We start from the raw sequence: 144,179 nt of genomic DNA, 5'->3' as shown, positions 1-144,179 counted from the left end.
CAGCCGAGCGGTAAAGCCGCTGAAAACTGGTAGTTCGGTCCGAGGTTCGAATCCCGCGAACGGGCTGGCTTCATGTGCGTTTTCATGGTCTTTCCCATGTGTAACGTGTATAAGAGCCAGTTTCCCTTAGAACGTGCTCCATGAAGGCATCCCTCCCCTTAGGCAGATAGCCCTCGAGGCTGTGGCGTAATTAAATAACCTAACCTAACCATCAAGACAAAGAAGCGACAAGCCCACAATCTCTTTAGACTTTGGAAAGCGGTTCTAAAGCAACGGGATAAAACACTTCTGATCCTACAAAAGGCTTTATTGTCTTGGAAATTAAGGTGTATAAAGATAGTGAAGAATAAGGGTTATCAAACAAACATTTAAAACATAAAAGTTTTAGGTAAATATTTCTGTAATTAAAATGAAAATTGTTTAAAAATTGTGCCAAAAGCTTTAGTATAAACAAACATATTAGAGTTTAATATAGTTTTCTTTGGCAGCGCATTCGATTTAATACATTTACACGTCATGAGCACTTTATTTAAATTGCATAACTGCTATACTTTGAATAAATAATAGGCCATTTTCAGATTCTTCCTCAAAATACAAAATTACACATTAAAATTAATCTCTTTATTGAAAATTTTTAATATATATTTTTGCTGGTTCTCGTAAGTTTTCAAAATGTAATATTTTACACATAATACCAAACCCATATTAAATATGCATAAAATGTGAACTCGGTCTAAAGCAGCAATTTATGTAGAGTTTTATATAGACTTCTTATGTCAAATTCTTTAAGAGTGCAGGCGATACGAATATAGTAATTCAAGTTTAATCTCAGTATTGGGAAAGAAAATATCTAATGAAAAATTAATATCGTTAAAATGTGGAACAATATATACTAAGAGAACCAAAATTAAAATATATTAAAAGTGAAATCAGTATATTAAAAAATATTAAAATCGAGACATATTGAGAAAACTGAGACTCAACCATTTAAGCGATTCAGGATTTCCATGTTAAAGGGACATAAATATTTAATAATTTCAGTTGGCATTAACCATTTGACCATTTTAGGAATTGCATTAGAATCTGTCCATTAAATTTGATTTGAGTATTTGATATTTTAAGTGAAGCAGACAGATGATGATTCAATTAATTTGTCAGAACACCCATCAAATCTCAAGCGAAACATGATCAAATGTCAGGTTAATATGGACTTGCTCTACGTATACATTTTAGAAAAATATCTTAAAAATTGGAAAGTGTAAAAACGGTGCATATTCAAAACACTTCTAAATTTAATATTAAGTGTTAAATATCATTATATCTCCTTAACCTTCTTTCCAGATTATATTATTTTTACAATCTATTGAGCAGTAATGCGGCTTAAAAGTTTCAGAATTAAGAAGTTTAGAGTCATGTGAAATATTTCTCTCATTGCTTTTCCAAAGCATTATTTAAATTTGTTAATTTCGTCAATATCTTATATTTTTTAACTTTAAGTTGGAATCATCATTACAATGCAGATGGAAAATTGCATTTGTAAGAAGTATCGATTCCTATGAAATATTTCTCCTATTGCATGTTACTTGTTTCCAAGACAATTTAAATAGAGAAAACAAGTCAAGCGGATAATTAAATTTGCTCATTTCATTAAGATCTCAAATTATTTCGCTTTTAAGTTTTAATCATCACCATAATGCAGCTTAATAACTACAGTTGTAAGAAGTTCCGTTTCATGAGAAATATTTCTCTCATTGCATATTAGTGTTCCTTGTGACATTTTTAAATAGTGTTCCTTGTGACATTTCTAAAAAAATTCAAATGGATGCAAAAATTTGCATATTTCAATAGCACTTCCGCTTTAATATTTTAATTATTTAATGCGTTTCTCTCCCTTGATATTCTAATAACGCAATAAATTTTAATTTAGCAATATTTTTATAATTTATAATTTAGCAAAATATTTATTTTAAAAATGAATCAAAATTTAGTTTTAAAAAGTGGAATGAATTTTAAACAGAAGTTGAAGGATTTGTCAGCAGCCAGATCTGACAACGCAGTAGTATAATACTCTAAAGAGATACTATACAGTACTCTATAATCTGGTTTCAATACCTGAGATGGCAGCAGATGTACTAGAAATATTTTATTCAGTTTGTCTTCATTTAAAATTCCGCTTCATAAAAAATTGCTTCTTCAAACGCATAAAAAACTTTTTTATCCATTAAGTTCATTCTCTCTTCTTCAAAATTCTTTTTCAGGCCTAGCACTATAGGATCTAACTCTCTTTGGCCACATAAACTCAACTAGATCCTATTAATGAACCTGGTGACTTCTCGTACAAGGTGTAAAATAATACGTCACAGACGAAGGGCGAAAATATCCCTTTATTAATTTCAACTATAAACAGAAAGGCACGTACTTCATGCTCTACAATAACACCGACAAATTGCGGAGGAACTTAAGCGTTGTTACATAAATCAATTTAAGTCTAAGAAGAATAGTGCTGGACTAGCACTTTTAAGTTACGGCTAACTAGGCTGACTCGACAACCTACCCGGCGTGATAATTTTTTAAATGGCCAAAAAAAGGCTTATCCGCAACTCGGCAAGATCATAAACGAAACGTGAGCTGGGTAGCGAAAACACGCCCTGAATAAACTCCAAGATTCCTCCGCTTAAATATTCACTTAACTTTAAACTAGCATCCTGGCGAGGAAATAGGAGGGGAAGTTAAGGAGTTCAGGAAAGATAACAAAAAAATTCGAATAATTGGTTAACTGAACTATGTGAAACCCTACATCATATCCACGTAAGGTAAGGTTCCGCAAGTGATATCAGCGCTTAAGCCAGCTTTTAAATACTAGGTATAATATCATGCCAGCTACGCCTCATCCGGGAAAACGACTTATCTCCTAGTCAACCATATTGTTTCACATCGTGTTCGCCTTTCTGTAATATTTAGCCTTAGTAAAATTCGTGAAGAGAATATGATTTAGTGCCTATTCGGTGCCCTAAAATGCAAAGGACAGGTATACGACTTATGTAGCTGGAGTTGACAAGAAAATAAAAAAACTTTCCTTGTGATCATTGTTGTAATTAATCGCATAAATTAATTGGGAAAAAGAAGGTTTTATTATAATTGTCTAATTTTAAACGTAGTACGACTTCAACTAGAAACGGTAAGATTTAGAATACTGGTTATCTAAGTCGTGTTAAGTTCGTGGTCATAAATTTTATTACTTTAATCCAAGAGAGTAGATTGTGTGGAATTTTATTGTAATAAATATTAGCAACGACAACGCAAGATATTATTACCTTACAAAATGTTTATTTTTATCATAGATCCTACGATTTATATTGTTACGAAATGTACAGGCGCGGTGAGATGGCTTCCCCGCAAAGCAGTTTTAGGGTTGCCATAAAATTACAAACTAAGACAGGGTTGCCACATTTGGCGAGAAATCGCCCATTTGGTGACATTCGGGGGTAAAATTGGGATATACCATGGACGGTTGGAGAACCTTCTGGAACGAATTCTTACCGGTTTAGTCCAGAATGTTCCCGAACCCAAGCCGAAAGCTATATAAACCGTGCTGGTCTGCAGTCAGTAAGATTGTGTCTCTCATCGAGAGTGTGTGTGCCTCGTCTAGCAGCGAGTGCCGAGTGGGTCGTTGAGTCCACTGAAGGAGGCTGTTAGTGTTTCGCGGTTAGTGCATCGTCGAGAGAGCGTGTTGAGCTCCGGGAAAGACTGAACCGAAGAGTCAGGAGCTGTGCTCGTGTGTCGTCGAGTGCATCGCGAGTTGTAGCGTGGAGAATCTCGAGAGTACGTGGAGTTCCGAGAACGACCAAGCAGAGTCGGGAGCTGTACTCCGGAAAGCAGAGTCGGCTGCTTTGCAGGAAGCTGTCTCCACCGTGATAGCCTGATAACCTGAAGGCTGTGTCGCTGATCGTGTCAGCGTGTTTATAGTAGTTCATCGACGACTGTAAAACGTCTTTTGGAGCTGTCCTGATAATACTGGCAAATAAAGTGTTTTTCGATACTTCATCAATTGTCGTAGTTATTCACTCCAAATCTACGAACCCCGTACGAACGTGAAGGAAGAAAATAACGTAACAACTGGTGTCAGACAGGAAGAGAAAAACGTAACAATATTTATTTTTTCTTCAGGGGGTACTATTTGCGCAATCTTATCCTAAATCTCAGCTATTTAGCTTGGCTGTGCATTTTCTTTTCTTCTTTTCATTTTGCTTGATCCTGCCACAGTTATACAAATGAAAAGTTAATTATTACAATAGAAGTTATATTAGGAAGGGTGGTTTATTTCTTTTAAGTCAGCTAATTCAACAGTTTGTTGTCGAAAATTATGAGATTCGGATTTAGCCTTTGCGAATAACTACAAGAAGTCTAATCCTGAACTCTTACTTACCCTAATCATAGCTATTGCTGTCGCTTGGAACTTTGGAAAGCTGTTCAAGAGGAGTGGGATAAAATATCTCTTTCGCTACTAAAAAACGCTGTAGTGTCTCGGAAATTACTGTGTACAAAGATAGTGAAGACTAAGGGTTATCAAATGCAACATTTAAATATTTTAGGTAAAATATTTCTGTAAATACAGTTAAAATCGTATAAAAATGTGCGAACAGCCTTAGTAAAATTCGTGGAATAAGTTTGAATATTTTATTCTAGGTTTAAATTATAATGGAATTTATAGTGATTCTTTCCACCACAATGTGTTATATTTATTGAACTTTAACATGTTGCCTTAAACACTTCACACTTCACCTGAAAAAAATAATAATAATCTTTTAATATATGGATAAATGAAATGAATAAACTTTTTATGGGTTCGTTTTCTAATTATATTTTTACTTTTTATTATATCCCAGTGTGATTAGCAAATTTTCTTCTTTTGATGATTTTAAAGGACTTCAAGTTGGGAAATAAAAGTTTTGATCACTCAGAGTTTATTTCTGGTACTTTATACTAACTGCAAATTCATTCATTAATTAAGGAGCCTTTTAAATTTTTAATTATCATTTGAATATGCATTTGAAATTTTTAATTAGACACCTTACCAACGGATATCTGATAGCAATTAAATGCGTTAGCAGGTATTCACGAAGAGCTAAAGTAATTAAAAACCTGCAAGTGATAATTATATTATATTGGTAATGTTCTTTGCATTACTTGCATTTATTATCATCAAGTCATTATAAGTTATAAAGCATTTTTAAAAAGTTCCTTACAATAAACAGCAATCATTTATTTCGCAAAGGTGAAGTCAAATACACTGGTGTGCAAAAATTAAGGACGAGACAGTTTTTTCAATATAACTTTGTACAAAAGCTTTCCAAATCAACACATTTAATACCGTAAGATCCCCAATACGTAAGGACATGAGTAATGTAAGCAACACTTACTAAAAGAGAAATCAGAGGGATAAAAAGAAGCTTTATTGAAAAAGTAGCATGGAGCGCAATGCGACTGAAGGCCGAAACATCCCTGTGATGGGTGTCCAGCAAGAAACATCTGGTCTTTAATACGGGATATGATCTCCCCTGACTGCTAGGCAGGTTTCACAGCGTCTGCCCATGCTGAGAATGAGGGTGTCAATGAGTTGTTGAGGCATTGCTGCCCATTCGTCTTGCAGCGCCAATCGAAGCTCCGGAATCGTTACTGGTGGTAAGGTACGAGCTGCCAAGCGTCTGCCTAGAAAATCCCATACATGCTCGATGGGATTGAGATCCGGAGATCGTGCCGGCCAATCCATACGTTCAATATCCTCCCTCTCTAAGAGCTGTTCGGCAGGTACTGTGCGATGACATGGTGCATTGTCGTCCATGAAAAGGAACTGCGGACCCATAGCGCCTCTAAAAAGACGCACATATGGAAGAAGAATCTCGTTACAATAACGGGTCCCGTTGACTGAACCTGCGTCGAAGATGTGAAGGTCTGTACGACTACCAAGCATGATGCCTCCCCAAACGAGAACACCGCCACCTCCATACCTGTCCCTTTCAATGATGTTCGAGGGATGATTGCGGATTCCCCGCTCTCTCCAGATGAGTATGCGATGAGAATCGCTACTCAGACTGAATCTGCTCTCATCTGTAAAAAGTACTCGTCCTCATTCATTGTTTCTCCAATTCCGGTATTCCCGGCACCACAGAGAACGCCTTATCCAATGGGCAGGCGTTAGAGGTACACACCGTACAGGGCTTCGTGCAAACAGACCACCACCGTGCAGTCTTCTGGCCACGGTAAAACGCGATATCGGTCGTCTAGTCGTCTGTTTCGTGTGTCTAGCGATTTCTCCGGCTGTCTGCCGCCTGTTTCTTCTGGCCTGTAAGGCAATATACCGGTCATCTGCGGGTGTGGTTCCTCGTGGACGACCACTACTAAACCCCCGGATAGCTGTTCCTGTAGTTTGAAATTGTCTCCAAAGTCGTGAAACGATGCTGTGAGCAATTCCGAACTCTGCAGCCACACTTGTCACACTGCGGCCTTCCTCCAACTTTCCAATGACTCGACCTCGGGTAAAAGCATCCAGATGTCGTCTAACAGATTGATTATTAGCCATTTCTCGCTAAGGCAGCAACTCGGTGTGATTTTAACTGCTATACGGCGAGCAATCTCTTTGCCAGAAATACTGATCTTACACCGACAACATGCTTTATACTACTCAGACAATCCCCCATTACGTCTACCTGCATATCTGCGCATGTGCTACCGTACATCACCTTACTTAATTTCCTGATTGGTCTTTCTGTCCGCTCTGCCTCTTCGTTCAGCTGATATGCTAATTTTTCGACTTCGTCCTTAATTTTTGCACAGCAGCGTAATTCAACAAAAAAAAAAAAAGAAAATATAAAAGAAAAAGGAAAACAAACAAACAAAAATCTGAAAGTTTTTTGAGATTTTATATTATGCCCAAAGGGACTTTTTTTAACGTTTTTTGTGTTACATTTATTTATTAAATATCATGTTCTTCGCACTTAAACCTACTTCGAATTAACCTAATGTCTCAACAAACCATAAAACTCAATTCAACATCAGTATCACAAAATAATTTAAATAAAGTAGCTAAGATGATGACGTAACAAATGATCTGTTCGCACATTCAAGATTTATTCAAATTCTCAAGGTTTGTATGTTGGAAAAAAATGCAGTTGCTGTAATAAAGCTAATAATTTAAAGAGTACCTTTAAAATACCTTCGGAATCTCCGATATGCAGTCTTGCACGTTGGATATACAAATGTTTTTTCCGTTACAGTGTTGCCATTGTTCGCTTTGAAATCATTTTCTTAATCAAAAACTCATAAATACTTTACAAAATATGTAATATATAATAAAACCAATTCCATATTCCAAATCTGGGCTTCCAGATTCCCATATTCGGTTATACACTTACGTTATTCAAAATTTGATGGTTCTAGGAATTGATGATTCGAGAAACATACATACATTTATGCAGATTCTTCATTATTTAATATCTTTAAACATAATACAGGGCTCTAATATTCGGTGGCAACAATTTGAAAAGTAGAACGCCGTTTATAGTGAAACTCCTTTAAATGCCAAAAAATTAATAGCCCTTCTGTGCTAATGCCCTTTGGGCTAAAAAGAAAAGAAATGTGAATTCAACAGTAAAATTTATTCAACGAATCTCGACTGATTTTCATGAATAATAACGCTTTAAATTCTTAGCTTTATTACAGCAACTGCATTCTTTTCCAACATACAAATCTTGAGAATTTGAATAAATCTTGAATGTGCGAACAGATCATTTGTTACGTCATCATCTTAGCTACTTTATGTTATAAAGAAGGAAATATGACAGGCTTTCGTGAATAGGAAATAATATCTAGGCGTGAAATAGCATTATAATACTCCGAGAACTATTCGTCAAACCGCAGTCTACCTTCTCTTTAAATATTCAGGAAACACTCACTTTGCGTATAGAGTGATACACGGGTTAAAGCATTCAGAGCTTTCATCCATTTGTGCAAAATATATGCGAGGTTGAATACTTAAACAGCTTACTGAAGTTCGGGGATTTAAAATATTACAAGACCTTTTAGTCGTACTTTTAGGGCAAAGATTTAGAATTCTTATGTAAACAGCGTTAGACTTCCGTCCATTACAGACATTCAGGAGGTACTCTTGCAACACTGTGTGTTATTCGAGCAAACATTTAAAGTATTTACGTGATTTTTCCTCTACAATTAATGCTATGATACACGTGAAAATTCGAGTTACGTGATTTATAAGGTTTATTTCAATTAGTTCTACCAGGCTCAGGTTCAGATATTATATATATTTAGATAAATAATTTCCATGCTAAGTAAAATGGCTGTTTCAAGTAAACCATTTATTCAGAAATGTAAGATTATTAATTATAACTAAATCCAAATTTGTTTCCAAGTATTTTATTAACTACACTATATTTGTCATCCCCATCATTGACAAAAATGCTATGCTCTTTTATATTTTGCCAAATAGGCAATCTCTTGTATTATTCCTCTTCACTTAGTAAGCTCTTCTCTTTAGAGTAATGCTCTGGAACACAATGTCAGTGATTCTTATGAAATAATTTAAATCAATAATTTAAATAATTTTATTCAATATGTTTTTAATCTTTAATTAAATTAAATATTTTCTAATTTTTACTTCCTTGTACGAAGTAAAGAGGAAATATTGTAATCGCGAAAAGTTTCAGGCAGCATATTTCAACGAAAATATCAATTTTGACCGCTTTCGAATGCATTTTAACGATGTTTTTGCACGATATCTGTACGTAAGGACAGAATAAAAGACTCGTTTTCCCCCCAAAAAATATTAAACTCCTTTAAAATGAATTCTGAAGAGAAATTTTCGTGGCGTCTGTACGAACGTATCTACATACGTATCTCGCATAACTCGAAAACGAGTAGCCTCAGAACGTTGAAATTTTGTATATAGGGCTGCTATAACATGCAGATGTGCACCTCGTATTTTGGTTGCAATCGGCCACGCCAAACGTATATAAATATATTTATATATATATCCACTCTGTTACCTGGCTCAGTGATCACAGTTTCTTTACTCTTATACGTTTGTAAATTGTACATTTTTTGCTTTAAAAATGATTGAATTATGTTGTTTTTATCTTCCGGTTAAGGTTTTTATGACTTTAGTAAATCTGTATGCAATATTTTTAGAATTATCAACAATTTTAAAGTTGTTTAAGTGCCGCTAAGCCTTTATTTTCATGGCGGCCATTGATTGTTTACATTTGAAACAGCAAACTAGTGGATTTGTTATCAATCTAGAGAAACTTAGCTTCTCAACAACAAAGATAACACCTTCATTTGTTATTGCCAATTGAATCATGCTTAATCCTTTCTGGAATTTTTTCGAGGAAATAAGTGTTTAAGATTTACTTCGTAATTTTTAATACAGATATTTTGAGTTTTTATGTATTTTTGCTTGTCGGGAAGTGAGAACTGAATTAATTGAATGAGAAATACTCAATCGTCTGTGAAAAACTGTTTCTTTTTTGTTTTGTTTGCTTAATTTCTTTTATACATCGTTCTAGCTTTATTATAGTATTTGAATAGAACATGTGGCAACGATTAGATAATTCTTTAAATGATATAAATTTTGTGCATTCTGAGTTATAATATGAACGAAATATAATACTGTTGTGTGAACCTAGCGTAAGAGTGTCGCTATGGTAAACAAATAGAGTGAATTTTAAAGAATGGATTTATTCTATTGTGGTTTATTCGCTGTCGGCGAAGTAGATTTAATTCAATAAGTTTAAACGAAATGCAAGAAAAAAAAGCGTATAATTTAATATTCCGTACAAGGAAGTCATGTGGTGTACACATCAGATTTTTTAAATGAAGGAAATGAATTAAAATCAAAGCTTTAGATAATTTGAAATACTCTTATTCGGATTGTAATTTCTGAATACAAAAATTAAAAGCTTTTTCAAGAAATAACCCTTTTAAAACCATATTTAGGAGTCCTGTTAATATAATGCAAAAAAGTGTGCGACTTTCTTATCCATCTAGTTTCAGACGTAGCTCTGATGATGAGTACACTGATTCAAGACAAATCAGAAATGGTCTCATTAAGTGATTAAAAGCATCACATTCTCAACAGTCTAAAATATATCATCAAGTAAACTAAAATTAGAATCAATAATTTAAATTATTCTGTTCAACATACTTTTTTATCTTTAATTAAATCAAGTGTTTTCTTACTTTTTGAATGATATTAAAATCAAAACTTTAAATAATCTGTAACACTTTTCAGCGGATTTTAATTTCTCGATACGAAAATTAAAGGCGTTTTGAAGAAATAAACTTTATTAAAGTATATTTAGAAGCCATGAAGAAGTAACCTTTTTTAAAGTAAATTTAGAAGTCGTGTTAAAATAATGCAAAAATGTGTGCTACTTCCTTATCCATCTAGTGTCCAACATAGATGTGATAATGAGTGCACTAATTCAAAACACATGATGTACGATCTCATTAATTATGTGATAAAATCATTATCTTCTGATCAAAACACATGATGTATAATCTGATTAACTATGTGATAAAAACATTATCTTCTCAAGTAAGTTAAAATGTTATGCTAAAAATGCTTTATTTCATAGTGTAGAAAATCCTCATTTTATAAAACATATTAGAAATGCTGCATACAATCTTCCACTTAAAAATAATCAAAAGCAGTAAGTTACGTATTAAGTAATGTATATGAGGAACAAAGAGAGTAATGTGAAAACTATTGATGCATCATTAACACTACATAGAAGTGAGAGTGTGTTTATTCTTAATATTAAGAAAGTTGAAAACAAATTCAAATGTAAAATTCTTAGGTCGTAGCTATAGGAAACTTTCCGATTCGCTTTTAAATTTTATAATTTGCAAGGTAAAATCATATTTAATTATAATTCAGTACCATAGTTAAGAAAATTATTCGGGCTTCTTTTTAAACATTTCGCATTTTAAGCAAAATTCAAAAATTTGACTTTTTTTACTGAAACATCGAACATTATATCAAATATGAAAATCCATGATTTAATAGATTTGTTTCTTTCAAAGCGAATCTTGTCAAATTTTGATTGTTCATTTTTATGTGCCTTTACTGAAAATTCTTATCATCAGTTTATTGTATAAAAATGCAAATCTGAAAGCAAAATTAAAATATCCGATATAATCAGAAAATGTATAAGGTACTTCTTCTACTTTCCTAGCGTGCCTTCGTGGTGTAGTGGTTCAGCACGCTGGGCCGGTATTCCAGAGGTCCGTGGTTCGATTCCCTGCGAAGGCGTTTGCTAATTTTTCATCTTGCCTGCTTCCAATTAACCTAATGTCTCTACAGTGGCGCCCGAACTAAAAGGGTTGTGGATGAGATTTCTCCACACCCAGGATTTGGCGATTGGGTCCCCTGAAAACCCCAGTCTTCCTTTAAAAAGGGGTGTATATAAGGTATTTCTCCGGCTTTCCTAGCGTGCCTTCACGGTGTAGTGGTTCTGCACGCTGGGCTGGTATTCCAGAGGTCCATGGTTCGATTTCCGGCGAAGGCGTTTGCTAATTTTTCATCTTGCCTGCTTCCAAAACATCCTAATGTCTCCACAAATGTATCTCAAAATTTTAAAAGAACACATTTCTTAAGTTAAGAAACGCGTATATATGAGTTTTATATCAATTAATAAAACTGCCTACGTTTTGCCCCTTATTCCGTACTCTACGTGACGTACCATAGTTACACTGCAGTACTGAAATTATATTATAAATTTCTAGTTAATTTACCTAGAACTTTAGTGATGTGTCTAGCGATTATTCGCTGGTCATCTTACAACTATAAACTATAAGTCTAAAGAAGGGTTAAAATAAACCTTTTATCCGCTCAAAGAAATACTACAGACGGTCCCTCTTGGCTTTACAGGAAAGCTTCTTGAAAATAAGGAACTAAACTAATTCTAAGTAGCTAAATTTTACCGAAGCTATACAAAGATAACTAAACGAGTTGGCCCGTAATTAAACCTCACAGGCGAGCACTAACAGGCACGTAAGACTACGGTCGAACGTAGTAAGATAGGCTTAAAGCAACGACGTGGCCAGAAGGCAGAATACGCTCTGCTGAGAACTTCCGAGCTCTTGTACGGAAGTGACTCAACTTCCCATTAAGTACTGGTTCTACTTCATTTACATAAAACGCGATACTGAAATCTCATTCTGTCAGGGAGTTGTAGGCGGAAAACAAGAGTTTAAAAGAAAGGGTTTTCAAAATTAATAATAACTATTATAAAATTTAAATAATCCCCTACAATATTCTAAATCATCTCTTCGCATTCAAGCGAATCTTTTTTCATTGACTCTATAGTGATAAGAAGACGATTTATGAGTTCATACAAGGCACGAGTAAAAAAATGTTGGTTAGTTTACAGTTTTATGCTGTATCAAACATTCGTGTGAAAGTTTTTATTTATTGATGTCGTAGAATCAATGAAAGGTGATATAAGTAATATAGTAGAATGACACAAATAAATTTGAAAGTTGTTGTTCCTGCAAGAATTGTTGCTCTTGCAAGATATTGTTGTTGTTGTTCTTGCAAGAATTGAAAGTTGTACTTGCAAGAAGATAATTTGAACTTGTAGAGTTGTTCTTGAAATTACAAAAAAACCACACAGAGGCCTTGGTATGATGAAGTTATTTCTCTTGTTTGATATATCACTACTTTTTGTAGGCTTCCAAAATACAATTTAAGGTATTCCGTAAACTGCCTCATCTCGATTCCGTATTGTTTTTCATTAGTATCATTAGTACTGTTTTGTAAGTCTCCTAAATGTAAGAGGTCTATTTTGTAAGTACAAAATTTTAGACGACATATGTTACAATGTGTTCTCGTCTTATTATCTCGTCTGCGCGTTTATGACGCTCAGCGTAATGTGTGCACAAAACGTAACGTTGCTGTAAAGAGAAATATTTCACGAAACCTCTTGCCGATTTATCTACTGATTATACTACAAGCTACACTGGCTACCAATAAATATTTGGACATCTATGCAAATGACGATATCTGCGGTCCCAAGGTACGCCACGGACTCCGCTGGTATATATCGTGTAGGAAACAGCATCGGCTTTAGTCGCATGCAAGATGCTTCGCAGTTAGGAGCTCTCTGAATTCGAGAAAGGTATAATTATCGGGTATCACAAACGTGGCCCATCCTTAAGAGACATATCTAGCGATCTGAAGTACCCAATATCGAGAGTGGCCTATGTGATTAAGAAGTGGAAGGTGAGCGGTGATTGTCGGAATGTGCCCCGAGTCGCCAGACCAACGAAACTGGGGGACAGAGACCGACGAGTGCTGTTCAGAGAAATTCGGAAGAACCGCACCCAACCGATAGCCTTCATCCGCGAGGAGTTTCAACAGGCATCCGGGAGTATTGTTTCAATGAATACCATCCGTAAGGAAGGACATCTGCTTGGTTTTCATGGTCGTGCTGCTGCCCATAAGCCTTTGATCACGAAGTCCAACCGTGCTGCTCGGTTAATGTGGTGCAAAGCACATCGAAATTGGACCGTAGAACAGTGGAAACGGGTTCTTTGGAGTGACGAATCAAGGTTCGCCCTTTACCTTTCGGATGGCAGGGTCTGGGTCTGGCGTCTACCTGGAGAACGTCTCCTGCCAGAATGCATTGTGCCAACAGTCAAGTTCGGCGGAGGTGGAATTATGGTCTGGCGGTGTTTCTCCTGGTATGGGCTGGGACCCTTGGTCCCCTTTCATGGTAAGCTCAACTCCGATGCCTACTGCATTATTTTGGATGACAATGTGCTTCCTACTTTGTGGCAGTTTTACGGGTTGGACCCCTGTTACTTTCAGGACGACAATGCCAGTTGTCATGTTTTCGACGTTAACCAAGGCTTGTTATGGTGCCAATGGAGTTCATCGAATGGACTGGCCTGCCCAGAGTCCAGACCTGAACCCTATCGAGAACCTCTGGGACGAGTTGCATCGCCGAATTCAGGGGTGCACTACCCGTGCTAAATCGGTGAAAGAACTTCTATGTCTTCTCCAAGCCGAGTGGAAGAAAATACCACTAGCTGTCATACAAAGACTTGTGGAAAGTATACCCCGGAGGGTCCACGCTGTAATTACCTCTCGTGGAGGCTCTACCAACTATTGATTTTGAATAAAGTTAGTTTTTCTTTTCTATCACAGGTGTCCAAATACTTATTGGTAGTCAGTGTATAATATTTCAGCATCTCATTAATTGCTCAAGAAAGCAATATGTAATCAAAATTAGTCTTTTTGGAGGTTGACCATGCATAAACTGCAAGTAAGACAGGCCTTCAGCATTCAGGAAGGCGGTAGTTTACCACTGTTTGTACCTGGCTGCAATTACGCTACTCTTACGCACTAAGAATATTGGGTGAATCAACATTTTGGTAAAAATGCTTCGTAACGTTGCAAGAAAAACTGAAAAACTACGCAAAATGGCCTTAGAATGGTAGCTATTTTAAATAAAAATCTCTCTGGCTTCGAAAATGATTGACTGAAGTCCTTTTCCTCAGAAGCAAAAACAAAAACATGAAGCGAGCTGAACAAATAGCCTAATAAATAGGGAAATAAATGACGCAAAGAAGGTAAAAATACAGGGAAATCTATCTAAAGGAAAATAAGTCTAAAGTATTTGATCATCAAGGTAATCGAATTTTGAAAACTTGAAGAAAAATTGTACTGGAATTAATGTTCAGGACAACCGTTCCCGATTACGCGTTGCTTTTAATATTGCCAATAGTGCTATTCACTCTTATGTAGGTTATGAGCCAAACGGTTAGATATCTCTGAGTAGCCTTGGCTAATTAAAACCGATATAGTGTTAATTTAAATTCTACTTTATATTTTCCACCCATTAATGCTGACTGGATTATAAGCACCGGCAGTGTCTTCTTTTCAACTTACTGAGTTCTTAATACAAGGCTCTTTTTACATCCTTAATATGTTTCTGTAGGCTTAGCTTAACAACGCGGTGAGTCGCTTACCTGTACGTAGGAGTGTATCTTAAGTGAGATTGCAATATAACTGGCTTCAAGTAACTCAGAATAGATAAATTGTCGTAAACGTGAAAGTTTCAAGACTTTTTCACTCAATTGCATGAAATATTGCAGACTTTTAATCATTTTTCTCAGTAGAGGACGCTAAGTGTTTTGTCCTATTATTTGCTTAACATGCCTAAGTTGATTCGTTTGCTCTAAACAATCGAAAAATAGATTTAATAAATTATGAAAATTCTGTAAACTCTGTTATGAAAAATTTTTCTTTAAAACACTTTTAATGATTATCAATAAATAATAATCAAAAAATTAACAAAAAAAACAAATTATATAATTAATTCTGATTTTTTTTCAGAACGTTGAAAAAGTATAAAATTTGTTTGACACAAAATTTAATCCTAACAGAAATGCAGAGAAATTTTTATCATTTTATCTATTGCATTTTAAAATGTCAAAAGCAATAAATTCAGATATTTCCAAAAATCAACTTGTTTTACGTTCATACATCTTTAAAGCCGTAATATAATTTGAGCAAAGTAATTTAATTGCATCCGAATTTAAGGAAAGCCATTCCAGAAATTTTAAAATGAAATCGATTTTGGTAGAAATAATATTAACTGCTAAAAATTCGCAGCTCTAGATAATCAGTAATTGCTCTTACCTTCTGGATCTTATCGAAAAACATTTGAAAGTTGTTTTAGAATTAAGAGCTCTCTTCAATTTATTGGAACTTTCTTTTCCATTAAATTAAACCAGAAAATTTCTTTTAAAAAGTAATCCACAAAAGTAAAATCTTTTCCGAAATAAGTTTAATTCAATCGCTTTTCGAGTATACGTCCATTAAAATGGTCGATAAAAGAAATATCGCAGTTAACGTTTTGACAGAAAATACGAAAGCATTAAATCAATTATGTGGCATGTATATGTGTCTCTGTGGTGTGTATATCCGTTCCAAAAGATACTAAGCCTCAAAATTATCCAAATATAATTGAATTTTTCATTTACTTCCATACTGATGAAAAAATATTTAAACTCTTTTAAAAATAATATTTAATTTTTAAGTATGATTAAATATTTCCTTACCTCCGGGCAGCAGATGTTCAGTTTTAATCTTCATTATTTTAATACAAATTTATGTAAATCCTATAGAACTCGCTTAAAAGGTGATTTTCGTACAAATTACATATAAGACAAAACGTTTGATGAATTCTTTAAGTATGTGCTTAATTTTTGTTTAATGTTTATTACGGTAGAAATCATGCAGTTTGCAACATTCAAATCATAAATATGATTTCAGTGTATATCTGATTTAAAACCATAGAGTCATTAGGTTATTTTGATGCTGGAGTTCTAAAAAATTAACAGTACCTTGGCCGGGACTCGAACCCTGCTCCTCTAGAATACGCGCCAAGTGTGATATTGTTACATCACGTAGGCATGCAGAAAGGAGGGAGAAAATACCTTAAATGCTCCCCCTTTTAAAGGGCGACTAGGTATGAGGAGATCCAATTGCCAAATCCTGGTGATGAAGAATCATCATCCACCACCTTTTACTTCGGGTACCACTGTAGAATCATTATGTTATTTTAATACTGGAGACGTGAAAAATGAACGATGGCCTCGACGGGACTCGAACCTGGACCTCTCGAATACGCGCCAAGTGTGCTAAAGTTACACCACGAAGGCATGCAGAAAGGAGGGAAAAAATACCTTATAAAACATGGAGGAAACTGTTCTGTTTCGAAGTTTTATAAAAAGATAATTAGTTTCTCGGAGGTTCTACTAGAAGTAGAGTTTTCGTATTTTAAGAAATTATGTTCTTTAAGTATCTGCTCAGTTTTTGTTTAATGTTTATTGTGGCAGATGCCATGCGATTTTCAATTTCAGATCGCGAATATGATTTAAATATGTGCCTTGTAGAGTCATTATGTTATTTTTGAGCAAGTGACATTAAAAATCAACAGTGCCCTCGCCGGAACTTGAACCCTGGACCTTGCGCCGGGTGTGCTACCGTTACACCACGGAGGGATGCTGGAAGGAGGGATAATATATCTTACGCAATCTCCCTTTTAAAGGTCGATTGGGAATTAGGGAACCCAATTACCAAATCCTGGTGGTGACGAACTATCAACTACCATTTTTTAGTTCGGGCTCCATTTGTAGATGTCATTAAGCTATTTTTAAGCAGGAAACAGGAAAAATAAGCAAACCCCTCGCCCTGGACCTCTCTAATACGCGCCTTGTGTTCTTCAGTTACCCCAGGAAGGCATGCTGGAAAGAGAGAAAATTTACCTAATAATCTTATAAGGTATTTCTCCCACTTCCTAGCCTGCCTTCGTGGTGTAACGGTAGCACGCTGGGCCGGTATTTCAGAGTCCGTGGTTCGATTCCCGACGATGGCGGTTGCATATTTTTCATCTCTCTGGCTTCCAAAAATTCCTAATGACTCTACAAGTGGCGCCCGAACTAAAAGGGTTGTGGATGATGATTCTCCGCACCCAGGATTTGGCGACTAGGTCCCCTAAAATCTTAGTCGCCCTTTAAAAAGGGGAGTATATAAGGTATTTCTCCCACTTCCCTAGTGTACCTTCGTGGTGTAACGGTAGCACGCTGAGGCCGGTATTCCAGAGTCCTGTGGTTCGATTCCCGGCGAAGTCGGTTGCATATTTCTCATCTCTCTGGCTTCCAAAAATTCCTAATGACTCTACAATCTCATTTGAAAAACTAAAGAAACTGTTCTTTTATCGATGTTTCATGAAAGCATAATTAGTTTCTCGATAGTTCTACTAGAAGTACGGATTTCAGCTTTTAAGAAATTAATTTCTTTAAGTAAGTGTTCAATATTTATTTAATGCTTATTGTGGCAGATATCGTATGGTTTGCAACTTGCAGATTGTAAATATAATTTAAATGTATGTCTGATTTGAAAAACTGAGGAAACTGTTGCTGTTTCAAATTTTCATGACAATATTTAATTTGTCGACAATACTACTAGAAGTAGAGATTTCGTATTTTAAGAAATATGTCGTATTTAGTATTTCCACACAATGCTTAAAATTAGTTGTTGTTTAGGAGAGAATTTTAATTAGCTAAGTTTTAATAAATACGTTAACATTTCTTCGTTTAAGACATTTTACTCTTTCAATCTTTATAGGTCACGTTTCATTGAAATTAAATACAAGAAAATTAAAAAATATTGCTAGTTTACTGAATATAAGATCTCTTATTTACTTTCAAAATTATAACAGTACATTGCTTATCGGTCAAACAAAGTAAACTATTTTAAAAATAACGCTTACTGTTTATAATGCTTTGAATGTTTTAGTTTCTTAGACAAATTTTACACTAAAACTGGACTATGAAACTAAAAAATACCAAACCATTATAAAATGTACGGCATGCAGTAATAAATGCTCGAGTTTTTAAAGTTGAAATATTTTTAATTAATCCTATAACTGAACCTGTTTTTAAAATCAATCTTGAAAATATGAAAAAGATTTCGTAAATTTCCATAAATACTAAATTTAACGGTGCTACTTTGGTAGACGGTTGCACGGATTTTGGCGATTTTTTGGCGATTTTCCTTTGGCAAGTAATACAACTTATGGTAAACCCATTGCTGGATAAGTTATTTATGGTAACCGATACTTTGTTGTCATTTTATTTTTTAAAAAATGCTTTTTATTGTGCATGAATTCCGTGTTTAAAATATTATTTATGGCTTTTAAATATTAAAAATCAATTTAATTGTGCATTTTTATTTGAAATAAAAATTTTATTGTTTATCATATTTTATGAAATTTTATGTTGTGGATGATGTAATCAATGACGTCACCTTACTTTAAAAGTAATTCGTTTTAATATATATCAATTTAATCTAATGTTTTAAACATTATTTATGGTTCTTAAATATTAAAATACAATTTAATTTTGTATTTTTTTTTAAAAATGATTTTATTATGTATGAATTTTTAAATAATTTTAATTCTAGTCGTGATGTAATAAGCTCTCTGATTGGTTATAGAATATTTGTGCATTAACGAGCTGTAATCAGCTCCCTGATTGCTTTCTGACAATTTGTGCATTTCCGCGTCGTTTTAAAATTTAATTCATATCTTCAAGTTCCTTCAAAGATGTTATCTAAATTATGATTTTGATTTTTTGTGGTATTTATCAATAAACAACAGGTTAAATACTCAAAAAAAATTTTTAAATGTACATATTTTTCTTTTATTTTATAAATGTATACTTCAATTTTTGTTAAAAAAAATTAATACACTATTTTCAGAAATTGCTGAGATAATTATTGTCCATATGTTTTAATGTTAATATAACGTCTATATAACGTATTTTAAAGTATTTGAATTTAATAATATTCTAATTCTTGAAAATGTTGGTATCATGGTTTTTAATTCGATATTCAATTTCAGTAATATTTTAATCTAATTAAACGTTGGCCCAATGTTTTTATAGCGGTGTTTTTATTCTCTTTGCTATATGAAAGTAATAATAACCTTACTTTAGTATTTTATACTCATAGTAAATGTATTTATTTACACTTGCCTGCCATCTTAAAAAACGACATTTTCAACAAAAAATTAATCCATTACTTTTAACGATATTTATTTTTTTTTAAGTTTCGAATACTTTACTATGCGTAAAAACAGCGTTTTTCAAGATGGCTGACGTTTGTAAAAATCGCGCGAACAATTGCGCCAACGTAAATCGCCAAAAATCCGTGCAACCGTCTACCAAAGTAGCACCAATTTAACTAAAATAATCATACAGTACATTTAATGCATATTATAATGCATACTGTGATTAAATGACAAATTCTAGAGGGCAAATTCCATTATCTATTAAAGCCAATAAATTTGATGAAAATCAGCTACTACTTGAATAGCAATGACAATAGAAACAACATTTCAAAACAGAATAATCACGGATCACTACTAGTTGCCATTCATTGTAAAAGAAATATAAATACAAATATGAATAACTACTTGTTGCCATTCAGCATAAAATAAATATAAATATGAATATTTAAAAAACGTGAAAGTTAATTTTAAGAAATAATTAAACACATGCAAAAATATAAAATACTCGAAATTAAAAAAAAATTATTACTCATGCAATGAGATACATTCCGATGACCTCATTGATCACGTGACTTACGTACACCTTTTATAAACAAACAATGCATATGACCTCAGAGATCACGTGACTTATGAACAGCTAATGCAAACAAGCAAGGTCATTCTTCCTCTTCTTCTCTTGCGGAATGTATCTCATAGCTGAGCCGCTACACATTTGCATCAAACTTGCAGTATTTAAACTTAACTATTACAGAAAAACTGTTTACCACAAACTGTATAAAAAAATTCCATTACCTGAGAGAGCTTGATTCCTGTTGTAATACAAATGCAGCTAAAGATTCTTTCCACCATTCGTAATGCTGTCACATCTCAAATAAAGAAACAAGGAGTTTCTTTGATGAGAAACAAATTTGTCAAGTTGTAACTACCTTCTTTGCCAGATTTCTTATCCTTTAATCCCATTGTTTTCTTTTACTAAGATGAGTCAATGGGTTAAGCTTGTCTGACAGCTCAAAATATCCAAAATGATGAAGGAGTATATCAAATTCGCACTGTCAGTCCAAAATTACTGACAGCCAGTCTATCAAATATAATAAAACATGTATTCTTTCAATGCTTCCAGGAATAATAGGAGCTCTAGAGCAACTATATGTACTATATGTAGAGTAACTATATGTAGTACTAGAGTAACTATATGTAGATGTTATTCGGAAGATAACTGGATAATAACTGTACATTTCTTATGGAGCTGCTTTACAGGAATTTCCAAAAACAGTTTTAAGATAAAAATATAAAACAAATGCACCGTTAAATTTTAAATTATGAGGGTTAATTAGGCATTCTCAGTAGCTCTGCTTCTGTAAAGCATTACAACAACGCACTACAGTGATCTGAAAAACATGCATATGTTAGTATACCCAGCGGCTGATCAAACATTTTTTAGACGATTTTGCTTTGTTGTTAAAAAAAATCTTCTGCTTGGAATTCTTTTTTAAATGCAACTATATTTTTTAAAGTATAAATTATCGTCTGCTAATTGACAGTTTTATTTTCATGCAAAACATTGCTTTTAAAGGAGCAATGGATCGAAGGCTAAGTTTGCGTTCTTTCTGAAGAAAATTATTCGTAACTCGCTATTAAAAACGTTGTGAAAGCCATGTTTTTTTTTTTTTTTTTTTATATCTAAACCTAAAATAGGTAATGTTGTCAACAACAAAGGAAAAAAAACGTCAAAATTTATCTTCAGGTGGAAAAATTATGCCAAGTACGTATCCAAGGAAAAAATGGAATGTTTCGAATGTTGCAAAAGTATTCTGCTTTAAGGAACGTCCACTACTAAGTCAAAGGATAGTTTCAAAATCATTAGAAAGTTCGGAGTCAACTGTAAAGTGATTAATCCAAATTTGAATCTTAAAAAGACGAATAAACATAATGTACATTGTTTATCTTCACGACATTTCCCCGAACGCAGAACACGATGCGGAATTCTTTATGAGAAACATTTATCCCGACAAAAATGGGAAAATGCTGTCATAATAGACGACTCTTGGCTGTACTTAAATGACTGCGATGAAAAGAGATCCATTTGCTATCATCAAAGAGAAGAAAAATATCTTCAAACATGGTTAAAAGAATTTAAAAGTTTTTTAAACGGATTTATGATTGTTGCTGGCTTTCCATATAACGACAAATTAAAAAGAAAGAAAGTGGAGAAAAATATTAAGACCAACTCCGTATATTATCAAAAACATAATTTATAGCAGTTTTCAAATATAAAATACCTTCTCTTTACATACAATGTGATTAATCGGGTAGAACTGCATTAAGAAAAAGCAAGCAAGGACCCTCACTCATATCCCTGCTAAATCTCCTGATCTATCTAAAATGCATTTTTGCACTTTTGGACTTTTAAAAGACGGATTGCCCAAACGTCGACCTACAACCTCCTTAGACTTTGGAAAGCTGTTCGAGAGCAATGGATAAAATATTTCTTCCGATACTACAAAAGACGCGTTGTATAAAGATAAGTGAAGAATGAGGGTTATCAAACAAAACATTTAAAACAAAAAAAAATTAAAATCTGAAAAGTTTTTTTAACGTTTTATGTGTTACCTTTATTTACTAATAATCATGTTCTTTGCACTTAAACCATAAAACACAATTCAAGACCAATATCGCAAAATAATTTTAAATTGAAAATATCTTTAGAATTTCCGATACATAGTCTCGCGCGCTGGAGATAAAAATGTATTTTCTGTGCAACGTTGCCATTGCTCGCTTTGAAATCCTTGAGTTTGCTAATCAAAAATTCTTTAAAGCTATACAAAATATGAAATCGATAATAAAACAAATTCCGAATTTCAAATTTCGGCTTCCACATGCCCATATTCGCAGTAGGATTACGTTATTCAAAATTCGATGGCTCTATGTACCGTTGTTTTATGACAATGCGAGAAATACACATACATTTATGCAGATTTTTCATTATTTTAAGTTCTTCAAATATAATGCAGGACTCTAACATTTGGTGGCAACAGTTTGAAAAGGGAAACGGTGATTTATACTGAACCAACGCAAAATCGCAAAACGAAAGCAATAGTCCTTCAGGGACAAAGCCCCTTTGTACTCAAAAATGCAAATCTGAAAGCTGATTTTATATTATGCTCAAAGTCGCTTTTTTAACGTTTTGTGTGTTACCTTCAATCAATCTACCTAAATCAAAAATCTTAAGATTTCTACATTGGCAACAACATCTGTTAACCTCGGAGAGGATTTTATACTAAGGCAAAAGAAATGAAAATGGAAAAAGAATTTAAAAAAAAAAAAAAAAAAAAAAAAAAAAAAAAACATTTAATAATCGAATGTTTCTAAAACACTCATAAAAATATATCTTCAGATTTTCAATTAAGTCCAAAGAGGCGTTTTTTAACGTTTTGTGTGTTACCTTTATTTATTAAATATCATGTTCTTCTCACTTAAACCATAAAATTCAGTTCAATAGCAATATCGCAAAATAATTTTAAAATGAGCATATCCGTTAGAATTTCCGATGCACAATCTTGCGCGCTGGAGGTAAAAAGTTTTTTTTTTTTTTTTCCTCATAAAGAGTTGCCATTGCTGGCTTTTAATTCATTGAGTTTGTTAATCAAAAATTCGTTAAAGTTTTACAAAATACGAAATAGATAATAAAGCAAATTCCAAATTTAGGCTTTGAGATGCCCACATTCGGGTGGAAACGTACGTTAATGAAACTTTGAGGGCTCTATGTGCTCTATACACCTTTGTTTTATCACTGTGCGAGAAACGTACATACATTTATGCAAATTCTTCATTGTTTAATTTCTTTAAATATAATACAGGGCGATAATATTTAGTGGCAGCAATTTGAAAAGTGTACCGATATGATTGAAAAGTGAACCAATGCAAAATGCCAGAACAAAATTAATAGTCCTTCTGGGCTAACTGCCCTTTGGACTAATAAAATTTTAGGTAAAATATTTTTGTAATTACGATGAAAATCGTCTGTAGTTGTTCAACTATGAGAGTAACCTTTTTCTGTAATAATATATTACAATAATATCCTGCAATACTGCATAAAGAAAATAAAGCCTAATTTTGAAAGTGATGTATAGTATAAATTCAACAGAATCGGATTTTCCTCAAAATTCAACTCAACTGGATCTCCATGCTACATTAAAATCTCCTGCAATGCATTTCGAAATAGGCTAAAGAAATTGCTCAGGAATCTAACTTTTTTCACAGATTCAATCTAATCTACTGATACAATAAATGTACGCCAGTAAAATATCTCTTGTATATGATTCTTCATTTTATCAAAAGAAACTATCTGAACAAATTGCCTGGAATATTTCAGACTCAAAAGAATTTTTATTCAATCTGCATTTAAAATAAAAAAAAGCATATATTTTTACAAAACTTCATAAAAAATCTGTTAAGTTGTGATAAGAAATTTACAATTCATAGATAAATTCGACATTTTATTCTAAAACTCGTAAGGCTTTGTGGAGAATTTAAACTTTGAAATGAAACCTAACAGTTTCTCTCCCCGAAAAGGCGAAGAAAAATTTCAGAATTCGTTTAAGAGCTTTATGAGTTCGGTTGTGTATGGAAATTGGGGTATTGATTCGCATGGGATCTTTTGCTTCAAACTGTCTCTCTGGGAAACTAGTGTCATCTGTTGGTGAAGTATGATAACATTTAATTAAGGTTTCCTTTACTCCTTTCTATATTTTCTATAGCCAAACTTCGCACGTACTACTTTTAGAAGACACAATTCAGAAGTGCAAATACAAGGTGTCCAAATTTATTCAACGGATAAAGATGTGTTCTAAATAATACAGAAAAAGAGATAAGGAAAAAATACTGACTGAATTGTATTTAGAACTTTAAAGAATTTTATATTAATACACTTCAACATGAGTACCATTGGTTGCTGAGAATATAAATTTTGTCCTTAATTTCCCTCCAGACCTTATATTTAAGCATTTACAGAATCACAATATCCTGCGGGCGCGTAATATGTAGGGATACGATTTATGAATTCTTTGATGCTTCGAATCTCAGCAGCACGAACACGGTTCTTCAAGTATCCCCAGAAAAAAAGTCGAGTGATGTGACGTCCGGAGAACGGAGTGGCCATGAAATTGATCCAGCTCTACTAACTCAATTTCCTAATTCATTACCAAGATCATAAAATTCTTAATTTATAACAATATTAGACGTTAATTTATAACAATATTAGACGTTACGTTGCTTTCTTTATTTATTATTACGTTAGAATTAGATAAGTTATTACTTAACTTCTTCTCGCCTACATTTTTACTACAGCATAAATGTGAATATTATGTCCATCCCTTCTTTTTATTACAGATCTTTATTAACTATAAAAAAGAAAGAATCACTGCCGAAAATCAAAATCCTCACCATCGCTAAAGCTATATAACTGAAAAGAAACTAAACCTAAATATTATCTCTGTGTGCTACACCCGTTAATCATTGTTCGGAAACGTTTGACGCGATAATGGCAAAATATTATTCCACAGAATTAATCTATAGAATTGTACGATATAATAATGGAACTTCAATCCTATGATGATAATATTTTCATCTTTAGTCCTAAAATAATTTATTTTTTAAATACACTGTATAAGCAGAAAAACGTAGCTTGAAATACTTGGTGTTCTGTTGTAACAATTAAGTAATAAGTGCAGTCTGAGATGGATTTTCATCAAATTATAGCAAATTAACTTTCAATGCACATTCAAATCTTTCTCCTATTCTATTACGATTTGATATGATTTGAAGCCATGATACCAACCTATCTAGCCAAATCAATGTTTAGCCATAAGATCGTAATGAGAACAGCCAGTGGCAATAACAAACAAAGGCTACCCATACTACCTATATATGTTACTCATATATATCTCAGGAAAACTAGTGGGAAAGAATTCTGTTAAGATGCTATTTATTAGTTTCATTAAGATTTTAACATACATAAATCATAAATATCGCATATGAATCCGTAGTTGTATCACTGTATTATTTTCTGTACGCGGATCTAATTCTATGCTTTGCAAGAAGTCATGAAGAATCTACGTAGGTAGAACTAAATCCGTATGTCGGAAGTTTACAGCATCTAGTGAGAAACGATACCTACGAACTGTGAGATTAGTAAGGTATTTGTTGAACTTAGAGCTGAGAGTGATTTTATGTGACACATTTACTAATGAGATATCTGCTACTAAATGCTTCTAAAGCCGATAAATGACTAGTTATGTTTTTTCTCTCGATACGATTAAAGAACAATAAACCAATAAATATTTACCTGGCTCTAATCTCACAACAGTAAATTGAGCGAAACAGCTTACAACTTGTGCATAGAAGTTTATCTCTTGGACGATCAAGCGCCCTTGTATTGGCACAAGATAGAAGCAGAAGCTGAAGATCCTTAAGTGAGAGAACTTGGCTCAACATTCTCACTCATGCAATTTTACATCTTCGATCCGCTTAAAATATACCCTGCGAAAGTGTTGGTTCCAGGCAGAAAGTAACGTAAAAAGGACCGTAGTGGATTTTTTTCATGCAGTAAACAGCAGATAGTTGTATAGAATGATAAGTTAAACCATTAATAGAAAATCTTAACAATGGAAGCTGTGAGGTTTTAGACTCTGGTTAAATATAGTCAATCTGCTGGACAATAGAGAAACTTTTAACCGAAAGGATAACTATATGGTCTCTGGTATTAACCATTTTCCATTTATCGAATCCAGCATCTTCTCTAGTAAAAACGCTTTTGCTACAGTTATCAGGACTATTATTTCTTCTTATCTGTTTAGTAAACATGTAGGTGTCCTGAGTAGAACAGTGAGTTTACTTAAAACTATGCTACTGTAGAAGACATGACAAAGATTAGAATGGTTTTATTACCCTTTATTCTCCACAATTTACAGGTGCTCCCGCACTTCGGGATACAAAGATCAGCACTTGTGTTCTGAATGTAAAACTAAGAACTACAAATTAACTAAATTTAATTAAGAGCTAAACTCAAATACTTTACAAAGGCTAATAACGGTAAGATTGGGCTTTTAGATCTTTACGTATGTAGTACGCAGAATGCGGGGAAAACAACAATACGTCTTCAGTTATCAAGAGCACTAAACCTCTGTCTGGCCTTAAAGGTGAACAGCAACTGACTGAAGCGCGAGTGAAGTAAAATGGCGAGAAGTCTCCCTCTCTCTCTTTAACTCTTCTTGGCTAAAAGCACAACTTAAATACTTAAGAGTTTACAAGCACAATTTGCATAATAAAACTAACGCGTTTATTCTGGCCGGAAGTGGAAAATAAGAGAGGACAGTAAAGTTTTAAAATAAAATAAGCGTTAATAAAACTTAAGATCCCTATAGAGTAATGAGTAAGATGAATATTTCATTGTATCTCTAACTAAGCGATAATCAGAAAAGTACACAACTGCAAAAAATATTTCTTATTAGCCAAGCCTGCTGGCACTAGCCAAGCTGCTGTGGCACTAGCCAAGGTTTATGTGATGTATTCACAGTGAGAAGGCAAAATTTTTATTATCGCATTTTAATAGTTTGTTTGCGCCTTAGGAATATCGCGCTTCAACGGCTCTTAGATTGGATCATAGACCTCTTAGATTAGATTATAGACCACGTAAATTAGATCATAGATCTCTTTAAATCATATCATCATCATTGAATAATTTAACAGTTTCAAATTCAAGAACAGTTTAAACTTAAACTACTGCTATTTCTTTTGCATTATCTCTTTAATAACTGTACTAGCCGCTACGCGACCAGCCTTCGTCTGGCTTTTAAATCTACCGGAAAAATGCCTAAAGGGAACACCAAACATTAAATTTAAAAGCTGCGCAGATTTTCACTCTGCAGAACAATTTTATCAAACAAATGACACTAATTTCAATACAAATGTATGACATATAAAAAAATTAAACTGAAATAAGCAGTATCCCTTAATACACATATTACTTATCCTAATAAATAAACCAACTTTTCGTTGCCTTCACTCAACAAACGTACAGTATCCAAGGGAAACATTAAATTTAAAATCTGCACAGAATTATCGCCCTCATTTTTTCAAGTGGCAACAGTGCTGATTTTCAGCAGTCAGCAGTACAGTATACAAAGCATTGAATGAAAAACTGTTGCCAAAACTACATTTCAAAAAGAATGAAACTATTCAAAATGATGCTATTTCATCAGAAAAGATAAAATAAAAAAATATGATTCGAATTGAAAAAAATCACTTCGAGGTGCACTGGCTCTTGTCTAGATGCACCTATGTACCAAATTTCGTTGCCCTAGGTCTATTAGCTTAGGCGCAGCACGAAAGAAAGACGCACACACAGACAGACTTTTTCTTTTATTATATGTAGAGATTAGATGAAAAATGTAACTTTTGTGAAAATGAAATATAACGTTTTATTTTTTTATCGTATTCTGAAATAGTTGAGAGAAACGTCGTTCACCCGTTTCATGAGCAATCTTTTCACCAGCGAAATTCACTGCAAAGACTTTCTCATTGATATGCAAACGTCATATTAATCATTTTTACTTAACTCTTTACATATAGAATTCAACACAATTATAATTTTACTAATTGACTTATGTTTTGTATTCATTATCAACTGTTCAAAAAGAAGTATATAACTGTGATGCAAGAAAAAATTCTTTTTGTTTTGAACGTCTTTTTAATAATACTTCCCATGTATTACACACACTCACATATATATAATTATATATATAAATATTCACTAATAAATTCATCAGTAAAGCACATCGTAAATATAATAATTTCTAACAATTATTAAATAATATCAGTTACCCTACTTCCACGCGTAATTTTCAAACTTTCATTTTTATAAGGTATTTTATGAATAAAAAAATATCTGTATATTTTTAATAGAAAATGCAAAAATAAATTCTTTAAATGGGAAAAAGTCTATTACAGATATTTTAAACAGGGAGAATCTACATGCAGAAGCCAAGAATGGATACAGCTGTGATGCAAGTTTAACTTCAATGAGACCACTAATAGCTTCTATTAAAACCTCATCCGATATAAAGTTCGTGCCCAATTTTACGCAAGTAGATAATTAGAGATAATCATAATTTAACACCTTAAGTTAAAAAACAATGGCCGAGTTTGAAGAAAAATAAGTACTTACATATTAATACAGCCACTTTAGTAGAAGTCGCCAAATTTTCAGAATGTGCCAAACTCTGCCAATTATGCGCATAGGCATTCTCCCGGCAGCCATGCTCATAACAGTTCTTTAGTCAAACAAAGCTGCCGTTGCCTTTTTCATATGCTCTGTTTTTTGTTGTATTCCAAGTTCCAACGATTTTTTTTTAACAAATCGCGAAATTTTTTGTCTTGAACTTAGCTTTAAAACATGAGTTTCTGAAACTATCCATAAATGGAAGAAACTACGGTAAAATTTGTGCAGGAAAGAATACATAATTTTGCTGAACGTTTTCTAAAGGGAACAACGAGGAAATACGTTTCATAGATAGCCGCTGCTGACGAGGCTTTCGCGCAGCCAAGTCTCAGTAATTCTCTGATATTTTTCAAGCGAAAATAGATCCCTACGTGCTTAGGGAGAAAAATGGCGCAAACAAAATTACAGAAAGATTTGAATAAGAATATTAAGGGTTTTATTTTTTAATTTATCTCGCAGTCTTTATATAATAATTAGAATTTTATTTTCAATTAATTCAAGTATATTTTCTTTTCATATGTTGATTATTTTTACGATATGCTCTAAATATCAATAGTTTGGGAATCTTTCTAAAAAAAAGGCGCGAAAATACTAACTTGCATCCGATAAGTAACTTCCTTTTCATCTGTAAAAAATCGCCAAATTGAGTGAAAGTATTTGCGTTAATACGCAAGTACCGAAAAATAGATGAATGAATCATTGTGGGTTTAAAAACATTTCACTTATAATAATTTAAAAGAAACTTTCCAGTATTACGAATAATTCCATTTAAGATTTAATCTGGTAAGATTTTGAATGCTCCGACGTTAAAGGCTCCACCATTGGCCGAATGGTGACCGCTAAATGGGAGTTCGTCCTGGGTTCAATCCCAGACGGAAAAAACACGCTTCATGTTGTTTTTCGTGGATTTTCCGTTAATACGAGCTAGTGTGACTTACGAAGTCGCTTCACGAAAAAACTCCCTTCCTCATAGACAGATACTTTGTTATATTGTCTGCTTCGCTGTATCCAATTAACTCAGTCTATTCCGAAGTCTGCAATCGCGCCAGGTGTCAAACAGGATACTGATGCACAAAGGAAATTAATAACTCTTTCATATTTTGAATTAATTAAAAACATTTTTTAATTATCCCTTTTAACGGTCTCTATTCGATACTTATTGGTATTAATACTTAGTCCTTAATTTAAATTTTTTTAAGTACGCACAATTAGGAAAACTAGATTATTTTGTCCTTATTGACACATTTTTAAATTATCAACAAGCAGAATACAGTCTAGTTACATAAGTAAATTAAATTTTACATATATAACTAGATTGCCTTCTAAAATTAATAAATATTCAGAAAACAGTCCAGTTAGCTACGTAAAAACATATAAATTAAATATAAAATTATAGGTGCAAATATGTAAATTAAATTTTAAAATGTTAAATCCGTTTTGTAAATCGTAACTATTTTCAATTAATAATATTACAAATAATGCAAAAGTAAGTCTTAAAGTGTAGTAAATGCAATGCATATATCGCAATAAAAGGTTTAAAAAAATCTCGCGTTTCCCAAAATATGTGCTTTTAAAAAAAAATTAAAACAGGTTATTATTTTTTTTGCTGAAACAAATCCTTTTAAACTTAAGTCGGTTTAAGTAGTAATTGAAACAATTGAGTTAATTTCGTAAAATTCGAAAAAAATAATTCATTTAAATTATTTTTATGAGTGCTCCCATTTGGGAATATCATCAGCTAAACCATTAATTCTCCGTATCTTTTAAAGTATAATACTATTGAAAAAGAAGAATCCTTCAATATTTTGGACTGTCGCAAAACTTGTTTTCTTAATTTTAATTAACTTAATTAAATCTAAAAAATAATGCAGTTGTGATAAAAATGTATATAGATTTACACGAGTTAGTCTGAAATCTGGAAATTAAATTATTAAATTTTGTGTTTTAAAGATTTCTGTAGCACATAAAGCCAAATATGAATAATTTATTAATTTTTAATTCTCATTTTATGATAATGAATTTTTATCCTTAAATAATAAATAACTGCTGGTGCTTTATAAAAAAACTGTTGCTAAGTTCACGATAATCCTGTGTTCTTAGGATGATGCTTTTCGTGCCGCCTTTTTTTAAAAGAAATTTATCTGAATTTACATCACAAATGTCTAAAATTGTTGTTGCTATAGTTGTGACTAATCTCGCTTGTTTGATATCACAGCAATCCCACGAAATTCGTCATGGCAAGAAAGCAAGATTTCGCCTATAGTTGGCAAGAGCCTGGGTACTTATACAGGTGACAGTACTACTATATTGTGAATGTGGTGAAAAATCGCATTTCACCATACAGTCCATTCATGAGTCCATACAGTCCAGCCGGTGAATGCACACACATGTGATCTTGTATTATCTTGATGGAATATTATCTTCTTGCGCCGGAATTCAGCTCAACGTTTTTCCTTGATAGCAACTTCAACCAGGACTAGCATTCACTGTACATCTTATTGTCGGGGGTTTTACCTTTTTCCAGATACTCTTTGTGGCTATTACCACGGCAATCCCCCCAGATGCAAAACATGATCTTTTTGTTAGTCAAATTGCGCTTTGCAATGCTGCTGAAGGGCTTACCAAGTGCAGACCAACCTCATTTTCGGACTGCGCTGTTGAAGTAAATCCACTTTTCATCACAAGTGACGATCCGATCCAGAGTTTTATCCTTACATTGATATTCGAGCAGATTAATGCAGGCCCGAACAACGTCTGTCCTTATCTACTTGAGTCAGCTCATGCGGCACACAGCCATTTAACTTGTACGATAAGTTTATGCGATGTATAGCGCGACTAATGGGCATGGCACTAACATCTAAAGAGGTTATCACATATGGCTACAGTCCCTGCTAGACAGGATTTTTCTGAAAAAAGAGATTCTGGTAGAATTGGTAAGATCCCTGCTGGAAGCGAAGTCCCGTGTAGCTACGGAAGCAATGTTGCGGCTACGCGGGATTTTTTCAAACCCCATCGAAAACGTCTCGTGTTCGGGGTAGAGACAACTATTCAGACGAAAGTTCTGCTTCTGAAGAGTCATGCGATCCCAATTTGATCGATAATCGATTACTGTTTGGCGTTCAAGTCTTTGTAGTAGGTGAGAATGGTAACCTATCTACGTGGGTTTCCTGGAATTGTGCGGGTTCTGAGAATCGTCCCTTTCGACGTCAAATCCCGCGTAGCCGAAACATAATGTGATTGGGACCTAACACTTTAGCAAGCTCTCGAATGGTTGCATACTGATCGTCTTCCAGAAGTTCTAGCAGGCGGGCCTCATCAACATCAGTAGGCCGGCTAGAGTGCTCTGCTTCTTGAATGTTATACTCATTGTTTTTGAACTTTCGGTACCAAACTTTCCACAGTGTCAAATGTATACAACGTCAGTGCCTAAAACTGTACACATGATTTGATGACATTCTATAGCTGTATTTTTTTTTTTTTTTCAACAGAACTGGAACTAAATGATAAATCTAATCTGGTAGCATGATAGTTCCATTTCAGACATCAGACACTTTGTACTTGATGATAACGATATTTTTTTACAAATTTCACAGCTCACTGTTCTAAAGCATGTCCCTCTCTTTCAAATGCCACAAATCGTTTGACAAAATATGATTAAACGCTCCAACGCGAACTGTTTGCGCAGACGACATTAGGCGCTGGCGGAAATCTTTCGTTACAACCCGATATATATTTTCTTTTTTCTAACTCTTTTAAGGCGACTGGCCGTACAAGCGACTAATTTATACAGATACTATTATGAACTGGCTATATACCACTACTGACTATACACCGTCATTGTTTTCCGAAAGACGAATTCTATAAGATTCTGTGAATAAGATCTCCATTTGGAAAATTTTGTATTGATCCAAGAGTTTCACGACAGTCTGCTTGCCATTTAATTTATAAACATTAAAAACCTATTTCTAAGATAATATTTGATTTTACTAGTATACGCATTTAAAGATTTCTGTTTTCAATATATGAGCGATCCCTGATCCTGATTTAAAACTTAAACATTTCGGTTAACTTTTGGAGACAAATGTTAACCGAAATTAATTGGAATTAATTAAACCATTATTTAGAATGAATATACAGTGTCTCACAAAAGTGATGGGACACTTGTGCTTTACAAAAGGAAACTGTAGTAAAATAAATTAAAAAAACATGTAAAAATTTTTTGTGGGTGTGTTTCATACTTAAATTTAGTAACAATTATTACATAACATACATTTTCTCAAAATATTAAAATATTAATTTAATAAAAATACAATTGTTTAGAACGGAGCAAAAAATGGCTCACATAAGTGATGGGACACTTACTTTTCCATCAAATATTTATCCAAAAATTTTACTTTTTAAAAGGTTTTAATATGTTTTTGGATTTCCTTTTACTTTTAAAACATGATTTAATCTTCTTGGAATGGATTCGACTAATTTTTTATGATTTCTGGAGCAATTTTACTCCATTCTTCTTGAAGCACCGATTTTAATTGTTGCTTTGAAGAAATGGTGTGTTTGCGAATTCTTGATTCCAATTCTTGCCAAATATTCTCTATGGGATTTAAGTTTGGAGATTGTGGTGCTGTTTTTATTATTTCAGGGTAGTTATACAGCAGTCAGAGTCTAACGTTCAAAGCAGTGTGCTTGGGGTCATTGTCCTTGTAGAATTTAAAATCGTTATGAAGGGTCAATTTTCGTGCTGAAGATTTCAAATTTTGATTTAAAATGTCAATATACTTATACTGATCCATTATACTGTCAATAAAAACAAGATTACCAACTCCAGCGGACGACATACACCCCCATACCATAACTCCTCCTCCACCATGCTTTACTGTTGGCACCAAGTTCTGTTTGCGAAATTCTTTCCTGGGTTTTCTCTACACCAAGATTCTACGGTCAGAACCAAATATATTAAATTTACTCAGCAAATATAACTTCATTCCAGTAATCAGAGTTCTTATTTATGTTGGATTTTGCGAAAGCCAGTCTGAGTTTTCTATTCTTTTCACTTACGAAGAATTTTTTCCTGGCTGCTCTACCGTGATATCCAACAGATCGAATTACTCTTCTAATAGTCTCAGGATTAACAATTACTCCATATAATGCTTGTAAATCAGCAGCAACTTTAGGAGCACTCATTCTTCGATTTTTTTTAAATATTTTGAACAATAATTCGCTTTATTCCATTGGATAGCTTTGATGGTCGGCCAGGTCTTCTTTTATCCTGAATCATATGATTCTTTTTATATCATTTAATGATATTAAAAACTGTTGAATGACTCAAGTTAACTGTTTCAGCAGTTTCTCTAATAGATTTTCCACGTTCAATATGCAAATTAATAACTAATTTTCGAATTTCAGGCAAAGTTTCTTTTCGTTTAGCATTCATGGCTGCACAGAGCTAAAAAACACAAAATTTACAAAACAAACTGGAGAGAAATACTGCAGACGATTTTATAAATTATTGCCAATTGCTTTTGAGTAAAAATAAAAACCCAAAAAAAATATTTTTATTGTAGTACGTAGTAGTATCTAATGGTGTCCCATCACTTATGTGAGCCATTTTTTGCTCCGTTCTGAACAATTGTATTTTTATTAAATTAATATTTTAATATTTTGAGAAAATGTATGTTATGTAATAATTGTTACTAAATTTAAGTATGAAACACATCCACAAAGAATTTTTACATGTTTTTTAAATTTATTTCATTACAATTTCCTTTTGTAAAGCACAAGTGTCCCATCACTTTTGTGAGACACTGTAAGCTTTTGCTATGAAAAGTTAGATTTCGTATTTTTTACATTTTCCAATTTAAAATGCCTTAATCTGAATAATTTCGACATTTACAGAGCTTTTATACCTGGATGTATATATCTACGGTCAATGGCTGTGAAACCAAAGTCTACATAAGTATTTCTGTGCACATAGTACATATAATAACACAGTTCCATTTGTCTCCTTTGTTTGTAGAAAATAACCCAAAAGTAGACCTGAAGATGTTGTTTAGCTACCTTAAACCTTTGCCTTTAAAGAAAACGAGAAATTTAGATTTGTTTCATTATGTAGTTGTTGTGACTTACATCCCTTGTCTGAGAGTAACATCAGAAAAATCCCACGAAATTTCTCTTGGCAAGGAGTGAAGATTACGCCTGTCGTTGGCAAGAGCCTTGAGCACGATACAGGTGATAGAACTACTTTGCTCAGTTCCCCCTACCATCAACATTTCGAGAGGACTTTCGGCTCGCCGCATATTTTTTGAGCCCCAGTGCCGCACAGACACTATACATTTACAAACATCCAGGCCTTCTCCGAGATTCGGATCCAGACCCTTGGGTACGGCAATCAGCGTCGCTAACCATTATCCCAGTCGGGCGCCTTATTTTTATTCTACGTATTTAAACAAAAAATTTTATTTTAAATAATCCATTACATTTAAGTACACATCATATTTAGAAACTCCTAACAAAGAATGTGAAAAGGTTTTTAACTGCTTAGTAAGGTGAGACTTCAAAATGAATCCAGACAAAACAGCCCACGACAAGATAGCCTAAATATAACTATAAATATCCTTATTTATAAATTCCTTTTTAAGAACGTTTTATGTGAATATCGACTTTTTATATCATTATATGAAATTCAAATCCAGTTTTAACATCTAAAAATAAATAAAAATATTTTCTATACTGCATATACCTTTTTAAATAAAAACAAGGTACGTGAAAAACAACAAAACCAGCGTTTGCTGACACTCATATTTTAAGATTATTGCGATTACTTAGATATTTTTCCGCGTATACTCAACACTTTTTAACGCAAAACGTGTAAATCTTCTGTAAATTATATAGCACTTAGAAATTAGCTTATACCCAATAGAATAGTAAACTTTTGTATGCCGCAGTATGTGGAAATTATTACTACCGCACCCTACTTAACAAATAGTAGTGCAACTTGTTTTAATAAGCCAACATATGTAAACCAGCATATATGCTGACCTACCAGCGAGCATGTATAATGCATGCAAGATGCAATAATAATAATATATGCAATTTAAAATACGCACACAATATGTAATTCCTGATTTATGCATACAGGCTCTGTTTTATATCTCCTGCATATATTAAAATACTAAAAATTAAAAAACTATTCGAAGGACCCATTTCAAAAGCCACTAGGAAGCACTCTGTCATGGGCTGTTTCGCAGAATGGGTTATTTTGCCGTGGGCCGTTTTGCCCGGCTTAACACATAACATCATATTCTTGTAATTATTTCGTTTTGTACAGCATTTTTGCATAGTAGTACTGTAACATCCTAGCTAAATCAGAAGTCCTTGAGGGCTAGAATATTGAAGAACTGTGTAGTGACTATTTGCTGAGTATTAAGTAAGCAGTCCATAAATGGTTAAATTCACCCTTTATTCCAAATCAAATTAAGGTAACATATGGCTCCTTCTCGAGCTTACAATAAGCCTCCACTTGAGCTTCAACTCAAGATAGAAAATAAGAAAACAACCTAATCCTAACTAAGATAAGCCAGACGAAGCTGCATATAATTAACTAACAGAGATAGCCCTTATTTAAGATCACCAGCATATACTAACAGGCATATAAAAATGAGGCAGAATAACACTAAAATTGGACTAGCAGCAACAACGTGGCCGAACGAAAAGGCAGAACACTCTCTCTTCTACGCTTTTTTAGCGAAATCACCCAGACTTCAGCTTAAATACTTGTCTGTACCTCATTTACTTGAAACGTAATCCCGAAAACTCTTTCTGGCAATGATTTTCGGGGCTAGGGGCGTAGGGTATTCTAGCGTAGGGAGGGGGGAAATTAGAACGTAAATGAAAGGCTTGTTCCAAAAAAAAAGCAACTATCAGAAAATTAAATAAACCTTATAGTACGATGCTGCAAATAACGCATGAGAGATGCACTTTCTGTGCCAAAAAATTACAATAAGGTATAAGATATAAAACTTTAAAAATAAAGTTTAAATAAAAAGAGAAAGAAAAAAGTTTTCGTAATGCCGATTAAATCATTGCACTCATAAGCTTTGTTTCACATGGAGTTTTATATCACTTGGCGTCTTAATCTTTATCCATTAAAATTTTTATCTTAGGGAGAAGTATAAGTACACAGATATTAACTGCATTCACAAACTCGCAGTTGAGAATTTTATCTTTCAAGTTGTGTCATACATTTTACTTGACGCCAAATTCAAATTTTAAAGCTATTTACGGATGTATGTTGCAAATGAAGATCCGTGTTTTCATCGCATATTTTCAGTTCATGATACGAGAATATGACCACAAATTTTAGTTGTTTTTTTTTTTTTTTTTTTTTTTTTTTTTTTTTTCAAATTAGGCATTTATGCTAAAGAAAAGTTATTTCGGTGCTTACTGCATAAGTGTATATTCGAGCATATGCATAAAGAATGCACTCTTGGTTATGTAGATTTAGATGGATACTTAAATTATCCCCTATTGAAGTGTCAGAAATTACTTAATTAAATTACTTATGAATTATGACTTGATTCCATTAAATTTAAATCTAAGCCATTTGAATCAATTACATGGAAACAATTTTACTATTATCTTCAAAAGTATGAAAATATTGTCACGTGCGTACGGGTTCGTAATGGATTGAATGCACAAGTCGATAAAAATTTAATAAAATTTATTCGTATTCCAAGAAATAAAACAGAATGTTGAAATTTCCTTTAGATATTCAAACCATATCACAATATTTCACAGTAGTTATATTTTAAACTACTAAAATGTTAAACAGAACGCAATTCAAAACAAAGAAAGCTAATCCGATCTCACCGCGAATTCGCAACAATCGGCAACAAGAACTAAGTAAACAACTGAACTGAGATGTTTCTGTCCGTCTTTTTAAAGCTTTTTAATCGTGCACGAGAACATTCTGGCAATTTTATTTTTCTCGAGGTTTCTGGAAAGCAAACGACTACAATTACGAGATATCTATGTATTAAATATTAAATGCGCGTGCTCCTGTATTTTAACTTTTCCGGTGTAGCTTTCTCTTCAAATAAGTCTCGTGTTGCATTCTAAGGGAATATAAAACAATTTAATAACAATTCTACTAAAAATAGCAAAATAAATACAAAAACCGTAGCAATATCTATTTTGTGATTTAGCTCAAACTGCGTGATATAAATCATCCATTTAGCAACAGGATATTTTATTTAAAATTTGTTTTAAAAAACTGATGTGTTAGCTTCATGTTTACAGTAATGTTTCTCAAAGTGCCGTATATTGGCTTATTTAAATACTAGAAAGCCCGCGGTGATACGAAATGACCACTGTTCTAGATATTATAAATTGTAATTAAAATGATTTGTTCAAAGGTGTCTTAATTCAAACTGAATTACCTAGGGCAGGCGGCGAGGACGCCCTTTTGCTTACTGCCCCACGGGGTTTTCCCCTTCTACTTTTTTAATTGCTTAGAGTGCAATGAAGGAAACCACTGGCGGTACATTTCTTAAGAGCAACCGTTAACTCAATAAATAAAGGTGATTTAAATAATAAAATGTTAATTCACATGTCAAAGATCTCTTTGTGCACAACATTTCTTGTGTAGATATTTCCATCATTTTTAAGCTCGCCTTGCAGAGGGCCATCCATTATTTTTAATTTTACGTCCGTTCTTTCACAAACTCTTGAACAGGCAACATAAAGTTGACCGTGTCCAAATGCAGGCTCAGGAAAAAAATGCCAACACGCTAGAGCGTTTGGCCCTGAGACCTATTGATGGTCATAGCAAAGGAAAGTTTTACAGGAAATTGTCTACGTCTCAATTGAAACGGCAAAACTGTGCCGTGGCAACTTCACCCCATTGGCTAGTACAGTTACGCAAGCAACCAATAAACTATAGGCGACAGACAGACACTTAAGCCCGCATATATATATATATGGGGAGAAGTAACATCATCTCCTTCGAAACGGCTGGCTCCCGGGCTTACCGTTGGATTCCGCAGGTCGGTGGCACGCCATTTTGACCATTCGCGTGTTCGTGGGACTTTAGTTAGCCGAGATATTAATTAAAAACTAATTTTTCCCCTACGTTTTCCACTTTCTTTCTTGGGTTTTCCCCATTAGAGGGATTTGGCTACGTGCCAAATTCTTTTTTCTCGAATATCTACGGAACGGCGCCGAGCTGAAATTCGAGACGCGTATCCTCGGATTCCAAAAAATTCTCCGAATCCATCGATACCGTTCTCATCTTCGTACGTCTTTAATCGGCCAAGATATTAATTAAAAACTTCGGAAAAGTTAATTTCCGTGCTCATTTTTCCGAGTGGACAACAATAAACTATCGGCGACAAACACTTAAGCCGCTTATATATATAAAGATAGATTACATTTCAAAAATTTGATAACACCGATGAAAATATATTTAGTAAAGAGTTCGAAATCCATTTATTAAATTTGTCCCATTGTTTTCTTATAATGTTTAAAGAAAATTTTTCATCCTTCAGTTTGTTAGATTTGCTCAAACCGATGAAACTATTTCTGCTATAGTTTTCAATGTTTTTAAATTTCAAAAAAGCAATTTTCTGTCGTTTTAAAACTTTTAACAAAAGCTGTTACTGTACAGTTTCAAGCTAATATGAAATTTCTGTTTGATATGTGAATATAAAGCAACCTCATATTTTTGTAGAATTTGAATAGTAAATTTTATTTGTAAACTATATTTTAATTACAAAGACAAACTTTAATGTAGTCTTAAATATGACATTATAGTAAACAAGTATAACTATATATCATAATATAAAGTTCTTCATAGTTTGTTTTTCACATTAAGATCCCCCCTTTTTTTTTTTTTTTTTTTTTTTTTTTCAAAAAGCTCTTTTATGACTACTAATCAAGTCACACATATGAGTTAATTACATAACACAGGTTTCTGAAATTTTCCTTCTTCAAATAATTTCAACCATACTTTGCCATTTGGAAATTCATAGTCCGTAATTGTATCTTCTTTCAATTTAGAACTATAACCTGGAGTGGTGGGAAGCATGTAATGGCCATTTTTTATGACAACAGGTGTTTCAAAATGCTCGTGAAGGTGTTCCACGTATTCTGTCATTCTAAAATATAAAGACTTTGGTAAATTCAAAGTGAATAAAATAAGTAATGAAAACAGTAAGTTTTATTATTTAAACTGTTTCACAAAATATTCAATAAAATTAATTCAATCAACTCTTTAAAACTATATTCAACAGATAAAATAAATTTATAAATTATATTAAGCCTTATTTTCAGAAGCGTCAAATAAGATATTTGTATACAAACTTTGTAAAGTATTCAATGATATCAATACAATTAACCCGTGTAATTAAGGTTTTATAAACTTATAAGGTATTTCTCCCGTCTTCTTAACATGGCTTCGTAGTGTAATGGTCTGCACGCTGGGCACAAGCCAAAAGATATATAAACCCTGCTGGTCCGCAGTCAGTTAGTGTGCGTCTCTCATCGAGTGAGTGTGTCTCGTCTGGCGAGTCAATCCCTGCGGAGACGATCGAGTTGACAGCCGGGCAGCGAGTGCCGAGTGTGTACGACACACGCGGCACTCGCTGCCCGGATTACGAAATAGTAATCCGGATATTAAACTATTACGAAATAGTCTCCTAGTGTATCGCGGTTAGTGCATCGGCGAAAGAGCGTGTTGAGCTCCTTGAACGACTGAACCGAAGAGTCGCGAGCTGTGTTTTGGGTGTCGTCGAGTGCATCGCGAGTTTTAGCGTGGAGATTCTCGAGAGTACGTGATGTTCCGAGAACGACCAAGCAGAGCCGGGAGCTGTACTCTAGTGATTTGCGGTGAAGCTGTCTCCACCGTGATAGCCTGATAACCTGGAGGCTGTGTCGCTGATCGTGTCAGCGTGTTTATAGTAGTTCATCGACGACTGTAAAAACGTGTTTTACTGTCCAATAAAGTGTGTTTCGATACTTCATTAAGTAGTATTGTCATTATTCACTCCAAATCCTCACGAACCCGGTACGAACGTGAAGGAAGAAAATAACGTTATCAGTATTCTGAAAAGCAGTCTGGTTAATGAAAGAATATTAAAACCGCAGAATAATTCCAAGAAACCGACAATGTGTGTGTGTGAGTATGACAAAGCCTCGAGGGCTATCTGCCTAAGAGGAGGGATGCCTTCGTGGAGGACTTTCTAAGGGAAACTGGCTCGTATACACGTTACACATGGGGAAAACCACGAAAACGCCCATGCAGCCAGCCCGTTCGCGGGATTCGAACCTCACCCGAACTACCAGTGTTCAGCGACTTTACCGCTCGGCCGCTGGTGGGCGAAACCAACAATGAATACTGATTCAGAAGTCAAACAACAAAAATCAGCGTTAATTCACAAAATTTTGTGAATTAACGCTGATTTTTGTTGTTTGACTTCTGAATCAGTATTTATTCGGCGTGTTATTGTGTCTCAACAATGAATACTTTCAAATATAATTTAGCACTTTCTTTTCGAGTACCTCCTAATGTAAGATTTACAGTCACTTGAATATTCGATTAGACTGTTCCTGTAACCGCTAAAGGGCCATGAAGCATACAGAAAAGGTACACTCTTCAAAAAAAATTACACATTTCTATATCTCCCATTCTATTGGGCCGATTAACGAAATTTAACTTGCGTTTTTCATGTTTCAAAAGCGGGACATAAAATATATATTACATATAGCGTTGTCTAACATAGGTATTCTGACACGAAATCTGATTTTTTCTGAAATGACATATAGGCTTTCTTCCACATTTCGATTCTAAGACTGCCCAAATCTTACATTTTATAAATTTTGGTGAGAAACTTATCGAGAAATTTAAAACTTTATCTTAGCGCCCCCCTCCCTTTTTTTTTTTTTTTTTTTTTTTTTTTTTTTTTTTTTGAGTTTGCGCCAAGAAAAATTCACTTGACGAAATTAATTTATAGTAACCTATTTTCATACCTTTTTATTTTGCACGAGCGGAAAAAGGTGCATCGTTCATTTTTTAATAATTTTAACAAAGCGCATAAAGCAGATTTGGGAGTCATTATCGTTTATAACAAATATGCCAAATTTCAAAACGCGTCAATACGTAATATCGGGCATATCTTGAGAAATTTTTAACAGAAAACTCTATTTTTTTTTTTTTTTTGCAGGTATGTCTAGAAATATATCTTAATTTAAGGTGATGCTAAAAATTTTATAATTCAAAAATCGTTTTAGAAGACTTACAAAAATTACTAAAAAGTACAAATTTTAAAAATAAATCAGAAAGTATCTACACATTTTATTTGGATTAAACCTTGGTCCTAAGTCTCACGTTTAAGACATGGAAAACGAAGTTAAATTTCGTCAATCGACTCAGTAGAATGGGAGATATAGAACTGCCCCCTTTTTTGTGTAAGGTGTACACCTTACCACTGGGAAAGAAGTACAGATGATTAATTTAAACTTAGTACATTAGCAAAATAATAAAGTAATATTTCGAATATGCCGTACTTACTTTAATTTATAATTAAACTATTACGTATATAAAAAGGAGAAAACCATATTAAGTCAAATAATTTCTGGTATTTCTCTAAGATATCCGAAACTGAGAAAATTCCATGACAAGCCATTTGTGTTGTATGAACAAAACCTAAGATACTCTTCACAGCGACAATCGATTGGAGTTAAAAATGGAATTGAGAATTCGAAAGCTCTTATGGCCTTAAGGTAAAAGGAGGTTATGATGAAATCTATGTTAGCTTTCGAATTATACTTACATTTCTTTTATTGTTATGTTTACTTTCCACTGTTGCAAAATGGACTTACTTTACAACAATGTATGTCCAACAAAAAATATAGCAGATGCTTTCTGAAGTGTATTTCGCAATTATCCAATGTATTTTAATAAAGGTTTTTGACAAAATAACAGAAAGATTGCAAAGCAAATATTTTAAAACGAGAGTTTTCTGCACTACCTCCCCATAGCAAAAACAAAATATCTATTAAAAAAAGCAGCCTGAGTATTCAAGAAGAGCTTTTTATCTTCTTTGTAGTCACTTTTTATCCCTGTTACTCAAAGCCTAAACAATAACTTTACAAACATTGGCATTTAAATAGAATATGAAGATCTTACCTGAAATACTGAAAAGAATTTTTTGTGTTGGTGGTTACGCTGTGATAAGTTACGATAGAAACAAATAAGAAAACTTTCTGCTAGACTGAATCTTTCCTCTCATCAGATTTGTTGACTCTTAAGTGAAACTCACGTATTTTCAAGTGCTACAAAAACAAATGTATTTCCATATTCTTAGATGCCATTTCCTGCTCTTCGGAAATGCTTCTAAAATTCACTACTGCTGTTATCTTGAAATGAGTCATGTCAAGTTCGAACATTGCGTGCAATTTTGAGTTATTAACTAATAATTTTAATGAAAAGTATGAAATTAAATGGAATAGAGATATTATATATAAAAAACAAACCATTAAAAATCTCAACATAAATATTTTCGATGCAAATGAAATACAAATTCAAGCGCTAGTTTTGCAAATCCACATAAAGGAATTTAAAATGCCTAATTCGACTTGAACAAGTTATCAAACGACTGAACGTCAACGTCTGGCTTGAATAATCATCACTCAGTTGAATGTCTAAATATTCCTTGAGCCAATAATTCCAGCTTAAAAAAAAAAAAAAAATTACCTAAACTGTGATAGATTTTTCCGCGTGATGTATTTAGTAAAAAAGTACAAAACTTTCATTTTTATACAATACCATTCGAATAAAAATTCCAACTGCAGAATTGTTCTTTATCCTGTTGAATATCTTTACATATACGTTCTTTAGCCTGGTGTTAAAACATATTGGCAAAATTATGGTATCCGGACATAATCCCAAAAACCGAAATCCCGACAAGCCAGAATCCCGACAGACGGAATCCCGACAAGCCAAAATCCCGACAGGGTCGAAATCCCGACAAACCAAAATCCCGACAGGGTCGAAATCCCGACAAGCCAAAATCCCGACAGGGTCGAAATCCCGACAAGCCAAAATCCCAACAGGGTCGAAATCCCGATTGTCCAATATCCCGACAGGGTCAAAATACTGACACGGGCGAAATCCCAATAAGGCCTAATGGCCCCTTAACATACTTCCACAGCTGCAACTAGTATATGCTTTGATGACTAGCAAATCTGAAGAAAATTACAAAAGATTATTCCAAGATTTAATTGATTTCGCTGAAGAAAATAATATTGAACTGAGGCCATCTAGAATCATTAGTGATCTAGAAAAGGCAGCTATAAATGTTCCGCGCACTCAAAATGCTGTCGAGGATTGGCACAGAAGATGGGAGACCTTAACTGGACGGCCATGTTGGCGTTTATAACATCATAGAAGGATTTCAAAAAGAACAGGAGCATGTGGAATACTAAGTTGAATGCATTCTTCGCGGAGAACAACAACCAAAACGTAGGAAGGTAGATGATGACAGAGAAAGGAGAATTATGACTGTTGTGGACGATCGTGATAATCGACCTGTGATGGAATATCTTCGTGCTATCGCTCACAATGTGTCACTGTAAATATGTCGTTTGCATGTGTAAGTGATGTTTTCTTTTTCTTAATAAAAAGAATTTTATAAATCTTCATTTCAAATTTTAACGGTCATTTCAATTTGTTAAAAATTATTTTAAGTAATGACATAATTTTTATGATTTTTTGATTTAAACTTTTAATTAGTAATATGTAATAGGTTAGTTAAAAATTGTATTTTATTAAGCTAAATTGAGTGTTTGTATTTAGATATTAACTCTTCGGGATTTTGGACAGTCGGGAATTCGACCCTGTCGGGATTCTGGTCACTCGGGATTCTGACCCTGTCGGGATTCTGGCTTGTCGGGATTTTGACCCTGTCGGGATTTCGACCGTGTCGGGATTTTGGACTGTCGGGATTCCGACTGTCAGGATTCTGGCTTGTCGGGATTTCGGCTGTCGGGATTATGACCCAGACCCCAAAATTATATGATTTAAACCATTCGCTGGCAGTGAAAACATTTGTTTTAAGGAGTATATAAAATTGAATTACATCACATAAAAAAATTTTCGAATTTTAACATTTTTTTAAATAGGAATTTAAAACTACTCATGTGTTTATGCAGCCATGATATAAAAATTTCCTTTTAGAAATTTCCACTGAAACCTTTTGAGTATAGTCTTAAATTGATTGAGAAAATTTCGGGTAATTTTGATCAAATGAAAGTGCATGTTTTTTCATTCCATCACCAGTCTGGTATAAATAGATTTTTTTTTCATTTACACTTATAATGTATTTTCGCCCTCCTTTCCGCTTGCCTTCGTGGTGTTACTAGAAGCACGCTCGCCGTACATTCAGGATTTCAAATCCAGGAAAGGGCATTACTGTTTTCTTCAATTCTATTATCCCAAAATCTACCAAACCACAATAATCCATAAGGACACGACAAACGCTTTTCACCGTAAGCGTTCTGCATCTCTAGATAAGTTTCGCTAGCAGTTTTGCCATTTTTAAAATAAAATTTGATCGCACATATCTACTCCAAATACGATTTAATTTCAGATATAAATAACATTCAAACTCCAAACGATAATTTTCTACTTAACAGCTCAGCTGATCCTAATGCGATTAGCAGGGTAGAATCAAAATGTTTTTTTACTACATAATCCCGCTTGTTGCAAACAGATAGCGCTATTCAGATAGTTAATATTCAGTCAGTCTTGAAACTTTTAAGCCAGACATTAGATAATTCTTTGCCTGTATATGCCATCATCATAATACTAAAAAAAAGAATAATATTCTAAAATAAAATTTTGATATTCCCTCTGTCTTATCATAATAGCAACGGTTGATGAGTTTTTGTTCCATAACAACAGCAGCAAAAGAAAATAAATACATTGAATACAACACTTATTATAAATAAAATTGGATTAAATTAAAGAATAACCAAAAAATTTAATTAAGCAATAAATTAAAAATACTACTCCTAATTTTTATTTTGCGTGCTCTGATAAGTTTCTGGATTTTTCAATAATTTAATTACTGCATTTTAAACTTGTACATAAGATCTCCTGATTGCGAAATTATTCGACGGAAATCAGGAGTTTAAAATTATTGGAGTCATCATTTCTGCATTGCTTCCAGCATAAATAGTTGAAATAACAGAAATGTATTATCAATCATTTCGGGAGGAATATTAGCAAAGGGTATGTTTACTGCTTCTTCTGCCAGAAGGAATTGTATTTAAGTTTTTCCCCCATAATTTTTGCCTTTACGTCCATAGTTTTGGTTTTTCAAAGAATAAATAAGATTCCCTTTGATAATTATTTTTGGAAGCATGTTTCCTAATTTTTGATATTGGTCAGTCTGTTGCAATTAAGCTGTTTCGCAGCTAATGTAATTGTACCTTTTCGCAAGCATTCGTTTTTCTTTTGATGCATCAAAAATTTAACAATCGGAACTTCTCTTTGCTTGAAAACTCTCTTTTTTAAAATTTTTGCATGACAACGATGTTTTTGTGCGATATCTTTCTTATACGAAGTAAAAACGAACTATTGTAATAGCGAAAAGTTTCAGGCATTATATTTCAACAAAAATACCCATTTTTACCGCTATCGAATGCAATTCAGTGATGTTTTTGCGTGACATCTGTACGTAAGAACAGAATAAAAGACTCGTTTCCTCCAAATAAATTATAAAACTACTTTAAAATTAATTCTGAAGAGAATATTTCGTGCGTCTGTACGAACGTATGTACGTAGGTACGCATCTCGCATAACTCAAAAACGAGTAGCCTCAGAACGTTGAAATTTTGTATATAGGACTGTAGATTTGCACCTCTTATTTTGGTTGCAATCGGCCGCACCAAACGTATATAAATATATTTATATATATATCCACTCTGTTACTCGGCTCAGTAATCTCAGTTTCTTTATTCTTATATGTTTGTGTCGTGTGAATCTAGCTCAGGAACTAAATTATTTAATGTGCTGCGGATTCTGTAGTTTTCATTTCAACTTTGGTTAAAATTTCTGCAATTTGTTTTGAGAAAATTTGAAATTCTTGTTCATTCATTTTTCTAATTTTTCGTAATTATGTGTGAGCAAATTAAGTAATTAATTTTAATCTATTTAAATTATTCATAGGGAAGGATATTAAGATAAGTTTTTATGTTTTTGAAATTTTGTTGAGAATTTTGAATACGAATTTTATAATTATTCTAAAAATAAAGATGTTAAAAATAAGTGAAATTAGTACAGATAAGTAATATGAAATTATGGTAAATGCACGTTAAATTTATGGGTGTATGTCGAGAGAGTACTGGGTTCCTAAGCAGAGGCCTGTAATTATCTCTGTACAGTTGTTCCCTTCACCCTCTTCAAGTAAGATAATGTTGGAGGCTCTCATTTTATGAATGTTTGTAATTTTTTTATATTATTATTATATTTTTTTTTCATTATGGAATGTATTAGTGCAGTTCTCAAAGGCCAGTTACCTTAATGCAAGGAACGGCGGCCTTTTCAAGTAACTGCCTAGGCACCCTGGGCCACCAGTGCAGAGAACACACTGGTTAGCTCAAGAGGACAGCCCTATTGATGAATATGGTTTGTTTAGAAGTATTGCGAGGCCTTCCAGTTGGTAAAATACAGGAATTGTAAATGAAAGATAATAACGGTGAAACCATATTTTCTGAAGCTTACACCTATTATTATATGGTATTAAAATATAATTTATCAGTATGAAAATTAATATCATAAATATTTGTGTGCATTTAATTATAAGTAGTGATTGTGTAAAAGTTTATTTTGTGATATTCTGTAATAACAAGAACATTCCCTGAAGAATTATGATTATGTGAATTCTCAAACAAAAAGACTTTTGGACTGAAATGCTGAAAAATTCAATAGGACTTTAAAAATTAAAAATTTATTTTAAAAAAATTGATATTTATAAATTATACTTTACAGGACAAAAATTTTATGATTTATTTATTTTTATTTTTTTTTTTTACGTTTGCTAGTGTTTTAACTCTTTCTCTTTAAAAAGGCTTCTCTGTCGCTACGCCTTTTTCTTTTTGAAGGGGGGAAATATGTAAGATAACAATGTATGAATCAGAATTATAATATAACTATAAACATTAATTCTTCCTCTCTATTCTAAAATCGTAATAACTTATCTGCATTGAGTCATTCAAATTAATCATGCGATCTTACGTAACCGTTAATACCAGATGCCTCTTGACGACCAATCACCGAATTGTAAACCAAAACTTTTCTCTTCGCGTGCTTCCATCTTTCATAACGACGCACTTCAGCTTTTGCTCTCTACTGTGCTAAAATGTAATTTCCTTGGCTTGCTTTCTATCCCAACAATATCAAAAATGTAAATCTTTTGTGGAAAGGCACGACTAACGTGCAAAGTGATTGTGGCCACAAATATCAATTGCAAATAAAAATGGAATTAAAACTGCCTCGACTGCCAAGTTCTTTAGATCACCGATCTACAGTGTTCCGTCTTTTCCTTGTGCTTTTAATATGACATATATGTAGTATCCGTAAGTGCGACACAACCACCAGAGGGCCTCACCGATGCGCCAGCAGCGAGGTGAAAGATGAGTATGACATAGACAGAGAGACTCTTGTGTTATCCCACGCGAAGGTGGTGAGCTGCACGTGAAGGTGTAGAATAAGGAACTGTAGTTTTCCACGCGAAGGTGGTAAATTGGACTGTACTGTTTAATACATCAGCAAATGCGAGTAGGCACTAATCGGTTATGTGATAAGACTGGTAAAAGCTATACATAACCCTCTTTGTATCAAACGGCACTTGTATTTAATCTAATTTGTACCTTTTCTGATTATCTTTATTAAATGTTCTGTGGTGTGGAAAACAAAGTTGGAACTGTTATTTAGCATCTTCAACTCCCTTACTACAGAAAATCTGGGGGCCCTGTCCGAGATATTTGGATATTTGGATACTTCAGAGAAGGTACTGTGAAAACTTTGCTTTATTTCTTTCTTGAAGATAGTGATACTTTTGTTTCGTTTTTAAAATGAGTTTCCTAAATAATTTAAAGAAAAGTGATTTAATAGTAATTGCGGAACAAATTGGACAGACTGTTCCAGAAAATGCTCAAAAAGTTGAAATTAGAAGAATTATCGAAAATTCTGATGTTTTCAAAACGAACGTTGAATTTGTTCGTGGCGTCGTCAAGTCGATCGCAGAGGATCGGACGCCTAAAACAAGTAATCAACAGTGGAAAAAGTGGGACACCATGAAGGTCCTGGATGTACCACTACAGCAGCTGATCTCATGAAGCCGTGGACTTCTACTATATAAAACCATGTGTGGTTCTTCCGCACTTTTCTTTTTGTTTTTTTCCCTTTTCTTTTGTTTTTTTTTAAATTTATTTTCAGGTGCTGTCTTGATGTTCCAGTGTTGCCGATCCGTGTTTTCGAGGACGAAAAAGCGTCAGGAAGGCCGAACTGTAGTATCCGTAAGTGCGACACAACCACCAGAGGGCCTCACCGATGCGCCAGCAGCGAGGTGAAAGATGAGTATGACATAGACAGAGAGACTCTTGTGTTATCCCACGCGAAGGTGGTGAGCTGCACGTGAAGGTGTAGAATAAGGAACTGTAGTTTTCCACGCGAAGGTGGTAAATTGGACTGTACTGTTTAATACATCAGCAAATGCGAGTAGGCACTAATCGGTTATGTGATAAGACTGGTAAAAGCTATACATAGCCCTCTTTGTATCAAACGGCACTTGTATTTAATCTAATTTGTACCTTTTCTGATTATCTTTATTAAATGTTCTGTGGTGTGGAAAACAAAGTTGGAACTGTTATTTAGCATCTTCAACTCCCTTACTACATATATATATCCACTCTGTTACTCGGCTCAGTAATCTCAGTTTCTTTATTCTTATATGTTTGTGAATTGGGCACTTTTTGCTTTAAAAATGATTGAATTATGTTGTTCTTATCTTCCGGTTAAGGTTTTTATGCCTTTAGTAAATCTGCATGGGATATTTTTAGAATTATTAACAATTTAAAAGTTGTTAAGTGCCGCTAAGCCTTTTGCAATGGCGGCAATGTTTGTTTACATTTGAAACAGCATAATAGTAGATTTGTTGCCAATCTAGTAAGCTTCGCAAAAACAGAGATAACGCCTTCTTTTATTCTTGTGAATTAAATCATGCTTAATCCAGTCTGGAATTTATTGGAGGAAATAAGTGTTTAAGATTTACTTCATAATTTTCAATACAGATACGAGTATTTTGAGTTTTTATGTATTTTTGCCTTGTCGCGAAGTAAAAACTGAATTAATTGAATGAAAAATACTGAATCGTCTGTGAAAAACGTTTTTTTGTTGTTGTTTACTTAATTTCTTTTATTAATTTACTTAATTTCTTTCGTTTTAGATTTATTATATTATTTGAATAGGATATGTGGCAACGATTAGATAATTCTTAAGATGATATAAATTTTGTGCATTCTGAGTTAAAAAATGAAAACGCAGAAGCTTCCTTATAATTAAAGTAAAGCAATTCATGAAGAAAGCAGAAGACAAAATTATCCGTTTACCAATAGTTTTCCTTGAATTAAAAAGAAATTCCGCAGGAGAGAAAAATCATGAATTAAACAATATGTTTGGATTCAATATCACAATAGAAAAATATTAGCCCAGGAAACGCCCAATTCAATGTTTCAATTTCCAGAAGTTCGGGCACTCCCAAAATAGCTGCTTTAAAAAGGTCAGGTGCTGTAAGTGCGGACAAAATCACAGATTCAATACCTGTAAATTAAGACCAGATGAAAACCCAACTTGCATTTACTGTCACAAAAATCACGTTTCTTCTTATCGAGGTTGTAAGGCATACAGAAAAAGATTCAATCATTTAGAGAAGATAGAAAAACCACAAGAAATTTCCACTAAAGACGACTTCCCCGAATTCATTCAAGCTTCAGGCCAAACTAATCAAGAAATGCTTAAAAACCTTTATAGTGACAAAGTTAAGCAGAAAAACCCGCAAGAAAATTTAGCCGAAATCATTAACATTTTCAAAGATTAGAAAACTCTTTATCTCATGAAATCAATAACCACAATAGCTCAGAGAATTAAATCAGCTAAATCAAATATGCAGAAACTTTGTCTAGCTTTTGAAGCCATCGAGATTATTTTGAACTTTGCAGATAAAGATTATTTCGCAGCTTCAAGACAAGCATAGCCGAGCAGCAGAAATCCTCAAGCTGCAGATCCTCACATCGTGGGGCCACGTTTACTTCTCTTCTAGAGACTCTGCACTAGGTGCAAAAATTACGTTCCATCTTACTGGATTCAACTCATCATTAAAGACCCCCTACTTATAATATATTGGTAAAGGCCGCACTAGGCCGATTGCCTCTTAATTGTGTTACAACATAGTTAAAAATGAATGAAATTTAACGCTGTTAAGTGAAACTAGGACCAGAGTGTCGCTGTGGTAAACAAATAAAATGAATTTTAAAGAGTGCATTTATTCTATTGTAGTTTATGCGCTAATGACGAAATAAATTTAATTCGATCCAATAAGCTTAAATGAAATGTAAGAAAAAATGCGTATAATTTAATATTCCATACAAGGAAGTCATGTAGTGTACACATCAGATTTTTTCATCTTACTTTTCCAATGGGTTGATATTCAACTGAAATAAAACAATTGATTTCGATGAGCGGATTCAATTAAAAAAATAGTTACATTTCGTAATAATTAGGTTAAATTAAAAATTTAAAGTTGTGTCAAATCAATTGATAGAGGACATGAAATATTGATTGAAGGTTTTGCAGTTTTGCTCTACAACATAACTTACAGCTGCATTTGTCAATAAACCCCGTTTAAATATTTATTTGTACCGTTATTATGAAAAATAAAGTAGTCTAAAAGCCCGTTCACACGAGTACGCTCGCAACAGTTGCATTTTTCTTCACCTGCGTGAATTCGTACTACGCAGAGTACGTAAAACTGAGTTCGCTCGAGTTTAGCTTCGCCCGCGACGTGAATGAACAGCCAATAGCCTTATCACGTGTCATAATTGGAAAAAACTTTCTTGTTCAATATGGCGTCGGAACCACATAGCAATGAGTTCTTTTAGATCGTAACTGTCCACGGGAATAAAATCGCGGGCCCTTCGGTGACGCAGTTAGCTCTCCTTCCCACTGGGACAAAACATTACAAAAAACCCTACTAAAAGTAACTTGGTCTTTGGTCAAGCCAGTCTGTTCTTGTTATGTACTACATGGCTTCTGATATGTGTGTAAATTGTGCTTGTAAATTAAAATTTACTTAAGATCTCCAGGTCTTTTATTTAGTTACATTAGATGATTCATTACGCTAAATCACATGTTTAACTTAGTTGGTTTAACTTAGTTGAGGAAATAAAGATAGGCTATATATAATATGAAATATGAGATAATACTAAATAATCTACCACTTCTTGGAGGTATCCATTCTGACACCGATTACTTACAACGTCTTTAAAGATTACAAAGAAGCAAGAATAGTTAATCTTCTCAACAATTCCTATTTATGGGACTACGGTTTTCTTCTTCATTAGAGCGAAGTCATTAAATAATATTATTTTATTAAACCATTAAGAGATAAAAACAGAGATATTAAACCATTAAGATATTAAAAACTTACATTATTTTGCATTAATTTATGCTGAAAAGTTCACTTCTTTTCATAAGAACAAAATTGTCAATATTTGCTTAAATGCTGCATCTCTAGAACAACCTCTAGTTACAACCGGTATTTTTATGGTTTTTCTTTTTATAGTGGAAATATATGACATTTTTCTTCTTGGTGGTCCGCCAGAATCATACTTGCTTTAGTTGCAGATAAACGAATGCTTTTCCAAAATTAATTAAACATTCATAAGGTTAACGTTACTTTTCACAAAGAGTTAGTTTTATTTCATACTGCCTACAAAGTTCAATTTTATGTTTCGATTTAGAAATAATTAAAACAGAAATATTTTGATTCGATGTTACGATCAAATGTAAAGTGTTTTAATGCGTTTATTTCAAAAATTCAAAAACAGGAAAAAGTAAACAAACCACTCTTTTTTTTTTCTCTATCTTAAAGAGGACGTTCCATCGAGTATTTCACGGGACTCTTAAAGTTTTACGAGAGATCGAAAACTGAATAAAAATAATTAATGAATCCTACATACGGAAAGCTAAATTTCATTTCAGCTTAAGCAAGCTGCTTAACAGAAGCTTATTATATTTGTACAATAAGTTTTTTTTTTTTTTTTTTTTTTTTCAATTTATGATAGAAAAGAGAAAGATTCAATTTAGAAGAAAAGCTAAGTCTCGATGTTATAAGTTCTGCTTTTTCTCCTTGAATAAAACGTTCCATTAATAAAGACTTTTTCTTAAAACAGGGAATAACGTTACCCTCAAGTATTTCAATGAAGGCTTTTGCGTTTATTTGAATACAGCAGTACAAACAATAAAAATCAATCAATTAAAAAAAATTGAAAAAATAAGAGAAACTGAGCTTTCTTACTTCCATTACCCGATATTTCAGTTCATTCACATATGTGAGATATAAGTGTCACAAAAATACAAAACTATCTAAAATATTAATTCCCCTTTAGAAAACTGTACCTTATTGTAAACTACTTTCTGTTATTACATTTTTAAGTCTGTCACTGTACTTGCAATCCAGTAGTCAATATTTACGAGTAGCATGTTTAATAAAAATGCAAAATTATCATGAACAATTGAAATTTCGGGTTCTTACTAACTTAAGAATTTTGATATCATTAATATCCTTAATAAACTATCAAATGAAAATGTAACATCACTGAAACAGAATGTTATTCTTTAACGGAAATATTGGTTAAAACCAATTCTTTCAACATAGGTATCTCTTGTATTTACTACACTGGTGGCCAAATGTTAGGAAACAAATGTTAGGCTATTAGCATATTCGGTAAGAAAAAACAATGCGCAAACTATGACAAGTGTACACAGGCGGAAACTAAACGCAGAAACATTTTGCTTACCTATAGCTTGAACAATGAAATGTGCTAAGCATAAAAACAAACGGCCTCTTTTGTGCAGAACTGATAACATTGAGTTACGGATTTCAGAAAAAAATTTGAAATAGACAAATTTTTAAAAATAAGTAGATGATATACTTGAGACTCACCATATGACAACAGGATGTCTTGAAAGGGGCCAGCAACAGCGGAAGTATCCCGAACCCTATATATCAATCGCTTTTTCCTTCGCTGCCTGAGTCAATAAGAAAGTGAAGCAACTATAGGACTAGGAGAAATATTGAAAGTGGGAAAATAACCAAAAGTAAATGTTCAAGGTCACAACTGCTAAAGGTGACCGCTCTGTGTCTTTGCAAACACGATGTCACAGGTGTACATTGTGTATATCCACCTGCTACCGCGACGACAAGAACAGCTATATCACCATAAAGTTTGTTCACACGGCTACATGCTGTTCACAGTATGCAACACAAGTTTCGTTCCATTAACATCCTCGCGCAGACAGTCTCAGTTAAACTGGTTTCAAAATCACCTCAGCTGAAAATCCTAATGACGGGCTGCTCTATTCTTCACAGATGAGACACAATTTAGTCTTCAGACTGTTTTTCGATTATTATTGGTCAGGAGAACTCTGAAACTAGCTTTGTGTCAGTAAGTCCGCAAAATGCTTCAGGATGTGGTGGAGCAATAATTTCGCCAGTAAATGACGCCAGGCCACATTGACCTTCATACTTTCCTTTGTGTTACCACAAAGGAACCTTATAGCGACTGCAATGTGTAGTTTAGAGATCATACCTTTACTAAAGATATTCCTCCATGTAAGACTATATTTTCGGGAACCATTTTTACGAATCAATGCACGAATTCGCAGAACTCCCACTATCAGTCAGTACTCAGAATCAAAAATATTGCTTCGCATAAAACGGCCATCAGAATCGCCAGACTTGATTCCCATTGAGCATATGTGAAACATGCTTGAAATTTTTGTTCATGAAACTCTAGGAGTTTTAACCTTTTGAAAATACATGGACACAGATACTCCAAATCATGATTGATAGTGTTATTTTTGACACGAATCGACGGTATCAAGTACGCATTTTCAATAAAGGTTATCATATTCCATAATAATAGACCTCCATCAATGAGCCTTTTTTTTTCCTACCTATATCTTTTTTGCCATTTCCGTTTACCTTTGATATTTAATTATTTATTTTCATTTTGTCTACATTTTCTATGCTAGCATTTTTCCCATGATCCGCGAACGTTTCGACGAATCCGAATAAATACTTTTCTTTTCAGGAAGGAAAATTCTTCATTTTATTGCTTAATTTTCGGACAAGTGTGTATATAGGAACCCAAACAAAATAAAATCAGTAAAACTTATTTGTACAAATATCATGTATCAGAATTTTCTTTCCCTTATAGCAGTGATGTTGCAGATGAACAATTTTGTTACCAAAATATAGCTGTAAATATTCAGTATTCAAATTATATTGAGTTACATGTATTTGTGACTAATGGCCTTGTTTCCGAGTAAAATGTTTTAAACAGGAATGTCAAATAGCCATTAAACATCGTTGATGGCATCTTATAAACGAGGGATGTTTCAGCCACAAAGGTTACTCATCATATTTATTACCAATAATAGGGTACTTTTGTTCCATGGACAACTCGGGAATGATTCGACCGATTCTGAGATAAAAATTTTGACAAGTGAGATTCTGCGTGTCCCATTTGTCATTGTTCAATGAGCATAGTTTAAGATATCTGATACAGATGAATTCTTGTTAACCCATTCCCAAACCGGTCACACAGAAAACTAATGATCAGACTACAGCTTCTTACAGTTGCAGCGTATGAGGAATGATAATCTTTAACATTCTAACTCTCGAAGGATATCAAGAAACAACGTGTTGCCATATTTGATAGCTTGCTCATCTCTTATCGAAAATATTCTCGCAACACAAATCCTTTCTGGCATACATTTCTACATATGATGAAAAATATTACATATAACATGTCACAAATTTGTTCAGAAGCTTCTTCGTGAAGAATAATTCGCATAGGAGAGAATTTGTAACAGGAAATATAATACAGGGAAAAGATTATGCAATCTTTTAATGCATTTATTCTTAATGCTTCAAGTTTATATTATGTTACTTTAAAAAATCTGATGTGTACACCACATGACTTCCTTGTATTGGAATATTAAATTATACGCATTTTTTCTTGCATTTCATTTAAACTTATTGAATTGAATTAAATCTACTTCGCCGACAGCGCATAAACCACAAAAGAATAAATGCATTCTGGCGCTAGATTCACTTAACAGTATTAATAATTATATAACAGTTAACTTATATAATAATTATATAACGGAAACTAAGTTAACTGTTATATAATCCAAAAAAAAAATCTGAAATGTTTCAGATTTTAAATTACGTCCAAAGGGGCGTTTTTTAACATTTTGTGTGTTACCTTTCTTTATTAAATATCATGTTCCTCGCACTTAAACCATAAGATCCAGTGCAACAGCAATATCGCAAAATAGTTTTAAAACGAGCCTATCTTTAGAATTTCCGATACATAGACTCACGCGCTGGAGATAAAAATGTTTTTTCTGCACAACGTTGCCATTGCTCGCTTTGAAATCCTTGAGTTTGTTAATCAAAAATTCGTCAAAGTTTTAAAAAATAGGAAATCGATCATAAAACAAATTTCAAATTTCAAATTTGGTCTTCCACATGCCCATATTCGTTGGAGGATTACGTTATTCAAAATTCGATGACTCTATGTACCGTTATTTTATGACAATGTGAGAAATATACCTACATTTACGCAGATTTTCATTATTTAATTTCTTCAAATATAATGCAGGACTCTAACATTTTATGGCAACAGTTTGAAAAGTGAACCGACATTTATCCGTCCGACGCAAAATGCCAAAACGAAACTAATAGTCCTTCGGGATTCAAATACCTTTGGACTAATAATTATATAACAGTTAACATATATATTTCGTTCATATTATAACTCATAATGCACAAAATTTATATCATTTAAAGAATAGAATTATCTAATCGTTGCCACATGTTCTATTCAAATACCATAATAAAGCTAGAATGATGTATAAAAGAAATTAAGCAAACAAAACAAAAAAGAAACAGTTTTTCATTTCACAAACGATTGAGTATTTCTCATTTAATTAATTCAGTTCTCACTTCGCGAGAAGGCAAAAATACATAAAAACTCAAAATATCTATATTAAAAATTACGAAGTAAATCTCAAACGCGTATTTCCTCGAAAAAATTCCAGAAAGAATTAAGCATGATTTAATTGGCAATAATAAATGAATGCGTTATCTTTGTTGTTGCGAAGCTAAGTTTCTCTAGATTGGCAACAAATCCACTAGTCTCCTGTTTCAAATGTAAACATCAATGGCCGCCATTAAAAACAGGCTTAACGGCAATTAAACAACTTTAAAATTGCTGATAATTCTAAAAATATTGCACACAGATTTACTAAAGGCATAAAATCCTTAACCGGAAGATAAAAACAACATAATTCAATCATTTTTAAAGCAAAAAATATACAATTTACAAACATATAAGAGTAAAGAAACTGAGATTACTGAGCCGGATAACAGAGTGGATATATATATAAATATATTTATATACGTTTGGTGCGGCCGATTGCAACCAAAATACGAGGTGCACATCTACATGTTATAGCAGTCCTATATACAAAATTTCAACTTTCTGAGGCTACTCGTTTTTGAGTTATGCGAGATACGTACGTACGCACGTACGTACATACGTTCGTACAGACGTCACGAAAAATTCTCTTCAGAATTAATTTTAAAGCAGTTTTATAATTTTTTTGAAGGAAAAGAGTATTTTATTGTCCTTACGTACAGATATCACGCAAAAACATCGTTAAATTGCATTCGATAGCGGTCAAAATGGATATTTTCGTTGAAATACGATGCCTGAAACTTTTCGCGATTACAATACTTCCTTTTTACTTCGTACAAGGAAGTAAAAAGGTTTTTAACTAACGAAACATGTAAATTCATGAGACGTTGTAAACGCATGAGACAGCATTATATATTTTAAACGTCTGAAATTACATTAAGAATGCCTTACAAAATCGAATTTATAAATTTTCTCGTATTTTAAATTTTTGCTGATATAAAGACATGCTACAATTTAAATGAAGCAAAGTGTATTTTATTAACTGAGGCAAAATGCATTTTATTAGATGAAGAAAACTATGTTTTATTAAAAGAAGGGAAGAAACATTTTTTTTTAATTCGATATATAAAATTTTCTTCTTGTTTGATATTCTATACATTAAGCTGGTTGCTCAGTCATTTATGCAAATTAATTAAGAATAAAACTTTTGACAATGATTACAAGATTTAAGAATTCTTATCTTAGGGTTTATAATGGTAAAAATTCAAACATATCGCCCTATTACAACATTTCAAAATGTGGAATATTTTGTATTTACGTTATCAAACCACAACGTACATTTTACTTCTTGGATATTTTTCTCGTTGCAAGTTATGTAATTTAAATTTTGCATTTGTAAAAATATTTCTACTCTTAGCTCTCAAAATGTGTCTATAAAATAACTTGCCTTAATTTTATAAACTTCAAGTCGAAATATATACCTACAATTAAATTGAAGAAAATCAATCATGTAACCACCTTTTTTTATATGTTCTATAAAATATTCAGGGATTCGAATCTCAGCAAACTGGCTGTGTGTGTTTTCGTGGTTTTCCCCCATGTGTAACTTGCATACACTCCAGTTTCCCTTAGAAAGTCCTCAGCGAAAACATCCCTTCCTTTAGGCAGATAGCTCTCGTGTGCTTTGGCATAATTAAATAAACCAAATCAAACTATTCGTATAATATGGTGTACATAAGAAATTATTTCTTACGTAAAAGTACAAGAAAATATCTTGATATCAAATGCAACAAAATTATTTACTAATATTAAAAATTTTGTCTTTCAAAAGAAATTTAAAAAACTAGCTGTTGTGGAATAAAACTGATTATATTGTTTTGACATTCTTAAATTTCCAACGTAATTTTAATTCTTTTCAAAATTTGATGGTCAGTTTATCAGTAATGGCAACAATACGCTTTGCTTTGACTAGAGCAATGAAACTTTTATTATTTATGTATTTCCTTTTCATTCTTTGAGTAACTGTTACACAATTTCTCTCTCTTCTCGCACAAATCTAATACATATTCTATTTTCTCATTCATAATTTACAAAACATATAAAATATCTTAATAACATAATGCTGATCTATCGACATCTGACAAAGCAAGTTAAAGAGAGTTTATCGATAATGTAAATGTAAATCCTTCGAGACATTTCTAGCAGCGTCTCTGTTTCTTTGTTGAGGTAAATATTTATAAAAATTTATTGAAGACTTCAGTTCATTAAGAATTCAAAACGTGTTATTTGTTTCTATCGATCATAACCTATGAGACATTGGCCTTGTTACACAGTCCCTGGAGATAAAAACGTCTACATTAGATACATGATAAGTTTCGAGAGTTTCGAGAGAACGAAAACGAAATTATCTTCTTTGTTTTTTTATGTAATGCAATAAAAGTTATCTATTATAATCAGTGATTATTTCATGTGCTGGTCCATTTAAATTTTTCTGAGCTAGAAGAAAAAAAATTCCAGAATGCGGCTAAAGCAATCACCCGCACAATCGATTAGATCTGAAAGCTTGGAGAAACATTTTATTGTTCTATTCCCTAGTGAATTTTCCTCTTTGCTTGAATAAAAGTAAAATAGCACGATTCCCTGTCTAGTTCTAATGAAAGGTATTCTGCTTATTTGCCATCTGAATTTGTATGCTTATTGAAAATATGTTTTTTTTTACTCATCTGGGATAGATCTTTTGGGAATGAGATGTATAAAGACTTAAATTCAGGCCATTTATAGCTATATATCTGCAGAGTTAAGAATTGTCTCTCAATAAAAAATCCTACGTTTACGATGTAACCTTATTTGATGGAATCGCGAAGTTAATTTCGAATTCATAAGCCATGCAAATGTTTTATGAATCCTCAAAGAATAAACTTTCGTTTTGGACTTTTTCTTCTTCATTGGAGCAGCCTCAAATGCAATATCACAGCTTCATTTAAACAATACATTCCATGTAAAATAGAAGCAGATATATTCAGGTATTGATAAAATGTTTCTGTAGCAAACACAGCACTGAAATTAACTTTCTTAATTCTTTTGAGTTTGTAAAAGAGGTACGCTTCAATAAGGATTCGAATCCCTGACCTCCGTTGTGTAGAACTCTACAATTATAGACAGAACTCTACAATTATGCTATCGAGCATGGCAGCCATTTACGGATAACTTGTGCTTTAACCTTTTGAAGACGGGAGGGATGGCCATTATAGTGGCCATAAAGTCCTCTCTTTGAAAAGACGGGGTTGTCCACTTTAGTGGCCATGTCTTTTCCCCCAGTCTTTTTCCCATTTTCCAGGCTGAAAAGTTGGATGAAATGTCAAATTTGACGTCCCTGCAGTCTTAACCACTTATCTCTTTCAAAGGTCTTCCCTTTGCAACATAGATGCACCCCTCTGAGAATCCATTAAACTACACACAAGAATCTTTGTTGCAAATAGGAGGGGATTTCTTAAAGGGAGGAAAGCATTCGGTTCAAGATTCCCCGTCTTTTGGTAGCTTTTACTGCTACCAAAGCCCCGGCCTCAAAAGGTTAAGCGATGGTAATCTCAGCGATAACAACTGCAATTTAATACAAGTAATAACCGTTCACACGATATTATTTATTACATTAAATGGAAAATGAAGTAAATAGTTGTACATTATTATTAGAATATTGTATTCTTACAAAATCTACTTGTATTAAAAAAGGCAGGAAAAATACTTTTGTTGCCGAATGGGTAATATATAACATAAATTTGAGATTATTAAATATTCCAATAAAATCCTTAACTTTGTTAGCATTTCCAAGTTCCTTTATCGCCTTCAAATAAGTTCTTTTTAGTATGTGTTACAATTAAAAACGGGATTACAATTAAAATTAAAATTTTAAAACGTGCTTTAAATGCGTCGTCATTTATTCTAAAATTTCATTCAAGAAAGGAGAGTACATCAGATTTCTAGATAATCTGCTTTTCTTGAAAGAGAGTGAGAAAGTTCACATAATATGAGGATCCACACATGATGATACACATGATTCACTTCATGAAATGCAGATGAATCCAAGGTTCTGAATATACAAGACTTGCCCAAATGTTTTAAGTATATTTATAAAAAAAGTTTATTGAAGTTTTATTTCGAGCACATACAATTAATTTTTTGCTTATCAAATAATTTAGCAAGATATTTAATCTGTACCACATCTTTTCCCTCTCTTCAGCACTCTTTTTAAGTCAGAACCAAAACTTTCGTACTTAATCGTTGAAATGATTAAGTTGCATCTCTCTCTTTGGTAAAATTTGCTCAAACATATTTATCTGTGAAGCAAAGCGAAAACGTTATAAAAGATTTTCTTTAATCTACCATGATAAAATTAATTTCATTACACTGGAAATAATATTTTAATTTAGATATTTTCAATATATTAAAAACAAATAATATCGCGATGACATTTCGCTGCTGCAACAAGAATTTTGCGACATTATTTTATACCGAGCACTTCTGATGGGACACATTTTCATACCTGTGGAAGTGAACTCTTTGAAGAAGTATAGACAACCAACGAATATACTTGCCATGCTGCACCGCATAGTCACTTTAGCTTCGGGTAAAGGCGCTGGTGCCACATCTTAAAAATTTTCATCAGCCTAGTGAACACAGTTCTTGGAGTTTAAATTTCCAATTAAGGAGAAATGAGCCTCATTTGTCCATAATAGCCGCAGCGGTTACATGTTATATGCATCATATCTAATAAGGAAAACATTCACAAAGTCGACCCGCTGCTAGTAGTCTCCAAGTTGTAATCTCTGGACTCGCTGGAATCGATAAGAAAACATCTGCAGAACACAGCGCAGAAAACTGATGAGTGTGGTTTTCGGTACATCCAAACTGCAGGCGACACTTATTGCACTATGCTATGAACCTGCAGTAATTGTATTATGCACTTCCCCAAAAACTTCAACCGGAGCACATGGTAGTCTGGATCGTGGTCTATCACATGTGCGTACAGTCTCTTCATTGTTTTTACCAAATTACGGAAAGTTTTTTTTATGGAACATGGCCCTCATTTTACCTTATGGTTTAGTCGATAAAAACGCACGTCTTCGGCAGCACTTTCCCCCTTTCAATTAAAACAGCTTTATCTACTCACCTCGTTGTTTCCCTGTAAGCACTATTTTGCTAACCCGTTCGGAAACCTTACTGAAGAAACAGTTTTCCTATACTGCTTATTAAAATTTAGCAATGTTTTGCACATGGTGTCCTATTATTGATGGTCTATTGTCTATTCCTGTGGATTATGTAAAGTGCGTCAATGCACCTTCTGTCTCTGTTGTCATTGTTCTTTTACAATGCTATTCTTTGCAAATGTTTTACACCGGCAATTTTTATCACATAGTTTTTCAGTGCGCTGATCAATTTGCGCGTGAAAGAAGTGGGTGTTGCTTTCCGAAAATATCGACATTGTTTTACTGTAACCGTCATTGTGTTCGCTCTATTCTTTTAAATTATCACGATCTCGAGTACGTACTTTCAAACAACAATATCTGAAATTTTATTTCAAATGGTTGAGCGGATAGGTCGCTAAGTGTTCATATATCGGGGAAATTAGTTTTTTATGACTGCCTTATACATTCTGCCCTTTGCAATATCGAGTTATCTTTTGTTCCGACCAACAGTTCCTTTTTTGAGAGCGGCAATTCAACAACCTACAAGAGGTGAAAGTTGGAATAAAGGAGTCAAGGAAAAGAAATAAATTTTTGTAGAATCAAATACATTAAAGAAAATTGGTTTAAAATCAAGTTGTTCATGTTTTAAATACTGGGCAACTTTCATTGTAAAGTTACTCATATAACATAAAGTGAATAAAATATTGGAATACGTTTTGATTCAACTCAGCGTTATTTGCGTCTGTGAGGTTTTTATGTATGGTGGTAATTATCAACAATTTTATCGTCAATACTACATCAACACTACAGTTAGAACCTAATAAAGGATTTCTTATTACAGATACCTCTTATCCAAAGATGCACTCAGAGAAATGAAGTCCCACGCTGCTAAGTGTTGAACTAATTCGCAGAGTCCTACTCCTCCTGCATGTGGACACACTGGGACTGAAAAAAAAAGGAAACCCAGATTGAATTAAAATAATTTAAACAAAATTTAAACAATTTACGATTCATACAATAACCTAGATGTTAACAACAGAAGAGTCTGTTATAAAATTTTGCCAAAACATAGCTAATTTTGTAGATTCATTAGGTTTTTTTGAAACAACAGAGGTGAAAAATATGCATTGCCCTCGCTGGAACTCGAACGCTAGACCTCTCTAATACGATAGGGTGACATTGTCCATCTCTGTCCGAAAGAATGACATTGTTGAGATTTCGAGCCTATTTTTCAGTTTATCTGCGTTCTCGTTACCTGTGATTTTGATATACGCTGTCAATCATTGAAGAATGCAGACCTTATCCAACTTTTGAAGCTCCTTTAGACGAAGGTGGATACCGTTGGTGATCAAGGAGCTTCCATTCAGGATTGCATGTAGAACTGCCTTTGAGTCACAGATGACAATTCCTTTTGCTTGCCCAGAAATGGGAAGGGAAAAATATACATGCCAAATGCCTCTGCCAGGAACTCCCAAGTCAAGTTACAGACAATGGCTCCAGCGCCAGTTTTGTGCTGATAAGTAGTGTCGTCTGAAGTAGACAGAAATACCCCAGAATCTCTAGTACTGATTGTCTCATGAGTGAAGAAATAGTTTCGAATAGCTTATGAAGGAAATATATTTTAATGTTTTCCAAAAGGGCTATTTCGATGTCATTTAAACCAGTCATCTGAAATCATATGTGGGCCGAATGTTCGATCTGAAATCAGCTGACAGCCAGAACATTTTTCTAACAAAATTTGAAAACGTTTTTAACAAAATAAAAATAAATCAACTAATTTTTATATCTCACTTAGTGAATATTTATCAAAACAAACAAAAACAATAATAATAATTGCACAAACGTAAAATTCAAATTTATATTGATTTTATATTTGAAATCTGAAGGTTGGTATCGGCAAAAAATTTCTTTTAGTCATACTTTGTAATTCAAACGTCTTGACAGCTAAATGGTACATTTTAGACTGAATCTTATTTCACGTAATTCCAATATGGTTGATTAATCACTAAATAACTCACTTTTAATCAGAAAACCAAAAATTTCAGAATACTGATGCGCCCCTTGCTGTCGACCGACAAACTAAATTTACTGACGGTACTAATTGGAAAATTCTCCCACCCTTACACATCACTTACTTACTTAATGTCGTGACTTGACGCTCAAGCATACAGTGACAAAAACCACAATCTATTCTTCCTAACTTTTTCCTTCAATAGAGTCTCGCACATTGTTTCAGTACATATCTTTATGTTTCTAAAACTATAAGCCCCGTATCTGCGACAAAAACATAATTGAAATATGTTTGCGTGGGGACATAAAATTGCTTCGGGACCCACAAGCGTTTGTCTGAGACCACTCCTTTAGACATCAACATGAAAAATCGTGTGTAGATTATTTATTGCTTTGCTGAATATTCACGGCAGAACTTTTACCAGTGATAAGGATAATATTGCACTATGCTTATTAGAATCATTTCAAGTAATTCGAAATTCCAGTTAATGCTGATTGGGACAATCCAAGTTCTGCGGAATTTATTTAAAGTAGCAGTATCGCATTAACAACGCAATTATTTTAGCAGCTTGAGATTCGCTTCAAAACAATTTGTGTATTTGAACTTAATAAAGACATCAGCTAACATCTGTTAGCTGCATATAAAGTAAAGACTACTTTTATATGCAGCTAAAAAATGAATATAAAAATAAATCAAATAGCCGATATATATGGTACGTTTTTTTTAGCATGTCATTATAAAAGGATGACACATAATCGTGGATGCGAAAGCAAAGGACGGATATAGGAATAAAATAAAATATGACAACTCGTCTCGCCCCATTCCCTCGTAAAAGATGCGTATAAAAATTTTCTTCCCTATTATGAATATTAAGGCAATGACCTCCGAACGAAACATGAATTTTGCTTTTTATTCCCCCCTGAATGGCAATTTGGCACCATTTCTTTGGGGTAGCGGGATGCTCATCCTTCCTTTTCCATCATGTATCTTAACTTTCTTTCTTTCCCTGAAGGGTCAGATTTAAGGGATAGAAAACAAGTGAAGGCCATATATCCTTTCTTCAAATATCTAATGTGGGCAGAGCATGATTTCCTTTTGCGGTCTATTAAGTTATACACGTTTTTGGCTGCATTTCATTTAAACTTATTTCCTCGAATTATCCTAACTTAATTAAGCGATTCCTTAAGAAAAGTTGAAAATGACTTCAAAAATTGGAAATTTTATAAATTGAACATCCCTTTCATTTTTCGTCATATGGGTGTCAAACTTTTTATATTTTTACTTTCTTATACGAAGTAAAAACGAACTATTGTAATAGCGAAAAGTTTCAGGCATTATATTTCAACAAAAATACCCATTTTTACCGCTATCGAATGCAATTCAGTGATGTTTTTGCGTGACATCTGTACGTAAGGACAGAATAAAAGATTCTTTTCCTCCAAAAAAATTATAAAACTGCTTTACAATGAATTCTGAAGAGAATTTTTCATGGTGTCTGTACGTACGTACGTACATAAGCATGTATCTCGCGTGTAACTCAAAAACGAGTCGCCTCAGAACGTTGAAATTTTGTATACAGGACTGCTATAACATGTAGATGTGCACCTCGTATTTTGGTTGCAATCGGTCGCACCAAAAGTATATAAATATATGCATAATTATTTTCACTCTGTTACTCGGCTCAGTAATCTCAGTTTCTTTACTCTTATATGTTTGTAAATCGTGCATTGTTTGCTTTAAAAATTATTGAATTGTGTTGGTTTTAACTTCCGGTTAAGGTTTGGATGCCTTTAGTAAATCTACATGCAGTATTTGTAGGAGTATCGACAATTTAAAAGTTGTTCAAGTACCGGTAAGCCTAATTTTTTTTGCCATGGCGGCCCTGTTTGTTTACATTTGAAACAGTATATTTGTTGCCAATCTAGAGAAAGTAAGCTTCGCAACAACAAAGATAACGCCTTCCTTTAATATTGCGAATTAAATCATGCTTAATCGTTTCTGGAATTTTTCGAGAAAATAAGTGTTTAAGATTTCGTAATTTTGAATATAGATATTTTGAGTTTTTATGTATTTTTGCCTTCTCGCGAAGTGAGAACTGAATTAATTGAATGAAAAATATTGAATCATCAGTGAAAAACTATTTCATTTTGTTTTATTTGTTTAATTTCTTTTATACGTCGTTCTAGATTTATTATAGTATTTGAAAAGAACATGTGGCAATGATTAGATCATTTTTCAAATGATATAAATTTTGTGCATTCTGAGTTATAATATGAACGAAATATAACGCTGTTAAGTGAACCTAGCGCCAGAGTTTCGCTATGGTAAACAAATATAGTGAATTTTAAAGAGTGTATTTATTCTATTGTGGTTTATGAGCTTTGGACGAAGTAGATTTAATTCAATCCAATAAGCTTAAATGAAATGCAAGAAAAAATGCATATAATTTAATATTCCGTAGAAGGAAGTCATGTGGTGTACACATCAGTTTTTTTATTTTTTCATAACGAGTATAAAACTTCTCCAAGTATAGGAACCGGAAGACCGCATTAAGAATAGATTTTGTTTTTTGTACAATTTTTTTTTTTTTTTTTAAATTTGGCATGCATGAATATTTTCGTCATTTAAAACACTTCTGTAATTTGAACTATTACAACTAAGGATTGCGAAAATAAAGGCCGGTTGGGACTTTTAAACCGGGTAAGGAAGATGTATAAGTACCTTCGCTACATCCGCTTGGAATAAAAAAGGAAGATCTACAACTAGATGTTATAGCAGTCTCATATGTAAAATTCCAACGTTCTATGACTAATCGTTTTGTAGCACGCGAAATACAAACTTCACGAAAACAGCCATTTTGAATCTTTTACAATCCGTTTTGGAAAAAACAGTCCTTATTTCTGTCCATACGTACAAATACCATGCAAAAAAAAATAGTCAAAATGGATATTTCTATTGAAATATGATAACCAAGAATTTCTTGCGATTACAGTACTGCCTTTACTGCGTACAAGGAAATAAAAAGATACAGTACTGATGTATAAAAAATATGCATGAGAGAAATGATGACGAATTCTAAAGTTAAAGCAAATTCTTTAAAGAAAAGATGCAGAAATTGTAATAAATTTCTATTCCTTTTACAAAGGTCTTTTTTATTTTCTAACTTTTAAATACTTCTAAATGCCTGAAAAAAGAAGTTTATAAATAATGCATTTAAATCTTTAATTCTAAGAAAATAAATAAAAAATGCCTCATATTTTTAAATAAAATATAAAAGAATAATTAAAGAGTTGTAATAACAACCACAGAACCTAGTTTAAAGTATGCATGATCAACATTTCTTTCCATCGCAATGAGGTTCTTATTTTAATTAACCAGCTATTATGACTTTGATCTTAATTGTAATTTCTTTTTTCCGTATTCCTCACCAGAATGTGAATTAGCTTTTAGAGAATATAAGCTGAGTGTTTTGAATCTCAGAGAGAGTGGGAGTTTCTGGCAATCGGAGCCGCGCTGTTAGAATTTCGCCAGCTCAATCTAAAAGTGATTATTCTGGCTTTGGCACTCTTGCAGCCGATACTTAATGTAACGAGAAAAATAACTGAGCCAGCTTATAGCTTATTTATTTGAGTCTCATCTGATCTGAGGTTGACAATACATTAGCTTATTTCGTGCTCGTGTTATACTTGAATTTTTTTGTATTACCCATTTTCTAGCCATCTTGCGTATCACAGCTCGAGCATATCAGGTACCCCTCTGGTACCTTCTTTCTTTATATTCATAGGTGAGTCCGATACCTTTCCTTGCATTTTATTTTGGTTAGCGTAGACTGAAGGGTACCCCTTGTATTATTGCGAAGTTGTTGTTTCATTTATCGCCAAGTTGTTGTTTCGTTTATCGCCAAGTTGTTGTTTCATTTATGGTAACCTGAGTAGCTGAATGTTATGGAAACCCTATTATGACGTAATTGGTTGCCATGATTGCGGTAAATTTTGAATTATGGGATGTTTTGTAAGGGCTTGCGGTGTGTATTGGTTAGGAAGTGCATTGCTTGTTTTGTAGTTTACACGGTAGAATTGCTGAATGAAGTAAGATTAATTTGATGTTTCTATACAATTTGGAACAAAAGGGGGAAAAAAGCAGTAATTGACTGGTGTGTAAATGAAGGTTAACTTAGTAGCAATTTTCCGGACAGTCCGAAACTACGGAGGATATTTTTGACTCTTAATTTTGTGAATTTATGTAGCGACGCCGATATACGGATTCGAGTTCAGATAATTTTAGGAAGTTTCTGGATGCTGTTAAGGAAATTTGTGTTCCACAGACTGAAAATGAAGAAATTTCTAACTAAGGTAAGTGGATATTTGTTTTGTGTAGTGTTTAGATGCATAAGAGGTTTTTCCTTTTTTATGTTATTTTACTGTTTGGTTTTAAATGTAGTTTATTGAGATTATGTATTTTTTGTTTGCCTCTACTACAGAATTGAGTGTTCTTTTGACTTTTTAAGTGAAAATATATCGATGTGTACATGGACAAAGTCAAGGGAATGCGCAATGCCAAGTTTGTGCAATTCTCTGATGTTTTTTTTAATGAAAATAGGTCGACGTGTACATGGATAAATTCAAGGGAGTGTGCAATGCGTAGTTGGTGCAATTTTGTGGTGTTTTTTTAAGTGAAAATAGGTCAATGTGTACATGGATACCGAGTTTGTGCAGTTCTTTGACTTGTTATTTTTTCTTTGTGTAGCGGCGATTTTTGGCGCTAAAGCCAAAATAACAAGTCAAAGAATTGCACAAACTCTGTGTCCATGTACCGCCAAAATTCGCCAATTTTCGCCAAGGGATACCCGTAAATAGACTTTTACCTTTAATTTATTTCACTTTTCTGCCATTTCAATTTTATAAACAATGTCAGGCTAAATTGCTTTTACAAAATAAGAGGAGTGATAGTACCCATCCAGACGAGCAATAACTTCCATGGAACATAGTTTTGCATTTCACTCTGAGAAGTAGAGTATCTCGCACGATGGATCGGACGTGGCACATTGTGGCTTGGACTCCTCACCCTTTGGACTTTTCTTCTGGGGACACGTGAAATCTTTAGGGTACGAAACGTCTGTCGAATCGGCTGAAGATGTCGCTACGAGTATCTTTGTTGCCGCAGATAAAATTAACACAGCACCAGGAATCCTCGAGACAGTGCGTCAGTCAATCATTCTCATTGCTCAAAGCGAAAGTTTACAACGGCGATAAAATATTATATAAATAAGTTAACCTTGCTCATAATTCGCTTGATGTGTAACATAATTTGTACTCACCTCCGTACTTTGCTGCTATCAGATAAACTGATAAAATTTCATTTACGCCACCTAGTCTGCAAGAATCTATTTGACAGAACTGCAGTGAGCCAGCTTGTATCATCTGCTTAAACATTACTCGATTGTGACATTGTTCTCCAGTAGCAATTCCGATGCCATATGGTTGAAGAGCCTGGTAAGCAAAAACCTTTTGTAAGACATTTAATGCATTCTTAAACTTAAAGAAGGAAATTAAATTTTATCCTAGCATTGGACTAGATCCTTAAACAGCCAATCCGAGGCAAGGGGGACTTTGTTTGAGTTCGACTACCCTTATCCCGGATTGGCCTTTAAATTAGCAATTTTATAGACAAAATAGCAAAACACTTTCATATCTAAAACCCAATATTCTAGCATATTTTACCTAATACCTTTGCGCCCCAACTGTCTTCTTCAAAATTTCCCCGTTTGCTCTTATCGACAAATGTGTCAGAACACGAAACTAATTGATATAATATTTCACTGAATCTACATTTAGAAACAATGATTTTTTTCGTGTGCTTAAAGCAGAACAATGATTAATGAAACATGATTCAGTAGGTATTTTCTGTTAAAAGAATCCTCCATTGCTTCATTAGTTTCTAAGAAACATGCTTAATGTTTGGTATAGCAGATCTGAAGAAAACATTACACTCAAAATAAGTAAATTCTTAATCGGTATCCCTGTCAGTTATCACTGTCAGTTTTATACTCAGACCATTGTTTAATTTTTTAGCTATAATTTATCTTTTAGACCACAAAATTTCATCAAATATTTTGTTATTACATACCTCTCCTCCATTAGTTTTTAGCCCAAACAGCGTTAACCCAGAAGCACTATTAATTTCGTCGAAAAGTTTAAATCTCCGTTTCACTTTTCCAATTGTTGCCTCCAAATATTATCGCCCTGTGTTATATTTAAATAATTATAAATTTGCATAAATGTATGTATGTTTCTCGCATTGTGATAGAACAACGCGGTACCTAGAACCAGTCATCTAATTTTGAATAACGTCATCCTTCACCGAATATGGGCATCTGGAAGACCGAATTTGGAATTTAGAATTTGTTTTATTATCGATTTCGTATTTTGTAACTTTTTAACGAATTTTTTATTAACAAACACAACGATTTCAAAGCGATCAATGGAGGATCAATGTACGAAAAAAAACATTTTTATCTCCAGGACGTGAGACTGTAAAATTCTAAAGATACACGCATTTTGAAATTATTTTGCGATATTGTTATTGAATTGAATTTTATGGTTTAAGTGCGAAGGACATGCTATTTAATAAATAAAGGTAACACACAAAACGTTACAAAAAGTCCCTTCGGGCGTAATATAAAATCTGAAATCTTTCCGATTTTTTTTTTCCCCACAAACGTTCTCTGCCGCGTTTTTCCATTCTTCAATAATATTTTCGAAGGTGACTACGAGTCAATCATTCTAAAGTTGTTTTATTGCAATGCCGATTTTTTCAAGTACAAAAAAGTTCTGAAAATAGAAACCCCAAATCTCTTTCACAAACCATTTATTTTACGGATCATGTCTCGCAAAACGTACGCCAGAAAGCACTATTATTTGACTGTTGAACAAATTTGTATTCTAATCCCATAAAAGTCACTTATATAAGAATGAAATTCAGGTCAGCTGCTTACAAATTCCAGAAATATTACAGTATCAGCTAAGTAGGACCCAACGTCCCAGCTAAGTAGGAAGACAACTTATTCTAAACTAAAATCTCCCAACCATTTCTGGGTCACCTCTCATTTTGCAAAATGTTTTTACATGTCTCCTTGAAGTAAATTATTACAGTTCCCAAATTGCAATGTACCTGTAATACTTGATCATAAAAAATCGCACTCGAGATTTAAAAAGTTAATAAAATACCTAGGAATTTAAATTTTACTATTATTTATTAAAATAAGAAGACTGAATTATTAAATAATCAAATAAAGAAACATAAAAGAATAACCATTCCTGAAGATTCTGAACCTTCACAATGATGCCAAAGCTACTTGATCCACTTCAGTTATAGGCGTGGTAATCCACTGTTTTAACTTCCTTTGATATGAGAAACCCAAACATTTCATCGTTAATATAAAAAGAAAACACTACACAGGGCTATTTTGTGATCGGAATGATAGTCATCAGTGATCGGCAATGGTCATCAGCAATGGGAAGGTTACGTTAGATGTTGGCAGTTTCTCACTGGCAGTGTTACTCTTAGACAAAAAAAACGACACACCAAGAAAGAGTTATCCGAATGGGACGAAAATCGGTAGAAGTGATTTATTTACTTGTACAGAAAAACAAATGATTACTGTTTGAGAAAAATTGGATGATTTATTGAAATGATAGAGCTTCGCAAAGTGAAGAAGTCAGTAACGCGTTTGTCCACCTCTGGCCCTTATTCAAGCAGTCGTTCGCTTGGCATCGATTGATAGAGGTTGCGGATGTCCTCCTGAGGGATATCGTGCCAAATTCTGTCCAACTGGAACGTTAGATCGTCAACATCCCGAGCTGGTTGGAGAGCCCTGCCCATAATGCTCCAAACGTTCTCAATAGGAGAGAGATCCGGCAACTTTGCCGGCTTAGGTAATGTTCGATAAGCACTAAGGCAAGCAGTAGAAACATGTGCAGTGTGAGGGCCGGCATTACCTTGCTGAAATGTAAGCCCAAGGTGGCGTGACATGAAGGGCAACACAGCAGGCCTTAGAACTTCGTCGACGTACCGCTGTGCTGTAAGATTGCGACGGATGACAACCAAAGGGGTCCTAATATGAAATGAAATGGTACCCCAGTCCATCACTCCTGGTTGTCGGCAGGTTGGTATCACACCGCTGTCCGGGGCGTCTCCAGACTCGCCTTCGCTGGTCATCGGGATTCAGTTCAAAGCGGGTCTCATCACTGAAGACTATTCTACTCCAGTCAGTGACATTCCAGTGCGAATGAGCCCGACACCACTGCAAACAGGCTTGACGTTGTACAGAGGTCAATGGTAGTCGGCGTAAGGGGCGCCGTGACCTCAGTCCCCTTTCTGTGAGCCGTTTATGAATGGTCCTTGCGGTCACTGAAGCACTAGTTGCACGTACAATCGATGATAATGGTGCATCTGGGGCTGCACCATTATCATCTTTGCCTTTGGTGAGTGCCGCTCTGATGATTGCTCGGTCTTCACTTTCTGTCGTTTCTCCAGGCCTTCTGTCGTTTCCTTCTTGACGCTGTGTGCGGCCATGCTTCACCCATTCCTGCCAACATCGTCTAATGGTGGCATCGCTCCCGCTCAAATGTCGAGCTATTCGCCGATAAGAACAAATGGCTTCTTTGAGCCCAACTACACGCCCTCTCTCAAATTCTGACATCTGCGCATATCGTTCGCGCACGTGTATGGGAGGCATAAGTTATTGTCTACCAGTGTACACGGAATGAAAATTTCTCCTCTTAAATATCCTGCCAGTTGCGAAGATCAGATGCTTTGTAGCGACAACTGTTCATTCATTGGCAGCAAAAATGTAAAATTTTGCATTTTCCGTCGAAACCTGTATGCATATCAATTTGTGTCCAGTTTGCTTTGTATCTTCTAGGTGCGTAGTTTTTTTTTTTTTTTTTTTTTTTTTTTTTTTTTTTTTTTGTATAAGAGTGTTTAAACTTTTTTAATCGAGAAGAAACTCCATGTCATTGCACATAAATCTGATGGAAGCGAAGTAACGCATTATTAGATAAGCTATGAAATACTGGAGTTAGGGCTCGCCGAGATGATTTACGTAACAGAAGTTTCCCTTGTCGTGAAAGAAGGGATACGTAGAGAATCGTAAAATGTATTTTTTAATATTCTCTTCCTCTGTAAAGTAGTAGCATATTAAATTACTCCTAACCATTACGAATCACATAGTATTTTTAAACTTTATAAACAAGGTCGCTGACATTCTTCTGCTGTTATGTTTCTCTTTCATTACTCGTAATCAATAAATAAGCATTCTTCTTGGCTATTGTTGCGTTCGTACGGGTTCGTAATGGATTGAATGCACAGGTCGATAAAAAGTTAATAAAACGTTAATTAGAACAAACACAATTCAAAGCATAAAAAGCTAAACCGATCTCACTGCGAACTCGCTACAATCAGCAACAAGAACTGAGTAAACAATTGAATTGAGATGTTTTCCTCCGGCTTTTTAAAGCTTTTTAGCCATGCACGAGAACATTCTGATAATTTTATTTTTCTCGAGGTTTCTGGAAATCAAAAGATTACAATTAAGAGATATCTATTTATTAAATGTTAAATGCGCGTGCTGCTGCATTTTAACTTTTCCGGCGTAGCTTTTTCTTCAAATAAGTCTCGTGCTGCATTGCATGAGAATAAAAAAAACTTCAATTATAATTCTGTTAAAAATAGCTAAATAAATACAAAATCCGTAACAATATTAAATTTAATATTTCTTAAAAATTAGACTGCAATGAAAAAAATGCACATCATAAAATCAGAGCAATTATTGAGGAATTTAGATTATTATTAATAAATTAGTTATCAACGGAAGAAATTTCAGTACTTCGTTAACGTGTTCACACTTGCTGAAAAAAGTAAAAAAATTAAGATTAAATTATTACATTCAGATATTGTATGCCAGGCATGTACAAATGAATTTTAAATTACTTCTTTTATTGCACTGATATATTTTTTAAATAAATACAAGATCTTATGCCACGTGGTTTGACAGCACCTTCTTATTTTCTAAATGAATCAGCTTTTCTTTATAAAGTTAGCGGTATCTGTTCAGTATGTTCATAAATTCTAAACTTCACTCTTCCTTCTATGAATAAAAAAAGAAGCTATATGATCTTCAACTCAAAGCATTGCTCTCCAGTCGATCAAGAAGGGGGGAAGGGGAAGTATTTTGAGAAAGAATGATAAATGAATTTTTCTCCTCCTTAATGCACGATCACAATGATCTATTTAGAAAAGAAGAAAACATTAAAACAGCTGTTAGCTTTATTATACTACAATCAATTATTGCTACTGAGCAGATAATTTTCACGATTGTCTACGTGCAATCATAAAAAAGGTTTCTATGATAAAACTGGGTGATAGAAAAGAATTGCCTGATCTTGCTAGACCAGGGGTTCCCAACCGGTGGTACGCGTACCACTGGTGGTATGCAAGAGAAAAATAAGTGGTACGCAAAGAAGCAGAGTATTTTTAACTATTAAAATCAAAAATTAAATCCCCAGCATCCTAATGTTTTCTCTAACACTCGTAAATTTATAGTTTCCGAGCTTTGTTCAAAAGTGGTAGTGGTAGTAGTACTTTGTAGTGGTGATACTAAAGGTTTCCAGTTTTTGTTTAGATTGTATGCGTTTGTCAAAAGGTTGAGAACCGCTGAGCTAGGCTATTAACAGACTCTTAAGATATTTGAATACTGAATCCACTTTCTAAATCCTCTCTTTGTATTGATAGAGCAACTCAGTTTGGGGTTACTCTTCATAGTTGCATTGGCTTTCCCTGGAGGCAACATACTAGCGTGCCAAAATTGTCTCTTGAAAATCTCAATACACGCGGGATTTTGTGGATATTTGTTAGTCCAAGGAAAGTAAACAACAAAGCAGCAATATTTTTTTCTGATGAAGGGAAACGTTTTCTTATTTTGAAGCGTGTTATGTTTCTTTTAAATTAATGCGAAAAAAAGCTAAACTTCACAGTCTATGACAGCTTATTTAACTCACTTTGATGCTCTACTGTTTCATCCGTAATACATTTACTTAAGATTTTGGCTCGTTTAACATTACTTGCTGGTCTGAAAAACAATAATGCACTTTATTTCTGCTCCTACGCATAGCATGTATCCCAGCCATTTACCTTTCTGGAACCATCATGGAATCCTTCATGTCTCTATTCCCAAACAGGCTAGAATTTTTCTCTATCTACAAATCAGGATAAAAAAGAAACGGATATTTCATTATCTTTTATCATCATGAAGTATCACCACATCCCTTAGAGCCTGCAGAAAATGTGGTATTGATTTTCCAAAATGGCTAATTGAATATAATGCGCCTGTTCCTTTTCCTTTACGTAGCCTATCTTTTACCTTTCTAAATACCTTTTACAGACATATGAAAACTTCTCTACAGTAAAAAGGAAATCAGCATCTTATTCATCTGCAAAGAATCTACGAAGCAGTCAACATGCCCAACATACCTCATTTAATGTTTCTCTAAAATTAACATCCAACTTAAGGCTGAATCTTGGGTGATTTTATTATTCGAATCGACTTTCTTCTTCTTCTAAAAATCTGCTTTATTTCGAAAACGTGTTGCTACTACGCGCTTTTAAATCGTAGAGTTTGTTAATTAAAAATTTGAAAGTTTTACAAAATATGAAATAAAAATAGTATAGCCAAACATTTTATTATTATCATATAAGGCAATATTCTGATGTTGAAGAAAGCAAGCGACTGCAAGTGACGTCATTGCATGTTGAAAGTTTTTCGTTAATATTAGCATTTTAAATAAATAGCTGCTGTTGGCAACCTTTTTGTTTCAGTTTAGAATAATTGACATGATATGTTATTGCCACGTTAATTCTTTTATTGACAATGAGGAAAAGTTTGTTTATTACATTAAATTTAAATCATAACGTCATACGTATACTTATTAACCTGAAGTTCAAAAGTTTTTTTCTTAATTTGGCAACAAAAAAAATATTTACAAAATGGTTGTTGCTTGGAAAGAATGAACTGATTTAATTCATATTGAAATGTTTTTATACATTTTCTTTTCAGGTGTACATAGAACTTCTTAATTTTGCTTTGGTCGCAGCCCGCTCATCTGGCGGTTTTGCCTGGTAGTATATATATATATGTATATATAACTTCTGATTTTATGATTGGCAACATCTGGATTAAAAAATTAAAAGCTCGAACCATTTAATTCCATATAAATCATTAAACTCAGTCTCCAGTTATGAACTATTAATTTTAGCCACAGATCAAGGCTCTTTTCATAACTGTTGTCTTTAAATTCTAGCATTATTTTTCCGGTTACTGTTTTTTCACATTTAGAGAAACAAATAGTTTCGAAATTTTTTTAAGAAAAAGGAGAACAATTCGTTGTCCGTGACACTATATACTTATTCCATATGCACATTAGTGATCAAAATACTTCCTCTAGATCAACGTAAACCCTGAGCTATTTATTATAAATGGAACGCACTTCGGAATCATAATCATATGAATTGTATCCTGATACTAAAATCTATTTATCAAATTTATAGGTTAATTAGTGCGAAAAGGCATTGCGTGGAAAAGTTTTGACATAAATCTCTGTATCCCTAATTAATCTATCAATAAAGCTGGACACGAAAATAACAACAGTGTTATAGAATGTGAATAAGCGTTAATATGAGAATTATATGTGATGGTAGTTGAAAGAGCTGTAAAATTACAACCATCCTTAGTATTAAAATTAATTAAACACTAAAAGCTCACATGAATAACAGTACAAATATTAAAAGCCTGCTTGAATAACAGTAGCAATGAATTAAATAATGAAATTTAGGGACTTTAATTTTATTGGAAAAGGTTCTCTGTATAGTGTCGTGCCAATTCACGTTGTTGCCTTCAGATTGATTTAAAGCAGCTTTCATTTTTTGTAAATCTACATTAAGCATGTTTTCATTCATAAACATTCTGATGTGGAACCCACATAACTTCCTTATATGACCTATTAAATTAGATATATGTTTCCTACGTTTAATTTAAACTTATTTTCTCAAATTTCATTAGAGACATATTTCTCATTCAATTAATTCAGCTCTCATTTCGTGGCAAAGCAAAAATACATAAAATCTCAAAACACCTTCATTAAAAATCGTAAAATACAAAAAAAAACATAAAATACCAAATGTAGTTAAAACAGCTAAAAAAAACAATTTCTACAATTAAAATTAGAGTTCCTACGCAAAATCAAGCCATTCGGCGAGCGGGCAAGAAGGCAGATTTTTCGATGCACAAAACTGAAAGTTTACTTTTGATCCCACTCGGCAGAAAGGACGTGCAGAAATTGCCTTAGTTCATTATTCTGCTGAGTTTCAAATGTAAATAAATGGCGGGTCATTAGGCTTAACTTGCCATTTAAAGTTTCAACCTGCTGCTAAACTATTCCATGCAAATTAAATAAAGGCATAAAATCCTTTACCGGAACAAAAAACTGCATAATCCAATCACTTTTAAAGCAAAATAAATGCATAATTTACCAACATATAATAATAAAAAAACTAAGCTGAGCCAGGTAACAGAGTGGAAATATATATACATATATATATATATATATATATATATACACGATTGGTGCAGCCTATTGCAATGAAAAAGGGAGATGCACTGCTATAACCAGTCCCATATACAAAGTTTCAACGTTCTACGGCTACTCGTTCTTGACTTAGCGAGATTCATACAAACATAACGTACGTACAGACGTCAAGGAAAAAATTCTCTTCTGAATCCATTTTAAATCCAACTTACAATCCTTTTTGGCAAAAACAGTCCTTTATTTTGTCCATATGTACAGATATCACGCAGAAACATTGTTTAAATTGTTTCGAGAGCGGTTGAAATATGATACCCGAAATTTTTCGCGATTACAGCATTTCCTTTACTTCGGACAAGGAAATAAAACAGTTGGTGTTTATGGTCGTAATAAAGTGCGTTAGGTAATAATTAACTTCAAAATTTTATATAACTTGAGTTTTAAATTTTCATCTTATTTGTTCTGTAGCTAAAGTAACTCTATTCTGTAGCCTAAAACTACAGATTAATATTACTTCAGTTCTTCTTGATTAGTATAGCAGCATCATCTATGCTATTTATCTAAAACTCCGTCACAGCACCTTAAATATAATGTTCACTTTTATCACAAAAAAACTCAACCATAATGCTATAGGAAAGAAAATAAATTTTACATATAAGCAATTTTAACAAAATAAAAATTTTAATTTTGCAGAAACATGAATTGAGCTTATGAAACTTTAAAAAAGAGTGAGTAATGTATCACTTGGAAGAGGTGTGAGAACAGACATTTTAATGTGGGCCTACCTTAGAATACTTTTATTTATATTCTAAGAGTTTCTACGAAATATTAATAAAGAAAATTTTTTTTAAATCGGTGATTCCTACATATTTCGAATCCCAGCAAATGAACAGTATAATAGCATGAAGTTCTCACGGTTTTCTTGGTGTATGGAATAAATACAAGCACGTTTATCTTCAGAAGTCCTCCATGAAAGCATCTCTTCTAATATGCAGATTATTTCTAATATAGCGTTGCGGCGAAAAAGCCATTAACTACTGCCAATTTTATCCCACATTTAATTCCCTCGAAACGGGTAAACTTCATGGTTCTGTGTTATTTCAACATCGCATTGCTCCCGAATTAGGTACTCTCTGTTAATTTCATACAAAACGGACAAATTTTATATTTCCTCAGAAAACTCTGCGGTCAACAAATGAAAATGATGCCAATGCTTAAGTGGCAAAATGTTAAGAGGGAGTTGAAAACCAAAAAGCAAAAATTTTAATTAGCTCCTCAAGCTCTTGGCTTTTTTTATGTAATTTAAGAAATACTTTTAGTCGTTTCATTTAAATTGCCTTAAATCTTATCATTTATTCCAAAAGGGAAATGTGAATCGTAATGTATATTTCTAATCATTTCTTGACTGTCACTTGTGAATTTAAGTAAAATATTTCATCACCATAGTGCTCATAATCTATTAATTGTTTTATAAATGACTGATGTAAGAAAGATATTACGAAACAATGATTAGAAATATGTTAAAAATGCATGATCGTTGTTATTGCGATAGATTACTTCTAAAAAAATGCTTGCTTATAAATTAATGGCACGTACAATAAAAAATATCTAGCCTTCTGCAAGTCATATGTGACATTAAAATCGAGATCAATTATAAGCATGAGAAATTAACATTCACGAGGCTGGAAATTCTTAAAGATCTATTCGCACTTCCCCTGACAACTACTTTGGTTTACATGTGGGTTTGTAGCAATAATAATATAGATGTGTTGCGTTCAAAACATTTCCAATACGCAAATATTTGCTCCGATGATTCATGGACACAATGATAAGCTATAATTCAACAAAATTTCAGCTCTTTTATTTCCAGTGTTTCGTGTATGCAAGAAATGGCATACAAAGATGTCGAAGATGTCTTACAATTTTGCCTTTTTTACTTACAATTGTAAGACAATACAAAGATGTCTTACAATTTTGCCTTTTTTACTTACGATTTGTAAGTCTCGTGTGATACTTTGTGGTGCACGAGGATTTCTTTTTCTTTAAATAAAAAAAAAAGATGTCGAAGCAGTAAAAGGTTCAGAAGACTCTGTAAGATTTATTTTAATTAACACATTATATCCCATATTAAAATCTGTCCTACACTTCTGTTTCATCTACTCCACTAGACTATATAAATGAGAGGAGTTTCAAATTGAAGTAAGAATCTAAATTCAAGAGAGGGAACAGAAATTCCAGACAGCCTGAAACTCTTCTGTGGTTGTCCGACTCCAGTATTATCGATAACAGTTCGTGAGTTTCCTCTATTTAAAAACTTCATTTAGCAGTATAAGTGCAAATAGCCAATACATGACCTTCATAATTAATTCATTTCATTCATTTTTGTCTCTAATTCCCGAGAAAAGTGAAAAGTAAATGTGCGTTAATTATTTTAGTTCAGTGTATCGAGACTAAATCAAAATAAATCTTAAATCATTAGGTTATTGTGAAGCAGGAGATATGAAAAATGAGCAATGCCCTCGCCGGGACTCGAACCTGGACCTCTCAAATACGCGCCGATTGAGCTACCATTATACCCCGAAGGCATGTAGAAAGAAAGGTGAAAATACTTCATAAGTTGTTTCATTTATGTTGTATTTACTTAAACTGGTACTAATAGATAAAGGCAGGATGAAAATTCGAATGGCAGTCTAAAAGTTTAGTATTTAAATTAAACGAAACTGAGTATAATTCTAGGTTTAAATTTTTTAGGAAAATAAAAGGTTTTTATCGCGTTAAAGTAAATGACTGAAATATGCTTTGGCAATGGAAAGTTTATCCTATTCTTTTTTTATCCAATAAATATTACGTCTAAATATTAATTAATCATTCTAACTGAGCACTCGTGTTTCCCAGTGACACGAAATAATCCCATTGCAGCCTGGGGCTACAGCACAGCATAATTCATGCAACCAAAGCAAAATGGCGCAACTCCGGCAACCCATCAAACCACTAAGGAAAAGAAATCGCAACTGTTGAAACTAGAAATAGCTTTCGCGGTACATCCAAACGCCAAATTTCCATTGTGTTGATGTTGTCAATAACCGATGGCAGCAAGAAAAATGCGCCTTGGGCTTTAGATGCTTAAAAGATGTGATTCTCAGAACTGCTTTGAACTCACTGTCCATGCGTAAAAAAATCTTACGTTATCTAAGTGGCGAAATGTGGATGCGAAAAACATTGATACGTTTTTCAATGAAAAGTCTCAAAATAGAAAGGAAATCATCTTAGATAAATTATTTTGTTCAGGCTGTCCATGTTATTTATTTAGTCATTATCACTCGCTTTCCAATAATTTTCATCTTTATTAACTTCATAGCTTAGTTCTGTTGGTGATAGAATATTGCTAAAAGATTAGTAATTGAGTAGAAGATAAATAAGGCATTATTTTAATTGGATTTGTAATTTTACTTGTGTTACTTATTTCCAAGATTAAAAAAGAAAGCATTTATACGTTATAGCATCCCTCTTTATTTCAGAACATTTCGAAACAGCACTATGATGTCATTTGCATATGTGTTTCTAAATTTTATACCTGAAAGACTTAAATTTGCATTTAAATTTACTTGCATTTAATTTTACTATCAGCTCAAAAATACGGAATGCACAAGAAAATTGTTTGATTTGCTGTTCCAAAAATTTTCTCGGTTAACCTAAATAATCTTTATAATCTACTCATCTCACGAAATAACTGAATAGAGATAACAGTATGATTCTATCTTCAATTATCAATATAAATGCAAATAGTGAAATAATCATATGCATGTGAACTAAAAAAAAATAGCAAAAAAATACTAATATTAAATAAAGAGAAATGTGTACATATCCAAAGGTTAGTAACATTAAGGTTAGTACATTTCTAAGCATAAATTTAAAATTAAGGCTTCCTCATCATAACAAACTTTTTCCTCTTATATAGTAAAATAATATAACACAGAAATTTGTGCAAAATAAGCCGCCAAATTCTTTATTCTAAAAGAGATTCTAGATTTATCAGCTTTAGAAGGTCTATTTAAAATTATTTCATATAAATTACATGAAACGGAACTGATGATGTAGCTCATTTTAAAAAATCAAGGTCTTTTGTTGTCATAAGATGATTTCGTAAAGACAACTCTTATTAAACAGCATAATATCACAAGCTTCCGCTTTTCCTTTCATTCGGTAAAACAAAAACATCAGTCAGTAGTCAGAACCAATGCCATCTTGGTATTGTAATCGCAATAATGTTTCATAAATCTTCCATTACATGGTATTGCTAGTCATAAAATCATGTTTTCTAAATTTCTTCTGCCAAAATTTTTTGTAAAAAATTCCACCAACTGGCAGATTAAATTTCCTAAATTCCCTATTCGAATACGTAAAAATATGCCTATTTTAGTTACTGATATTTAGTTAATGATTTAGTTAATATTTTAGTTGAGGATTTAGTTAATGGTTCAAGAACACAATTAAGAATAAATATGCGCTCAGCCGCATTAGAGACTACACTACCATTGCTAAAAGCATTGCTGACAATCTAAAGTGACTTCTTTCCTTGGACACCATGCCGTCAGCAGCCTGATCTGTACATATATTGATTTACTTAATGTCTTGTGTTTTTTTTTGTTTGTTTGTTTGTTTTGCTGTTTTTAATTATATTTAATATTATGACTAATCCAGAACTCATTTAATGTATTCTACAATTTGTAATGTATTTGGTCATCTTTACATCTGTACCTGATTTTTATAGCATATCCTTAATATAACTGTATGTCTAACATGTACGATAATAGTGAAATGTGTTCCGCTTAGTCTCAGCAGTCTCCACCATGCACCTTCTTTCCACGGTCTGGTCTTCCCTTCAATGTTCCTCGTTTCGTGGCCAATCCCCGGAGGACACAGTACTAAGCTCTTTATTTATATTTATTCATGTATTTTTTAAAATTCCATCTACGGGATCCAACAGGCTGAAAAGCACCTAACCCAGTGGGCCAGCTGTTCCGTCGATGGTGAAAAGAAAGAAAGTTAATGATCCCAATTCTAATCCTTATTTATCTTAAAAGAGTTTAATGTTTGAACCTTTTTTGTTCTACTGTTTCCATCTTTGTTTCAGTGCTATTATGCTAACCCCTTTTTTGTTATACCTCTTTTAACAACCCCTGACTTGATTTAGATTTTTTACACAAATAGCATTCATTTGCTAGCGACCAAACAAAGCATTCGAAATATACGCTGCAAATTTTACGCCAGTTATCATTACTAATTTCCTCATGTTTCTAATTTATCTTAATTGGCGGACATTTCTCAAAATCTGGACTTTGCTTCATTAGTAAAAATAGATTTATCTTTAAGGATACGAAAAGCCAGTCTCCCAGATTTCTAATTAATCAAGAGAAGAAGTATTTTTGAATAAATTTAACTTATTAATAGTAGTTTTGATAAACTTTTGAAATTAATTAGTCTAAAATAAGAATGAATACATGTCATGAAACGTCGAATTATAAAATTTCATTAGCAGTATGCTTTTATGCTTACCGAACTTTATAAATTCAGAAATAAAATGGATTGAAGTTTTATTGAGTAATATTTCAATGAGTCTGATATGTAAACAGGAGATCCAAACGTGATTGAAGAGCTTGTTACTTGTGCTATACTAATAACTCAATAAAGTGCTAGTGCAAAAATAGTAGCTAAGTAGAATGTTTTAATTTAAGATAGGCCGATAAGCTTTTAAATTTGCCAACATAATAAATATTTAATCTATCATTCCCAGAAACCAGCAAACTAACTTCCTAGCCTTCAAACTAGCATTCTAAAACGTCGAGTATTTTTCTGGTAATTTATTAACGTTTTGCGATTCCAGCTTAAGGAATCTGCTACTTATTACTGCACCAAATGCTCTACTTAGATGTCCTCTTGTCATATAAAATGGATGTTCAGTGTTCCTTCTTTAATTAATTCAAAGTTATTTTATACTCTCTTAACATTTATTTTTGTTCTAAATTTAAAACTCGTTGTTTGTATTATAATGGAAACACAATAGTGGCTTTTACAATTGAAAGGGCTTCACTTTTCTCCTTTATTTCAGATAAAGGGTAATTAAAAATAACCGATACATTTAACCATGAAAAATATTACTTTCAATTTTTTTTTCAAAACTAATCATTACTTTTGAAATAGCTGCATGTCCTAAAATATCATCTGGGCTTGTCGGTTCTTCGATCCACAGAAGATTAAAATCAACAAGTTCCTTCATCCAAGATACTGCTTCGCTGACGTCCCATTTCTGGTTGGCATCTACCATCTATTTTAAAAGGTAAAATTACAGTAAATTTTTTAATGTATTCATAAATTGTATAATCTCTGTAAATCATTATAAGTTCTAATTTTTATTCTTTATCGATAAAAATGCCGTTTTTGTACAGAAATTCAGTAATCACATTTAGCACAGATATAAAGAACTTAAATTAATTTTCCAAACATTTTTGGAACAGTATTATTAAATTCAACAATACTCATATTTTTATCTATTATAAGGAATATAAATCAAAATAATTTATTAAATGTTTGATTTTATACAAATTATAGAACATAAAAACCAATTCCAAACTATGTTCCATAGAAACTGGGGCCCTGGTGCTCTAGTAGGGCGACTCAATTGTAGTAACTGGGAGTTGACTGCTTTATATTTAGGTTTAATTGCGTATTTAAGCTGTAAGGCCGTATATATACGGCCTAGAATATTTCTGTAATATCTGTAAGAACGTATATATACGTGCATATTAAAATATGTCAAAGAAATTAAGGAAAAATTAAAAAAATCAAAAGAAAACAAATCCAGGTATGAAATACCAGGAGAGTTTTTACATTAAAACCAAAAAAATAATTTTTTCTCATATTAATTCTTGGAAATTTGTGCTTTCTTAGCGAAATCCCTGAGCGCTCAGAGGTTTAAACTGCACAGTGAATCCCATTTACTATAAATGAGTTTATTATACAGTAAAAATATATTTGTTATAAATCTACATAAAGCACTATTAGCATATCATAAAAAACTGATTATCAGTACTAAATATATTGAAGCAATTATTTAGAATGTAAACACAATTTTTTCTCATTATGTGAGGATCTTGCTAGTCTCTCTAGACAAGAATTTAAGAGCGAGTTGAGTATTTGCTCTGTCCTAAACATTTTGCAGACTGAATTAGTCACGCCATTTATGTTTTTTTGGTTGCATTTTACATCACCTGATTAGTAATAGTCGAAGACAAGATCAGAGGAGCCGCAGAATCTTCATAGGTTCTTCAGCTCCTGAAAATCGAGAGACTTTGATAGTAGACACAGTGCAGATCGTTAAAATCTCTTGACACTTGAAGTTATGACTTTTTTAATGTCAAATAGAGGAATTACTGAGCAAGTTATTGTATCCGTAATATCATAGCATGTAGTCTCATATCTCGCAACAGCTCGAAGACTGCGGCTTGTGAGGGGACCACACACAGGAATTTCTTATTAATGAGTTGTGTGCCGCAAACCCGTAGAATCCTTAAAGAGCATAAATCCGTAGAAACCTCAAAATTAGAAACCCACAGAAGTATTAGAACTCCTAAAAAATTTAAATAGCACAGAAATTATAAGATTATATAAGTGCAATTTCTTTTTATTTTCTCTGCCCATATAAACTGCGTAAAAATCGAAAAAAATTATACAGTATTTGCTGGAAAGTCTTTCATTTGAAGTTTTACAGACTAGCAAATAATACATGAAATGTAAGCAATGGTTAGTTACCACTCTATCCATCGTTCGCTTCAAGTGCGAATAGAAAAAACGCTGTTCAGACTGTCTTCTTTGATCAAGAAGTAATGATGCATACATAGAATGCAAAAGCTATGATTGAAAATGGAGTAAAAGGTTTGCGCTACCACATTGACTGTACTATCAATAAATAGAATTATTTTAACTTAGCAACTGAATCTCTCAATAAGTGTTAAACAATAAGTGTAACCATTATCTGTTGGTAATGCTCCGTTTAAAACAATACGGACGTATTCAAATCTGCTGTTAATGATTTCTTTGTTGTAAACAGGAATTCTTGTATGTATGTTTGACAATGAATGCATGGCTTTACGCATAAGCGAACATTCTTTTTAACTGAAAGACAGATGAAACAGTTAGTTATCAATATAAACAGTTAGTTATCAATATATAACAGTAGCTTTTATTCTTGTGCAAGCTAACTGAGATATAATGAGTTTGAAACAAATCTTCTAAATGCAGAAAAGAGGTGTGGTAGAATTATTCTTTCCTGCAGAAACATCTCAGTAAAGTTTAATACTGATATCTTGCCAGAATATGGGGTTTAATAGTTGCAAGGAGAAGTCCTTGGACTTAATCAGTCCCCTGGATCATTATCTTTTTTTTTTAGATTTTGTTATTCGAGTGTATGCTAGTGTTCTAAGTATTGAAATAGCCGCTATCCGAGATAAAACATCCAATAATCTTTGCAGATATTCGATATTTATCGGGAACGAAAATATTTTTGGTTCCCGATAAATATCGAATATCAGCATTGAACTGCGCTATGATATCTAAATGGCATATCTGTCTAGCACATTTACCTAAGTTTTGCTTAAAGAAATAAACGTAAGTGGTCTAAGGTCTGTAAATGGGACAATATTTCGACTTTTCACATGTGTTTGGAATGTTTCACGGTGGCGTAAATTGCTTATAGTTCTCTATCAAGAGTTGACGACTTTCGCTGCGATGGAGAGAAGTTTACGAAAAAAAGGAGATATCAACTGCATTTCGTATGTTTATATTCTGCAAAGATTATTTGAGTTAATGATTCTCCAATAGCTTTGTCACTGCCATCGAAAAATAAAACTAGAATGTTCGGTTAGGATGTGTAAGTAACATTGTGACATGTAATGATCTCTACTGAAACATCACTACAAATGAAATGCAGAATCACTGCAAATAAAATACCGAAATTTTATCTAAAAGCGTTCTGCAAGCCTTCCTTTAGTTATTCAAACATTTCCAAGATGATAATAAAATGCTTGCTATAATTATCGAATCCATCGAAGCCTGTTAACAGGCTAATTCGAATGATTCAATAAGTTCGAAAAGATTCGGCACATTTTAGATAAACATATATCCGTACGAATTAAAAAATGCATCAAATAAAGAAGAGAAGCTGATATTTTTAGAATATCGTCAAAGTGCTGTATAAGGAATGTTACAGATATCTTGTTTCATTCCTTATTTCCTAGGTTATTGCCCTAACAGAAGATCTTCTTTCTTTTATGTGTCTTCTTTCTTACAAGTGTTACGTGCGTACAACATTTCCCTAAAATTTTACATAATTTTAAAACTGCATCATTACTGCTATGGAGAAGTAACAGTGATTGGAATAAATATGGCAAGTAACTGATTATCTTCTTAACGTATTTTATGTAAACTGGAGAAGTCTTAAAAAGCACTTGAAAGTAAGATCCGGAAAATGTCTTTTCTTTCATGCATTACTTTTGAGTTTACTTTTTTTTAGTCCTCAGTTCTTAAGCATAAAAAGGAATTATGTATTAAGCTACAAAATTTGTTGCATTAGAGTATTTTTTTAACTTATAACAATGGTGCAAAAATATTCGTGAAATATATCAGTTTAATACATTATAAATTAAAAGTATTTATATATCAATTAGATATCTTTCTCAAAGAATAAGATAAATATTCAAAGTATTAATAATTACGAGTATTTCTTTTAAATGACTCAGTCTGTTAAGCTGCGCAGTTAAAATTTGAAAGGTTTATTATTCCGTTTATTATTAATTTATTATGGCAAAGAACACTAGGGCTATCTGCCTAAGGGTAGGGATGCCTTCGTGGAGGACTTTCTAAGGGAAACTGGCTCGTATACACGTTACACATGTGGAAAACCACGAAAACGCCCAAGCAGCCAGCCCGTTTGCAGGATTCGAACCTCTAAAATTTGAAAGATAAATTAAAGAAGTTATATTATGTCGAATGAGAGCACTCTAAACAATGACTATTTGCAAGGTTGCGTGGTAGATAAAGAAGTTTCGCGCAACGGCAACAGTTCCTAAATAATACGAATGATAAATGCATGGTAGACCAATATAAAATAACATGAAATCCAAAAACTTTTAAAAAACAGCTAAAATCGTTTCCAAAGTCAAAAAATGGCCTCTTGAAATTATGTTAATTATTTTTAATAACTCTGGATATATCATCTTTTAATCCTCTCTCTTTGTCACTTTATTTCTGTGTATGTTCCTATTAAATATGCGTCACAATGCATCAAAAACTATTTTAACTAAAAATGTACACTTGGAAAAGCATTAACTTTTGCCTATAACATTGATATCCTAATCCTAAATTCCCATAACTTATGAATTGCTTTAATTTAAAAAAATTATTATGTTTTTAAAGTTCGAAGTTTAAAAAAGTCTCTTAGAAATCGTAATTAAAACAACTCTTTAAGAGAAAATGCAAGCAAAAGCTTTATATTTCGTCTTAAGCTGCAAATATTTATAAAATATTAGCCGTCTTAAATCGCAATAACTGATAAATGAAAAAAACTCACGTATTTTAAGTTCGGTAGTGTTAGTAATAGAAATATCATCTGCAGGATATTTGTTGTATTGTTACTGCGTTATACATAGTCTTCCTTATTATTCTTTTATCTTTAAATCCTATGTAATTGTAGTTCTTTGCGTCTAGACGAATCTAACAAAAATTCGAAGTACTCTCTTGTATTCTCTTTTACTTTACTTTACTAACTACTTACTTAAACTGAACTTACTTAAAACTACTCTTACTTTTGTTTTTAACTATAATTCTTCTCGTCTGTAGACACGAGGTCTTAAGTATTTTCTTACTCACCAGTATATTATCTTTACCAATTTCTTCTCTTATTAAAGCCAGTCTTCTTTTGTCACTTTCAATACTTTGACCGACTTTAGCTTTAAACCTTCAACAGAAATATGAATTATACATTATTAAACGTTTCTTTTGTTATCAATAATGTGCAAAGAGCGCAGAAACATTAAATTTTCTTGAGTAATCTACATAATAATTTAATAAAATAAAATACTTCCGGATATTTGCTAGCGTTCGAATTTTAAGCTCTAATATTTAAGGAAAGTATTTGTGTGTAACTGGTATGAGTGTGATGGAGTTTAGCAGACTCTTATAGAAAATTACACGATTCTTTAATACTTTCCATATGAACAGTTATTCAAAGATATGAACTTAAATTTTATTTAAAATAAAATAAACTTTCATTTTTACTTTTATTTCAATATAATGCAAGCACTGAGATGCATATGACATTTCTCTCGATAAATAAAAATGTCATCAAGGGATGTTTAATTTCCTAGGACTCCATATATGAGATTTATAGAATTTAGATGCCCATTTGATGCAGTCTAAAGCAGAAGAATGAATATTGTAGACAGGGGTACAGATTTTCTCTCGAAATCAGAGAGCTTTTTTACTAAACTATTTTTAAAAAGCATCAGTTTACTAAAATATCAGTTTACTAAAAATTTTTAGAAAACTGAATTCGTTTCAATGGAGGTATCCGGTTTTCAAATATGTTCTTGTATCTTTGATTATGATATCAAGACTTAAATTTCTCGTATAAATAAATTTTTTTATTAATATTAATATTATTATAATAAACTTTGCACAACTGAACCTTATAAGGTATTTCTCCCGCCTTCTTGGCAAGCCTTCGTGGTGTGCTGGTTTACACGCTGGGCGCGTATTCCAGAGTCCCGAGGTTCGATTCCCGAAGGCGTTGCTCATTTTTCATCTTGCTTGTTTCCAAAAAATACCTAATATCTATACAGTGGCGCTCGAACTAAAAGGGTGTTGGATGATGATTCTCCACACCCAGGATTTGGCGATTGGGTTTCCTAAAACGCCAGTCGCCCTTTAAAAGGGGAAGTATATAATGTATTTCTCCCGCCTTCTTGGCATGCCTTCGTGATGTGGTGGTCTGCACGCTGGGCGCGCATTCCAGAGTCTACGGTTCGATTTTCGGCGACGGCGTTGCTCATTTTTCTTCTTGCCTGCTTTCAAAAAATACCTAATGTCTCTACAACCTGAATTATTAATATTTACATATGGTTCATGATTTCCTCTTTTTTTCTATAAATGTTGAGCTTTCATTGTTTACCTTTTATCACATTTGTTGTAATCATGGAAACAGGAAGGATTGATGATTTTTACAAAAGATACCCTCCTTTATTTTAAAAGTAGAAAGCGTAGAATATGCCGAAGGCTTGAGAATTCTTCACTTTTGTACCTCTCTTAATCTCTCTTTCTTCAGTGCCACGTAGAGTTTACGGATCCAAATTTTATCAGATAAGAAGAGTAAATAAACCCCCCAGTTTAAAACATTTATGAAAACGGAAAAAATAGTAAGCTTCCTTACCGAAGATATTGTTGAAACTTAATCCGATTTCTTTTCCTAGGCTATTTGTACAATGAAAATTCTATTTCACATTTAATGTTGTATAGTAAAATGATTTAACTTTTAAACATTTTTTAAATATTTATAATATGGAACAGTACTGGACTGCATAACATCTAAGATTTAAGCTTTGAGCTTCAGAATTACCATACATCAGAAAAAAGCACCTAAGCAATATTTAACATTGTTAATTTTAAGCTTCATGTAATAAATCTACGGTATCAACTAAAACCTCGTACTAGATGGCAATGCAAATATTAAAGGAATGATATTGACATGTCCCATAGCGAAATTCACAGAAACCGAATTCTTTCATTTATGTGTCTCAAATTATTAGTCAGCCGTAATTGTTAGGAATTTCATTTGAAACTATTTTTCATTTGGAACTATAAGACTACTTTGCTATTTGGAACTACACTCATGTCCATAAATTAAGGATAATGCAAAATCAGGCAAAGGAAGAGTTAGAAGCAAAACAAATTTGACTTATTTGTAAAGCTTACTTATTAAACAAAAGGTAAAGAGCAAAAAAGATGCTATATGTTTGATATTATTAAAAAAAATTAGCGATTTTTTCTCCCTGGAGCAAATTACAAAAAAAAACCTATTTACAAAAAACCAATATTACATGGTTGGTATGATTGTTAATACATTGTATGTCTCCCAGACAATGCAATGCAGTCCGTACAACGCCTAGGCATGCTGAGTATCAAATTATCGATCTGGTCTTGGGGGATATTACACCACTCAAAAAGCAATGCTCTCCGAAGTTCCGGTAGACATGTAGGAGGAGGTTGACGAGCTACAACTCGTCGGCCAAGCATGTCCCACACGTGCTCTACTGGATTCAAGTCCGGTGAGAATGCTGGCCAGTCCATACGGGTGATATCCTCCGATTGAAGGCATTCGCTTACGATGTTTGCACGGTGAGGATGGGCGTTGTCATCCATAAACACAAATTGTGCGCCCATGGTACCCCGAAACAAACGTACATGTTTTTCCAGACTGACGTCCCGATAGATTTGGCTTGTCATGGTTCCAATTTGAACATGCAGGTCATTTCTGGAACCCAGAATAATTCCACCCCAAACGAGCACTCCTGCACCACCGTAACGGTGTCGTTCAATGATGTTTTCTTGGCGGTAACGGGTACCTAGAGCTCTCCATGTGAAAGTCCGGCGAGAATCAGACTGCGAGCTAAACCTGGACTCGTCGGAAAACATCACACAAGCCCACTGTTGCGGTGTCCACAATGCATGCTCTCTACTTCAGGCTAACCGCAGGCGACAGTGAGTTGCAGTAAGTGGAAACGCATCTGACAGGTCTACAAGCATATAGACCAATCTGCCCTAAGCGTCTGTACACGGTCTGCCTTGAAATTGTCGTACCAGTGGCTGAAAAGAGCTGACGAGACAGGTCTGAGGCTGTGCTCCTCCTGTTTCTTTTGGCAGTAACTGCCAAATACCGCTCCTCATTCGGCGTTGTAACTCTGGGGCGACCTGTGCTTTAACGTCTACTCACATTACTATCATCTCGGAATCGTTGCCAAAGCCTGGAGATGACACTCTGGGCAATTCCAAGTTCGTCTGATACTTCCAGTTGGGTACGCCCACATTCCAGACGGTCGATAATTCTATCACGTAAAAAAACCATCCAAATGCGTCCTTTGTGTCATAACTATTCGGTTATAGCACTGAAATGCTTATAAAGCGCCTGCGAACAATTTTACTTCTTTGCCTGTATTCCTTATATATCACTCTCTTACACTCTCGTCCTTGACGTACCATCGGTGTCATCTGGTTACTTCCTGAAATTTTCATATGATTCTTGAAGATGTGTGTAGTGATTTTACAGGTAATATATTTATTTTAGAGTTCGATTTCCGCGTGACTCCGAATTATCCTTAATTTATGGACATGAGTGTATAAGACAAACCAAATAATTCTGTATGAGATACGAAATGTATCGTGTTAGAAACATTAAAATTAGCAGCAAATAGCCATAAGCATCATCATTTGGATATATTATTTATTAAATATAATTTAAATTACAGCATTTGGGTAAATTACTAAAATTAAATTAAACCGATGATCACCGTTAACGACGCTGCTCTTCGGAAATTACGAATTAATGGTCACTAGAATTTATACAAATCATTCAAATAAAATTAAATCGAATGGAAACGGTTAAATTCAAGGTTGCTGGTCACTAGTAACCTGCAGATTGAAGGTTACTAGATTTGTAACTGAGCATATTAATACTTAACTTGTCATTGAGATGGAATCTATATATCTAAAGAAGAATGTCTGTGTGTTTGTTCGCGATTAACTCAATCGCTACTATAACTATCGTCACCAAACTTTCTACCATTCTTTTCTGGTCCTGAAAAAAGTCAACGTTTAGCTATTCCAAAAATAAAAATAGCTAAAATCAGAGATATTAATTAAAAACTCTGAAAACGCTAATTTTCACCTTCATTTTTCCGAGTGGCAACAGTCTCGCGCGCTGGAGATAAAAGTCTGCTTTATTTTGAGAAGTGTTGCCATAAGTTTTAGAATTTGTTAATAAAAAATTTCGAAGTTTAACAATCAAATAAACATACCATTGCCAAATATTGAATATGTTATTCCCGATTCCAAAAATTCGTGGGAAGCCATTTCGACTTTTTCCATCTTTGTACGACTTTAATCAGCCGAGATATTAATTAAAAACTTCGAAAACACTAATTTTTGCCATAATTTTTCCGGAGGCAACAGTCTCGCACGTTGGAGATAAAAATGCTTTATTCGGAAAAGTGTTTTACTGCTCGCTTTCAAATCGTAGAGTTTGTTAATCAAAAATTTGTAAGTTTTAAAACCTATATAAAAGAAAATGTCTGTTTGTGCGTTTCTTTTTTTGTTCTGGTTATTGATTTCTGATCAACTATGATCAATTTTTTTGCCACATTTAATTGACTAAAATTGAATATAGGTAAAATATTGGATGGAATAGCTTTTACGACCATTTGATTAGAAAGACGAAAATTATTAAAAACTGCTTACTATTTTTGCTGATATAATGAAAGATAATTAGTTTATTTGTCTATCGAAATTTTTTATGTGGGTTCCATATCGCATCAGACAGAAAAATGTATGAATATGAATGGTATTTTTTGCATCGTTATTAGAAAAAGATTACAGCTGTATCGTTCTCTCTGTTGTTAGATACATTACTCTGAATCTAACTTAACTGGTATCAGGTACTTCCGCTAGTATAGTATATTGAGATAGAAGTTAATTTTTAAATTAAACCGAAGAACACCGATGTCCGTCAAGGTAGTTGGTTACCAGTGACCTACCAGTGTCTACATTAAACTGTGGTGGCCAAGTGACCAAAGACCTACACCTCTCCGCACACTAATAATCAACTCACCGGTGTGAAGTGGTACTGTAAAGTAAGACAGATTTTAATAAAATTTGGTCATCAGTAACCTATGAGTTTATGTTCAATGGCAATCAACCTATACATTACCGGTATGAGGTGTTACAATAAATTTAGACAGATTTTTAAATTAAAATCCAGCGGAAGTACGCCAGTGCTTGTCAAATCTGTTGGTTGCCGATGAGCTGCAGGCAAATGGCAAAGGTGATCAACTTATAAGTCATGATATGCTGTGGTACAGTAAATTTAGAAACAGGTTTTTAACGTGCAGTGAATTTAAATAAATTTTCAAATTCAAATTAAACCAAACATCTTCTACAGCTTGCAGGTTGACATTTATTGGCAATTAGCATATTGGTTACAGTTTGATGGACTGCAATAAATTTAGATAGATTTTTAAAACAAACTTGCCCTATGGTATTCGTCGTCAATCCACACGTCACCGATGTGGATCAGTACGATAAATCCAGATAAATTGTTAAAATTCAATTAAGGGACACTAATGATCGTCAAACCTATAGTCACCAGTGATCGACAAGACCATTCAGCGCCAGTTCAGTGGTCACAGCTGGCTTATGGGTTGACAGCCATCAATGTGGGGTAACGCTTTAGCAACATTTGCCAAAGGAAGTGAAATCATGCAGCATAGCATAATGTTAGCCAAATACGAAGCTTGAAAAATTGATTCCGTTAAAGATTCATTACTCCTAAAACCTAAACTGAAAATAAATTTCTGAGAAGTATCTTTTGTCCTAAAAGTTTGGCATAAACATGTCGCCTAGATTTAGACAGATGCTTCACAGAGGTTTGAAAACTCTACCTTCGTTAGATGTACTACATATAATCAAGTAGAATGCATTATACACTTTCCTCACAGTATTACCGAAGCTTCGAAGTACACTTCATGCAAACCCAACTTTTCTTAAAAAATCTCCATATTTATTTGAGTCATTTTAAAAAACCTCCATCCACTGCGCATCTGATGAAATGATAAGGTATTATTTTTTCTAAATCAAACATAACTTCTTTTCTTATAAAAGCACTTCCAGCGAAAATGAGGAAAGCTCATATTTAGTCCAACATGGAAATTCCTACCAGAGGCAGAGCAGTAAAGTTACTGAAAGCTAATAGTTTGATCTGCGTTCGATATCAGGCGAACGGACTGACTGCATGACTGCATGGAAGTTTAGTACGATCCAGTTTTCCTTAGAAACTCCTCTACGAAAGCATCTCTCCCCTTAGGCAGATGCTCCTCGCGAGCTTTTCTATAATTAAATAAACCTAAATATACTATATTAAGATTGTAACTAACTTCACCTAACCATAAGCTCTCATACCTCCAAAGTTTTCTGTAGTATCTGCATTCTTAAGCAAAATAAATGTCGATGTTTATTTTGTAACTTGTCTAAATTTCAACAACAAACTTCTCTATATCATTAATTTTCTGTAGTAACTGTAGCAAAGAAAGAAAATGACTGCATTTAAGCATCGAATTTATCTCAAAGAAATAATAATATTTTATTTTACTTCACAGCGAGGATTTTTAAGTACAGCGAATCAATCTGATAAATCATTATGTGACTCTAATGTTATTTAAGTTCCCTTTCAATTCAATCTTTAGCCATAACAAAAGTGACAGAAATTTTGCATTTTTTTTCATTTGCATGCTTCTAAAAGTGAAATAAATTACCAAATAATTTTCAAGAATATTACTGGAATAAGAAGTAATAGTTTCTAGTATTATGAAAAGTTTTCAATTCATCATTAATTGAACTCGTTAAAAGTCGTTTAGACACATGTTGGCAAATGTCCTGAAAGGTATTGCTTTAATATGAGAGATATTCTTCCAAAAACCTTTGATCGCTCTTACTCTAGCTGTTGGATCCCCAAGACATCTCATAATCACGACACTTATTTCACATATCATAATTTTTCTTCTATTTCAAATTTTTAGACTGCATTTTTATTTGAGACTGTTTCTATTATTCCGTGTATTTTAAAATCTTGGTGAAGTGTCTGTGCTTTTATACCTAATTATTACTTTTGAACCAAAAAAAAGAAGGATACTTTTAATTAAACACTAGTTAACAATTATCGATTGTTTAAGAGGACTCATACACCTTAAAACCCATAAGATCTTCGAATGTGTGACTGTTGCAAGAATTGGGATAACTTATTTATTTTAAAAGAAATTACTTCCAACCTTTTATAGATGACAGCATAATATAGCTACTTTCTGAAATAGCAATCAAAACGTTTGTGTTGCCACAAATATTTTTATAATTTAATCCGCTTTATGACAAAATATTTCGTCAAGTTTCCACCTTGCACGCACAGTTTAAAACATTCTGTTGCATAATTTAATTCCATATTTAATATATAGCTTTTAAAACATTTGGAAACTAATGTGAACCTAAAATTTTAAGAATTTCATGTTACATTTTTATTTTATTTGGAGTTGAGTTTATAAAATGTATTTTATTAAAAAAATCTGTAATGTTTTCGCGCATAAATTTTTTTAATACTAAAATATTCATCAAATTTTTGGTTCAGTTAGAAAATAGTGTCCATATAAAGAATTCCATCAAGTTTCAAGTATGTACTATTAGCCATTTTTAATATATCATGCGCGCAAGGTAGAAACATGACGAAAACTTTTGTCACAAAGCGGATTAAATTACAAAAATATTTGTGGCAACACACATTTTCTGGTTACTAGTTTCTACAGCAGCCATATTATGTAGTCAGCTGTAAAAAGTTGGAAGTAATTGCTTTTAAAATAAATAAAATATCCCAATTCTTGTAACAGTCACATATTCGAAGATCATAAGGGGTTTAAGGTGAATGAGCCCCCTTGAAAAGAAATTCTAAAGCAGGAACCTTTTTCTGTGTGTGTGTGTGTGTGATTATGGCAAGGCCTCGAGGGCTATCTGCCTAAGGGGAGGAATGCCTTCGCGGAGGACTTTCTAAGGGGAACTGGCTCGTATGCACGTTACACATGGGAAAAACCACTTCTAAAGCAGGAAAGGTGCTAATTGCGCATTTCAAATGTGGGACAACTTTCAATACAGGAAATAAATTTTTCTCCTTAGTTTCTCTGGTTGAAATTCTGGCTAAACTTTCATTGTTTTCCTCATGTATAACCGCCGCCGAGCGGTAAAGTCGCTGAACACTGGTAGTTCGGTCCGAGGCTCAAATCCGGCGAACGGGTTGCGAATGTGTAACGTGTATACGAGCCAATTTTCCTTAGAAAGTCCTCTAGGAAGGCATCCTTCCCTTAGGTAGATAGCCCTCGAGGCTTTGACATAGTCACATAAATTAAAAAAACCTATCCTCATTTAGAATATAAACACGAGGAGCTGGTTTCCTTCAAAAATTCTTCTGCGAAGGCATTCCCTAGGCACATATCGATAGCTTGTCTCGCCATAATCCAGATAATCTAATTCGATCCCCTTAGAAATAATGCAGTTTACTGCAAAAATAAAATACTTGCTACTCGAAAATAAATGTGTATTTAATAAAAATAAATATTGGAATATTCGGGAACAAAGGATTAACTACAAATGACTATGTTTCATTTATTAATAGGTTTATTCTGGTTAATTAAGAAAACCAGAATGATATAAAACGTTAATTAGCTTCAAGAAATTATTCGGTCGGTGAAGCGTGAAATAAAATATTATTTTCGTGGAAGAAATGCTAGGAAAAATATCTAGCAATAAAGGTTTCATATCACAAGTCTTGCGAAATTCGTCAAATCATGTTACGTCAGGGAACTAATATTGTCTTATTTTTGTAAATGCTGCGAAATAACAGAGCGATCAGAAATTTCTTAGCCTCAGATTAATGAATGATAGCTAGCAAATGGAAGTTACTAAAAGGTAGGTGCTGCCATCTATCTACAAAACATGAAGTGCTGTAGATAAATGTGAAATTGGTTTGAAACATATTTCATCTTCAAGAAAAGCAGTTGAGTGTAAGATAAATATTAAATAAATGTAAATAAAATTTTGCTTTTGAATTTAAAGCGATATATCATTCCTCATACAATTTTCAGCACTTAATTCTTGAATAAACTATGTTTTTTATAATTATGAAGCACTTCTTAGAAAGGTAATTCAAACTTACGCAGTAAATCCTTCTTTTAATTTCTCTCTGCAGAGCTGCAAGGAAAGGCCTTAATTAGAAATTATTTATTACTAATAAAACATATCCACATAGTTAAGACATATGATAAGCAAAATTTTGATTAAATGGATATCTCTCGGTAGTTTAGTTTTAACAAGTGTTTCGTAGTCTACTCTACTCGGAAGTAATTAATAAAAACATAAGTATGCCTTATAGAAGGTTCCTTTCGGTTGTAAGAAGTAAATTTTCAAACTGTTAAGTGTCGTAAATAAATTACGCAAAGAAAACGTATAAGATTTGTAATTTCATATTTAAGCAACAATTTTTTTGTTATAATACTTATTAATTTATTTCACTAATGAGTAACTTTTGCTATTTCAATGAGTTTGAAATACGTTTTGATTTACATTGCTATTTTTTAATTAATTTATTTATTTAACTTATTACTTAATTTTTTCGCTTATTAAAATATTTTATAATAGCAGAATTGCATGTCACAGAAATTAAATCCCGTCCAATTCAAATACATACTACATTTACTACACTAATGTCCATAAATTAAGGATAATTCGGAGTCACGCGGAAACGAACTCTAAAATAAATATATCACCTGTAAAATCACTACACACATCTTCAAGAATCATATGCAAATTTCAGGAAGTAACAAGATGACACCGATGGTACGTCACAATGACGAGAGTGTATGACGAGAGTATATAAGGAATACAGGCAAAGAAGTAAAATTGTTCGCAGGCGCTTTATAAGCATTTCAGTGCAATAACCGAATAGTTATGACACAAAGGACGCATTTGCATGATTTTTTACGTAGTAGAATTATCGGCCGTCTGGAATGTGGGCGTACCCAACTGGAAGTATCAGATGAACTTGGAATTGCCCAGAGCGTCATCTCCAGGCTTTGGCAACGATTCCAAGATGATGGTAATGTGAGTAGACGTTAAAGCACAGGTCGCCCCAGAGTTACAACGCCGAATGAGGACCGGTATTTGGCAGTTACTGCCAAAAGAAACAGGCGGAGTACAGCCTCAGACCCGTCTCGTCAGATCTCTTCAGCCACTGGTACGACAATTTCGAGGCAGACCGTGTACAGACGCTTAGGGCAGATTGGTTTATATGCTCGTAGACCTGTCAGATGCGTTTCACTTACTGCAACTCACTGTCGCCTGCGGTTAGCCTGGAGTAGAGAGCATGCATTGTGGACACCGCAACAGTGGGCTTGTGTGATGTTTTCCGACGAGTCCAGGTTTAACTTGCATCTGATTCTCGTCGGACTTTCATATGGAGAGCTCCAGGTACCCATTACCACCGAGAAAACATCATTGAACGACACCGTTACGGTGGTGCAGGAGTGCTCGTTTGGGATGGAATTATTCTGGGTTCTAGAACTGACCTGCATGTTCAAATTGGAACTATGACAAGCCAAATCTATCGGGACGTCATTCTGGAACAGCATGTACGTTTGTTTCGGGGCGCCCTGGGCGCACAATTTGTGTTTATGGATGACAACGCCCGTCCTCACCGTGCAAACATCGTAAGCGAATGCCTTCAATCGGAGGATATCACCCGTATGGACTGGCCAGCATTCTCACCGGACTTGAATCCAGGAGAGCACGTGTGGAACATGCTTGGCCGACGAGTTGCAGCCCGTCAACCTCCTCCTACATGTCTACCGGAACTTCGGAGAGCATTGCTTTTTGAGTGGTGTAATATCCCCCAAGACCAGATCGATAATTTGTTACTCAGCATGCCTAGGCATTGTACGGACTGTATTGCATCGTCTAGGAGACATACAATGTATTAACAATCATACAAACAACGTAATTTTTTTTTTTTTTTTTTTTTTTTTTTTTTTTTTTTTTTTTTTTGTAAATAGGGTTTTTGTTTTTTGTAATTTGCTCCAGGGAGAAAAAATCGCTAATTTTTTTAATAATATCAAACATATAGAATCTTTTTTTGCTCTTTACCTTTTGTTTAATAAATAAGCTTTACAAATAAGTCAAATTTATTTTGCTTCTAACTCTTCCTTTGCCTGATTTTGCATTATCCTTAATTTATGGACATGAGTGTATTTTACACATCTCCAGGCTTTGCTATGTAATCAATGGATCGACGACTCATGAAAACGGAGATTCTAAATGCTGTAAATGGTAATTTGCACTTGACTAATGTATGAGAATTTAATTAGAACGCGTAGTCGCTATAATCTACTTCCTTAGCAACACGAAATTAAAGGTGTGTAGCACCAGCACTTAACTAGAATCTTGCAAATGATTATGCACCTAAGCATTCACATCGATATTTTAATCGTCATCGAAGTCGTTCAGCGAGTTAAAATCGCTTGGACTCGAACCTGGGCCTCACGAATACATGTCTTCGTTATGTAGTGGTAGCACACTCGGTGCGTATTCGACAGGGCCAGATTCGAGGCAAAATCCGTTTCGAGACTAATAACCCTAATGGACTAACCCCCCTTTGGGCTAAAAAGTAATAGCACAGTAATATATAAAATAAATATATAAAATACTGCACTACTTCTAATAATGTATGTAATTTTAAGCTATAAATTATAAAGTATTTATTTTATTTAAAATTCATTATCAACGAAAGTCCTACTGAAAACGTACATGAACCAGAAGATTTCTTATCCATATCTAGCACTAATTCTACTACACTACATTTTGTTCTCCTACATGATTAATATAGCGAGGCTTTATATTGTCGTTCTTTCAATCTTTTGGCACACACCTTTTTAATTTATGATTTATTTTTATTTCCTCCTTTTGCTCTTTCTTGCAGTTTAAAGACAGCCTTCTTACATTAATATTTAAATAACGTAACTGCATATAATTAGTTTTCGTATATAAAGTCCTTGCCTTCTTGTAATCACTAATTTAACAACTCGTGCCTTATAATGTCGCATAACATTCTTGACATCAACGAAACGTATTTTCGCAATTTCCTAATACATGAGCTTTTTGCTATAATTATGCATATTTACCAGACAGTTTATAAGATTATAATTGCATTTTATGACATATTCACGCAAAAGCAAGTTATTACGAACTCAAATGCCAATATTCCTATTTGTTAATAAATGGGATTACTCATATCGTAACTCCTTGTTTTGAACATGTCTTTTGGTTTCCCCATTCCTCAAGCAAATTATCTTAATCTCATTTAAGATGGTTGTTTCCGTTCAGGGCACTCCAGGAGTCGTAAGGCACTTTGACGAACTAGATTAAAGTTGCAATTACCGTAGAAGTCTGCTAGCTTTTGGAGGAAAGCGATCGATATAATCTTCATCGGTTGACAACAATCACGTTTTGTAGAGACATTTTCAGAAAACTGAAGATTTAAAAAAAAAAAATCTGATGTGTACACCACATGACTTCCTTGTATTGGAATATTAAATTATACGCATTTTTTCTTGCATTTCATTTAAACTTATTTGGATTGAATTAAATCTACTTCGCCGACAGCGCATAAACCACAATAGAATAAATGCATTCTTTAAAATTCACTCTAGTATTTGTTTACCATAGCGACACTCTGGCGCTAGATTCACTTAACAGTATTAATGATAATATAACAGTTAACTTATATAATAATTATATAACGGAAACTAAGTTAAACGTTATATAATCCAATAATTATATAACAGTTAACGTATATATTTCGTTCATATTATAACTCATAATGCACAAAATTTATATCATTTAAAGAATAGAATTATCTAATCGTTGCCACATGTTCTATTCAAATACTATAATAAAGCTAGAATAATGTATAAAAGAAATTAAGCAAACAAAACAAAAAAGAAACAGTTTTTCACAGACGATTGAGTATTTCTCATTCAATTAATTCAGTTCTCACTTCGCGAGAAGGCAAAAATACATAAAAACTCAAAATATCTCTATTAAAAATTACGAAGTAAATCTCAAACACTTATTTCCACGAAAAAATTCCAGAAAGAATTAAGCATGATTTAATTGGCAATAATAAATTGTAGGGTTTATATTTATTTTAACTAACATTTATTTTAAGTTTAAACTATCTTTCCTGTCAAGCCTTACTTTCCCCTGGAACTGCCAATGCCAGAATATGTAAATTTTAGTAGAACGCGCAAGGATTCAAATTATCAGCGGAAGTATTCTGATTTAAATAGAAGGAAACGAGTTCGGTGTGATATTCTTACTTAGCGAGCGCGGAGGTAACGAGAATTGAAGAACCCCGCGTTTCGGCCTATGTGCTTGGCGGGAAGTAGTGGTAATTGTTCCAGTGAGCTTCAAGTCTGCTGAATTAGCAGCGGTATTGTAAAACGCGGTGAGTTAGTTATTTTAGAGAGCCTCGTAGTTAGAATCTTGTCTTTACTTTCTTTTCAGGTTATTATTTTTATTTGACTGCCAAGTTGGCACAGTCTGTAAGCGTCAAGAGGACGCAATTGTAATTTATTACGTTGAATAAAAAGGGACTTAAACCCTTCACAAGGCTCTATCTTTTATACAAGTTTTCACAGTCACCTCTTGGTTGCGTGCAAGTTGGAGGCGCGCAACGTTATAAAATGAATGCGTTATCTTTGTTGTTGCGAAGCTAAGTTTCTCTAGATTGGCAACAAATCCACTAGTCTCCTGTTTCAAATGTAAACATCAATGTCCGTCATTAAAAACAGGCTTAGCGGCAATTAAACAACTTTAAAATTGCTGATAATTCTAAAAATATTGCACACATATTTACTAAAGGCATAAAAACCTTATATATAAATATTATACCTATATATAAATATATTTATATACGTTTGGTGCCGCCGATTGCAACCAAAATACGAGGTGCACATCTACATGTTATAGTAGTCCTATATACAAAATTTCAACGTTCTGAGGCTTCTCGTTTTTGTGTTATGCGAGATACGTACGTATGCACGCACGCACGTACGTACATACGTTCGTACAGACGCCACGAAAAATTCTCTTCAGAATTAATTTTAAAGCAGTTTTATAATTTTTTTTGAAGGAAAAGAGTATTTTATTCTGTCCTTACGTACAGATATCACGCAAGAACATCGTTGTCACGCAAAAACATCGTTAAATTGCATTCCGGTCAAAGTGGATATTTTCGTTAAAATATGCTGCCTGAAACTTTTCGCGATTACAATTGCTTTTTATTTTGTACAAGGAAGTAAAAAAAAGAAAGAAAGAAAAAATTAAAATCTGAAAGCTTTCAGATTTTGTTAACTCAAAGAGGCCTTTTTTTAACGTTTCGTGTTTTATCTTTATTTATTAAATATCCTGTTCTTCGCACTTAAACCATAAAACTCAATTCAACAGCAATATCACAAAATATTTAAAAAGAGTATATCTTTAGAATTTCCGACACACAGTCACGCGCTTTGGAGACTTTTTTTTTTTTTTTTTTTTTTTTTTTTTTTTTTTTTTTCGTACAGTGTTGCCATTGCTCGCTTTGAAATGCTTGAGTTTGTTAATCAAAAATTCACTAAAGTTTTACAAAATGTAAAGTAGATAACAAAGCAAATTCCAGATTCCTAATCCGGGCTTGCAGATGGCTATATTCGAGTGGAGGACTACGTTATTCAAAATTTGATGTTCTCAAGTACCGTTATTTTTTCCCAGTGCGAGAAACATGCACACATTCATGCAGATTCTTCATTATTTAATTTCTTTAAGTATAATGCAGTACTCTAATATTTGGTGGCAATAATTTGTCAGACTTCGCAAAATGCCAAAATGAAATAAGTAGTTCTTCTGGACAAATTGTCCCTTTCGGCTTAAAAAAAAACCCTCACAGTTAAATGTCTCGGGTACAGGGATCTTGTGTCGCCAGGGTTTCCCATTTAAGAGTTTATAATTTTTGCTTCACAGCCAGTCAAGATGAAAGTAAGCAATGCTGTTCAGTAGCCTGATCCCCTTTACAAAGATTATTTAGATATTTCGAATTAATTTCATATCGAAACTGGAAGACTAAACCAAATAACAACTACTGGCTTAATGTTCCTCCATAACCATAAAATTATTTTTGTTATAATGCGTTTGGACGCATTTAGTAGCAGCAATGCCACTAATATGGGTGCTTGTTTTGTACACAGTTCTGGATGTAACGAATAGGCTAATAGTGTTGATACATTGGCCAAATTCATGGTTCCAGCATAAGTTGGACTCTCACAAAATCTTCCAGAGACAGCCTTGTTCAGTTCATGTTAGATTGTGCTATGAATGATTGATTTCCTTCATTGGAAAATCAGCAAATTTTCCAATTGCACGGTTTAGCAATCTCTGCAGAACTTCAACCGGACTTCTGTTACACCATACACGATATTGCAATTCTGTCGAATTGAAACTTAAGATCAAGAAACATGTTTCATTCTTTTGCATAACAGGCATTGTTTGTAAACAATTCTTTGTTTACTGATTTTTTTTAAATAACTCTGAAATATTGTTGATTTTATAACTCATACTTAATTTTTATATACCACTGAAATTTAATTTAATTTAAATAAATTGTTATTTCTCACTCTAAAAAGTCACAAGATTTTAATTTAATAAATGAAAAGTGTAACAGTGGGTAGTGAAAATTTGATTCTGTTTTATGCCGTACCAAATGCAGTTTTATACCATACCTTTTTTATTTTATCATCACTATATCCAAGCCAGCCAACACTAGTGCAGTAAGCAGGATATCCTTCAGATAATAACAAGGCCTCTGCAAATTTTAAGCATAAATTGAATTACATAAATATAAAAATTGTCCTTATTCTTAATAAGATGCTTATTATTTTCGAAAATATTGTATGACTCAAACGCAGCAAAATACTTTCTGCTTTAACCGTAAAAGTATTTAATTTTTTTTTAATTGGTAACCATCAAGAATCAGCGATATCTACACCTGTATTCGAACTCGATATCTCCCGTTTACTAGACGAACGTGCTCTCAGTTACACCATAAAAAGGAGAAAAATGTTTTGCATCTACTTTTAAAGGACTTGTGAGGAGGAGAGATCTAGCCTCCCTATCCAAGTGGTAAAGAGTTATATCCACATTTTTGTTTTTGTTTTTTGTGATTACGAGTAAACCTGGAGGGCTATCTGCGTAAGTGGGGGGATACCTTCGTGGACGACTTTCTAAGGGAAGCTGCCCATGCAGCCAGCCTGTTCGCGGAATCTGAACCCCAGACCGAACTACCAGTGTTCAGCGACTTTACCGCTCGAGTGCTACTTATAGAACAATTAGGTATTTTTCGAAGAATGAAGAATCAGCAATATCCTCACCGCGGTTCCATTTCCGATCTTTCCACTGTCAGAGGAGGTCCTTACAATTACACCACGACGGCTCGCATTGAGGAAGGATGAAATTTCGTACATAGTATCGCTTATTAAATCACTACTTACTCGAATTTACATATAAGAAAATAAAAACGGAATTAATTCTAAATTATTTTTTGCAATAAAAATTTTGAGCCTAGCAGCACATTAGAAATATGATACTTTCATAAAAATGGGTAGATTATTGATATGTTTTCTTAAGGAAATGTAATTGCATTATGTTTTTTATTATGGTATTAACATATAACACACTGCTCGACATTGAAAATGCAACACCAAGAAGGATTGGTCAGAAAGTGATGAATTTTGGAAAAAAGACAGAGACATCAAGCAGCAATAGGTGATCTTTATTTCAAAATGATTTAGTCAGAATACAGAGCGAGAACGGCGTCGCCTCAGTAGGATGTAGGACCACCGCGGACAGCGATGCACGAAGAAACACGTCTAGGCGTACAGTCAATAAGAGTACGGATGGTATTCTCTCTACTCCCTTTCAACCATTTGCCACAGTTCGTCTTCTGAATGAGGCAGAGTCTGCAAACGGCGTCCAATCACATTCCACACATGTTCGATTGGTGACAGATCACGAGAGTACAGTGTCCAGGGAAGCATCTGTATACCTTGCAGAGCATGTTTGCAGATGCGAGCACTGTGCGGTCGGGTGTTATCCTGCTGAAAAATTGTATTAGGCAGCCCCTGAACGTAGGAGATTGCCACCGGCGGCAGTATATTATCCAAGTATCATTGGGCCGTCATAGTGCTCTGAATACGAACTAGAGCTGACCTGGAATCGTAGGGAATAGCTCCCCAACCATTGTGCCACATAGTCGCGTGGTGGGAAGTTCCACAGTTACCGCGGATTAGATCTGTCTCCACGTCGACTGTCACTGGATAAACAGAAGCGTGACTCATCTGAGAACACGACGTTTCGCCATTCTGTCATCCACATCGCTCCAGTCCGGCACCATTCTAAACGTTGGCGTCTATGCTGTGGGGTCAATGGCAGTCTTCTTAATGGACGCCGTGACTGCAGACCACGTTCAACCAATCGGCGGGAAATGGTTCTCGTCGACACGGGAACATCCAGGGTATCTTGCACATGCTACAGAATTGCGGTACAAGTGACTTGCGGGACCGCCACAGCTTGTCGGCGGATGCGTCGATCCACGCGTGCTGATGTTCCTCTGGCTGCGCCTGCCCCCCTCCTTCTTCCCACATTTCCTTGTTCCAACCATGTTTGTCATAGCCGATGCACCGTGTTCGCATCCATGTGGGTATCAGCTGCGATTTGACGTAAGAACCAACCCGCCCTTTTCAGTCCTATCACCATACCCCTCGTAAAATCGTCTATCTGCTGTAAGTGCCTTCGTTGACGGCGGCCTGGCATTCTCTCCTATTACATGTATCCTCCGGGACAAAAACCAACTTTCTTCGATAATTCGTCTGGCAGAAATAACGACACGAATATTTCCCATTCTGCACGTTCCTTCCCTTATATCTTACTTCATGTGCGTCGGAGAGCTGCGCCTTTCACATCATTCGCAAAACTCCGTGATGGGCATCTACTCTAAAATTTGTATAAATTTCTGACCACTCCTTCTTGGTGTTGCATTTTCAATGTCGAGCAGTGTATATACATAAAGAAAAACAAATTAAGGGATTTCACAATTTATTTTAAAATAACTTTAAAAAATAACATCCTGCCTAGCGCTACTAAGATTAAAAATTTAATTTAATAGATAATATATAAATTAAAAATTATCTTCAAGGAAATGTAAACTATAATGTAGATTGTAAATGTCTACCATCGCGGAAACCGAAAAGTGTAATTTCCATTAATTAAACTGGAATTGCTAATCAAAATGCTAAATTAATAGAAAGTAAACTTAAACGATTAAAACAAGTGAATCATTGTTGATTTCACAGAAATCTTTGAATCCACAGAAAATTTTTGGTTCAAGAGGAATTGAAGCCCCTCTATACAATCACCAACAATTCATGAGGATCACGTTTCGTCTTTTCACATTTCTGAACAAAATCCTTATTCCAATTTTAATTTTTCTAATCTACTTAATAAAACTTGAATTTAAATCTTAAATTTCAGAAATGTAAGTTTAAGTATTGTTCTGTATGAACACTATCTTTTTTTTCATTTATTTTTTAATTAATTGTAATTAATTATCTACCAGCGCGCTAGGGAATTTTTCACATTTCTGAAATTTAAGATTTAAATTCATATTTTATAAAATTTATTAGAAAAATTTAAATTGGAATACGGATTTTGCTCAGAAATGGAAAAAGACGAAACGTGATCCTCATTAATTGTTGGTGATTGTATTGAGAGATTCCATTTCCCATTGGAAAGTCGGGATCTTTCTACGGAATCAACAATGATTCTCTTGTTTCAATTGTTTAAATTTACTTTATATTAATTTAGCATTCTAATTACCAATTCCAACTTAATTAATAACAAACTCCAATTTTTGATTTTCACAATAGTACAAATTTACTATCTAAATTACACTTAGATAACACATTTCCTAGGAAATAGTTTTTCCTTTATATATACTCTATTAAATTATATATATTTAATAGAGAGTTTAATATACATATTTGTTACTTCATTGAAAATTTTCCTGCAAAATAATTACTTTGTCTCTAAAAATGTTTATAAATACGTGTTAACAAATTATATATTAATCGCAACAACTATATTCATTATGAATCAGGGGAAACTAATTAAACTGAAATTAATTAGTTATTTGTAATTTTCGTAAATTTTACAAAATTGGCGTTAACTTTACGCATTAGCGAATTTTCACATAAGTACACTTTTTTTCGAATTCTCTCCACTTCTCCAAATTACTTTATTTTCCTGACCCTAGGTGGAAGCACTGACTCGGTGTACCGTAGAGAATAATTTATTACGCGATAGCTAATCTCTAATTATGTATAAAAACATTTAACAATCACTAATAAGGAAAAATTTGGCTCTACTCTTATATGCGCCCTAAGATTACCAAATGTGGCGATAAGTGTTCTGCGCTGATTTTTATCGCGATTCCGTGCTGTGGGATAGTTTGTTGGACGATGCTGTTTGTATGGCAACCCTTTTCACGTTGAAACTTAGAGAAGTGGCAAGATTTCAGTCGCGTATTTTAGATTGTGTGGAAAGTAAATTTAGTATTAAAAGGTACGATGTTGGAGTTGTTAACGAGTCTTTTGTTTATTTATGAGGATCGAAGTGTATTTTTGGAATTTCTGTGTGACTTTTAAAACGGAGTCCGAAATGCGGAACTGCTATGAGAACTCGGACGAAGAAGGGCATTTCTGATAGTTCTTCTGTGGATTTGCAGTTAAATGCTTGCTGGTAAAGTATGTGGATGTCAGCGGAGTTTAAGATTTGGCTTGTGGTTTTCGTGTAGTAAGTTAACTTTGGAGGAAGTTTTTATTGTTATTTTCAAAATTTTGGATCACAGAAAGACATGTGATATAGCAAAATCGTGGCACTTTTGTTAACGGACGTTGTGTGACTGGCGAAATTTTATTCACGTATGTATTATGGTAAGTGCATTTATTTTATTGTTTTTATTTTGTAGAATGTTATGTTCATTGTTTTTTACTATGAATTTCTGTTGTTATTTGAATTGTTTGTAATTTATTTTAGTTTATTTTGTTGATTTGTGCGCATTGCCTAGATTGTGCAATTCGTAGATGTTTTTTAAAGTTTAAACAGAATGCTGTGTACATGGTATTCTTTGAAATTTATTGTTACTATGTTAATTTATTAAAGCGACGTGTGCGTATTTACGTAAGATTCTTTCGCTGCTTAGATTGTGCAATCCGTAGGTTTTTTTTTTTTTTTTTTTTTTTTGATTGTGCAATTCGTAGATTTTTCTTGTCAAATATTTTTGGTTAAAAACTTTACGTTTTTGCTATCTAAATGTTTTGTTTTTGTTTCGGATTTTTAGCTTAAATTGTGTGTTTAAAACGTGGTTTTTCCATGAGCGAAAACCGTGTTTTTGGAGACATTTTAGGCTTAAAGTTCGAAATGTAGACAAAAAATTTAGATAGTAATATGGCACCGGCGACCTGAAGGCGCATATAAGAAAGTTTGAAAGCGCATATAGTTAAGAAAGTTTTATTTATTACGTGGGTCAAGAATTCTGCAAATAATACACAAAACATTTTGCATGAAATAAATCGTCTTATTCCTTTTCAAAGCATTCGTCTACAGTATTGATGCAATCTTTAACTGAAAAAAATTTCAAAATCTTTACACTATTCAGAAATTTGTCTAGTAGAAATATAAGCTTCAGGTACTTCTTCTGGGCTGCTAGATCAGTGACCATACCGTTTAGGTTTGAATGTAGAGAAAAGAAACGCATAAATACGTATTAAGTGTAAAGAAATATACTCTAATATTTGTGAAAATTGCAACACTATGAAGAAATTACGCAAATTGAACCAAACTTACAGGAAATGTTAAGTGAGATAAAACACGCAAATGATTAGAATTAAAGATTACACATGCGTGGATTGAGAACCGGCCGCTTGTTCCATATATATAAAGGATTTTAAAGTTGCATTGAAATCTGTTTATTGTCCTCTGCCTGCAGTGAACGTTTAATTAGTGGTCAACAGCGGAGGTTGAGAAACCCAACAACTAACGGAGTTCGAACAAGGACTCATCGTAGGTATGCGAGAGGGTATTGCTTTCTTATCGAGTAATCGCTGCCCGCACGGAGCATATAAAAGCCCTATCATATGTAGCGAGGTGCGCGTCTAGGCAGGACATTTCCGAGAAACGAAATTCTAGTAGAATAAATGCACAACAGAATGAATTCACTTTTTAAAATTCACTATATTAGTTTACCATAGCGACACTCTGGCACTAGGTTCACTTAACAGCGTTACATTTCATTCATTTTATAACTTCAACTTATAAACATATCGCCGGAACTATTACACAAAAGTGTAATTTTGCCAGTCAGAAAGAAACCTAAAAGACTCATGACGATAAGCGTTTTCTGGCATGGTAATCTCTCTAAGAAGAAACAGAGGCAACGAGAACATTTTATTATAACGCAGAATGCGTAAAATTCATATCTTCTGGAGAATTGTCTAATCGTTGCAATAAGTTCTATTCAAATCTCATAATAAATATAAAACGATGCATAAAAGAAATTAAACAAACAAAAGAAAGAAACAGTTTTTCACAGACAATTCAGTATTTCTCATTCAATTAATTCAGTTCTCACTTCCACGACAAGGCAAAAATACATAAAAACTCAAAATATGTACATTAAAAATTACGAAGTAAATCTTAAACACTTAATTTCTCGAATAAATTCCAGAATGTATTAAGCATGCTTTAATTCTCAATAATAAAAGAAGGCGTTATCTTTGTTGTTGTGAAGCTTAGTTTCTCTAGACTGGCAACAAATCCACTATTTTCTAAGTTTCAAATGTAAAAAAATATGGCCGCTATGGTAAAAATAATTAGGATTAGCCGCACTTAAACAACTTTTAAATTGTTGATAATTCTGCAAATATTGCATGCAGATTTTCTAAAAGCATCCAAACCTTAACCGGAAGATAAAAACAACATAATTCAATCATTTTAAAGCAAAAAATGCAGAATTTACAAAGATATAAGAATAAAGAAACTGAGATCACTCAGCTGAGCAACAGAGTGGATATATATATATATACATATATTTATATACTTTTAGTGCGGCCGATTGCAACCAAAATAGGAGGTGCACATCTACATATTATAGCAGTCCTATATACAAAATTACAATGTTCTGAATCTACTCGTTTTTGAGTTATGCGAGATACATACGGTACGTACGTACGTACGCACAGACACCAAGAAAAATTTTCTTCAGAATTCATTTTAAATCAGTTTTATATTTTTTTCAGGAGAAAAGAGTCCTTTATTCTGTCCTTAGGTTCAGATGTCACGCAAAAACATCGTTAAATTGCATTCGATAGCGGTCAAAATTGATTTTTTTTTTTTTTTTTTTTTTTTAAATATGATTCCCGAAATTTTTCGCGATTACAATATTTCTTTTTTACTTCGTACAAGGAAGTAAAAATGATAAAATAACAAAATAAACTCCCAGCTTACTCTCTACTTACTCTCAGCTTACTCTTATTATCAGAACTTATAGATGTGTTATCTTACCTCTTTCTTTCTTGCCCTTTTGATTTTTTCTCAACATTTCTGGAAAAAAACAACATTTTTAATAATGATATTTAATATATAATTTCAGAGGGAAAGAGAAAATTAGAAGCATTAATGCATAGCGCAATATAAAAATTACCATCTTCTCCATATCTAGGTTTGCTTTGAAAAGCCGATAAGGTCGTTTAGAATACATCTTATTAGAAAGAAGGTCTGAAGAAAAAGGAACAGCAGATTACAATCAAAATAGCGCGATCCTTTAAACGACAAAGTTTTATGAAGCCACTCGACAAGCAAAGTGTTTATGTAGCGTTAATTACTTTAGTTATAAAATAATCTACTTTGTAATCGTTTAATTATTTTCAAATCATGAAAATTAGCCTTATCATTGCAAAAAAAATAAAAAAGCATATTATTTAAAAGAACAAAATAGCACATGCAAAATGGAAGCAAATCTAAAAGCAACATACAAGTAAAAATTACTTTACATTCGGAAGTTTTGAAATTGAAAATACAATGACAAGTTTCTTTTTTGGCTGCCGAAACTTGTTGCTCACCAGTTGGTTTAGGCTTTTAAGGCAACTACTAAATTTCAACAATGGAAAATTGAATTATATTGATTTAGACAGTATAGACCTAAATAGATTTCATATAAGAACTTTACAATCTGTTTATAGATGATAAGTGTTATGATAGCATCTAGATTGATATTTAAAAAATATGTTTCCATGACAACAAATTTGAAAGACAGCAGATATTCTGTTCTCAGTTAGACCAATTTTGGAGCCGTTACGCTGTCATAGTATTTATCATCCATCTGCTCTGTCAATTCCTACCTATTCATTAAACAGAAAACTTTTAATTAATTATTTTCTAAGTTTCACGAATAACCAGTTTTTATAGCGTTACCATTAGATTACTGTAGCGTTGCTATATGACGTACTTCTTTATCTCTCAAATTATAAACTGTTAACAAACTGAGTAATTTAAAGTCAATAAATTCACTTTTTAGTAATTTAAGAGTACATTTGATTAGTAATTATCAGTACATTTGATTGACATAATTTAAAATGCATTTAATTTATAATGCGTTTAATTCATAAATATCGGCATTAGTAGAATTATCATGATTAATAGAGGTGTTTCTAAAGCCGTATAATTCATACTTCGGTGCGAAATCATTTGTTTTACATTTAAAATTTGTGGCTTGTACTAAGGTTTATTTGGACCGTTATCTTGAAATATTTTTGGTTTAGTCAAATGAAAAGTGATGAACGACACTAAAAATTTTCTCCAGAACGATATAGAGTATCCATCCATTTCCAGAAACAATTTTGGTTACGTTGTAACATCCCGGCTAGAATAGAGCTCTTTGAAAGTTAGAATATTGAAGAACTTTCGAATACTTACTGGGTTCTTGTGCGTAAGTAACAACTCCGGAGAAGGGTTAAAATACCCTTTTATTCTAACTCAAAATTTATATTTAGAGATGACTCATCTTGGGCGTACAAGAAGCTTCTACTTTAACTCAAAATAGAAAATACAAATTAATCTAATACTAAAATCTAATCAACTGAAGCTGCACAGAATGAAACTCACGGTGTTGGCCCTTATTAATGATGACCGGCGTATACTAGCAGGCACATATTAAGTATGGCCGTGGAATACCAAGCTTTAAACAATAGCAACAATGTGGCCGAAAGGCAGAACACTCTCTCCTACTGAAGTGACTCAGATTTTACGCGAATCTAATGCGCATCGTTTTTGGCCAAATGTAGTATTCAAAATTGGGGTGCGCATTAGATTCGATGGCGCATTAGATTCGAGTGCAAAGTTCGCCGATGACGTCAACCGAATTTCTCGACTATATTTACCGTTACATTTATCGGTGACACATTATTGCGAAGAGGATACAAACTGCAGAGTACGTAGTCACGAAATGGAGGGCAAACAGAGAAGAATGTTATGTGACGCTACTTTCAAACATAAAGTAATTCTTTATGCTGAAAAAATGGCAATAGAAAGGCAGGGAGAGAGTTCAACGTAGCTGAGAGCAATGTTCGCTTGTGGCGGCAACAGAAATTGGCACTGTTTGCAACTAAAGCTAGTAGAAAGAAATTCACTGGCCCTCGCAAAGGAAGACACCCTAAAATTGAAGAAAACGTTTTGGAATTTGTACGTGAAAGGAGGAAGAATGGACAACCTGTGACTAGTGACACCATAAGAAATAAAGCAAAAGAGGAGGCTGAAGTTCTTGGAATACCGAAACAAGAGTTTAAGGCTAGCCGTGGATGGGTGGATCGGTTTATGAAGCGGATGGGTTTATCTCTAAGACGCCGTACAACAATATGCCAAAAGCTTCCTGCAGATTTTGAGGGAAACCTACTAACATTTCAGCGGTATGTCATCACACTTCGGAAGGAAAAGAATTTTTCAATGGGGCAAATTGGCAACGCTGACGAGACGGCAATTTGGTTTGATATGCCTCGTAACTACACCATTACGGAGAAGGGGACTAAGGAAGGTATCATCAAAACTTCGGGATGTGAAAAACAACGCGTAACAGTGATGCTTGCAATAACAGCAGACGGGTGCAAACTTCCCCCTTTCTTAATCCTCAAATGGAAAACATGCCCTAAAACCCCTAAGAATGAAAAGCTGTTCCCAGATGATGTCCTGATTCGAAACCAAGAGAAGGGGTGGATGACGGAATCATTAATGCTTGATTGGCTCCGAAATGTATGGAAACGCCGTCCCGGTGGGTCCCGGGTCCACCATCAATGCTTTGTCTGAACGCATTTCGTGGTCGCACCGACGACGTAAAAAAGAAGATGCACAGCCTAGGCAGTGATCTTGTTATCATTCCTGGAGGGATGACGTCTGTGTTACAACCCCTGGACGTTAGTATAAATAAACTTTTTAAGGGGTACGTTCAGGCGGAGTACGAAAAATGGTTTTGTGAGCCAAACCGTGTATTGACCCCGACAGGAAAAATTAAGCCTGCTGTACCGCACATTGTTGCACACTGGGTTTCTGCTGCCTGGAAAAGCATCGAAGCACCAATGATTGTGAAATCTTTCAAGAAATGCTGCATTTCAAATGCATTGAATGGCAGTGACGATGACGTGCTCTGAAACGCCGAGGATGAGGATGACGATGATGAGGAAAGAAGAAATGAATCTGCTTCTGACGAAGAGAGCTGCGAGGATTCCAGTGATGAAAACATTAGTGAATAAAGACGTTTACTATTAATCACTGATTGTAGAAACTGTTAGCTAGATAGAAATGTTACGATTTATTTCATGTTCATATTTTACGATAGGTACCGTATATACGGTAGTGCTAATTAACAATGATTGTTTCACATGACAATAGCCCACTAATAGGTTAATTCTATGTTCTGCTGCTTTGTGTATAAATCCATTGTTGTATAAAATATGGTATCTAAATTTAAATAAAATTATCATACCATTAATTGATAGTTTATATACAAATCCATTGTTGTATAAAATAAGATTCAATAAATTCCTCATATCATTGATGCGCATTACATTCGCCGACAAACAATTTTTTTATTATTTAAAGTTTTAAAATGGGGATGCGCATTAGATTCGATGGCGCATTAGATTCGCATAAATACGGTACTCGTTTCTACTTTATTGGCATAAATGGTAATACTGAAAACTCATCCTGGCAAGGAAACGCAGGTACAAAATTAGAAGGTAAGAGAAAGGCTTGTTCAAAAAAAAAAATAACTATTAGGAAAGTAAAGTAAAACCCTACAGTATTACTGTAGAGAAATAGGATCATAAATGTAAGGCACAGAAATAGGATCATAAAAGTAAGGCACAGAGGGATCACAACGCACAGTAATTAGTTTAGTAGCACTAGTTAGCCTTTCGGAGAACTATAGGTGCGTTTGATGAGTGTTCATCCTGAAAATAGCGTTTCTACAACAAAACGTTTCAGTAACCGAAGCACATGTGGACATATGCTTTTATCAGCTGAAAGCAACAAACTGATCAACATTTGTAGAAGTATGCTTCCCATGTATGGAAAACATTTCATTTCAAGAAAACTAGCTATCCATAAGTGTAACGCACATTTCAGAAAACATTGTGAAAAACCTATTAGGCGACGCAAGACTGCGCCGATAGAACGTAATGGTTACCCTTCTGGAACGAAAAGATGAATGTCTGAGAATCGATCACAAGATGACCATATGTTTCGTGAAGCAGAAACTCAATAAGAATGATGGCACAATGTCAGCATTTATGAAAAGCCAGAAAGTAAGAAAAGAAAATGTGCTCACTATTCCAAAGATTTAACGATGCATAGAACAGATCTTACTTTACAGAATTTCCTGAAGTACCAAACAAAGTCGACTTTACAGAGTATGATAAAACATGCTTAACGAAGAATTTTTCAGCTGAATTACCCAGTACTACACAGTAAGCTATTGCTCCTGGTCAATCCTAAGTTAGGTAACGTTACCCTATTATTGTCCATTCCCTATCTTCATGAAAGAAAGTTCCAGGCGTTGTTATCTTTTCATTTGGACCAAATAAAATGCTCCAAGGGAATATATAAGACTACCATTTTCTTTCTTCTATCTTGACAAGGTAATTGACGAGATATGGGGCTATGGCATGTATGTCTTAATCAATCGCTGGGGAACGATAATTAAAACCTGTAGTCACTACCATAATTGGGGCGGTGTAGACGGTGGTGCAAGATTTTGGTTTGGTTTATTTGAATATGGCAAAGCAGTCAAGAGCTGTCTGTCTAAGGGAAGGGATGCCTTCATGGAGGACTTTCTAAGGGAAACTGGCCGCTCCGCCGCTGGTGGGCCGGTGAAGCAATATATACGGTTTCTTCCTGCACCAGCTACTGGAAGCACTGTATTAAATTCCACAGCGTACAGAAGACATTATGAACCAGAGCTACACAGCAAGTACTTCAGTAGTTTGTATACCTTTTTCTCGCGTCACAAGAATAAATGATGCCTTATTTTTAGGCTTGTAAGATACATCTTGTCATAGCGGATTAAAATTATACTATTTATTGCTAAGAGAAATTACACTCCCTCTAGCTTTTCTATATCAACATAACCAGATATGTCTAATGTCACGCAGCTACTCAGTAAAAATTTAGTATTATAATTACAAGAAATAAATTAGTATTACATTAAGAAAATAAGTAAACTTGTCTCACCCAGTGCTTCTTCTTTCGTAATAGCATCTGTTCTGAAAAGGGAAATTAAAAAATTTTAAAACAGTGTTAAAAAAAATTTTTTTTGTATGGTAATATAGCAATTCAACAATAGCGTTTAAAATAACTAAAATAATATTATTAAATGATTTAACATAAAAATTTACTCTTTTTTTATCTAATTACAATTTTAGTTATTTAAATATAACTACTTTATGTTCTCCATGAAGGCTTCCCATCCCTTGGGCAGGAAGTTGACAGATCCGTTTAATAGTTTGCTTGTACTTCAGTGTTTGCTTTTTAATCAAGCGATAATAAATTTTTGAATCCTTTTCAATAGCCTATACATACAAGTATGTCAGTTTAAAACAAAACTGGTTATTCCTGGATTTTTCTTATTTTTTTATTTTCGAATATTTTACAGTAACACAATATTAGGATCGAAAAAAATGTCTTTTAATGTAATTTAATGTAATGTAAAAAAATGGCTTCTGGTGTAATTATTTTTTTTATTTTAAGGGGGAGGGGAAGAATCGTGAGCAATTTCGGTAATTCAGCTTAATAATGGTTCTACAACTCATCTATTGGCATCAGCTCATAAGTAACATTTCTACTAAAAGAAATAATTTGTTTAATAACTGCACTATTGTTGTTGTGACTTACCTCACTTATCTAACAGTAACATCAGAGCAAGCCCACGAAATTCACCGTGGCAAGGAGAGCTAGATTTCGCCTGTCGTTCGCAAGAGCCTTGAGCACAATGCAGGCGACAGTATGACTTCACTCAGTTCCTCCCCAATTTTGATGGAGAGCAGGAGTCCAAGGGTCTCCCCTCACCCCACCCTTTCTTCTCCTACCACCCACTTCTCGAGAGCTCGCCTTGTATTTAAAGTGTCCCCATGCTGCAATGACACTATACACTTACAAGCATCCACACTTTCTCCAGGATTCGAACCCGGGTGCTTCGGTATCGCAATAGACTCCCCTAACCTTATACCCGCTGGGCGGCATACCTGCATTTCGTTTATCATAAACAGCGTTTTCTAGTGGATCTGAAATATGCGAAAATTCATAGGTTATTGCTTGTAATTATTTTCCTTGTTATGATTCAAATCATTGGTTCCAAAAAGCAGCATTGCATTTAAACATATCGCTGTAGTCAGAATTTAACTATGACTAGCTTTAATTTAAAAGAAATAATTTAAGTTAAAACTCGAAACTTTCGGTTCATCTTCAAGCACTATATAAACTATCTTTAGTAGTACCCAAAGATCAAAGTTTTTGCAATGTACTCAAATGTTCTGATTCTAAGGGTGAATGAATTTCTATTTCATTTCTATTATATTTTACTTCAGACCCGTATTCTTTATACTTATAGCTTTCTCTTTTCCTGCAATATTAATAAAAAAAAACTCTTTGTTCCTTCCCTTTTATCTTCTGCGATTTATGATATAGTCACATATACAAAGGTATTCTAAAGAGTTTACTTGTTTTATGTAGTTTTCATTGCTCTTAGAGATGTCTCTCAGCCAAAAAAGTTTCTGACTGGAGCGTATCATTTTAATTAAAATCTTTAAAGCAAAGTTTGATTAGAATCCTTTCGTTAATAAAAAAACTTTTACTTACATGTATCGAAAATCTATTGTATTCACTAGTTTTTCTGGATCCTGAAACAGAGTTGAAATTATTAATTCAAAGCATTAATGTGGCAAAACAAATTTTTCTGACAAAAAAGGCCTGCAAATATAGTAGGTTTTCTAAAAGAAATTCTATCTCAACATAACACATCAGTAAAGAATACTATTACGAATATTGTACACATAATCTGAGTGAAATTATGTGGGAAATCGTTCTATTTTTTCCTGTATAATGTAACATGAAAATCTAAAGAGATGATGTTCTGCCGAAAAAATAAAAATAAAGGGGCAAGTCTTTTTAATATTGAGTAAATAGCTTTCTCGTTAATTTGGCGAGATATAGCCAGGCTGGCGATGATTTTGGTGACTAATTTTTACGCCAAATATGACGGGAGTTTGCCTAAAGTCGCCAAAGTTGGCGACCTTTTGTTCCGGTCCCTGTATTACCATAATAGGTATTGTAATTGATTTCATATGCAACTGTAACTGTATACTCAATACGCCTTCCAGTAATTTTGAGAAGTACTAGTTTTCCTTGACGGCCGGATTAAAACTATATAAGAGAACTATAGCCAGAGTGAAAACTATAACCCGAGGAGAACACCTGCTCTCAGTTATTAGTTCAGCGTGAGTTTGGAATACTGAGATGTCTCCGGGTTAGCTTCGCTCTTTAGATATGCCTTGCATTGCTTTGTGTTTAATGTTCTTAGTAGTTTGAAGTGTAACTACTGATTGCACCCTGTAGTACTGTGAAGAGTTGTAGGACTATTTTTGTGGAAAGTTCCAGAACTGTAAAGTGTTTCTTTGGATAAAAAAAGTTTACCAAGCTATTATTAATTCTGTGTGCATCCAATCTATTACGAACCTGTACGCACGCAACAGTACTAAATACTTATAAATATAGTTTGAGTAATCACAGTATAAATATTATCGAGAAAAGAGAAGAGGTGAAGACATGGAAGAAAAGATTTCTTAAAGGTAGGAAAAGTGTACAGAACACAATCCAGTAACAGCACATTAATATTGTAAAATATTCAGGTGGCTGTAATAATATCAAAATCATAAATGTAGAATAAATATCCTAGTAAAATTTTCAGCAATAATGTTTTTACTGAAAAAAAAAATGTTTATACGATCTCGAACCATTGAAAAATATTAGTTTTTAGATCTTTTGCCGACTCTATGTTTCCACAAACAAAAACAAAAAAATTTCGCGATGCTAATATGTATTCATGAGAAACATAGTCTGCCAAAAATTTCCTCGATGAAACCAGTCCTTAACACTATGCGGCTGTTCACATTTTTGGTGAGAGGAATCGTCCTGTCCATCACCCTGAATACCACAGTTCGGAGCAGACCTGCTTAACACTTAAAGGACAAGCAGATGAATTTACGTTCTTCCATTCTCGCTTCCCATGACAGGCAACGTAGAATTACGTTATTGCTTGAATTTTTATTACGCTGCGTTAATTTTTCATTTTTATGCGTACTGGGTTTATTTCTTGTTGCCATTAATTGCAGTACTTTCTGTCGGTTGAACCAACTCTGCAGTTTCACTTTTTAGGTAGTTGTTTTAGTAATTTTGTAACCGTTAAAATGGGAAGCCCAAACGAGCTTTCTGTTCAAGATGCGTAAATCTGTGAGGAAATTTATGTAGTTAAGTTATCACAATGTAGGATGCGCTAATGAATTAAGAAAGTGTAAGCGAAACAAGATATAAATGTCAATTCTGTCAGGTTTCACTTCACAAGATTGAATGTTTTACAAAATATCATACTCGTAAGAAATACTAGACATGTAAATAAATAAGTTCGTAAACTTTGGAATTCTTTGAAACACTAATATTATTAAAAATAGTTATTTATTTAATTTAAAATAGTTTATTAAAACTGAAACGATTTAAAACCGTACATACACCGAAGTGACAAAAGTCATGGGATACCTCCTAATATTTTGTCAGTCCTCCTTTTGCCCGGCGAAGTGCAGCAACTCGAGGTGGCATGGACTCAACAAGTCGTTGGAAGTCCCCTGCAGGAATATTGAGCCATGCTGCTTCTATAGACGTCCATAATTGTGAGAGTGTTGACGGTGCAGGGTTTTGGGCACGAACTGACCTCTCGATGATGTCATATAAATGTTCGATGGGATTCATGTCGGGCGATCTAGGTGGCCAGATCATTCGCTGGAATTGTCCAAAATGTTCTTCTAACCAATCGCGAACAATTGTGACCCGGTGACATGGCGCATTGTCATCCATAAAAATCCCATCGTTGTTTTAGTACGTGAAGTCCATGAATGGCTGTAAGTGATCTCCAAGTAGCTGAAGGTATCCATTTCCAGTCAATGATCGGTTCAGTTGCACCAGAGGACCGAGTCCATGCCATGTAAAAACAGCCCAGACCATTATGGAACCACCACCAGCTTGAACAGTGCCTTGTTGACAAATTGGGTCCATAGCTTCGTGGGGTCTGCGCCACACTCGAATCCTACCATCAGCTCTTACCAACTGAAATCGTGACTCATCTGACCAAGCCACAGTTTTCCTATCGTTTAGGGACCAACCGATATGCTCACGAGACCACCAGAGTCGCTGCAGGCGATGCCATGCGGTCAGTAAAGACACTCGATTCGGTCTTCTACTGGCATAGCCCAAGGAAGACAAATTTCGCCGCACTGTCCTATCGGACACGTCCCTCGTACGTCCCACATTGATTTCTGCGGTTATTTGACGCAGTGTTGCTTGTCTGTGAACATTGACATCGCTGGTCTCGGTCGTTAAGTGCAGGTGGTCGGCCACTGCGCTGTCCATGGTGGGATGTTATGCCTGAAATTAGATACTCTCGGCACACTCTTGACACTGTGGATCTCGGAATGTTGAATTCCCTAACGATATCCGAAATGAATTGACCCATGCGTCTAGCTCCAACTACCATCCCGCGTTCAAAGTCTGTTAATTCTCGTCGTGCGGCCATAATTACGTCAAAACCTTTTCACATGAATACCTTGAACACAAATGAAAGCCCTGCCAAAGCACTTCGCATTTATACATTTTATACGCAATACTACTGCCATCTGTATATTTGCATATTGCTATCCCATAACTTTTGTCACTGTTTACTCAATAACCTTAAAAATGCCCAGAAGCCGAGGAAGACAAAGAAAAAGCAACCCGTCCGTTAAGTGTAAAGTTTCTAAACCGGAGTGTCAGTTAATCACATCCTCAGAGTAGGAAAACCGATATTCAAAACAGGTTCCAATGTCCGGATCAGTCTCTACATTAGTCGGAGTCAAAAGCTGTTATTGTGAGTCGCTACCTCAGGATCTGAATGCATCAGCACCTTCTTACATCGTTTAAACAACAGTCTTGAATGGAGTTTCGGTTATCATCGCTTTTTTGGTAATTGCACATTTTCGTATTCCCTTTCCTTACGCCCAGGAGACGAGATTCAGGGCTCCCATCAATGTAAACAGTAATTCTCAGAATATCGTCATCAATAAGAAGCTGAGATAATTGCAGATTCATGAGACATCAGAAGATGAAGCATAAGACTTATTTTTAGAAGAGCAGCGACGAAGAAATTCCAGCTAATTCTCCAGGAAAAAAAGCTCGTCGGGTAAACACGGCCCCAGCCCGCTTGCGCAGGTAAAGCAGCAGCAAGGCAAGCTGGCCCCAGTTCCTTACTATTTTATTCTCATTCCTGGAAGGTTTAGACAAATTTGAATTTTACTCTCGCGCAACCCTCGAAGAAATTTCGGTTCTCTGGCCACCTAAATTCTGCAAACAGAACAATAAAATTTAAAATTATACTTGACCAACCGGATGTATTTTCTTCTCCAAACCAATAGAAACAACACTGATGTAACAAATACTGTAGCCTTGGCACCTGCCAACTGCCTGCAGCAAAGAGTCACGTACGCGTGGAACAAAATTCGACACCTGTTCTCCTTAGAAGCAGCAAATCTTTTATTTCCCTTTCATTAATTAACTACCAGCACAACAAAAGCTTTGCCATCAGATCAAAAACAAATCCCACGCAGGACCTTAACTTCAAAATAACAATTTATTCTTCAAACTGAAGCTTTTCCCGTCTTCACAACAAAGCCGAACAAGATAACCTTAAATGCTCTTACTTTCATTCACAGCTTTCTAAGGAGTTCCTTCTGAAGACAATTACCAAGTAACTAATAATTTCCTGTTTTAATTACCAAAACAGATGTTCAGGAAAACATTCCTTGCTCTTCGTTAGAAAACTAAGAGGCCAAAATAATGTAAAGAAAGATTTTAACCCGCCAAAAAATAGGTTCTCACTATATTAGTCAACAACCAGTTTTAATTTAAGTAAAACCTTAATAACAGTTAATTAAAATATATTATCACAATTAAAATTTGGGAGACAATAGGTTTCAGATGCTAAAATATGTTACTTTTAATTAAATTAAAATTTTGTAAGACACGAAAAATCGATTTCATATACCGCAGCTCTTTCCATAAACTAAAACGTGGCTTAAATGAAAGAATTTAATTATAAAATTAATAATTCCGTTTACATGATCATCGAATTTATTAATAATGGAACTAAAAAATTCAGTTTTATATAATTTTATAACAATTAAGAAGGAATAAAAATATAATTTTTACCATGTCCGTGAGCAATTTCCAAAGAGGTTTGTTCTCCCTTCTTGCCCATAAATCCCAAAGGGCATTTATAATAGCCGCTGTAGCGAGATGTATTACACCTTTTTCAGGTCCTATCTGTAAAAACGAAAACCACAAATAAGATTCAAGCATAGAAAATTTCAAATTCCATGCATTCAATTTATTTACCCATTCAAGCATGAGTTAATTACATAAGAAACACATGCTTTGTACATGTCTTTCTGAAATAAAAGCTATCGATTAGAAATTTTCATCCAAAAATTTTCCTGAATATCTCTATTTCAAGAGGTAACTCGGAAAGTAGTTTTATTGTTGTTGCTCACCTGTCTGACGTATAGTCAGCTCAAGGCCACGAAATTCCTCGTGGCAAGGAAGGCAAGGTTACGTCTGTCGTTGGCAACAGCCCTGAGCACCATAAAGGTGACAGTACGATTTTAGCTCAGTTCTGCCCCCAATTTTCATGGAGAGCATCCACTCCTCTTCCCCTATCACCAACCTCTCGAGAAAACTTTCGGTTCACCGTATATTTATAGTGCGCCCAAGCCGCATGGACACTATACATTTACAAACATCCATGACTTCTCCGGGATTCGAACAGGAGAACTGCGCCACGGCAGTCAGCGACGATAACCACTGCACCGTTTTGGGTGGGTCAAAAGCAATTTTATCTTTATCGTTGGTGTGTGGTAAATAAAACTAAAACATTAATTCATAATTTTAGTAATTACATTTTTGGTTAGTTTTTAGCAAACTTCAATTGATAATTCTTTCGTTTATCATTGCCTTTTTCCATTAACCAAATTATAAAAAGTTGTTTAATTTCAGAATATGAGATATGCTTTAATTATTTCAGTTTGTAAAGAGCATATCTTTAGAATTTCCGATACACAGTTTCGCTGGAGATAAAAAGTTTTTTTTTTACCCCGGCCGTGGAATGTTGCCATTGCTGGCTTTTAAATCGTTGAGTTTGTTACTCAAAAATTCGTTAAAGTTTTACAAAATATGAAATCGATAATAAAACAAATTTCAAATTTGGTCTTCAACATGCCCATATTCGTAGGAAGATTACGTCATTCAAAATTCGCTGGTTCTATGTACCGTTGTTTTATCACAAAGTGAGAAATAGACATACATTTAAGCAGATTTTTCATTATTTAATTTCTTCAAATATAATGCGAGACTCTAACATTTGGTGGCAATAGTTTGAAAAGTGAAACGGACATTTATAGTGGTTCAACGCAAAATCGCAAAACGAAAACAATAGTCCGTCAGGAACAAAGCCCCTTTGGACTAATAATAATTCCAAGACATGTGCAATTCAACGGGTATTATTAGTGTCCCTGTTACTTAAAACTTAAATGCCTTAACATTTCGCTTATACTTCATCTTAATTTGCCAACTGTACTGAAAGGTTGCATTAACTGCATAAATTTTCCGATAAGTAATTAAATCTAGTGATTAAAATTGGTATTTTATTAATGATCTCACCAAGCAAATTTATTACTCCTCGCATATATAATTCCAAATACCTTTCTAAAGCAACAGTTTTATTTGCAAATAAAACTGTTGCTTTAGAAAATTTAGTATAATAATTACTTTCTGCATAGTGCGATATTTTTAGTTTTACGCCGGCATTTGTATTAGCTATGAAGAAAGTTAATCATTTTTCAGTGTCATAGTTATAATACTCATTTTCTATGTATATTATATACTAGTGGAAGTACCCGATGCCAGTTAAGTTAGATTCAGAGTAACGTGTCTAACAACAGAGAAACGATATCGCTATAATCCTTCTCTAATAATGATGCAAAAAAATACGCTTCATAGTCATACATTTCAACAGGAAAATAAACTAATTCTCTATCATTATATCAGCACCAATGACTCGCAATTTTTAATGATTTTTGTCTTTCTAATCAAATGATTGCAAAAGTTCAAGTTCCATCCAATATTTCACCTATATTCAATTATAGTGGCCACAGTGGTAATAAATGTGGCAAAAAATTTATCATAATTCACCATTCTTCTTTGCAAAACTTACAAATATTTTATTAAAAAACTCTACGATTTAAAAGCGAGCAGTAGCAAGACTTTTCGAAATCAAGCACTTTTATCTCTAACGCGAGATACTGTTGCCACTCGGAAAAATTAGTGCGAAAATGAGTGTTTTCAGAGTTTTTAATTAATAGCTCGGCTGATTAAAGTCGTCCGAAGCTGGGACTAGTCGAAATGGCTTTCCACGAATTTTTGGAATCCGGAATAATGTATTCAATGTTTGGCAATGCTATTTTTATTTCATTGTAAAACTTACGAATTTTTGATTAACAAACTCTACGATTTGAAAGCGAGCAGTGGCAACACTTTTCGAAATAAAGCAGATTTTTATCTCCAGCGTGCGAGACTGTTGCCACTCGGAAAAATGAGGGCGAAAATTAGCGTTTTCAGAGTTTTCAATTAATACCTCTAATTTTAGCTACTTTTATTTTTAGAAAAAAGTGGACCTACAAAAGAATTGTAGAAAGTATGGTGACGATATCTATAGTAATGGCTGAGTTAATCGCGAACAAACACACATAATTTCTTCTTTATATAATACATAATATACAATTATCATATTATGCATATATAATACAATCACTCGTAAATACAGTTATCGAAAACAGTGAGAATTACGAAAAAGATATCATAAGAACGCTTTCTCTAAATTATTTCAGGGAAGGGATGTACCAAAATGCCGAGTTCCGTAGAAAAAAGGAATATCTAAGGATTTTTAGTTGCAATTAAAAAGTAAATTTAGTTATCTAGAGTTTTTTCATCATTAAATACGAAACACAAATTCAAACGGAAGTCACTATCAAAGAGAGCGCAACATTTAGTTATGACATTAAAGGAAAACTATCTCGCTCTGCTCACTCAAATTTCTAAAGAAATTCAAAATGCCTCTACCTTTAGCATAACGAGATCAAATCCTCGTAACCAACCTCATTTAAAATATTATTGAAAAGCAGTGATTAAAAGAACTTTAAAAAATATTAAGAACATATTTAAAACATATTTATGATAAGGTAAAGCGCATTTTAAAAGCGAAGTACTTCTGTCGTACTTCCTAACTCAGTTTCCATCTAAGCAAATTAATAACGATTAACAATAATGACAGCGAATTTGAACTAATTAAAATATCATGTCTATCAAGATAATGTTAAATGTAAGCAATAATTATCTATAAATCTTACAAATCTAATCTTATAAATCTAAGCAATAATTATCACAAGAAAAAGTTTTCCTATCTAATTATTTCGTCTAATGAACTATCAAATTTATTTTAATTCAAAAATATTTTTTTAAAAATATTCTTTGTTCTTCTAATGACAAATACAATTAAATTGACAGAAAGAAAATATTAATTAATGGATTTTCAAACGCTGCATAAGAAATTCTGAAACTTCAAATATAATGTAATAATATTAATTTAACAATATATCATCAATAATTTACTTTAAACTAAACTCAGTGGCGTAACAGACCTAATGGACAAAGGCCTGCAGTGCCCGAAATCTGCTTTCTCGACCATGAGTCCCGGGGTGTGTAAGCATATGCCCTGAACAAGTGGTCAGTTTGTTCTATCGACCCAAGTGATGGAAATCAAGGGATGAAAGGCACGTCATCCTTGCCCAGCCCGGTAATCGAGCCCCGGACCTGTGGTGCTGCTGCGAAATGCGCTAGCCACTGCGCCACCGGGCCTCAATAATTTACTTTGCTGAAGTTAAAATTATGATAATAGAAATACTAAAAAAGAATAATTTCTAACTAATTCTTTAAAACTTCTAACAAAAGAAAGTAATTTTGAAATTATAAAAGCAAATGTAAGAAGAAAAAGAGACTTTGTCCCAGCCCGGTAATCGAGCCCCGGACCTGTGGTGCTGCTGCGAAATGCGCTAGCCACTGCGCCACCGGGCCTCAATAATTTACTTTGCTGAAGTTAAAATTATGATAATAGAAATACTAAAAAAGAATAATTTCTAACTAATTCTTTAAAACTTCTAACAAAAGAAAGTAATTTTGAAATTATAAAAGCAAATGTAAGAAGAAAAAGAGACTTTGTCTTTCCAAACAAATATCAAACTGAAACAATCGTTATTTGTTAATTCAATCCTTGTTAGCCCAAAAGAGACTTTAGTCCTAAAAGGGGTATTAGTCTCGAAACGGCATTTTCCGTTGCTCCACAATAAACGGCGTATCACTTTCGATTTGTTGCCACCAAATATTATCGCTGTGCATTATATTTAAAGAAGTTAAATAATGAATAATCTGCATAAATATATGTATGTTTCTCGCATTGTGATGAAACATGATATCTAGAGCCATCAAATTTTGAATAACGTACGTCTCAATCCGAATATGGGCATCTGGAAGACTAAATTTGGCATTTGGAATGTGCTTTATTTCATATTTTGTATTTTGTAAAGCATTTATGAGTTTTTCATTAAGAAACTCATCGATTTCAAAGCGAGCAATGGCAACACTGTACGGGGGGGGGAACATTTTTATCTCCAGAGCACGAGACTGTGAATCGGAAATTCTAAAGATATGCTGTTTTAAATATTTTGTGATATTGCTGCTGAATTGAATTTTATGATTTAAGTGAGAAGAACTTGATATTTAATAAATAAAGGTGACACACAAAACGTTATAAAAAAAACGCCCCTTGGGGTTTAATAATATAAAAATCTGAAGTGGTTTTTTTAGTCCAAAGGGATTTGAATCCCGAAGGACTATTAGTTTCGTTTTGGCATTTTGCGTCGGACGGATAAATGTCAGTTCACTTTTCAAACTGTTGCCATAAAATGTTAGAGTCCTGCATTATATTTGAAGAAATTAAATAATGAAAATCTGCGTAAATGTATGTATATTTCTCACATTGTCATAAAATAACGGTACATAGAGTCATCGAATTTTGAATAACGTAATCCTCCAACGAATATGAGCATGTGGAAGACCAAATTTGAAATTTGAAATTTGTTTTATGATCGATTTCCTATTTTTTAAAACTTTGACGAATTTTTGATTAACAAACTCAAGGATTTCAAAGCGAGCAATGGCGACGTTGTGCAGAAAAAACATTTTTATCTCCAGCGCGTGAGTCTCTGTATCGGAAATTCTAAAGATATGCTCGTTTTAAAACTATTTTGCGATATTGCTGTTGCACTGGATCTTATGGTTTAAGTGCGAGGAACATGATATTTAATAAAGAAAGGTAACACACAAAATGTTAAAAAACGCCCCTTTGGACGTAATTTAAAATCTGAAACATTTCAGAATTTTTTTTTTTTTTTTTTTTTTTTTTTTTTTTTATAGTCCAAAGGGATTTGAGTCCCGAAGGACTTTCGTTTTGGCATTTTGTGTCGGATAAATATTGGGTCACTCTTCAAACTGTTGCCACAAATTGTCCTACATTATATTTGAAGAAATTAAATAATGTATGTAATTGTGATAAAACGACGGTATCTAGAGCCATCAAATTGTGAATAACGTAATCATCCACTGAATATGGGCATCTGAAATCCCAAATTTGAAATCTGGAATTTGTTTTATTATCGATTTCATTATTTTGTAAAATTTGAACCAATTTTTGAGTAACAAACTCAACGCTTTAAAAGCAAGCAATGGCAACACTCTACGGGGAAAACAATTTTTTTTATCTCCAACGCCTCGAACTGTTTATCGGATACTCTAAAGATATGCTCATTTTAAAATTATTTTGTGACATTGCTGTTGAACTAAATTTTATAGTTTAAGTGCAAAGAACATGATATCATGATATTTAATATACGAGTATAAAAGTGACACGCAAAACGTTAAAAAAACGCCCCTTTGGACGTAATTTAAAATCTAAAACATTTCAGTTTTTTGGGGGGGGAGGAGGGAGGGAGGGGGAGATCATTATTTTTTCTTCTTAGTGAAGAAGAGGGAAGAAACAAATGTACACGGAAGGCAATGTAGATTACGCATGTCAGCATCTTTGAGTTCCTCTTGACAACAAGCATTGTGAATGTTTCAATAATCTCCTGATCAAAATCAAAATTCCCTACCCAGACAGAAACTGCTTATGCACTATAAAAAATATGCAAGATTTAAAAAAAACATTGAGTTTTAAGTATCTAAACAAAGATAAATTTTACCCATCTCAGCTGAGAATCACTTGTCAGTTCTCTCCAGAAATTAGCAAAGTTGTTGTAAATTGACATTAAATTCCGGCCAATAAATAATCGTGATAAAGCTTTCACAGCAGTTACGACTAAAAAGAAAAAAATATATTATTATTATTATTAAGTCAAAATATATATTGTTCTTTACTTTATAATATTGCTTAAAAATACAATTTTATCAAAAATATAATCACAGAAAAGAGGATTATATCTATTTCAAAAGACAAGAATGAATGTCCATTGTAATATAAATATATGTAACATCTCACTACACTTTAGTGTAATTCAGCAAAATATGAAATGCAACTCCAATTAAAACACTGCTTTTTAGTCCAAAGGGGCTTTGTCCTTGAAGGACTATTGTTTTCGTTTTGCGATTTTGCGTCGATTCACTACAAACGGCGAATCACTTTTCAAACTATTGCCACGAAGTATTATCGCCCTGTGTTATATTTAAAGAAATTAAATAATGAAAAATTTGCATAAATGCATGTATATTTCTCGCATTGTGATAAAACAACTCTACATAGGGCCATCGAATTTTGAATGACGTAATCCTCCTACGAATATGGACATGTGGAAGACCAAATTTGAAATTTTGAATTTGTTTTATTATCGATTTCATATTTTGTAAAACTTTAACGAATTTTTGATTAACAAACTGAAGGATTTCAAAGCGAGCAATGGGAACGTTGTACAGAAAAAAAACATTATCGCGTGAGTCTCTGTATCGGAAATTTTAAATATATGCTCATTTTAAAACTATTTGCCATATTGCTGTTGAACTGAATTTTACGGTTTAAGTGCGAAGAACGTAAAATTTAATAAATAAATATAACGCACAAAATGTTAAAAAAAGTCCCTTTGGACGTAATTTAAAATCTGAAACATTTGAGACATTTCAGATTTTTTTTTTTTTTTTTTTTTTTTTTTTTTAATCGATATACATTAAATCATTACTAACTGATTTTAGCACATTTTCAGATTATCTTCATACCCCAGAGAGCCATTTATGTACTGATACTCTGATAGTCTTGGATCTGAGAGTATACTACGTACGGTGTTTACGAAGTTTTAGGAACTGAACTCTAGTTCAATTCCTAGAGTATATGAAATGTTATCGGTCATAGACAAGGCTTGATAAATTTATGCAACTATCTTGTGTATGTTTAGTTCAATTAAACTGCGTAATTTAATTCAATTCAGTTGCGAACTGCGTCTGTATTTGACTACGTAGTTCTGTAGCACGTTTTTTTGCAACCACGAAAGCTGCGAAGAGCAGTCCTTTTCGTTTTGTGGAAAGAGTGTGTGAACCCTTCAGAAGCTGTTCAAAGTCTGCAAGGAGTATTCTGTTCCCACATTTCGGTTCCCAAATCTGTTTCCAGATGAAAAAGAAAAAATCTTAAAGGGCTTGGTCGATATGACAGTTTAACCCATTCCCTGCCATGATCGCCTACATTTCTATACATTGTGACATCATGTTGCACCTGGGTGGTCCCTGGGTGGTCATGCTTTCCTGAAGATTGCAACAAAGGGTAGAAATCTTAAACAAGTTTATTTTTCTTGCTCTCTCGTTACTTTTCACGAGAAAAATAATACGGTTATTTTCAAAGCACAAAAAAGTTACTTTGGGAACAATTATTTTTGTTGACTGAATTTCCCTTGATCACTGGTAAGTAATTAATGTATTTATATATTATTTATCCTGATACTGTAATTTGGATGGATACAATGAACCTAGGTATATCGATCCCCATTCGGGGATCATGGCTGATACTGACTGAAATTGTAAAAAAAAAAAAAAAAAATGTTTTTCTTTTTTTTCCAGGAAATGTCGCTTAAAAAATATCTTTCTTTAAAAGAAATTGTAAATTCTCATGGTTTTTTTGCATCTGACGATAATAGCCCCATAGATATTGTTGAAATTCCACCAGAGCGGGTTGATGAGATTTCAGATAATGAGGACATGGATGACAACTTAATTGATGATGAAGAACCACTTAATGTTCCCAGGTGTGTTGAAATTCACCGTGTGGCAGGATTTGAGGAAAATGTTTTAGTGAATGCAGCTGAATCTTCAGCAAATGAAGTAACAAAAGGTACCGGCTTACCACCTGCTAAAAAGAGAAAAGAAGTATTGACTTCCAATTGGAAAAAGAAGCAACCTAAGTACTCAAAACTATATGAAAATTCTGACGTTGTAGAGACAAGGCGAAATTATGTCATTAGAAAACTCAGGGGAAAATCCCCGGTAGAATGTTTTGAAATACTTTTTGATAATGAAACTGTCACCTATATTGTCCAGCAGTCTGTAATATACGCCAGACAGAAAAACAATCATCAATTTCAGCTTTCTAATAAGTGCCTAAAAACATTTATTGGAATACTTCTTTTCACTGGTTATCATTCACTTCCGCAAGAACAATTATATTGGTGTGAAGATGAAGACATGAATATTCTGTGTGTTAGAGCATGCATGAGTTGGAATAGGTATCTGGAAATTAAACGGTACCTACATATCAGTGACAACTCCGATTTAGAAAGGATTCCACTAGGTGAACGTGATAACCTCTTCAAGATTCGCCCATTGATTGACAAGCTGAATGACAAATTTCAACAATTTGGGGTGTTTTCTAAAAATCTGAGCATTGACGAACAAATGGTTCGTTACTATGGACATCACTACCTCAAACAATTTATACGTGTTAAGCCAGTGCGGTTTGGGTTCAAACAATGGGCTATCTGTTGTTCACAAACTGGATATTGTTATCAGACTCAAGTGTATGAAGGCAAATCAAAGAAATTAGATAATGAAAGCATCAGTGGACTCGGGACATATGTTGTCCTTCAGATGGTATCTATTCTTCAGACACCAAATGCTCATAAAGTTTACTTCGACAATTTTTTCACAAGATTTTCTCTGATGAAAAATTTGCAGGACATTGACGTTAGAGCAACAGGAACTGTTCGATTCAAGAGAATGAACAAATGTCCTATTGCAACAAAGAGATAAGGAAAAAAAGAACGCGGGCATATGACTACAGATTTGATTCCCGTAATGAAATTTTAGCTGTCACGTGGAATGACAACAGTTGTGTAAGGCTTCTGTCTAATCATGAAACTATCGAACCAATATCAGAGGTGAGATATCAGAGGCGATGGAGTAGAACAGAGAAGAAAGATATTCAAGTACCACAACCCAAACTAATATCAGAATATAACGAATACATGGGTGGAGTAGACAAGATGGATTGGAATGTTCAAAAATACAGAATCAGAATAAGGGGGAAAAATGGTATTTTCCTTTGCTTACTAATGCCATCGACGTAACACTGATTAACGCCCACTTACTGTATTGTATTTCAAATGATAAAATCCCATTGTAATGTATTTTAGGAGGATGGTTGCTAGAGGATATCTTGCTTTATCTTCAGAACTCTCAGATGCAAAAAAGGATGGAAGGAATTCTTTCACTAAAGCATCAATTAATCGTGTTCCTACTGTTATCAGAACATCTGGTAATCATTATATTGAACGGACTGAAAATGGTAAACAATGAAAATGTGCAGTGTGCAAAACAAATGCAAGAAAACAATATGGAAAATGTAATGTTGGATTACACGTAGACTGTTTTGAACGCTGGCATTAAAAGTAGATAGTATCAGCAATGATCCCCATTTGGTGATCGGACTTAAATTTAAAAATTCTGAAAAAAAATTGACGCATTTATGAGAAAAACATGTTTTTCTTATTATTTAGATGTAAACTAACAGAAATAAAATAAAAATTGATGAAATAAAAATTTGGCAGTTAATGGGTTAACCATTGCCATAAGTAGGCGGATTTAGGAGACACTACTTTGAGGACGGCTTAAGAAATTAGTTTTTCTTGTAATAAATGCATTCAACTAAATGGGTATTACGTTGAAAACCTGCATTGTAATACTGATGAAAATTGACGAAATAAAAAATTATACTTGAATTCATAGAACTTTGGAAACATTCCTCGTATATACGAACTGCCTTTCTAATTGTTATTTATCTGGTTAAGTAGCTTGACGGTCCATTTATTCCAGTTTCGAATATTCTTCAGGTTCTGCGAGGTTTGTTGAATGACCGCCTCCAAGGGATTTGAATTTTTAATGTTACAGTTTTTGATCTTATTGTAGCATAAATTAACTTTGCAGTATTCAGTGCCCTAGACTGTAATCTTCATGGGGGGAAAAGGGCAATGAAACTAAAAAATATGGTCTGTTTTCTGTCCGATATTAAAAATGGGAAGCTCTTTTACTGAACTGAATAGCAACTTTTCGTCTGAAAAAGAGGTTTTTTTAATATCTCTTTATTTAATTAACATAATCTTTCAAGAAGCAATATTTATAAATTATTTTTATCTTTTAGACTCTCTCAGGTCTTTTGTAGTTTTTTTCCAGCAGAGAAATTTCCAGTACCTTCCATTTCTCGAAATAACTGGAAGGCATATGCGGTTTCAATTACATATAAGGGCCGTATACTGTTCAGTTACATTGGTATTTAGCCCAAGTGCAGTTATAACTACAAGGACCGGAGCCAAACGTCGTCAAATGGTCACCATGTTTGGGGACTTTTGCTTATTTATCGCAAAATTTGGCGGCAAAAATTAGTCGCCAAAAACCATTGAAAGCCTGGCGATATCACGCCAATTCAGCCAGATAGTCATAAACCTTAAATAGACTTGCCCCTGTACTTTTATTTTTCCTGCAAAGTTGCGCATTGCTTGAGGCCATTCGTGTTACACTGCACAAAATTCGTAACATTACTTTTTAAAATTTTTCGTATAGCTATTAATGCTATATGAAATATGTACGAATATATGCTGCTTATATGTACGAATATATGCTGCTTATATATGTACGAATATTTGTGCTTTCATGCAATGTTTCCTTTCGTTATTCATAACGTTTTGTCTACTAAACAGAGATTTAAAATTTTTCTGATAACCAGTATTTCATCTTTTATCGTGACGTGCGGTTTATTTGAAAATGATCCAGTTCAGCATTTGAGAAAACTAAGTTGCCAAGCTTGTACAGTCATTAGGATTTTTGAAGCAGAAGAAATGAAGAACGTGCAATGCCCTCGCCGGTACAGGAAACTGGACCTCTCGAATAAGCACCGAGAGTGTAACTGCTGCACCACGAGGGCCTTCTGGAAGAAAGGACAAAATACCTTATATACTTTCCCTTTTAAAGGGCGACTGAGAAATAGGGTACTCATATCGCCAAATCTTGATGGTGATGAAATATTGTCCACTACCTTTTAGTTCGGGCGCCACTGTAGAGTCATTAGAATTTTTTGAAGCAGGAGAAGTGAAAAATATGCAATGCCCTCGCCGGGACTCGAACCTGGACATCTCAAATATGTGCCGAGTGCGCTACCGTTACACCGCGAAGACATGCTGGAAGAAGGAAGAAAATACCTTAGAAGCTAATGAAATTCGTTTTTGTGCTCATATATTTATTCATAATCTTATGCTGAATATCATAATACTATTAGTAAATTAACCGTTTACTCAATTTTCCTTAAAAAAAACTTTCATTCTTTAATAATAAACAAATTGTTTCAATGTAACAAGAAACAAAAGTCTAATAAAACCAATCTTTAAGCATACATTTTATGAAACGTTATTTCATTAAGTATAAGTTTCATAAGTAATATTTCATTAACAATTAATTAACTGGATAATTACGTAATTAATAATTTTTTTCATTAAGTATGTTAACTTTCCGCTCAGATTTTTCATGGTTTCAAATTTTTAAAAATGCGGTTTATTTTTACGCAAAACGCATTCCTTTAATCTGTATTACTCTGTGATTTCTTTTAACCCGATTTTCACATGACACATAGCAAATTAAACATTATCTGAGAGTCTTATTTGTAATCAAAAACTGCATTAAAATTCTATACTTTAACATGGGAAAAATTGTTGAACTGGTTGAAATACACTCATGTCCATAAATTAAGAATAATTCGGAATCACGCGGAAATCGAACTCTAAAATAAATATACACCTGTAAAATCACTACACACATCTTCAAGAATCATATGCAAATTTCAGGAAGTAACCAGATGACACCGATGGTACGTCACAATGACGAGAGTGTAAGAGAGTGATATATAAGGAATACAGGCAAAGAAGTAAAATTGTTCGCAGGCGCTTTATAAGCATTTCAGTGCAATACCCGAATAGTTATGACACAAAGGACGCATTTGGATGATTTTTTACGTGGTAGAATTATCGGTCGTCTAGAATAAGGGCGTACCCAACTGGAAGTATCAGACGAACTTGGAATTGCCCAGAGTGTCATCTCCAGGCTTTGGCAATGATTCCAAGATGATGGTAATGTGAGTAGACGTTACAGCACAGGTCGCCCCAGAGTTACAACGCCGAATGAGGACCAGTATTTGGCAGTTACTGCCAAAAGAAACAGGCGGAGCACAGCCTCAGACCTGTCTCGTCAGCTCTCTTCAGCCACTGGTACGACAATTTCAAGGCAGACCGTGTACAGACGCTTAGGACAGATTGGTCTATATGCTCGTAGACCTGTCAGATGCGTTCCACTTACTGCAACTCACTGTCGCCTGCGGTTAGCCTGGAGTAGGGAGCATGCATTGTGGACACCGCAACAGTGGGCTTGTGTGATGTTTTCCGACGTGTCCAGGTTTAGCTTATAGTCTGATTCTAGCCGGACTTTCATATAGAGAGCTCCAGATACCCGTTACCACCAAGAAAACATCACTGAACGACACCGTTACGGTGGTGCAGGAGTGCTCGTTTGGGGTGGAATTATTCTGGGTTTCAGAACTGACCTGCATGTTCAAATTGGAACCATGACAAGCCAAATCTATCGGGACGTCATTCTGAAACAACATGTACGTTTGTTTCGGGGCGCCATGGGTGCACAATTTGTGTTTATGGATGACAACGCCCGTCCTCACCGTGCAAACATCGCAAGCGAATGCCTTCAATCGGAGGATATCACCCGTATGGACTGGCCAGCGTTCTCACCGGACTTCAATCCAGTAGATCACGTGTGGGACATGCTTGGCCGACGAGTTGCAGCCCACCAACCTCCTCCTGCATGTCTATCGGAACTTCGGAGAGCATTGCTTTTTGAGTGGTGTAATATCCCCCAAGATCAGATCGATAATTTGATACTCAGCATGCTTAGGCGTTGTACGGACTGTATTGCATCGTATGGGAGACATACAATGTATTAACAATCATACCAACAATGTAATATTGGTTTTCTGTAAATAGGTGTTTTTTGTAATTTGCTCCAGGGAGAAAAAATCGCTAATTTTTTTAATAATATCAAACACATAGCATCTTTTTTTGATCTTTACCTTTTGTTTAATAAATAAGCTTTACAAATAAGTCAGATTTGTTTTGCTTCTAACTCTTCCTTTGCCTGATTTTGCATTATCCTTAATTTATGGACATGAGTGTAAAACATATTAAGCTGCACTGACAAATTCTGAATAGTCTGCATGAAATTTTAAAGAGCAAAAATAATAAACATTTTGAAAAACTACGAACCTACTTCTGTCCCCTTTCCAATGGTAAAAGTAAGTCCATATCCCTTCCAGCCGTCTGATGTTGAAAGAATCACATAGGCGCAAGAATAGTCAGGATCAACATGCTGAAACAAATAAAACTGATACATTTAGTATTCATTAGGTATAACAATATATTCAACGCACTGGTAAATACTAGCAATGAATAGTTATTTTTCGTGTGCTAAACAGTGAAAATGATTTTTTTATTATTCATAATCATTTATTAATATATACCTCTCGATAACATATATACATAGCTAAGGGAAGTAATTTTTTTGGTTCAAAAATTTCAGTGAATCTGCAGTGGATACGCACAAACCCCACAGTACTTTTACAATGATGTCTGACTATCTCTGTGTATGTCTGGATGTATGTGCGTGACAAGGGTGCCTGTGTAAGGCAGAAGTCCAGAGCAGCCTATGTTTCAGCAGATATGTTGAAAGAGTGCAAGAGACTTTTTACATAGTCCCAAAGAAATCGACGATTCGTGCTAATCGTGCACTTGGGATGCCTCGGTCTACCGTTTTGGATTGAGTTGAGCAAGCGTTGCATTTTAAGCCTTACAAATTGCAAAGCAAACAAGCACTGAGGCCTAGTGACGAATTGCAACGTGAAACCTACTGTTTTTTCATGTATGAGGCTGTGCAAGACGAACATTTTTGCAATGAACTCGTACTTAGTAATAAAGCTAGCTTTCATTTAAGTGGCAAAGTAAACTGCCATAATGTGCAAATCTGGGGATTGTGCCCATGCCTACACTGAATACGTAAAATAAAAGTCTTTTGTACTGTATCTTCATCAAAGGCTTATGGATCGTTCTTTCTTGCTGAAGAATCAGTGAATCGTATTACTTACCTCGATATGTTGTAAATTTGGCTTTTCCCTCAGCTGAAGGAAGATATGCAAAATTTCATTTTGCAACAAAATGGTGCAGCAATCCCCGTTGGCATATGGAGGATCGTAAATTTCTACACAGAGAACCACCGCACAACTGGATTTTTCGCCGTGCAGCCGATGATTTGATTCTACACAGCTACCCTCCTAAGTCACCTGACTTAACCCCATGTGACTTCTTCCTTTGGGAACATGTCAAAGATCTCGTGCTCATACCACCTTTGCCTACAGGTTTTCCCGAACTTAAACAAAGCATTTATGATGCTTTACAAGCAGTTAATAGTGAAATATTACACCATATTTGGCAAATAAATGGCATATCGCATTGATATTACACGGGTGACTAAATTAACTCAAATCGAAGACTTGTGAAAAAAGAATTCAACATTTTTTCTTTACAATGACATATTATTTAACTTTCTATTTGTAGTTATGGAAAACACTAAATTTTACAGTCGGATGATTCTTTCCTGATAATACTTTATTTCCTTGACAGTTAGAAAATTTACAAAGTAACTCATCTATTCGAGATAACATTGCCATGATAAAGTCCCTAGTAAGTATTGGTGCTGTCTAGGATTCTTCCATAGCTCTGCTGTCTGAAACCTGTCCATCAAATGGTCCTAAATGTGATGGGCTCCATTACGCGAAAGACTGAACCTAAGACCACTCTCAAATCGAACACTTGGGCCAGTGGTGGATATCTTCATGTGGTAAATTTCAAATACTATTTTAGATTGTCTGGAAGCAATAATCATAAGCCTTTATCTCCTCTACAACTAAAAATCAACAGTCCGAAGCTGCACTCCTCGTGCCGCGACTGATACTCCATCTCAAGCTCTATTTCTAAACGTAAATTTCAAACCTCTTTCTATAATCTAGTCTTTCAATGAAGAATTCCCTCTTCTTCCAGCAATCAGCTTCCAAAAACTGCACATCGAATAGAACAAGCATATTAATGGATGTCATCAAAACCTCCCGAGAAAGCCCTCGGCAGATTTTGTTTTTAAAAAACTTATTCCTCAAAGTATACAAACCTGCTTCAGATAAGGTTGAGACCTACACTTCATATGGTCATATGGTGTTCGTACGGATGCTGCAGATAAGAAAGTAATTTGATTCTAATGTAGTACCTGTTTATTGACATCATGGATTAACTATTCCTTTCCATTTATCTGATCTTAAGAAGGGAATGTCTAGCTACCGCCATGCTTGCTCTAGCTATTCCTTCTTAATATTTGCATTCATGAAAGGGTCACACTTGTTAATTATTTACGTTGTAACTTGGTTTGGTTTTACACTTATTAATTATTTACGTTGTAACTTGAATTTTGCCATTGCAATAATTTAATTTTTTAATATTTTATTTTTAGCCCAGAAGGGCTATTAATTTCGTTTTGGCATTTTTCGTTGATTCACTTTCTGCGTTGATTCACTTTTCAAACTGCTGCCACCAAATATTACAGCCCTGTATTATATTTAAAGAAATTAAATAATTAAGAATCAGCATAAATGTATGCATGTTTCTCGCATTGTCATAAAATAACGGTACCCAGCGCCATCAAATTTTGAATAATGTACGTTTCCACCCGAATGTGGACATATGGAAGCCCAAATTTGGAATTTCTTTTATTATCTATTTCATATTTTGTAAAGCATTTATGAGTTTTTGATTAAGAAACTCAACGATTTCAAAGCGAGCAATGGCAATAGTGTACAAAAAAAAAAAAAAAAAAAAAAAATTTTATCTCCAGCGCGCGAGACTGTGTATCGGAAATTCTAAAGACATACTAATTTTAAAATTATTTTGCGATATTGCTGTTGAATTTAATTTTATGGTTTAAGTGCAAAGAACATAATATTTAATAAATACCTGTAACACACAAAACTTTAAAAAAAAACGCCCCTTTGGACGTAATGTTTGTTGGCAAGCCGCTGACCACTAAAATTTCTTCTTTTCCATTGGTTGCCTTCACGTTATCACTAAGAACGTTTTTCGTGTATTTTATCGTTTACTTGCATGATTTTTTAAAACTTTAAACTTTTAATTTCAATTTTTCATCAACGAAGATTTCTCCTGGACCTTGATTATATGCAAAACCTCTGGATGATTTCGCAATTCCGAAATTTTTCAGCTTTAGCATTGGATACATGCAATACATACATTTGCTAATAAAAATAAATAAGGAGCTGGTGGACCTCTCAGAGAAACTTCGTACTACATATCTTTCATTAGTATAATCTTCACGAAATGCATAGCTGTACATTTGCAGAATCATGTTAACACGTTTTTGCAATTCCATACGAGTACAGTATATGCAGAAATGTGTTTGGAGATTTCAGAAATTGCTTATATTATATTATTTATAAATATCTCTTATTATGCAAAACGAGGAACTTAAGAATGTTTCACGGTGAGAAAATTAAAAGAGCTTTATTCGTATCCAAGATGAATATGAGCCTAAAATATTTTATACACATTCGAAGGTTTCACAAAAATAAAGTTTCGTGCGTGAAATTTTTAATATAAATGTTAATATTTTATTATTAAATTTGAATTCTAAAATTTTGTGGGTAAATAGATGATTTAATTTTTACCCTACATTAATTTCTAAAAATTGAATGCAATCAAGAGCAGCGACACCCAAGATATGTAAAACACTGAAATAATTTTATTATGAAAACTTATCACAGATATCTTATTCCTTCTATTTAAAAACAATAAAGAAAGTATTTGCATGTGTCTATTTGCATAAACCTCTTTCTCTCAACTGCTGCAGCGGAAAATCTATGTCATGAAAAAATAGGTTGGTTTACCACTCACCATTGCATCTGAACCATCGCTTGTCAGTGACGTGGGAAACCTCACGTCTTTCACTTCAAGTTCTGTTATTTTTGCTTCCATATTTCCGCCGTGTCGTTGGTCACGAATCCTGGAATCTCACGTAGGGCGTTTTTTTCCTTTTTTCATCAACAGTCCAAAGTTCCTTCACTTCACGTTTAGTGGCGCCATCTGCCAGCGGTTTTGTATATTTATCTTAGTCTGAGTTGATTTAAGAAGAATATTTTTAATATTTTCATCCTCTATCTCCCCCCAACCTTCTCTTAAAAAAAAAGTTTTGAAAAATGTTAGGGAAATAGAAACTGCGAAATAAGCATTCCTTATTTACATAGCCGTTTTAAATCTTTAATTTCCTTATTTTACATTGCGTTAGAAAACTACAATTGATTTGGTGCAAACTAATTATTTAACTGTACAGTTTAATAATAAAACACATCGAAGTTTATTAACAAAATATAAATTTATAGTTAATTAATCTCTAGACTTCTCTACCCCGCGTGACCACGAAAGTCCGCACTACAAATCCAACTCCCTCTCAGGATCAGGCGCAGAGGTTCAACCTCCGCTCTGGCCACTCAGAGGGGTGGCGCACCACCTGGAATTCACCAGACAGCACTGGTCGTTAATTTGCTATCTGCCATTCGACTGGGCGAGCCCGTCGCAGTGAGTCATTACCCAGCAAACCCGGCTACCAGAGCCGTACCGCTCAGGACATGCCAGACTTCGAGACCGGCCAATGAGTGACCTTTCCCGGGGCCTTCAGAACCACGAAGTTCATACATTTTAAACCCCGTGGCCGAGACTACATAGGTACAGATCCTAGCCAGCAACTTCGCAGAGTTCTCTACGTCGACCCCCGGGGGGGGTATAAACTTATAGTTATCGAACTTAAAAAAAGTTCATAAATCAATAATTCCAACACTTACGTTAGTTGTGAAGATAAACAGACAAATGAAGATTTTACTTGCCGTTGATTTTTAAGAAGCTTAGTATGGTTTATGGGAAAGCACTCGAGGGCTATCTCCCTAAGGGAAGGAATGCCTTCGTGGAGGACTTTCTAAAGGGAACTGACTCGTATACACATTACATATCGCGAAACCCACCAGGGTGCCCTGCAGTCAGCCCGTTCCCCGGGATTCCAGTCTTGAACCGAACTCCCAGTGTTCAGCGACTTTACCTCTCAGCCGTTGGTGGACCCTAATTTTTAATTAGAATTTCAGTGCTAAAATTAGTTGGAACTCTTGCATCAATCAACTTGGGGACTATTATGTTCTGCTTTGTTACAGTTCTTGATAAGAATGAAGATGTTAAAAACCCTCTGCAATCTGAATAAATCTTTAGAAATAAATAATTACTTAATTGGTGCAAGATTGGTAAAGTTATTAAATATCTTAACCCTTTTTAATGTAGCAACATTTTTACAAATGTAAGATTCAGTGGAAAAAAGACACGTGTCCTAAAACGACCTTTATGTAAAGATAAAAGAACTTTCTTCTTGCGTAGAAGTTATGTGTAAGTGGAAATACTCACACTTGCATCCAAATGGATATGAATATTACACGCATACTATATCAAATTCCATATTAAAAGTACAAGTAGTTGCTAATACATGCTGCTTGACTGATGTCTTGAGCTTTCCTAAGCTCATAACAATACATGGAATGAATATATTTCGGTTATTACTTATGGTTATGTGAAGCACTTTGAAAATTGCATTCGAAGTGCTGAGAATTCTCAGCATCGAATTGCTGAATTCGAAATTCGTACTCGGTTCCGTAGAATTCGCTTGCGAAATTCGTACTTGTTTCCTTAGAAACTAATTGTGCATATTAATTCCACACATAAAAATAAAGAAAATTTTTGCATTTAATTTAAGGCATAATGAATATAATATTTGAGAATATGAGAAATTTCCCGCAAAGATGAAAGCTGTTTTTTTATAAAATGTTTTCTTTTGCCGATATAAAGGAATACCCAGGAACTTTACTTTTTTTTTTTTTTTTTTTCTGAGAAAGATAAAATTTTACTGTGGTGTAAAATGGAAGAGAAAGCGAATTCGCCCTTCAAACTTTGACAAACTCTCTCAATTTATAATTCTACACGCAGACGAATTCTAATCGTTGGCTGTTTTAAAACGGAGTAAAATGATGAGCATTTAAATAAAAAATTTCTTTCTTTCTGTAGATTAAATTCAAAATTTAATCTACAGAAAGAAAGAAATTTTTTATTTTTGGATTTAATTTAAAATTTTGAATTTAATTGAAGATCCATTGAACTGCTTTGCTTCTATTTAACAGCTCTTCCCTTTAAATGCGACATAGCTAAATCAGTTCCAAGAGTGGTATGCTAATCACTGGACTAGATTATCTAGATTGTGATAAGGCACTCCAGAGCTGATTCCCTGAACGAATTGAATGTCTTACTGGAAGACTTCTTAAATGAAGCCAACTCGTATTCAGGTTACACATAGGGCAATCCGCGAAAATCCCTTACAACCAGACAGTTCACTGGGATGTAAAGCCAGGTCGAACTCCGAGTGTTTAGACATTTTACAGCTGGTGCACAATGTACTAACAATACATAACATACATAGTACATAAAGAGGTATATACGTAATTTATAACTCATTATTTTCGATTATAATATGGATTATTTATATTCTATGTATATATAATATATATGTAATAGATTGGATATACCAATATATTATCGTAACTCGATGAATGGATAGGTACCAACACTACCTCATAAAAGTTTGAAATATAAAGGCAAATTATTCCAATATATTGGCTTAATGGTGAAATGTAGAATACAGTAAGACCCCGCTTAACGCTGTTTCGTTTAGCGCTGTTTCGGTTTAGCGCTCTTTTATTTCAACCCGGGGATTCCACGAAATCGCTCGCAGCATACGGGGATTCCCCGAAATATTATGCAGCGATAGGTTTCAAATACATATCCGAAAGAGTGTACTTGTATTTCTTGTTTGGTGCGGTATTGTACAGACATATTTTGAAGGGGTAAATGTGGAAGATGTCGAAGAAATAATTCAAGAAGCAGCGGCTAGTCTTTCTAATGATGAGCTCAAGGAATTATCTGAACAAGAAGAAAACAGAAATGTTGACAGAAGTGATTCGGAAGAGCAAAAAGAACTTTCGATGGCGTTTTTAAAAAGGAGTTTGTCTACCATAACTGAAATAATGGATCAATTCATTGAAAATGATCCGAATTTTGACAGGAGCTCAAAAGTAAGGCGTGGTGTTAGAGATGCTCTATCCGTTTATGAAGAACTTTTAAAAGAATAACGCAAAAGAAAAAGGCAAACAACATTAGATGCTTTTGTCACAAAAAGGCAGAACACTGAAAACGCGGAAGGCTAACTAAATATGACTCACTGAGAATTTTATTTGTTTTTTTTAAGAATATTCGTTTT

The 144,179-nt window shown here is 33.9% G+C and overlaps 1 protein-coding gene across 1 annotated transcript; it reads right to left on the bottom strand.

Annotated features, from left to right (window-relative positions):
• Nucleotides 1-39,652: 39,652 nt before the first annotated feature.
• LOC118185228 (mitochondrial enolase superfamily member 1-like) lies at nt 39,653-140,887 on the bottom strand. Its single transcript, XM_035355056.2, has 14 exons — nt 140,732-140,887; nt 136,994-137,096; nt 129,392-129,507; nt 123,195-123,308; nt 118,545-118,585; nt 116,922-116,953; nt 111,708-111,746; nt 104,813-104,895; nt 98,164-98,198; nt 89,019-89,106; nt 84,286-84,420; nt 69,776-69,947; nt 63,293-63,392; nt 39,653-40,088 (listed from the first exon to the last, which is right to left on the bottom strand). The coding sequence occupies exons 1-14, from the start codon at nt 140,810-140,812 to the stop codon at nt 39,884-39,886; spliced, it is 1,344 nt and encodes a 447-aa protein (XP_035210947.1). The 5' UTR covers nt 140,813-140,887; the 3' UTR covers nt 39,653-39,883.
• Between the last annotated feature and the right edge of the window lie 3,292 nt (nt 140,888-144,179).

The sequence above is a fragment of the Stegodyphus dumicola genome, chromosome 1 (genome assembly GCF_044657685.1).
Source record: "Stegodyphus dumicola isolate Sdum_Otavi_A_Nest chromosome 1, ASM4465768v1".
NCBI classification, from domain to species: domain Eukaryota; kingdom Metazoa; phylum Arthropoda; class Arachnida; order Araneae; family Eresidae; genus Stegodyphus; species Stegodyphus dumicola.
This window is presented reverse-complemented; position numbering and strand designations above follow the sequence as displayed.

What these genes read in the sequence shown, in the direction of transcription:
- LOC118185228 (XM_035355056.2), bottom strand. Translation starts at nt 140,812, where the DNA reads ATGGAAGCAAAAATAACAGAACTTGAAGTGAAAGACGTGAGGTTTCCC. An exon ending in GTGATTCTCAGCTGAGATGG is followed by an intron (nt 123,309 to 129,391) that starts GTAAAATTTATC and finishes TCGTTTTTACAG; the next exon opens with ATAGGACCTGAAAAAGGTGT. An exon ending in GACATGCAGCTATTTCAAAA is followed by an intron (nt 69,948 to 84,285) that starts GTAATGATTAGT and finishes TTTGCTTACCAG; the next exon opens with GCTCTTCAACCATATGGCAT.